We start from the raw sequence: 136,006 nt of genomic DNA, 5'->3' as shown, positions 1-136,006 counted from the left end.
TAGGTGACAGCTAATCCCGTTCCAGGTCCACTGTAATACCAAGTCAGTCTTCCGCACTTCTCTCACTTCTGGGTATTCATATCACAAATACACCTACTCACCTACAAAATGAAGTCTGTAGCAGGTTATTCATTCATTGCAGTGTTGCCAAAAAGGTGAAACAAACCCTATTTCCTATAGGAAACTGGTTAGGCAAGCATTGCGGCATCCACAGAGCTGGAAAAAAAGAACCAAGAAACTCTCTGTACCAGTGCACATTACTCAGTGAGGAAAGCAGACGTATGGAGACAAGACCAGTGGTTGTCTGGGGTGTGGAGGGAGGGATGAACAAGTGGAGCCCGCATGATTTTTAAGGCAGTGAAAATACTCTGAATGACTTTACAGTCATCAGTCAGTTCAGTTGCTCAGTCGTGTCCGGCTCTTTGCGATTCCATGGACTGCAGCTCACCAGGCTTCCCTGTCCATCACCAACCCCCGAAGCTCGCTCAAACTCATGTCCATCCAGTCGGTGATGCCACCCAACCATCTCAACCTCGCATTATGATGCATCTGTCCAAATCCACAGAATGTGAACCCTGAGTGAACCCCGAGGTAAACTTTGGGCTTTGGGGGATGATGACGTCTCAGTGTAGGCGTATCCTTTGTAACAACTGTGCTGTTCTCGTGAGGGATGTCGATAACGGTGGAGACTGCACATACAAGGGTTCAGGGAATATAGACATACTGCAGAGATGTCATGGGTTCACTTCCAGACCACTGCAATAAAGCAAATATCACAATGAAGCAAGTCACATGAAATTTTTTTTGTCTTCTCAGTGCATATAAAACTTATATTTAAAAAAAAAAAAACAAAAAAAAACATATTTACCCTATACTATATTAAGTGTCGAACAGCATTATGTCTTAAAAAAAAAAAAAAACAACAAACCAACGTACATACCTTGACTAAGAAATACATTATTGCTTAAAAAATGCTAATCATCATCTGAGCCTTCAGCAAATCATAATCTTTTTGTTGGGGGAGGGTCTTGCCTCAGTGTTGGTGGCTGTTGACTGATCAGGGTGGCAGTTACTGAAGGCTGGGGTGAAAATTTCTTAGAATAAGACACAAATATCATATATTAACATATATAGCCCTGGTGGCTCAGAGGGTAAAGCATCTGCCTGCAATGAGGGAGGCCCGGGTAGTATAACCTATATATACACATATATACATGGAATCTAGGAAGATCTCCTAATGAACCTGTTTGTAAGGCAGCAAAGGAGACACAGACTTGTGAACACGGTGGGGAAAGAGAGGATGGGACGAACCGAGAGAGCAGCACCGAGACACACACGTCAGCACGTGCAGGAGAGGCAGCCAGTGGGAATCTGCCGCGTGACACGGGGAGCTCAAGCTGGATGCTCTGTGACAACCTAGAGGGGTGGGATGGGCGTGGGAGGTGGAAGGCAGATTCAAGAAGGAAGGGACATACGTATACCTACGGCTGATGTATGGTAGAAACTAACACAATATTGTAATTATCCTCCAATTAAAAATAAATTTTAAAAAGACAACAATGAAGGTTGCCACATCAGTTGACTTTTCCTTTCACAAACAATTTCTCTGGAGCGTGCGATGCTGTTTGATAGCATTTTACCCACAGCAGAACTTCTTTCAAAATTGGAACCAACTCTCTCAAACCCTACTGCAACTTTATCAATTAAGTTTATGTAATATTCTAAATCCTTTGTTGTCTTTCAACAATTACTACAGCATCGTTACCAGAGTAGATTCCATTTCAAGAAGTCCGTTTCTTTGCTCATCCATAAGAAGCGCCTCCTCACCCATCACTGTTCCATCACGAGATTGTAGCAGTTCAGCCGCGTCTTCAGGCTGCACTTCAAATTCTAGCTCTCTCACTGTTTCCACCACATCTGAAGTCGCTTCCTCAATTCAGGTCTTGAACCCTCAAAATCACCCATGAGAACTGGAGTCAACTCCTTCCAAACTCCTGCTTGTGTTGATATTTTGACCTATACCCATGAATCACGAATGTTTTTAATGGCCGCTAGAATGGCGAATCCTTTCAAGAAGGTTTTCAATGTACTTTTCCAGATCCATCAGAGGAATATCTATCTATGGCAGCTATGGCCTTATGAGATGTATTTCTTAAATAACAGGACTTGAAACTTGAAATTACTCTTGATCCATGGGCTGCAGAGTAGATGTTGTGTTAGCCGGCAGGAAAACAACATTAAGCTCACTGTGCATTTCCATTAGAGCTCTCGGGTGACCAAGGGCATTATCAGTGAACAGTAATGTTTTTAAAGAAGTCCTTTTTTTCTGAGCACTGGGTCTCAATCGTGGGCTTAAAATACTCAGTAAACCATGTTGTAAACAGATGTGCTGCCATCTGGGATCTGTTGCTTCATTTATAGAACCCAGGCAGAATGAATTTAGCAGAATTCCTAGGGGCCCCGTGATTTCTGAAATGGAAAATGAGACTGGCTTCAACTTTAAGTCAACAGCTGTGTGAGCTCCTAATATGACAGTGAGTCTGTCCTTTGAAGCTTTGAAGCCAGGCATTTATTTTTTCCTCTCTAGTTATGAATGTCCCAGATGGCATCTTCTTCCAATAGAAGGCCATTTTGTTGACATTGAAAATCTGTTGTTTAGCCACCTTTGTTAATTATCTTAGCTAAGATTTTTGGGAAAACTTGCTGTAGGTTCTATATCAGAACATATATACTTCTTCACCTTGTACTTTTATGTTAAAGGGATGGCTTCTTTCCTTAAATCCCATGAACCAGCCTCTGCTAGCTTCAGACTTCTCTTCTGTAGCTTTCTTACTGTAGCATTCATCAAATTGAAAATGTAGAGCCTTGCTCTGGATTAGGCTTTGGCTTACTGGAATGTTATGGCGATTTAATCTCCTATCTAATCTAGTGGCCTAATCTCAGACCACTAAAACTTTCTCCACATCAACAGCAAGGTTGGTTGCTTGCTTATCATCTGTGTGTTCACTGGAGTAGCACTTTTCATTTCCTTCAAGAACCCTTCCTTTGCATTCACAACTTGGCTGACTGGGGCAAGAGGCCTAACTTTTGGCCCATCTTGGCTTTCAACGTGCCTTCCTCGCTAAGCTTAATCATGTCTAGTTTTTTATTTAAAGTGAGAGATATGCAACTCTTCCTTTCACTTGAGCACTTAGAGACCACTGTGAAGTTATTAATTAGCCTAATTTCAAAACTGCTGTGTCTCAGGGAATAGGGAGGCCCAAGGAGAGGGAGAGAGACAGGGGAACAGCCAACTGGCGGAGTAGTCAGAATACACACATTTATCAATTATCTTACACGGGCGTGGTTCATGGCTCCCCCAAACAACTATAATATTCACGTCAAGGGTCACTGATCACAGATCACCATAGCAAATATAATAATAATGAAAAACTTCAAAATATTGCAATAATTACTGAAACTGACATGGGGACAAGAGGTGAACAAATGCTGTCGGAAGCAAATGGCACCGACAGGCTTGCCTGATGCAGGGCTGCCGTAGACCTTCTGTTGGTAAAAAGACAGTCTCTGCAAGCACTAAAGAGCAAAGCACAACTGAACGAGGTATGCCTATGTGCGGGAAGTCTCTGTGTCTTCCTCCCAGTTTCATTATAATCTCAAAGCTGCTCTTTAAAATCTTTTAAAAAGATGAAGAAGAGGAAGAGGAGGAAAAATGCAAGACAAGGGAGGGAGAGAGAAAGAGAGCAAATACATGGAGAGCAGGTCTCCACTGACAGAAATGGCCAAGAGGCCAGAGTCAAGAAGCCGTCCCTTTGCCAGACCAACATTAGGTTGGTACAAGACCAATTGCAGTTTTGCACTGGATTTTGCCATTTGATACTGGAATATATTCTTAAATAAATGTGGTTATGCTATACATCATTTTAATGCTCACTTCTCACTTTATGGTTTTTTTTTTTTTTTTTGCTAAAGACATTACTTGCTGTTTATTTTAGACTATAGATAGAAATGATATTAGAGAAAAAGCAAATTCCAGTCATTTTCTTATTCGAGTTCAAAATGGGCCATAAAGCAGCAGAGACAACTCACAATATCAACACATTGGGCCCAGGAACTACTAATGAACATACAGTGCAGTGGTGGGTCAAGAAACTTTGCAAAGGAGATGAGAGCCTTGAAGATGAGGAGCATAGCGGCCAGCCATCGGACGTTAACAACGACCAGCTGAAAGCCATCATCAGAGCGGATCCTCTTACAATTACATGAGAAGTTTCCCAAGAACTCAGTGTCAACCATTCCAGTCATTCGGCATTCATTTAAGCAAACTGGAAAGGTGAAAAAGCTCGGTAAGTGGGTGCCTCGTGAGCTGACTGCAAATCAAAAAATGGTCATTTTGAAGTATCATCTTCTCTTATTCTCCACAGCAATGAACCATTTCTCAACTGGAATGGGATGTGTGGTGAAAAGACAACCAGCGATGACCAGCTCAGTGGCTGAACCAAGAAGAAGTTGCAAAGCACTTCCCAAAGCCAAACTTGCACCAAAAAAAAGATCCTGGTTACTGTTTCCGGGTCTGCCAGTGTGACCCACTGCAGCTTTCTCAGCCCCCGGGAAACCGTCTGCTCGGCAAACGGATGAGATGCACTGCCAACCGCAGTGGCTGCAGCCGGCGGCACTGGCCACCGGAAAGGGCCCGACTCTTCTCCACAACGATGCCCAACCACACGCCACACGACCGATGCTTCAAAAACTGGATGACTGGGTCACGAAGTTCTGCCTCATCCACCATATTCACCAGGCCTCTCGCCAACCGACTACCACTTCTTCAAGCATATCAGTGACTTTTCCCAGGGAAAATACTTCTGTAACTAGCAGAAGGCAGGATATGTTTTCCAAGAGTTTGTCAAATCCTGAAACACAGACTTTTTTTTTTATCATGAAGTTAAAGTGAAGTCAGTCAGTCCTGTCTGACTCTTTGCAACCCCATGGACTGTAGCCTACCACGTTCCTCCATCCATGTGATTTTCCAGGCAAGAGTACTGGAGTGGGTTGCCATCTCCTTCCCCAGGAGATCTTCCCAACCCAGGGAGTTTATATTTAATCACCATGACTATATTAATGCCTATAATGATCCATAATCTACCTTTTTTAAAATTCATTTTTAATTGAAAGATAATTGCTTTACAGTATTGTGTTGGTTTCTGCCAAACATCAACTGAATCAGCCATAAGTATTTCTATGTCCCCTCCCTCTTAATCCTCCCTCCTACCTCCCTCCCCATCCCACCCTTCTAGGTTGTTACAGAACCCTGGTTTGAACTCTCTGAATCATACAGCAAATTATGCTATAGGAATAAGCAAGCTTATTTCTTGTTGGCAAAAATGTGTTGATTGCAATGGTTACTATACTGATTAATAAAGATGTGTTTGAGCCTAGTTACAATGATTTAAAACTCACGATCCACACTTCCTTCCCCTATAAATTCAAGCTTTGGTTGCCTTTGGCTAGCATCAGTCAGTTAAAGTTCTCTGCCTGGTCAGCTGACCCCAATTTTGATTCCTGAGGTATCTAAGCCTACTTTATTTTTTGTTAAACTGATTAACTAGGCATGTAAGAGGAAGTATCCAGACTCTGCTAGCTTTATAACAGTAACCATAATTTACCCTTGATGATCAGGGCCAAGCATACCAACCAACACTAGAACCCTTGCTTCTCTAGCTGGGAACTGAGTTTCTTGACTGATCGCAATGTTTAATGCAGATTACATGTCAATTTTGATGATTAAAAAATGTTTCCCCTGAGGCTTCCAGATAAAGATGCCAGACTGAATACAATAATTTTCAATTTCACTTCCTCTGAAACTTCACTAAAACTACTTTAAAGGGATTTTTAAAAAACTCAATCCTATAAATCCAGAGAGAAAAGAAGAGGATACAATAGCAATAAAACATTAAGGCTAGAATGCAGAAAAGTGACTTAGAATATAGTAGGGAAAGCCAAGAATGAAACTGTCGTGTATCACAGAATCTTCCAAAGGCTCAGGAACTGAATGGACAGTTGGAGGTGGGGGTAAGAAAGGATATTAGATAAGGACTGCTAGAATGCTTTTTTTTAAAGTGCATTCCCTATCCCTAGAGTGTGGTCTGGGCTTAGCAACTTTCTTCGAAAGACTAGGGTACAGAAGGACTTACCAGTGGCCCAGTGGTTAAGACTCCAGGCTCCCAACGCAGGGGGCCCAGGTTCAATCCCTGGTCAGGGAACTAGACCCTACATGCCAGTTATGAGTTTGCATGCTGCAAAGACTTGGTGCAGCCAAATAAAAACTACACAGTATGGAGAGACACAAGTAACTAGAGAAACAAGACACACCACCCTAGCCAAGTGAGCACCCCAAGGGTAAGTCATAAGTCATGCTGTCTGTTCTGATACGATACAGTGAAAAGGGCGGCTCATCTCTGTGGCATTCCTCCCCCAAATCCACACTCCCAATGTGATCATGATAAATCCAAACACCAGGCAAACATAAATAGAGGAACAGCTTACAAAACCTGACCTGCACTCTTCAAAATCGGCTTCCCTGATAGCTCAGTTGGTAAAGAATCCGCCTGCAATGCAGGAGACCCCAGTTCAACTCCTGGGTCAGGAAGATCCCCTGGAGAAAGGATAGGCTATCCACTCTAGTATTCTGGCAGCAGCTGCACAGCGCAGGAACAGCTGAGAGGAAATACCCTACATCCAAGCTCAGGAGTGGTGGCCATGAGGAGATACCCTACATCCAAGTTCAAGAGCGGTGGCTGAGAGGAGATACCCCACATCCAAGGTCAGGAGCAGTGGCTGAGAGGAGATACCCCACGTCCAAGGTCAGGAGTGGTAGCCATGAGGAGATACCCCACGTTCAAGGTCAGGAGCAGTGGCTGCGAGGAGATACCCCACGTCCAAGGTCAGGAGCGGTGGCCATGAGGAGATACCCTACATCCAAGGTCAGGAGCAGTGGCTGCACTTTGCTGGAGCAGCTGTGAAGAGATACTTCACGTCCAAGGTAGAGAAACCCAAGTAAGATGGTAGGCACTGAGAGATAGCATCAGAAAGCAGACAGATGGAAACCACAATCACAGAAAACGAGCCAATCTGATCACACGGACCACAGCTTGTGTAACTCAATGAAACTAAGCCAGCCGTGTGGGGCCACCTAAGACGGATGGGTCATGGTGGAGAGGTGTGACAGAATGTCATCCACTGAAGGGAATGGCAAACCTGTTCAGCATTCTTGCCTTGAACCCCACAAACAGCATGAAAAGGCAAAGAGATAGGACACTGAAAGAGGAACTCCCCAGGTCGGTAGGTGCCCAAGATGCCACTGGAGATCAGTGGAGAAATAACTCCAGAAAGAATGAAGGGATGGAGCCAAAGCAACAACAACACTCAGTTGTGGATGTGACTGGTGATAGAAGCAAGGTCCGATGCTGTAAAGAGCAATATTGCATAGGAACCTGGACTGTCAGGTCCATGAATCAAGGCAAATTGGAAGTGGTCAAACAGGAGATGGCAAAGGTGCACGTCGACATTCTAGGAATCAGCAAACTAAAATGGACTGGAATGGGTGAATTTAACTCAGATGACCATTATATCTACTACTGCGGGCAGGAATCCCTCAGAAGAAACGGAGTAGCCATCACAGTCAACAAGAGTCCAAAATACTTGGATGCAATCTCAAAAACAACAGAATGATCTCTGTTTGTTTCCAAAGCAAACCATTCAGTATCACAGTAACCCAAGTCTGTGCCCCGATCAGTAATGCTAAAGAAGCTGAAGTTCAACAGTTCTATGAAGACCTACAAGACCTTCTAGAACTAACACCCAAAACAAGATGTCCTTTTCATTATAGGGGACTGGAATGCAAAAGTAGAAGGTCAAGAAACACCTGGGGTAACAGGCAAATTTGGCCTTGAAGTACAGAATGAAGCAGGGCAAAGGCTAATAGAGTTTGGCCAAGAGAACCCACTGGTCATAGCAAGCACCCTCTTCCAACAACACAAGAGAAGACTCTATACACACAGACATCACAGATGGTCAACACCAAAATCAGATTGATTATATTCTTTGCAGCCAAAGATGGAGAAGCTCTATACAGTCAGCAAAAACAGGACCAGGAGCTGACTGTGGCTCAGATCAAGAACTCCTTATTGCCAAATTCAGACTGAAATTGAAGAAAGTGGGGAAGCACTAGACCATTCAGGTATGACCTAAATAAAATCCCTTATGGTTATACAGTGGAAGTGAGAAATAGATTTAAGGGACTAGATCTGATAGACAGAGTGCCTGATGAACTATGGACGGAGGTTTGTGACACTGTACAGGAGACAGGGATCAAGACCATCCTCAAGAAAAAGAAATGCTAAAAAGCAAAATGGCTGTCTGGGGAGGCCTTACAAATAGCTGTGAAAAGAAGCCAAAAGCAAAGGAGAAAAGGAAAGACACAAGCATCTGAATGCAGAGTTCCAAAGAATAGCAAGGAGAGATAAGAAAGCCTTCCTCAATGATCAATGCAAAGAAATAGAGGAAAACAACAGAATGGGAAAGACTAGAGATCTCTTCAAGAAAATCAGAGATACCAAGGGAACATTTCATGCAAAGATGGGCTCAATAAAGGACAGAAATGGTCTGGACCTAACAGAAGCAGAAGATATTAAGAAGCGGTGACAGAATACACAGAAGAACTATAGAAAAAGATCTTCACGACCCAGATAATCACGATGGTGTGATCACTCACCTAGAGCCAGACCTCCTGGAATGCAAAGTCAAGTGGGCCTTAGGAAGCATCAGTACCAACAATGCTAGTGGAGATGATGGAATTCCAGTTGAGTTATTTCAAATTCTAAAAGATGATGCTGTGAAAATGTTGCACTCAACATGCCAGCAATATTGGAAAACTCAGCAGTGGCCACAGGACTGGAAAAGGTCAGTTTTCATTCCAATCCCAAAGAAAGGCAGTGCCAAAGAATGCTCAAACTACCGCACAGTTGCACTCATCTCACACGCTAGTAAAGTAATGCTCAAAATTCTCTAAGCCAGGCTTCAACTGTACATGAACTGTGAACTTCCAGATGTTCAAGCTGGTTTTAGAAAAGGCAGAGGAACCAGAGATCAAATTACCAACATCTGATGGATCATCAAAAGAGCAAGAGAGTTCCAGAAAAACATCTATTTCTGCTTTATTGACTATGCCAAAGCCTTTGACTGTATGGATCACAGTAAACTGTGGAAAATTCTGAAAGAGATGGGAATACCAGACCACCTGACCTGCCTCTTGAGAAACCTGTATGCAGATCAGGAAGCAACAGTTAGAACTGGACATGGAACAACAGACTGGTTCCAAATAGGAAAAGGAGTACATCAAGGCTGTATATTGTCACCCTGCTTATTTAACAGATAAGCAGAGTACATCATGAGAAACGCTGGGCTGGAAGAAGCACAAGCTGGAATCAAGATGGCCAGGAGAAATATCAATAACCTCAGATATGCAGATGACACCACCCTTATGGCAGAAAGTGAAGAACTATAGAGCCTCTTGGTGAAAGAGGAGAGAGAAAAAATTGGCTTAAAGCTCAACATTCATGGCATCCAGTCCCATCACTTCATGGTAAATAGATGGGGGAGCAGTGGAAACAGTGATTGACTTTATTTGGGGGGGCCCTAAAATCACTGCAGATGGTGATTGCAGCCATGAAATTAAAAGACGCTTGCTCCTTGGAAGGAAAGTTATGACCAACTTAGATAGCGTGTTAAAAAGCAGAGACATTACTTTGCCAACAAAGGTCCGTCTAGTCAAGACTATGGTTTTTCCAATGGTCATGTATGGATGTGAGAGTTGGGATATAAAGAAAGCTGAGGACCAAAGAATTGATGCCTCTGAACTGTGGTGTTGGAGAAGACTCTTAAGGGTCCCTTGGACTGCAAGGAGATCCAAGCAGTCCATCCTAAAGGAGATCAGTCCTGGGTGTTGATTGGAAGGACTGAGGTTGAAGCTGAAACTCCAATACTTTGGCCACCTGATGCGAAGAGCTGACTCATTTGAAAAGACCCTGATGCTGGGAAGGATTGAGGGCAGGAGGAGAAGGGGACGGCAGAGAATGAGATGGTTGGATAGCATCACTGACTCAATGGACATGAGTGGGTAAACTCCGGAATTTGGTGATGGACAGGGAGGCCTGGCATGCTGCAGTCCATAGGGTCGCAAATAGTTGGATATGACTGAGTAACTGAACTGAACTCGTCAAAACTGCCAAGGGCACTAAAGACAAGGAAAGGCCAAGAAGAAACTCACAGCTTGGAGACTAAAGGATCATGATGATTGAACGCACTGTGACTTTCTGAAACAGAGAAAGGGCGTCAGCAAAAATAAACTGGGGAAAGCCAAATAAAGTTTGCGGTTTTGTTAACAGTATTGTACTCATGTTGATGTCTTAGTTCTGGTAAATGCAGCTCGATTATGGAAGAGGTTACCTTTCAGGGGAGCCTGGGGAAGAGCACACAGGAAATCTGTACTGTCTTTGCAAGTTTGTTTTGTAATTTCAACGGCTTCCCCGATGGCTCAGTGGTAAAGAACCTGCTTGCCAACGCAGGAGACACAGGTTTGATCCCTGGTCCAGGATGTGCCGAGGAGTAACTCAGCACCACAGCTCCTGAGCCTGTGCTCCAGATCCTGGGAGCCGCAACTGCTGATGCCCGTGCTCCCTGGAGTCCGTGCTCCACACAAGAAAAGCCACCGCAGCGAGAACCCACCCACCACAACTGGAGAGCAGCCCCCACCCCCTGCAACCAGAGACAAGCCTGCGGAGCAACGGAGACCCAGCACAGCCAAGATAAATCCATACAGTTATTAAAGAAACAAAAGTATTTACAAATAGAAAGGTTCAAAATATAAAAAGAGAGGAGCGAGGGCCCTGGTTCCGCTCCCTCGTGGCATGAACGCTTTCTGCAAAGACTAAGCTGGCAAGCGCAGCATGACTGAATAGCTGTGGAGCAGGTGCCCTACTGGGAACAAAGGGCGTGACCTAAGCAGTACACACTGAATGGTAAGACCCTACACCAGCCTTCGAACTGGTCACCCAGGCCCCACTTGTTAAGAGAGCCCCCTACGTATGAGAGAGAGAATAAATTCATAAAAGAACACATGGATATCGGTATCGGTCAGGGCCCAGCACCCAGTGCTGGCACAGGGCAATCTGTCACCTCAAACAGGTCCCCGGTGTGACACTAACTTAATTTGGGCTCCAGGGAGATGTTTTTCTGCATCTCTTGTTCTTGTCCTCCGTTCCCCTCTAAATAAAAGGCGACTGTCCCTGAGGCCTGTGTAGGCGTGTGGGCTGTGCTTCTGCTATCAGACAGACTTTGCTATGGAAGGAACAGGAACAGCACAAGCACTTTGGTAAGAGAAAACGCAAATTAAACAGTTGGACAAATCCTCTCTGAGCATGGATGAAGCAGATACTTGTATATTAAACTCTCAGAGTGTTGCATGTCCATTTTTTCACTAATTAGCATACTACTCAACGCCAGGATGCGCGGCAGCTGAGAAACGCTTTGTAATATTAAATAATTCATATTACTAATTCCTTGTGTGTATTTATGTTCAGGTGGAACAAGTGTGAAGTGACCTATGCATTTTACCCTGACAAATGGATTCTTACTCTAGAACTGCAATTTGTTTTACTTTTATAAAGTGTTTAATATGATTTTAACGAAGTGTTAAGTGTGAATTACTAGATAAATGATGATGGGAGATGGAGCATGAGACGACTTCTCGGTTTTCTCTCTGAGTCATGGTTTCATCAAGCGAGGTTTACACAACAGGTAACATTTATCCAATGCTTCTCAAACCAGAGGCAATTTCCTCCCTTGCCTCACCTGGGGTGGGGGTGGGCGTTTGGCAATATCTGGAGACATTTTTGATTGCTGTGTCTCAGGGATGGGGTGCTACTGGCCAGGGATGGAGCTGGAGGCAGGGATGCTGCTAAACATCTCACAATGCCCAGGGCAGCCCCCACAACAAAATAATCCATTCCAAAATGTTAACAGTGCCACACAGAGATATCTATTTATCTATTTTGGATAAATCTAGGAGTTTGGGGTTCTCTAAGCCTTGATGTTTTCATATGCTGCTATTCCATTTGTTAAGACCCCACTATTCACTAATCTAGCTTAACCTGACATTCATATAAAATGCTTGCAAAGTATGTGAATTCATGTACTAACATAATTTACCAAATCACAGAATCAGTCTCTGAATATGGCTTTCAGTTATCTCAGCCCTATGACTATAAGCTAGAAGAGATTTTTTTTTACAACACTATCTCATAAAGGCTCTCAGTTGTACTCCATTAAAGCAATACTTCTGCAATCTGAATGTGTCACCTGCTTGCTTTAAATTACCCCATGCCATTAAAGGCAGCCATCATGGTTCAATCATGCCTGTTCCCCTTTAAACTGACCTATGGCAACAGCTATCTGATTCCCCAGAACTTCCTGCTCAGTGAGTACATATTCCCATATAATCATACAAGATAACTTGATCAGCTACTTTTCCATTTCATATGAAATGCCACTTTACCATGATAGAATATGAAAGCAAGTCTGTGTTTTGCCTGACCTCTATGTAGTAAACATTTCCCTGACAACATGTTGCCTGCAGCCTGTGTCCGGAACCACTAGACAGTCAGCTCCATGGAGGCAGGGACTAAGCCTGTCCTATTTATCACCATATCCCCAGCACCTAGGCTGTGCTGGGCACATAGCAGGCACCTAGTTAATATTTGCTGAATGTCAATTCCTCTAAGAAACTTTATTATAGTACTTATTACATACTTTTCTTCATCTGTTTTCCCTCCTCCACTAAGTCTCTGGAGGCAGAGATCTAATAACAAAGATACCTAGTAACCTAGTAACCAAGATACAAGTAAGACCTTTCAAACAACTCCTACAATAAAGTCAACATCCCTACTACCATCGTCAAAAGAAACTCTGAAAGAACTGAGAGCTCAAGAAATAATAGGCTCTTCACACAGGGAAGTAAACCTGAAAAGGCCTAACAGCTTAGGCTTCTAAGTACCCACAGAACTGGGCTCCAGAAGATAACCAAACTGCTTTCACCTCTACCCCCTAAATGTGCCCTCCTAAAACAGCCTGGATTTTTTTTACATTCTAATAATGAAAGAAATTCTTTCAAATTTAAGTTCATTTGTATAGGCATTCCTCTTTAAAGTATCAATTATATCCGAACACATTAAGAGGTTGGCTACTAATAATTCATATATTCATTCTCTCTTTCTCTCAGAGTTGCTCAGTCGTGTCTGACTGTTTGTGATCCCATGAACTGTAGCCCACCTGGTTCTTCTGTCCATGGAGTTCTCCTGGCAAAAATACTGGAGTGGGTAGCCATTCCCTTCCCCAAGGGATCTTCCCAACCCAGGGATCAAACCGTAGGCCCTTGCATTGCAGGCAGATTCCTTACCATCTGAGCCACCAGGGAAGCCCGTGTATTCATTAGGGCAAATCAATACAATGGAGTTACTTTTTTTTTCTAATATCAGAGACTCTCCAAAAGATGAATGTAGATAATTCTGGATCACAGAGAGTTTTGACAGAAGAAGACAAGCCCAGATGGACTGGAGCATCGTGGTAATGAGCACCAAGCACCACGAAGCACAAGAGGGGCAGATATGAGAAGCGAAAGGATGCCGAAGACAAAGCAACAACTTGCCTAAGATCACCTTGAGACTTAAGAAACATCTTCTGTTCCTATTTCTGTACCTCACTTGCTCTCTGGTTAGTGCTGCGGTTCACCTGCTTCTAAATTAGGGACTCCATGGCGGATCCTGAGAGGAAGCTCCTCCTGAACATGAAGTCCACTAGATGCCAGCCCGGTGCTGCTCACTTCCCTTGCAGTCACAATCTGGTGCATGCCCAATGCGCCCGTTAGTACTGCTGAGGGGCAATTAACTTGCTACCCCTTTGGAAGGCCTAGAAGGTCTCAAAAAAAAGGCTTTTGATGATTTCATCACCTGAATAAAATATCTGACATAGAGCTAAGAATGATTCAATGACTGCTAACTGAGTACAAAACTGAGTAATTTCACTGAAGGGGAAAAATTAATCACTGACATGACAAAACACTTTTACTAATCACTGCATTGCCACTCTATGAAAACATGGTAACTTTTACATTAAAAAAAGACAGTCTGAGCAGTGTGTGTAAAGAATAACAATGAAACCAAAAGTACGTCAGAAAGTTATTTCCAAATGGTTAGAACTGGACAGGGAACAGCAGACTGGTTCCAAACTGGGAATGGAGTATGTCGAGGCTGATATTGTCACCATGCTTATTTAACTATATGCAGAGTACATCACGTGAAATGCCAGGCTGGATGAAGCACAAGCTGGAATCAAGACTGCCGGGAGAAATATCAATAACCTCAGATATGCAGATGACACCACACTTACGGCAGAAAGTGAAGAAGAAATAAAGAGCCTCTTGATGAAAGTGAAAAAGTTGGCTTAAAACTCAACATTCATAAAACTAAGATCATAGCATCTGGTCCCATCACTTCATGGCAAATAGACTGTGAAACAATGGAAACAGTGACAGACTTTATTTTGCAGGGCGGTGGGGGGCTCCACTACTGATGGTAACTGCAGCCATGAAATTAAAAGATGCTTGCTCCTTGGAAGAAAAGCTATGACCAACCTAAACATCATATTAAAAAGCAGAGACACTACTTTGCCAACAAAGGTCCGTCTAGTCAAGGCTATGGTTTTTCCAGTGGTCATGTATGGGATGTGAGAGTTGGACTATAAAGAAAGCTGAGCACCGAAGAATTGATGCTTTTGAAGTGTGGTGTTGGAGAAGACTCTTGAGAGTCCCTTGGACTGCAAGGAGATCCAAGCAGTCCATCCTAAAGGAGATCAGTCCTGGGTGTTCATTGGAAGGACTGAGGTTGACGCTGAAACTACAATACCTGGGCCACCTGATGCAAAGAACTGACTCATTTGAAAAGACCCTGATGCTGGGAAAGATTGAAGGCGAGAGTAAAAGGGGAGAACAGAGGATGCGAATGTTGGATGGCATCACCGACTCAATGGACATGAGGTTGAGTAGGCTGCGGGAGTTGGTGATGGACAGGGAAGCCTGGTGTGCGGGCGTCCATGGGGTCGTGAAGTCAGACACAACTGAGCGACTGTATTCAACTGAACTGAAATACTTTTCATCTTCTCTATGATTAAATTTTTCTTCAATAAAAAGTTGGGGCAGGGAGAAGCCTCTAAATTTAGTTTAGTTCAGTTCAGTCGCTTAGTCGTGTACAACTCTTTGCGACTCCATGAAGTGCAGCACGTCGGGCTTCCAGTCCATCACCAAATCCCGGAGTTTACCCAAACTCATGTCCATTGAGTCGGTGATGCTATCAAACCATCTCATCCTCTGTCGTCCCCTTCTCCTCCTGCCCTCAATGAACATCCAGGACTGATCTCCTTTAGGATGGACTGCTTGGATCTCCTTGCAGTCCAAGGGACTCTCAAGAGTCTTCTCCAATACCACAGTTCAAAAGCATCAATTCTTCAGCGCTCAGCTTTCTTCACAGTCCAACTCTCACATCCATACATGACCACTGGAAAAACCATAGCCTTGACTAGACGGACCTTTGTTGACAAAATAATGTCTCTGCTTTTGAGTATGCTATCTAGGATGGTCATAACATTCCTTCCAAGGATAAGCATCTTTTAATTTCATGGCTGCAGTCACCATATTCAGTGAGTTTGCAGCACAAAAAAGATAAAGTCTGACACTGTTTGCGCTGTTCCTCCATCTATTTGCCATGAAGTGATGGGACCGGATGCCATGATCTTAGTTTTCTGAGTGTTCAGCTTTAAGCCAATTTTTTCACTCTCCTCTTTCACTTTCATCAAGAAGCTCTTTAGTTCTTCTTCACCTTCTGCCATAAGGGGTGTCATCTGCATATCTGAGGTTATTGATATTTCTCCAGGCAATCCTGATTCCAGCCTGTGCTTCTTCCAGCCCAGCATTTCTCATGATGTACTCTGCATATAAGTTAAATAAGCAGGGTGACAATATACAGGCTTGACGTACTCCTTTTCCTATTTCGAACCAGTCTGTTATTCCATGTCCGGTTCTGACTGTTGCTGCCTGATCTGCATTCAGATTTCTCAAGAGGCCAGTCAGATTGTCTGGTATTCCCATCTCTTTCCAAATTTTCCACAGTTTATTGTGATCTACACAGTCAAAGGCTTTGGCATAGTCAATAAAGCAGAAATAGATGTTTTTCTGGAACTCTCTTGCTTTTTCGATGATCCAGCAGATGTTGGTAATTTGATCTCTGGTTCCTCTGCCTTTTCTAAAACCAGCTTGAACATCTGGAAGTTTATGGTTCACGTATTGCTGAAGCCTGGCTTGGAGAATTTTGAGCATTACTTTACTAGCATGTGAGATGAGTGCAATTGTGCAGTAGTTTGAGCATTCTTTGGCATTGCCTTTCTTTGGGATTGGAATGAAAACAGACCTTTTCCAGTCCAGTGACCACTGCTGAGTTTCCAAATTGGTTGGCATATTGAGTGCAGCACTTTCACAGCATCATTTTTCAGTATTTGAAAGAGCTCAAGTGGAATTCCATCATCTCCACTAACTTTGTTCGTAGTGATGCTTCCTAAGGCCCACTTGACTTTGCATTCCAGGAGGTCTGGCTCTACATGAGTGATCACACCACCATGATTATCTGGGTTGTGAAGATCTTTTTTGTACAGTTCTTCTGTGTATTTTTGCCACCGTTTCTTAATATCTTCTGCTTCTGTTAGGTCCATACCATTTCTGTCCTTTATTGAGCCCATCTTTGCATGAAATGTTCCCTTGGTATCTCCAATTTTCTTGAAGAGATCTCTAGTCTTTCCCATTCTGTTGTTTTCGTCTATTTCTTTGCATTGATCCCTGAGGAAGGCTTTCTTATCTCTCCTTGCTATTCTTTGGAATTCTGCATTCCAGTGGGTATATCTTTCCTTTTCTCCTTTGCTTTCCACTTCTTTTCTTTTCACAGGTATTTGTAAGGCCTCCCCAGACAGCTATTTTGCTTTTTTAGCATTTCTTTTGCTTGGGGATGGTCTTGATCCCTGTCTCCTGTACAATGTCAAGAACCTCTGTCCATAGTTCATCAGGCACTCTGTCTATCAGATCTAGTCCCTTAAATCTATTTCTCACTTCCACTGTATAATCATAAGGGATTTGATTTAGGTCATATCTGAATGGTCTAGTGGTTTTTCCCACTTTCTTCAATTTCAGTCTGAATTTGGCAATAAGGAGTTCTTGATCTGAGCCACAGTCAGCTCCTGGTCCTGTTTTTGCTGACTGTATAGAGCTTCTCCATCTTTGGCTGCAAAGAATATAATCAATCTGATTTCGGTGTTGACCATCTGGTGATGTCCATGTGTAGAGTCTTCTCTTGTGTTGTTGGAAGAGGGTGTTTGCTATGACCAGTGCGTTCTCTTGGCAAAACTCTATTAGCCTTTGCCCTGCTTTATTCTGTACTCCAAGGCCAGATTTGCCCATTACTCCAGGTGTTTCTTGACTTTCTATTTTGCATTCCAGTCCCCTATAATGAAAAGGACGTCTTTTTGGGTGTTAGTTCTAGAAGGTCTTGTTGGTCTTCATAGAACCATTCAACTTCAGCTTCTTCAGCATTACTGGTCGGGGCATAGACTTGGATTACCATGATATTGAATGGTTTGCCTTGGAAACGAACAGAGATCATTCTGCCATTTTTGAGATTGCATACAAGTACTGCATTTTGGATTCTTGTTGACTATGATGGCTACTCCATTTCTTCTATGGGATTTCTGCCTGTAGTAGTAGATATAATGGTCGTCTGAGTTAAATTCACCCATTCCAGTCCATCTTAGTTCGCTGCCTATAATGTAGACGTTCACTCTTGCCATCTCCTGTTTGATCACTTCAGTTTGCTCTTTACAGCATCGGACCTTGCTTCTATCACCAGTCACATCTACAACTGGGTATTGTTTTTGCTTTGGCTCCATCCCTTCACTCTTTCTGGAGTTATTTCTCCACTGATCTCCAGTAGCATATTGGGCACCTACCAACCTGGGGAGTTCATCTTTCAGTGTCCTATCTCTTTGCCTTTTCATACTGTTCATGGGGTTCTCAAGGCAAGAATACTGAAGTGGTTTGCCATTTCCTTCTCCAGTGGGCCACATTCTATCAGACCTCTCCACCATGACCCATCCGTCTTGGGTGGCCCCACATGGCATGGCTTAGTTTCATTGAGTTAGACAAGGCTGTGGTCCTAGTGTGATTAGATTGGCTAGTTTTCTGTGAATGTGGTTTCAGCCTATCTGCCCTCTGATGCCCTCTTTCAGCGCCTACTGTCTTACTTGGGTTTCTCTTACCTTGGACTTGGGGTATCTCTTCACGGCTGCTCCAGTGAAGTGCAGCCGCTGCTCCTTATCTTGGACATGGGGTAGCTTCTCTTAGCTGTCACTGCTGACCTTGGACATGGGGTAGCTCCTCTTGGCCACTGCCCAGACCTTGGACGTGGGGTAGGTCCTCTTGGCCACCACCCCTGACCTTCGACATGGGGTAGCTCCTCTTCCCTGTCGCCCCTGGCCTTGGACATTAGGTAGCTCCTCTTGGCCGCCGCCCCTGACCCTGGACGTGGAATAGCTCCTCTCAGCCGCCGCCCTGACCCTGGATGTGGGGTGGCTGCTCCTGTGCTGCACAGCCACTCCTAAACTTAAAATGAGGTTTTTCTCATGAGGATTGGCGATCCCTTTTATAAATGGAACCGTGAAGTCACCTAGGCATGCCACAAGTCAGATACATTGACTTGTGAGGTAAGCAAGGCTTCAGCTTGAGCCAAGAACTCTGCTACACCCAGGTTGTAATTTCTGCAGATACCTTCCTCTTTCTGACCCTTTCAGCTGTTTCTTCCCATCTGTCTTACACGTAATCCTTGAAAACAAATATGAGTTTACAATTGCATAGTCACAACAGAGAGAAAACTAGAACCATCCGGGGAGCTTTTACAAAAGATACACATGTAGAGCCTGACCTGAAGAAATTTCCATTTCTTGGGTGGGGTCTGGGCACATGATCTTGAAAAAGTCTCCAGACAATTCTGATATAATCCCTCTGAAAGATAAGTGTTTCTCTGAAACCATATTTAGGCCTTTTTCCTGAAGAACTTATACAAATGATCCCTGACTTACAATGGTTCGACTTAGGACTTTTGACTTTAGAATGGTGTGAAAGGGATATGCCTTCAGAAGAAACTGTACTTTGAACTGTGAATTTTGACCTTTTCCTAGGCTAGCAATGGCATTCTCTCTGATGCTGGGCAGCCACAGTTCCTAGTAAGCCGCACAGTCACAGGGGGAAACAACAGATACACTTACCACCATTCTGTACCCACACAACTGTCCTGTTTTCACTGCCAATACAGAAGTCAATAAACTGCGTGAGAGAGCCAACGCTTTGTTATAAAACGGGCTTTGCGTGACATGACTTAGCCCAGCAGTAGGCTGATGTAAGTGTTCCGGGCACGCTTAAGGTAGGCTAGGCTAGGCTATGACGTTCTGTGGGTTAGGTGCACCAAATGTATTTTTGACTTATAATATTTTCAACTTATGATTGCAACTTAGGTTCATTGGGACATAACTCCATCACAAGTCAAGGAAGGCCTATATGCATAAGAAAGGGTGGGGGCAGATTTAGAAATTGAAAATATAAATATCCACTTAGGAAACTAAAAAAAATTCAAATTATTGGTATCAGTAGTCATTCAATGCTGCTCACTGACGTCTACCTAATTCTCTCTCCTAAACCCAGAGAACCACGCTTCTCCCTGCTTGTCTGAAGCGGGACCCGGCTAAGTCACTGGCTTCTGTCCAGAAACCCAGACAGCAGTGCACGTGTGCCTTCAGCAGGAGCTCCAAGAGACAGTGCACAAGCCACTGCGCCCCCTTTCCCTTCCCTTGTGATGGTGGGAGCACACGTCACCGTGATGAAAAAGCCTCTGTCATCCCAGGAGTAAGAAATGCAGACTTGTGTGAAAAATCATGGAGATACGAAAGCTGTTCATTGCTGCTGTTGTTCAGTTCCTCAGTTATGGCTGACTCTGAGACCCCACAGCCTGCAGCATGCCAGGCTCCCCTGTCCTTCCCTGTCCACCTCGCAGAGCTTGCTCAAAACTGAGTCAGTGGTGCCACCCAACCATCTCGTCCTCTGTCATCCCCTTCTCCCCTTGCCTTCAGTCTTTCCCAGCATCAAGGTCTTTTCCAATCCTCGTTAATGCAACAGAATCTACTCTGTCCTAACTGATAAGACTGGCACATCTTCTTTCACAGAGTCTAAGCGATTTAAAGAGAGTTGGTTCTGTCTTCAACAGAGACTAAAAACTTACAGAGATGGTGCTGATTAGAGGGAAATGGGGAAGCTTTAGCGTCAGAGTGACCTAAGTTTAAATCTGTGGTGTTGCTTGCTTATTGTAATAATAAAAATTAGTATATAGTCTATATAATATACAATTACTTTTAGCAACCACTAACACATGCGAAGTTGCTTACCATGTGCCAGGCATAGTGCTGAGCACTTTACATGGGTTATCTCACTTACTCTTCCATTTTGAAGATGAGGAAAATGAAGCTTAAGGGTGTTAAATAACTTGCCCAAGGTCAGAGAGCTATGAGATGGTGGGACGAGGATTCTAACCCAGGCAGGGGGGCGACAGCGCCCATGGTCTTCACGACTCCTCTATGCTGTCTCCCAAAGCAACTCTGACCAAATTATTTTCCATCTCAGCTTCCTCAATTTAGGATGGGGTTGAAAACTACCAGGCAAGGTGTTTATGAGGATTAAAGGAGATACTATCATTCCTGGCATACAGTAAGCATTTAAGACATGGTAGTCAGACACGACTGAGCGACTTCACTTTCACTTTTCACTTTCATGCACTGGAGAAGGAAATGGCAACCCACTCCAGTGTTCTTGCCTTGAGACTCCCAGGGAAGGGGGAGCCTGGTGGGCTGCCGTCTATGGGGTCGCACAGAGTCGGACATGAATGAAGCAACTTAGCAGCAGCAGCAGCGGCAGCCGCTAGTATTTTTCAGTAGCTACAATGTCACTCATTTGTGCCTATTTATAAATGGAGATTAGTCAGTATGCAAGAAAAAGGTAACATTAGTGAGTACTTGTCGCGTCCTATGGGAATACTGTACTGCAGAAAGATGGGTAGCATAGGCACAATAATCAAAGCCTACATTACTACGCTCGCATTCCTTAATGGCTGATATGGAAACGATTACTGCTAACTTCCTTAAATAAAGGTTTTTTAGAATAAAGATGCAGTGTACATATAGCACCCATAAAATTTCCAATGATGTATCAGTAACTTCAAACCATTCTTATTATTTTTAAATATTTGTTTTCTTTGTTTGTGCCAAGTCCTAGTTGTAGCATGTGGGATCCAGTTCCCTGAGCAGGGGGTGGACCTAGGCCCCTTGCATTGGGAGCATGGAATCTTAGCCGCTGGACCGCCAGGTAAGTCCCAAGCCATTATGCTTTAAAGTCCAAGCAAAAAGATTTCAAGATTAGTGAGAAGATATTTTATGCTCAGCTAGCCACAAATGAGCAGCTGGGATCATTCAATAACCTTATGTTCACATATTAATTGTTGACTACATAAGAAAACACCATTATTAAATGTGAAACTATTTGTTCTGGGCCCTTTCTTTAACTTCGTTTCTTTTGCTTCCTTATGTAATGTTGTAAGAGTATATACTTTCTACACAGACAATCATGTCTTCTGCAAAGACAATTTTATTTTCTCCCTTCCAAATCTGCACACTTTTTACTTCCTCTTTTTCATTAGCTGGGAGCTTCCTGGGTGGCTCAAGTGGTAAAGAATCTGCCTGCACTGAGGGAGACCTGCGTCTGACGCCTGGGTCGGGAAGATCCCCTGGAGAAGGGCATGGCAGCCCACTCCAGTGTTCTTGCCTGGAGAATCCCATGGACAGAGGAGCATGGCGGGCTACAATCCAAGGAGTTGCGGAGTCGGACACGACTGAGCGACTATCACTTTCACTTTCAGGACTTCAGTACGATGTTGGAAATGAGTTGCCTTGCTCCTGATCTTAGTGGGGAAGCTCCTACTGTCTCACTGCTAAGTATGACGTTCACTGTAACTTTTCTGTACATGTTCTTTATCAAGTTCAGGAAGCCTTCCCTATTCCTTTCTATTTACTCAGTTCTTATGAGTATCGGATTCTGTCAAATGCTTTTTCTGCATCTGTTGATAGGATCATGTGACTTTTCTTATCCTGCTGATGTGATAGATTATACTGACTGATTTTCAAATGCTGAACCATTTCATATGCATCTAATTCTTTTTATATGTTGTTGGATTACATTTGCTTACATTTTGTTGAGAACTTCTGTGCCTCTCTTCATGAGCAACATTGGTCTATAGTTCTCTTTTATGTAATGTGTTTGTCTGATTTTGGTATCAGAGTAATGCTGGTCTCATAGAATGAGTTAGGAAGTATTCCTTCTGTTTCTATTTTATAGAAGAGATTGTAGAGAACTGGTATAATCTCTTTCTTAAATGTTTGGTAGAAATCACCAGGGACCACATCTGGGCCCAGTACTCTCTGTTTCAGAAGGTTATCACTTATTTGATTTCTTTAAAAGATGAAGGCCTATTCAGATTCTCTGTTACATGATCTTGATAAGGGGGTTCATTCCATCCCTCTTGTCAAGATCATTCACAAGTTACAGCTTCATAATTATCTTCTAAGTTTGGCATATATGCTTTCCAGTCCATTGTCGTTTCTTATCACTTTCAATCCCTGCATATCTGATTACATACATTTCCCCCCAACATCAAGCTCTGACATACCCACGTGCATTTACAGAGGCATCCTCTGTATTCCAAAGGCATCCTTTTCTAACTTGGATTTGTCTTACTACACTCAGCTTTCTGCAGAAGCTGTTCTTGATGTCTCCAGGCAGTTCAGCTGCCCCATTCAACTTGTATAATAGAGAAACAAAAACTATTCTTTGAAACTACCAAAACTTCCAAGCTTTTAAATAGTTATTTTAAATGTCCCATGTAATTCAAGGTATACAATAAGCTATATGATACTGACCTGGTTGTAGATTGTGTCCTTTATAAATTCATTACCTAAAACAGACACATTTTGACACAACGTATCAATGCAAACACTGAACAGTAAAGCAGCCTTTCAAGCTAAAGATTAAGCCTCTGCATCAAGACTGAAGACACTCGAGCACTCATTTGGATGCCTGCTTAGATGTGTCATGCATCAAGGCTGCATTACGAAATGTTTGAGTCCTTCTGTTTTGCTTATTTATTCTGAACGATTAAGAGCTTAAACTCTGGAGTCATACAGACTTGAGGGAAACACTACTTAAAATTTGTGAGATCTCGGCCAAGGGAGTAAACCCAGTCTTGGTTTCCTCAGGGGATAAAAAAATAAATAGTAATTGGTGGTGATAGGAAATGATGATACTAATATTACTCGCTTACTAAAAATAGTGTCATTATAGACACCCCTCTTTCCTTCCACATACAATGGTGGAAAGAAATATTGTTTTCACCATGACTCCATAGTGCCCTGTGAATAATAACCTATTGAAAAGAGAACCTTTTCTCCAACATAATTCTCCATTTTTCATTTTTATAACTTTGACAAAAGTAGTTGAATACAGCAGTCACTAGATGGAGCAACATTCCTAGCAGAGTAATCCCTCCCAACAAAGGACTTTCCATTTAGTATTTAAGAAAAATAAATCATGTCCAGAAAAAAATCACTCATAAGTAGGTTACCTGGTACATTGTTACCCGGTACCTTTGAACATAAATGGTTTTGAATACCTCAGAGATATGGATATGAGAAAACAAGAGAAATATTTGGATACACCATAGTCTTATGTGGTATTAGAAGCTGAACTGGGTTCCCCTAAAAGTCGTATGTTGAAATCCTAACCCCCAGCACCTTAGAATGTGACTGTATTTGGAGGTAGGGTCTTTAAAGAGGTAATTAAGTTAAAATGAGGTCATTAGGCTAGGCTCTAATCCAATATGACTGGTGTCCTTATAGGAAGAGGGGATTTGGACACAGAAGTATACAGAGAGAAGACAACACGAAAACACAAGAAAAGAAACTGACCTACAAGTCAAGAAGAGAGACCTGGGACAGACACTTCCCTCAGGCTCCTCAGAAGAAACCAACCCTGCTGAGCCTTGATCTTGGACTCCTCACTTCCAGAACTGCAAGAAAAATGCGATTCTGACGCTTCGGCCATCCAGCCCGTTGCACTTCACTACGTAAACCCCAGCAAACTAATTCAGGCTTCCCCGATGACACTAGTGGTGAAGAATCTGCCTGCTAATGCAGGAGGTGCAAGAGACTTGGGCTCAGTCCCTGGGCTGGGAAGATCCCCTGCAGGAGGAACGGCAACCCACTCCAATATTCTTGCCTGGAGAATTCCAGGGAGAGAGGAACCTGCCAGGGTGTAGTCAAGGGGGCTGCAAACAGCAGGATCCGACTGAGTACACACACAGAGCGAACCAATACATGTGGAAAGGAATACTAGAAAGTAAGCTCCATGCAGGCAAGAATTTTTGTCTTTTTCGTTCATTGTTATATTCCAAGCACCTAGAACAGTGCCTGGCACATAGTAGGTGTTTGATAAATATCTGCTTTGTGAACTAATAAAGCAGATTAATAAAATTCTTGCCATAGATGACTCTACTAAATACCAGTGATGTTTTCTATTTTCATAAGATCTGAAAACACGAACAGCCAGTGCTCTTACCAAGTACTATGGTGTAACTGGTCTGCTGCCACAGCCCATATACAAAAGTCCTCTGGTGAAACTCCCGTTATGATGTAGTTCCCGGAGTAATTTCCTGAAGAACAGAAGAGTCAAGAAGACAAAAATACTACTGTAATATAATAAATGTGAATTAGTCTACACAGAGAAACAGATCAACCTTGTCAGACCACTCCTGGGGAAAATTCCCGGAACAGATACAGCTTGCTGGTAATGCTGTTCTCACATAAGCATTTGGTTAGTTGATTTCACCACAGGCATTGTGAACAGCCTGGAATCATAATTTAAAGGAAAAATAAATAAGGACTTTTCTCTGCTGTTCTTCGGGTGCTTTTTAGGTGGACACAGAAAAAACACTAATTAAACTGCCTTCTTACATATTCAGTTACAAAGTCACGGTGCATGTCTGTCTTAAACACATATCCACGTCTTAATGTCATCACTATTACCATCAATCGATACTTAATTTGGTACCCTAAAGATGCTAGGAAAATAACAGCAAAATAAAAGAAATATGGGATGAATACTCTGATTTTAAATTCTATGCAAATATCCTTTAAATAGGGCTTCCCTCGTGGCTCAGATGGTAAAGAATCCCCCTGCAATTTGGGAGAGCTGGGTTTGATCCCTGGGTTGGGAAGATCCCCTGGAGGAGGGCACGGCAACCCACTCCAGTATTCTTGCCTGGAGAGTCCCCATAGACAGGTGCCTGGCGGGCTACAGCCCGTGAGTTTGCAGAGTCAGAAAAGACAGCAACTAAGCATAGCACAGCATGTCCTTTAAATAACAGCTAGAGGAAAAATTCACCAAAATGATAATAGTTCTGTTAGAGGCAATAACACTATAAATAATTCTTTCTCTCTTCAATTTGTAATTTTATATGTCTCAATTTTTAAATCATAAAGTTCTCAAAAAAAATTTTAACTTCTAATCATTACTGAAGTTAAAGCCACTTAGTCGTGTCCAACTCTGCAACCCCATGGACGGTAGCCTGCCAGGCTCCTCTGTCCATGTGGATTCTCCAGGCAAGAATACTGGAATGGGTTGCAAAGCTCTTCTCCAGAGAATCGTCCCAACCCAGGGATAGAACCCAGGTCTCCCGAATTGCAGGTGGATTCTCTACCATCTGAACCACCAGGGAGCCCAAATCATTACTGAAATTCCCTCAAAGAGAGAGGATGATACAACAGTATTTATTTACAAAGTATGTTTTAAATTTTATTAATTTTTGACTGCACTGGGTCTTTGTTGCTGCACGCAGGCTTTCTCTAGCTGCAGTAAGTGTGAGCTACTCTTCACTGAAGTGTTCGGGCTCTAGAACGTGACTTCAGTAGTTGTGGCCCACGGGTTCAGTTGCTTCATGCCATGTGGAATCTTTCCAGATTAGGAATCAAACCCTCATCCCCTGCATTGACAGGTGGATTGCTAACCACCGGACCACCAGAAACTCCTAAAGTATGTTTAATCAGTAAATTTATATAGAATATGCATGAGAAAGCCAGAATACAATAGCTTCATGGGCAAATAAAATTCAGCATTTTAAACTCTTAAATCTGGAAATTCCCATCTACTTTGAAAGTAATTTAAAAATCAAGTCAAAGCTTGTTCTCAGTTTGGAGCCTGGAATTAGCTCCCACACTGATGCAATCTGAAGCCAGGGCCAACAAGTGTTTACCAAAGTCTTTGTCCCAAAGGAAGAAGCCGCTTTTCTAAGCTTCCAGAAGTGAGGCTGTTGGGATTGCCTTGAGATTTGAATCAAGGCAGCAGGAGTAGTACTACAAACATGAAATTCATTCTGAAATATTTCCCTTTCCAGCAAAAATGAAAGCTACTTTCCCACCATTTCCAATTTGTAATCAAGCCCTCCTTTATTAAAGGTTTTAACTAGCTGCTTGTGCCTTCACTCCTTATTCCTGGGAACCATGGCATAAACAGGAAGTTCATGCCTCTGGGGCTTATTTGTTGCGGAATGGAAAATATGAAGCTGTGGACTTTCTCAAGGATGACTGAGAGGGAAAGGAGCCTTAAATTGCCATACTCCCCTCCTTATCTTCTCCAGAAGGCTTATAAACCAAGCCACTTCACAAGCAGTACTCCACTCCCACGAATATAAACAGTTCTTTCCCGATGTGACTGGGGATAAACTTGAGAGTTCTGCCTTAGGCTTGCACCATACGCTAGTGCCTGCACCCCAAAGCAACCGTGATCTGCCACCCAACACCCTTACAACTGTGTGTGCCCCGCTGTCTACCCTGACAACCGCGGGGCTCCAGAGCTAAAGCTAAAAAGTCTACCGTATCAGCTACCCAAACACCACAGTGCTGGATATTCTCAGGCCAGGCCGATGGAACAGCCCTGCAGCTTGACTGTAACGGTAGTTATACAAAACTAGGCATGAGGCAAAATGGCACAGGATACATACTTCGCGAGCCACTGTCGATTCCCTAGCTTTGATACTACACCTAAGATTTAACTATGAGAGGGAACTAGCTAGAGTGGACGCATAAGCTCTCGCTACTGTCTTTGAAACTTGCGGAGAATCTGTATTTATTTCCAGATGATTTTTTTTTTTTAAGGGCATCTGCTCGTGCACCTCGCCATACTTTGAAATGCTTGCATCCGGACAAGTCATCGAGAATAAAACACAGCCTGGTTTTCCACCGTGAGGTTTCAGCCACCACCCAGCAGAAAGCTGGAGGTGGGGAATCCTCTCGCTAGTGCTTTTCTCTCCGCCTGGGATTCCCTCACCGACCTCCCACCGCGCCTGTCCTCCTTCCCACGGGTGGCTCCTTCTCACTCTCGGTCAATGCCGCCTCCTTACCGAGGCTTTCCCTTGGCCCGGCATCTAGAGCGGCTACTCTCGGGGCTTTCCGAGCTCCCGGAGCCTTTCACTGCGGGCGCCCGCGGCCACGCGCAACGATTTGCTTTGTTTACTCGCCCGTAACAACTCCAGGAGGGCGGGCCCCGCGTCTCCCCCCGGCGTGCTGGGTCCCCAGCAATGAGTGCCCTGCCTGACTACGGCGGGGAAAGGACTTTATTTCAGTAAAGGGCACCGCATTCGAGTTCACTCCTTTGGGCTGGAGGCTGGCCGCACCGCCCTCCTCCCCTCTCACCGCGGGAGCTCCCGGTCTAGGGCGGGCTCTGGTGCCCTCACTCTGGACGCGTGCCCCTCTGCTGCCTCCCTGCACCTGGCCCCGACCCGCGCAAGGAGGGCACCATCTTCTTCCAACTCGTTTGCCCAGAAGGAAGCCGTTTCAGAGCCTTTCTCCATAGCCCTCCCTCAGGCCATCCTCTCAGCCCCTTCCCCTAACTCCTCAGCCGCCGCTCCCACCCCGGCGGCCTCCGCCCTTCATTTCCGGCGACGCCCCTCCTTCCGGTGCAGCCCCCGGCCCGGACCCCGGCCTCAGGGGCGCCTCGCCCCTCAGGCCACGCCCCTCAGCCCTTGGCTAGCTGGGAGGGCGGGAGGAGAGGCCCCGCGGGAGGGGCGGGGGCGGCTGGGGGCGTGTCCTCCTCCGTCCTGGGCGGCGATTGGCTGGGCCGCGGAGACGGGGCGGGACTGCTGCCTGTGTCTCGGGGCTCCCGGGTCGTCTCCGGGCATTCTTCGCAGCTCCACCTCAGGCTCCGGTGACTCCGACGCGAGAGTAGCGACTCTGGTTCGGGCAGCATGTCTGACAAGCGGCCAGCAGTGGACACCCAAGCTCGGCGGCTTCCCGATTCCTTCAAGGGTGAGCCCCGTGCCCCTGGCGAGGCCCGTGGGGTCGCCCGCCGTCCCCTTCATCTCCTTTCGGGAAGAGCCCCAACCCAAAGCCCCAGGAATATCTCCGAGGTTCCATAGCCGAGTGACTGTTGCTCACAACCGACGTCTCTGCCCCTTGTACGCGGAGAATGATGAACCCTACTTCCCAGGCTGGGGGGAAAGTTTTAGGGATGTTAGGGTGCAGAATGCACGCCCAGTGCCCCGCACAGCCGGGACGCGGCAGCGAGGGCGTGTCTCCGGTGCCCACAGCCAGAGCAGGGACTCGCGTTATCCAGCGGCTGCCAGATGCCAGGCCCTGTGCCAGCGCTTTCCGCTCGTTATCTCGTGGCGTGCACGAGTGACGGGCGGCAGCGGCTGGTGGAATCGGGGCCCAAACCTGCCCGCCACGCCCGGGGCGCGGGGGAAGTTGGCGTCTTCGCCCCCCTCCGTTCCAGCCCCATCCGAGGACAGCTCCGCCACCCCGCTCTCGCCCACCCTCAGAGTAAGCCCGGGTCCTCCCGAGCTAGAAAGAACTCCTCCTGCTCCCCACCCTGGCCAGTTTGTCCTACTAAACCCCGGAACAGACCGGTGCGGTTTCGCCACAGGTTCCCTGCACAGTTGCGGAAGAAGGCTCTTTTTGGCATCCTTCCTGTATCTCTTCCCAGCTTCACTTTCCGCCTCACTCTGGCCCCTCCACTTCCTTTGTTCTAGGAACATCGGCATCCTGGCTTTTGGCCCTCCCTAGGAATTGTGAGTTCCCCTACCAGGGCCTTCCCAGTCTTGAAGACAGAAATTGTGTGGGTCAATTTGTTCCCCGATGAAGGGACTAGCACCCTTGAGAGGGCTAGCTTCTCGAACCGTTACTGGCTAACTCCTTGGGGGAGATGGGGGTGGTTCATAAAGAGAGGCTGTAAACCTCTCAGGAGTACTGGTTCCCTCCCAGGGGTTCTTAGTGATCCAAAGGAATTCTTTCTAAGGACAGAATTTAAGACAGAATGACAGTGAAAAATTTAGGGGGCTGGATGGGCTTTTCCAGCACCCCACAAAGATCACTGTACTGCAGGGGTCCCCAGACTCTGGGATTTAATGCCTGATGATCTGAGGTGGAGCTGATGTAATGATACTGGGAATAAAGTGTCCAGTGAAGGTAATGCACATGAGTCATCCCATCCACCCCTACCCCCACCTCCATGCGTGGAATCATTGTCTTCCAGGAAACTGGTCCTTGGTGCTAAAAAGGTTGAGGACCGCTGCACTGGACTCATCAGTTCTGATTATTTGTGATGACAGCCTTGTCCACTGATCCAGCATGCCCCCATTTCCTTTTCCAGCAATCTTTGTCTTTAGTTCCATTCCAGGAACATCAAAAGAATTATAGAAATTTTAAATTGTCACTTTTCTGTACCTTAAGTTTGGTGACACTCTGGTAGGAAATCCGTGGAAGTTCTTTGGGAATAAACATGATCTTTGGACTTAATGTGAGTTGTTTTTCATGCTCACAGAACAGCATTCACTCTTTAAGTTCTTTTTCTTGATTCTGTACTTCACTACTTTTTAGACAGAAGTCTTTTTAAGAGTCTAATGAAAACTGTGCACCTTTTCCTCTGAAAATCATACATATAAACAACATTTTGCCTGGGCTCTGTCACCTTTTTTTAAAAAATGTAAGACTTAGAGACGTGACACTGATAGGAAAGCCAATACGAGAATTTATTAAATAGAATTTACCGAGTGCTTGCCACGTGCCAAACACAGCCCAAATGCTTTAGAAGCTTTATCCAGTGTAGTCCTCTAACAGCTCCACAAGGAGAACATAATTCTCTATCCCTTTACAGCCAGGAAACTGAAGCTCAGAGTGGGAAAGGTCATACACACCTGTGAACTAGGTTCAGCCTTGAACTGACTTTGCAAATCATCTCCCCCATCCTGGAGCTGTTTCCAGAAAGTGAAGGTGTTAGTCGCAGTTCATGTGGTACTCTTTGCAACCCTCTGGGCTGTAGCCTGCTAGGCTTCTCTGTCCATGGAGCTCTCCAGGCAAGGGTGCTGGAGTAGTCATTCTCCAACCCCAGGAGATCTTCCCGACCCAGGGATTGAGCTTCCAGAACCAGAGGCTGGACCCAGGTTTCCTGCGTTGCAGGCAGATTCTTTACTGTCTGAGCCATCAGGGAAGTCCTCAGGCTCTCTGGAATGCAGACCCAAAAGGAGGAGCTTGTCAAGCATCAGCAGAAGCTGAGAGACCGCAAAGGAACCCAGCTTCAGTCAAGAACTCCTGGATAAGACAACTCCAGAGGGCTGCTTCCGAGAGAAGCAGTGGAATATAAAAGCCCAAACGGTCCCGTTATGATTTTGCTGATAATTAGTCTTAGGAACGTAAATATGACCGTACCCTCAGGCAAGACTAGTCTTTCTTTAAAGCCAGTGCGTCCACTCTGTAATGAAATAATGCGTGGGTTACAAAGACATGCGTGATTATAATTAAGAGTCATGTCAACAGGATAAATCCCTTTGGGAGAATGCCTGAAAATAAGCAGAATCAGGGGACTGCTTTGTTTATTTCAGTTGTTACAGTTGATCAGATGGGGAATACTTTGTAACTTATTTAATGAGTAATCTGAGTTAAATCCATCAGTGGTCATAGATTAACTCAAGGATGACAAGTCTGCAGAAGTTGGCATTTATGTCACTTTTTATAATTAAATAGGTTATTGGACCCACCTCGTGGTATAACTTGCACACTGTAAAAGACAAAGTCATTGATCACCTGGTCAACTTTGAAGAAAAAAGTTTTTTTAATGTTGATAAATATGATAAAGATTGGATTCAAAGTCTGTTTTGTAAGAAGATGTCAGAAAACGCTTTCCTGAAAAATATTGTAACCATAAAAAGTGACCCCCTCTTCTCTCTTTCTGCCTGACAATCTGTGCCGGCCTCCATCATAATGTTTATTACACAGTACTATAAATATAAATCATAATTACCTTTGTTAGACCAGGAGAGCTTCTGAAAGCAGGGGATTGTGTCCTTGATCACGGTAGTAAGTTCAGAATCAAGTGCCTAGTAGGTTTGCAAAAATATTTGTTGAAAGAAAAAGGAAGGAGTGAGATAAAGTTTACATTAATGGAGACATTTTTCTGTTTACAGTTTGTTTTATTAAGTTTGTTACAACTCAAATGATTGATTTTAGGGTGTGGACTTGTTCCTCATACATGTCCTCATTACAGATAGACTATCTGGGTCTGTGTTATTGATAAAAGGATTGTAATTGTCAAAGTAATATATGGTACTTAATAAGGAATCTCCTTTGTTTATGAAAGTGTGGAAAGAGCGGTTAGAGGTCACAGTAGAAAGAAGGAAGTGTGCGTCAGATCTCTGCTAACACACACCATTCTTCCATTCTTTGTCTATACTCTGAGGCTTGTGAAGACACCTGAGCCCCAGACATTTGCCCTGACATTTCAGTAGATTAGCCTTGAAGTTACTGGCAATAACAGGTCTGTCCTAAAATATCAGACAATGTAAATTAGATACTAGCCTTGCCTAGTTGTAAATATGCATGGATGGTAAGATTGTATAGATAGCGAAATGAGGGTAGAATCTAAAATTCAAAGGTCTGAACTGAGACCTCAGCAGCATCACTTTCCGCCTGGGTCACCTGGGGAAGCCTCTCGATCTCCAGAGTCAATTCCTTATCTAGATATCGAGCATCATCTTACCGTACTATCTAGCTTCCCAAGTTTTGAGTATCAAATGAGAACATTTTTGTGAATGTACTTTTGAAACTTTAAAATGTAAATTATTAAGATATTATTTATTGGGGACAACACAATAAAAACATTAACAGCTTGGAAATTAAAATTTATGGACAAAAAGTGTGAAAGTCCAAGAATGTTTAGGACTCTGACTTATCTCCCCAAATGTGGTCTGTTTCTCCCCCAGGGACAGGATCCCTAAGCAGGTTGTTAGTCTTAATGTTTCTCTGTGGTGTGCAGGTCCCAGAAGGTAGTTCACTTAATATAAAGTTTATTCCTATGTACTGTCAATAATTACCTTGCAGTTCTGATCATAATAATGGCTGCTGTTTACTGAACACTTCCTAAGTGTCAGGCACTCGACATATTTTTGCATGGGAGATAATAACTATTCTCTTCCCTCAATTAGTGAAGTGAAGTTGCTCAGTCGTGTCCGACTCTTTGCAACCCCATGGACTGTAGCCCACCAGGCTCCTCCATCCATGGAATTTTCCAGGCAAGAGTACTGGAGTGGGTTGCCATTTCCTTCTCCAGGGGATCTTCCTGACTAAGGGATTAAACCCAGGTCTCCCACATTGAGGGCAGACACTTTACTGTCTGAGTCACCAGACTCGTTTAAAACTTTTCACTTTCCTCAGTGTCAGGCACTCTGCGTATATTCTCACATGAGATGATAACCGTTCTCTTCCTTCATCTCACTTCCCTGGTGGCTTAGATGGTAAAGCATCTGCCTACAGTGCGGGTTCAACCCCTGGGTTGGGAAGATCCCCTGGAGAAGGCAATGGCAACCCACTCCAGTATTCTTGCCTGGAAAATCCCATGGACAGAGGAGCCTGGTAGACTACAGTCCATGGGGTCACAAAGAGTCAGACAGGACTGAGCGACTTCGCTTTCCCTCACTTTACTAATAAGAAAATTTAGCAGTAGAATGGAACTCTTAACAGCAAAACCCCAAGCTTTTAGCCACTGCTTAGCTACTCAACCTCAGCTGAAGAATTGGGAACCTTAAGAGCTAGTTCCCTTACGTTTCTGTTTTCCATTTTTTAATTAAAATGATGTTGCCCTCCAAAGACTTTTATGAGAAAAACTCAATTATAGGTTCTTTAAAGGGCTTCCCTTGTGGCTCAGCTGGTAAAGAATCCGCCTGCACTGCGGGAGACCTGGATTCGATCCCTGGGTTGAGAAGATCCCCTGAGGAAGGTAAAGGCTACCCACTCCAGTATTCTGGCCTGGAGAATTTCATGGGCTGTATAGTCCATGGGATCGCAAAGAGTCTGAGCGACTTTCACTTTTCACATTCACTTAAGATGTCTAGGGCTTCTTCCCTCGTGACTCAGACAGTAAAGAATCTGCCTGCAATGCAGGAGACTCAGGATCGATCCCTGGGCTGGGAAGATCTCCTGGAAAAGAGAATGGCTATCCACTCCAGTATTCTTGCCTGGAGAATCCCATGGACAGAGAAACCTGGCGGGCTGCAGTCCATGGAGTCACAGAGTCAAACACAACTGAGTAACTAACACTTAAGACATCCAATTGAAAGCACTGGGGAGGGGGGTGGGCGGGGACTGAAGAAGTAAAAGGGTTTTGTTTTATTTAATATATTTCAGGGTCAGTCTAAATTTAATAAAGAACATCAGTCTTTCCAGACGTGGGTCATATTCAATCCATACTTTCCCTGAATTCTCTAACCTCATGGGTGTAAAGGGCTGATTTTAAAGAGAAAAGGAAAGAAAACATTTGGAGAAAGCAGTGTGACCACCGCTTTGGGACAGAGGATGATTCTGAATTGTGTGTGTGTGTGGTGGTGGTTTTTTTTTTTTAAATAACACTGGTTTATAATGTCTAAGTTTAATGAGTAAAACAACATTGTATTTCTACTTCTAACTACCTCTCCTATTACCTGCTCACAGCCAAAAATTGATGAACTGTATTTTGGGATCCTATATATGGACATGTAACTTCCATTTATCTTCTCTGATAGTCCGCCTTTTCTTCTCTTCCCCGCAGAACAGCAGGATCTGGGAATTCCCTGGAGGTCCAGTCATTAGGACTCCTTGCTCTTAAGTGTTCAAGGGCCCAGGTTCAGTTCCTGGTCAGGGAACTAAGATCCCACAAGCTGCATGGCACAGCCAAAAAAAAACAAAACAAAACAAAAAACCCGAAACAGTAGAATCACTCAACTCATTCAACAGCTATTTACTTAATAAATGCTTGAGCACTTGCTGTACACTAGGTATCCTGCGTGACAGCTCACTCACTCTTCACGCTGACCCTCTGAGGAGGTGCTCTTTTTAGCCCTCTCTTTAGATGATTAGACGAAAGCACAAAGTTAGACACTTGCAGAGAACACACAGCTGATAAGTAGCAAAGCCAGCTCTGAAGCTGTGGTGCTGCACTGTTGCAACAAGGCCAGACATCCGGAAAAGACAGACACTGAGTGAGGTAGTTACAGATACGATAAATGGTATTTAGAGATGGTGAAGTGCTATAGACTGGCGGGGGCGGGGGGGGGGGGTCCTTCTAAAGAAGCAGGTGTTCAAATTTGAAATTACTGATGATACTCGCACCTATTCTTTCTCCTCTTTTATGGCCAGAAATAGTCAAATGAAGAAAAGCTGCAGAAAATCCTCAAGATGCTTGGGAAATAAAATACTTACACTTACTTAATTTCTGTATGCTTTTTGAGCTAAGCACAGCATTCCCTTTCTTTCTTTCTTTTTTTTTTTAATTGAAAATGTTCCTTAAAAGGACTAGTCTATCTCCTTCCTTCTCACGGTAAACACATTTTAAGTTTTCTAGTTCAGGTCGCGTAATGCTTCATCAGTACTAGCTGTTTGAGTCTAGGATGTGCAGGTTTATAACAGGGAGGGAAGTCAGTCTTTGGCCCTGGTTTTTAACCTGATACCACCTGGCCTGTAGCCAGTCCGGCCCAGAGAATAATTTCTTCCCTAGAGGTTTAAGGATAAGGGCATTCAGAGAACCATCTACCATGCCTAATTAAAATAATCATTTGAAAGATGGATTATAGCATGCTCTTGTTTGCTTTCAAAGCTTCTGCCCAGTTAATTGCAAGTTGTGGTCATCAGTCAAGTAAATGCCATCATTTTTTCAGCATGTATCTGTCGATGTCCTGCTGTGTGCCAGCCTCTGCCTCTCTCCCCCCTCTCTACCTGTTGTCGTCTTTCTCTCTATAGGGTGCTACCCTCACTTCGGTTGTTTCTCTTCCTTTCTCCATTTTTCTTATTTACCTTTTCTTCTATTGTTTCCTTCCCTTCTGTGTCTCCTAAAATCCCAGTTGATTGAAAAACAGTTATATAAAATTTTGATTAATTGAAGACGTACTTGCATTCACATATTTTATCTGCCTTTTGCTTGTTTCCACCTTGAGTTCTTATTTAGCAGATCTTTCAAAGACCCTGTTTCAAAACAACATAAGGGAAGAGAAACTGGGACTGTGGAAAATATAGCCTTATTTGAAAAGTTGGAAGAAAGAGCCAGTGTCTATGATTCCCTCTTCCTCAAATAGATGAATATGATGTGGAACAGGAATGGGTCTTATGGCCCATGGACCAAATCTGGCTGACCGCCTGCTTTTGTCAGCCCCCCAAGCTGAGGATAGTTTTTATACTTATACATTTTTTAAAATAGAGGAAGATCTGAAAGCGATATGGAGCTCAGATTCCAGTGCTCACAAGTCAGCTTGCCTGGGACGCAGCCGCCGTCTTCAGTGTGTGTAGTCTGCGGCGGCTTTTGCGTAGTAGCCAGTGGTTGTAACAGACTTTACGGTCAATAAAGCCTTGTGTCTATTCTCTGGCCGTTTACAGGAAGAGTTTGCCACACCTTGACTTTGAATCTCCAGTGAGGCCAAAAAAGAACACCTGTATGCTGAATAAATATGCTTTTAAGAAAAACTCAAAAAATCCCAAGACCTTTCATTTTGACCTACTGTTACCCCTTAAAACTTGCTGTTAGAACCAGATAACATGTTTTTGAGACTAAATTAGCCAGGCTATCTTTCATGACCCAAGCAACACTGTTCTTGGCAATTTCTGGTATGAAGTATTTCAGCTGCATTCTGGGAAGGAGGAAGGAAAACATCACGCTTTCCGTGTTCTCTCTCTCTCTCTCTCTCTCTCTCTCTCTCTCTCTCTCTCTCTCTCTCTTTTAGTCGCTAAGTCATGTCCGACTCTTGCAACCCCATGGACTGGAGCCTGCCAGGCTCCTCTGTCCCTGGGATTCTCCAGGCAAGAATACTGGAGTGGGGTGCCATTGCCTTCTCCAGCTTTCAGTGTTGGTATTTTAATATTCGCGGCCACACCGCTTCTTCCTGTGTGAGTACTATGTATGACTTTGTCAGATTTTCAGATACACCAGAAGGTACTTGCTTGAAGAGGAAATCCAGTATCTTTTGAACTTTAGAGCAGAGTCACAATAGTAAACAGAATTGATCATTTCACATAATTTCTAGTGGCGACAAATTCAATCAGCCTTAAGGAAATCGGCTGATGTGGGATCATGGTCAACGCGCAGTGCTCTGATGCTGTGCAGCTCAGGGCCTTGGAAAGGCTGTTTTGCTGCTTGTCTGGAAGCCAACCCAACACCAACGACTCTGCAAGTCGGTTTTGTTCTTTTTTTTTTTTCCCTCATTTGTTTCATGGTTTTGTTTTGTTTTTTTCTTTTGTCTCTTCCCAAAAAAAGTCTTTTTCTTTAGTAATTTGGTACTCTGAGAGGAATATTTTATACCTACTTTACAGATTTTTATAAATATGAGAAATACTGTATATAAGAATTTAGCTTGTGGCTGACATGTAATAGGCAGTCAATAAGTGGTTATTATTAGTATTCATAAAAGATACCTCCAGAATGAGAGAAATTTAAGAATTGTGTAATTTCATCTTTTCAGCAAAATTAGTTTACACAATGAGGATGTATAGAAGCTTTACTACAAGTATCTTCAAAACAACTGAGTTTCTAGTGGAGAAAACTGGACACAACCTAAATGTTCATCATATGAAACAATGGAATAGTGTAGTAATAAAATAATAAAGGATACTAATAAAGGATAATAAAGGATAAATAATAATAAAGGATATTTCATAATATCCTTTAATAAGAAAGGATACTAAAGGATATTAATAACAATATAGTATATTAATAATAATGAAAGATATTTCCTGATATGAAAAGATGTCCACAGTATAGAGGAGGAAAACAGATTTTAAATTATTACATATACAACTATATAATTTTGGGGAAAAAGGGCAAAAATTTACAGGACATATATATAGCAAGGCAGAAAATAATCACCATCTAGAGATAATGAAAATATACATCACTTTTTCCTTCCTCTAGTCTGAACTATAAGTTTAATATAGTGACAATACCTTGCTTTTAAAATAAAGAAAGTAAGATTCTTTTTAAATGTGTGCGAGTTTCTTGGAAGAAAGCCCAATTGGAATGCTCAATAAAAAAATGTTAATGTATGGGCTTATATCTATTTTCAGAACCTTGCTTGGTCAAAAATTTATTCTAACACAGTTTTCAGGAAAGAGTTTGATAGTAAAAGAAAAAAAAAATACTCTAAACCAGGGCGAAGTAGTGTTTACAACCAGTTATCCTGGGGTCCCTGACGTTTACGATTGTTCCTACCCAGCAATATCAACAGGTATATCAACGAAGATATCTCAGAAATACCTGTTACTCGTTATTTGTCTTTTAACCTCATAAAGGTAGAAGGCAGGATCCAGACCTCAAGGTAATGAATGGGAATCTTGGAGGAAATGAATTTCCTACAATTTGGGGGGAGTAACTGAGGATTTCTTTTCCCCTTGACTAGTAGTAACTGTAGATGAGTAAGGGTTCAATTACAGCCTGGTGGAGTTTAAACCTTACCTTTCTAAGGAATGTGATTTTATGCATCTTTTAAAGCTATAACCAGGTGAGGAAGGGTTTCAGGGTGAAACAGTGCTGATTCACCAGTGTGTATGCTCAGATTATTTCTAGCTGAGGTTTCGAAAAGTGAAAGACCAAGCCCAGTTTTCTGAAAATCCACTTAATTTCTTCTTCCTCTTGATTGGCAGTCAAATCCCCTGTACTCATCTGGTATTAATAATTCATTCATAAATGAGCTTCTTGAGGGTCTTTGACTCTCCAGGCCTAGCCAGTCAGGCACAAAGTGAGGGGAAAATTGAGTAGTTTCAGAGGTTTTTATCAAGAAGGGAAAAGGTACCTGCTGCTAAGTGCTGCTAAGTCGCTTCAGTCATGTCCGACTCTGTGCGACCCCATAGATGGCAGCCCACCAGGCTCCCCCATCCCTGAGATTCTCCAGGCAAGAACACTGGAGTGGGTTGCCATTTCCTCCTCCAATGCATGAAAGTGAAAGTGAAGTCACTCAGTTGTGTCCAACTCTTCACGACCCCATGGACTGCAGGCTACCAGGCTCCTCCGTCCATGGGATTTTCCAGGCAAGAGTACTGGAGTGGGGTGCCATCGCCTTCTCCGATTTTTTCCCCATTATTTGTGGTGGAAATTGAACACTTGAATAAAATAGGAGTTCAGTTCAGTCACTCAGTCGTGTCCAACTCTTTGCAACCCCATAAATCGCAGCACACCAGGCCTCCCTGTCCATCATCATCTCCCGGAGTTCACTTAGACTCACGGCCATCGAGTCTGTGATGCCGTCCAGCCATCTCATCCTCTGTCGTCCCCTTCTCCTACCCCCAATCCCTCCCAGCATCAGAGTCTTTTCCAATGAGTCAACTCTTCTCATGAGGTGGCCAAAGTACTGGAGTTTCAGCTTTAGCATCATTCCTTCCAAAGAAATCCCAGGGTTGATCTCCTTCAGAATGGACTGATTGGATCTCCTTGCAGTCCAAGGGACTCTCAAGAGTCTTCTCCAACACCACAGTTCAAACGCATCAATTCTTCGGCGCTCAGCCTTCTTCACAGTCCAACTCTCACATCCATACATGACCACAGGAAAAACCATAGCCTTGACTAGACGGACTGCCAGGGTCCAGCCCCGGTGGATCCAGGGTGATTTGAAGGTGGGGGGACGGCGTGTCTTTGGAAAAATACATATTTAATTACAGATATATAGAGAGATTAGAGAAGGAAGATTAGTGGAGAAAAGAGGCTGAATCCAGATGGGAATTCAGCCAGAAAAACGGGAGCAAGAAAGAAGCGACATGGGGGAATCAGTCTTTCCAGAAACTGATCCCATTTTCTTTATTTTTAGGTTTGCTTATATACCTTTTGTTACACATAGGGATGAATACAGAGTCACTCGGGGGTCAGCAGTGCCGACCTTTATCAAAATCAGGTGCTTCACATAAATGTAAAAAAAGGTCTTAGGAATATTACATCACCTTCTGGCCATGAGTGAGACCTGCTGACATTTTATGATCCTTTCTTCCTAATAACCAAAAAACTTATTTCTTCCAAGGGTGTTTTTTCTTAAAGCAGGCACCACCCTCCAAATAAAGTTACATTCCTATAGGGTGAGGGTGTAGTGAGTTGCAATCAAGAAAGGAATTTATTTAACCCAAGGTTAACATGATTAATCTTAAAGGTTAATACTTATTTCTCCTATATGCTAGTTATATTCATTATAAGGGCAGGGAACATGGAGATTTAGCAGCAAACATCAGCCCAACAAATGAAAATCCTTTCACCAATGTTCCCCTTAAGATCTATTTAGTCTTAAGATATGATAAAGTTACATTTTTACATAGCAAGGACACAGTAATTTATAACAAAGTACAGTGATCTATTACAAAAGAGAAAATCCATTAACTCAAAAAGTCTAGTATTGCTAACCTTAAAAACTACTAGATTTCCTTTTCCATAGTCCAAATACATTGATTAATATATTCCCAGGTGCCTAAGGATATGGAGGCCTGGCGGCAATCATTGACTCAACAAGAAGAAAAAGCCCTATGCTAATTAAGACTCTCAAAATACTCCGAAACTCTCTGTGCTGTTTATGGTTGAGAGGTAGTAAACAATCCTGTGGCAGCAGTATGGATAATCCTGTCACACAAGCTAGTCTGTCAGCAGAGAGGTTTGACCTGAGACACCCTTGTCCCACCCAGGGTAGGGAATTAGCAGCAATTATTGACACAACAATTGAAAAACCCTTCACCAATATAATACCTAACCAACCCACTATACTAATAATTTCTAACTCCCCAAAAGAATTTGCCTTTAGTAAGTCTAAAACATCTCGTGCCTCTCAGGATGGGAGGCTGTAAACAATCACATGTGGCCGGACGAACCTATACAGGCGGGCTAGATAACCTTCAGAGGAGTCCGTAAGCTGAAACACTCTTGTCACGCCCAGGAATTTTTATTGCCTTGGAGCTGCACGTTTACTCCTTCTCCGAGAGAAATGGTTATGGGGGAGAGGCCCCCGTAAAGTCAGAGGTGTAGGTGAGAGCATAAAACAGACTCTGGTTTTGGGGTTAGATGCTCGGGAACAGGGGGATTCCTGAGGCTTGATCACGGCTTTGCGTATGCCAAGCCTCCTTCCTCATGACCTTTGCCATGGGCGGAGTTCCTCACACTGGCCCCCGGCAACAGACCTTAGTCGTCAAAGTAATGTCTCTGCTTTTGAATATACCATCTAGGTTGGTCATAACTTTTCTTCCAAGGAGTAAGCGTCTTTTAATTTCATGGCTGCAGTCACTGTCTGCAGTGATTTTGGAGCCCCAAAAAATAAAGTCTGACACTGTTTCTACTGTTTCCCCATCTATTTCCCATGAAGTGATGGGACCGGATGCCATGATCTTCGTTTTCTGAATGTTGAGCTTTAAGCCAGCTTTTTCGCTCTCCTCTTTCACTTTCATCAAGAGGCTTTTTAGCTCCTCTTCACTTTCTGCCATAAGGGTGGTGTCATCTGCATATCTGAGGTTATTGATATTTCTCCCGGCAATAAAATAGGAGAGTGACAGAAAACTCATCTGTGTTTATTGAGCACTGCCTCAATCCTGGGAGGCCAGTCTGATTATTTCAAGACACAAAGGTTCAGAGAGGTAAAGATCATACAAGTAAGAAGTCACAGAGTTGAAACTAGAAATTCATCTTACAAGGGATATAAATGTACAAAGAAATTATACATCCAGCAGGTAAGCTAAGAAGTATTTTATATCCTCTCTCTGGGAGATAACTGTGCTAGGCATTGAAAATATAAGCATAAAAAAGAAACAGCCCTGCCTTCAGGGAGTTTATCGTCTAGGATGTTGAGGACACGGAGCTTTGGCTGGAGTAAGGGAGTCTTGGAGCCGTGTTTGAGAAAGTACCAGACGCTGTCAGATAAGTTTTTGTGGCCCATCTATTCCTTGTTTGGAATTCCTTTCACTTTGGAAACCTAGGCTTGAGCCTGGAAATGAGCCTTGAGACTGTCTTTTGCTATAAATAGGCACAACTGGAATTAAGAGGACTTTCTCTGTAAGGATATCAGATTTCATTCTCAGAACTCCTACCATGCTTTTCCAGTTTAGAGTTTGTCTTGAGGAAGTGCTCCAAACACAACAGCTTCTTTAATAAGGATTTTTAAATTATTATTATTCAGAGGCAAAAGGTCAAAGAGTGAGTTGATTTATAACATGGGCTTCGGAGTGAGATGACCTATATTTGAAGCCCAAGTCCTCCATTGTGTGTGACCTCAGGAAAAATGTTTCTTTGGTGACTTCATTGGTATGGTAAAGTGGAATTAAAAACACCTAGCTTCCCAGGGACTTTGTACCGAGTAAATGAGATCTGTGTCTAAAGTAATTCAACGTAGCGCAGGAAGTATAACAAGCTGCCTAAAAAGGCTGCTGTGATTCGTACCTGTTATGACAGAGCCTGACCGGACTCCTCTCCACAAGTGGCATGTGGCCTTGCTTGAAATTTCTCACTGAATGCGTCCATGCCCCTCGAAGAGATAACTTAGAAGCCTCCAGGGTTAACTTAGATCACTTGTAGAACATTTACCTCACACTATGACACGGGATCAGAAAACTGCAAAGTCACGTATAACCAAAGGACTCATGTAGAGACTTGCCTGGCCTTCTTATGACTCCACGCTTCCACTGCAGCAGGCACGGGCTTGATCCCTGGTTGGGAAGATCCCACATGGCATGGTCCAGACCAGACCAGAGTACTGCTGTGTATTTCTCATCCTTCATCTCAGGTTGTGGAGCACTTGACCTGGGTGCTCATGTGTGTCTTTCTTTTCTCTGGGCTCCCAGCCATCATCTGCTGCCTTGTTGGCCTCCTGTTTATTCGGAACCTCTTCTCACTGCCATCTAAATCGCTCCTCTGATCTAAGGAATCACCCATGCCTGGCCTACCTCTTCCTCTCTGGCCCCCTCCCTCCCTCTCATCATTAAAACGGCTCCTGGAAAGACCAGCCTTCCATGCTTGAAAAGAACAGGGATCTATCCCTGAGCCTATTCAGGCCCTCTGTCCCCCACAAAAAGGAAAGCAAGAACCAGGAAGACCTCAGATACAGAGAGTAGGGAGCAGCTCAGGAAGAGAAGGGGGATTTCCAGGATGGCAGTGAGAGGCAAGCAGAGGGAGAACGAGAATCAGAGCAGACGCGGCTCCGAGCTGCTTCCTCAGCAGGTGGAATGGGTGGAATACCTGAGCCTGCGGAAAGGAGGTGTAGACAGCTGAAGAAAGTTGAATCGTTAAGTACACCGAAAACTAAGCGAGAGAAAAAGAGGACAGTGACTCCAGGAAAAAAAAAATCAGTAAATTGTATGCGTGAAGAACAACTTAGGCCTCACCGCATGGCTTAGCTCTAAATCATATTTGCATATTTGTGAAATATAAAATTTGATATTTTTATGCAATCCCAAGGATAGGTGTCTTTATGTGGTGGGGGAGGGGTAGGAAGTCAATAGATGAAGCTTAAAACTGTAAAAGCAATAACAAAACTAGTGTGTTCTTTAGAAACAGGTAAGTCGTATACCACAACACACAGCTGCAAGAGCACTTGCCTTGGAAGAAATCGGAAGAGGTGAGCAGAGCACTGCCCTCTTTTGCACTCATCTTGTGGAACTATTTGACTTTTTAAACTTTGTGCAAGGGTAATTGATAAAAATTCCTTGACCCCTTGTAGCTCAATTGGTGAAAAATCTGCCTGCAATGCAGGAGACCCGGGTTTGATTCCTGGGTTGGGAAGATCCCCTAGAGAAGTAAATGGCAAACCATTCCAGTATTCTTGCCTGGAGAATCCCATGGACAGAGGAGCCTGGTGGGCTACAGTCCATGGGGTTGCAAGAGTTGGACGTGACTTGGCAACTAAAGCACAAATGTGTAGCAGCAGAGCCCGAAAAGGAAGCTGAAAGAGCAATACCTAGAAGAGGGGGAAGCAGGTTGCAAATGTTATTTATTTACTTTGAAAAACATGCATGCACAAAAAGGGCTTGGAAGAATGTTTATCATCTTGGAATCGAGCGATTTCTCCCTCCTTTTCTGTACTTTTCTAAACTATTTGGAGTGGGACGTGTATTAATACTAGGAGTGGGACATGTATTGATATTATCTTTGTGATCAGACAAAAAGCTATTTCAGGAAATTCCCTTGTGGACCAGTGGTTAGGACTCTGCACTTTCACTGCCAAGGGCATGGGTTCAATCCCTGATCAAGGAACTAAGATCCCACAAGCCACACTGCACAGCCAAAAAAAGAAAACCCAATTTCATGTTACAGAAAAGGTAAACTTAGGAATGTGGGAGGAAAACCATGTACAGAGATGTTCATTATAGCATTTTCATAATAGTGAGAAGGCAATGGCACCCCACTCCAGTACTCTTGCCTGGAAAATCCCGTGGATGGAGGAGCTTGGTAGGCTGCAGTCCATGGGGTTGCTAAGAGTCGGACACGACTGAGCGACTTCACTTTCACTTTTCACTTTCATGCGTTGGAGAAGGACATGGCAACCCACTCCAGTGTTCTTGCCTGGAGAATCCCAGGGACGGCGGAGCCTGGTGGGCTGCCGTCTGTGGGGTCGCACAGAGTCGGACACGACTGAAGCGACTTAGCAGCAGCAGCAGCAGCAAGAAATCAGAACCAACGTGGGTGATAAACTGTACGTATAGCTAGTGAGATGTTTTACAGGCGTTTTAAATAGAGGACCTAAGTGAGCTTGAACAAGTATATCATATGATTTTCACCTTTAATTATGCTGTACCCTCAGCTTAAATGCCTTTTATCCTCCTTCCCCTTGTCACTGGTGTTCCCTTAACCATCACGTCCTGCAAGTAGCCCCTCTAACAACTGCCGCCGCTGCCTACCCACCCCACTCTGGTTTCACCTCCAGCCCAGCCGTATGGTGTGAGTTGCTCCTATTCTTCTGTTTTCAAAATGTTCTGAAGAGATACTGCATCTATACTTAGCGCTTAGTGTTGTAATGATTTTGCCACTAAACTTAACCTTCTTGGTAGTTGGTCTGGATCTTAAAAGGTTCATCACTTCGGCACACAGTAAAGATTAGGGGGAGTAGCATTTGCACGGCACGGTTTTTACGTGGATTCGATGGGAAAGTTCATGTAAACGACCGACATTCAGTGAATGGCAAGGATGAAGATGGGGCGGCGGGGGGGGGGGGGGGATCATGCTAAGAACAGTGATAAGAACTGTATGTTTTTTTATTTTCACAGATAGCCCCAGTGCAGGCCTCGGTGTTTGTGGATGGATTTTGGTGGCAATATCATTCTTGTTCACGGTTATAACTTTCCCAATGTCAATATGGATGTGCATAAAGGTAAAAAAGGTTTCATTCACATCTGGAAAGGGGCCAACTCATAAGTACATAAGCCCATGAAGGGGGTGTGTGTGTGTAAGAGAAACCATACTGACCTATAATTCTTTTCCCTTCATCTCTTGAAAAATTACTCTAGCCACCTATTACGATGGAATTCTAAGACTGCTTTTCAGGGACTTCCCTGGTGATCCAGTGGTGAAGACGCCACCTTTCAATGCACTGGGGTGTGGGTTTGACCTCTGGTCAGAGAACTAAGGTCCCACCATGCCTTGGGGTGTGGCAAAAAAATTAAAAAAATTTTTTCTTAAACAGACTTCTTTTCAGCCCCTATCCAGTCAGTCCTTCCTGTGGGTTAAAGTAAGGATCACCATCTAAAGCTTTCTGGAATCAGGGATGCAGGACAGTCCTGTGAGAAAAGCCCTGCAGTGTCAGGATTCTGAGGTGTGACTGCAGGCGCTGCTGTTTACTGTGTGACCTCTGCTGAAGTTCCTCACCTGTCAGATGGGAGGAAATGGCAACGTCTGTCTTACAGGGCTGTTGTGAGGATTAAATGAACTACGTACTTAGCAGGGCACCTGGCACGTGGTTATTGTCCCACCTATGCTGGTTATTTCTTCTCTAAAGTTATTCAGTTCAGTTAAGTTCAGCCACTCAGTCGTGTCTGACTCTGCAACCCCATGGACTGCAGCACGCCAGGCCTCCCTGTCCATCACCAACTCCTGAAGTTTACCCAAACCCATGTCCATCAAGTCGGTGATGCCGTCCAACCATCTCATCCACTGTCGTCCCCTTCTCCTGCCCTCAATCTTTCCCAGCATCAGGGTCTTTTCAAATGAGTCAGCTCTTCATATCAAGTGGCCAAAGTATTAGAGTTTCAGCTTCAACATCAGTCCCTCCAGTGAACACTCAGGACTGAGTTCCTTCAGAATGGACTGGTTGGATCTCCTTGCAGTCCAAGGGACTCTCAAGAGTCTTCTCCAACACCACAGTTCAAATGCATCAATTCTTTGGTGCTCAGCTTTCTTTATAGTCCAATTCTCACATCCATACATGACCACTGGAAAAACCGTAGCTTTGACTAGATGACTTTGTTGGCAAAGTATGTCTCTGCTTTTGAATATGCTATCTAGGTTGATCATAACTTTCCTTCCAAGAAGTAAGCGTCTTTTAATTTCATGGCTGCAGTCACCATCTGCAGCGATTTTGGAGCCCAAGAAAATAAAGTTTGCCTCTGTTTGCACCGTTTCCCCATCTATTTGCCATGAAGTTATTAATACTGTGATAAATGACAGTCACTTACATATTGCTAAAAAGATAAAATATGCTCTAAGAATTTTCAGATTAGTCACTATTATAGTTTAAGGAACCAGAAGACAAACTATGAGGATGTTAACTTTTCTCCCCCTGTGTTGACGATTCATGAGCAATTGAATAATAATGTAAACAGCTGAGGAGTGGAGTTGTGAATTTGCTTTTGTATACTCTTTCTATACTCTCCAGATTTTACACAGTGAGTATCTACTGCCTTTGTAATCCACAAAGAAAGTAATTCTCGGCTATTCTGGGAGGGGTCATCAAGCATGAACGTGTTGCCCGTAGCTGTTATCTGGTGCTATAAGCAGCTCTCCTGTTCAGAGGAGAGATGTATATGTAACATTTCAGAAGCTATGCCTGTAACTACTCGTACTCCTCATGTTAAGTTAGGATTTGTGTTTTTAATCTAGATCATAAAAGAATACGAAAGAGCCATCATCTTTAGACTGGGTCGCATCTTACAAGGAGGAGCCAAAGGGCCTGGTGAGTGCTTGCACCGTTAGTCTGGAAAGCAAAATTCATCCTTTCACTGATGTGATTTTCTTCATGAAGGTCTCTGTTGACTTAGAAGACTTCTCACAGCAGAATTTGTGCAACAATAGCAGTACAGCCTACCAGAAATTACCCTTTCCTTCCCGCCTCTCCCCTCCCCTTCCTATTTGAGTTGATAAGATTATCTTTAGGCCAGAAATAGCTGCAGCTATCGAAATTTGAGCGTGAGAATCCCTACTGAAATAAATGGCTTCCAGTCATTATTTTCGGCAAACTTCAGTTAAGCTCCCACTGAGTTCCAGGCTCTGAGAATTCAAGGGACACGGAAACAGAGTCCCTGCCCCAAGGGTCTTTCTGCCTGGTGGTGGGTCGCCAGCAGAGACAGTTGACAGTCACAGTCCCGCATGGTGAGTGTTGTGTCAAGAAGCCACAGGTGGCTGTGGAGGCCCAGAAAAGAGTGTCCACCCCAAGTGGCAGCGTGCTTTCTGGAGGTGACATCTTGGCAGGAAAAGGTGAGAACTGGGGAAGAGGTGTCCCCAGGATCAGAGCATGTGCAGAGCCATGCAAAGAAGAGCACTATAGCTCAGTGAACTGCAGGCAGCCCAGCCCAGCCGGGGCACAGGACGGGAGCAGAGGGGCCCAGCCCAGCCGGGGTGCAGGACGGGTGCAGAGGGGCCCAGCCCAGCCGGGGCGCAGGACGGGAGCAGAGGGGCCCAGCCCAGCTGGGGCGCAGGACAGGAGCAGAGGGGCCCAGCCCAGCCGGGTCGCAGGACGGGTACAGAGGGACGCAGCCCAGCCGGGGTGCAGGACGGGTACAGAGGGGCCCAGCCCAGCCGGGGTGCAGGACGGGAGCAGAGGGGACCAGCGTAGCCGGGGTGCAGGACGGGTACAGAGGGGAGTGGTGAAGAGGTGAGCAGGGACAGGTTGTGCAGGGTGTGGTGCGGCTTGTTTGTAGGAAACAGACTGGAAGAAATAGCAAGATGACCTAAGAAGCAATTGCATCGATCTAAGTGAAAACAGGGATTTCCCTGGTGGTGCAGTGGTTAAGACTCCACGCTTCCACTGTATCGGGGCACGGGTTCAGGCCCTGCGGGGAACTAAGATCCCACCTGCTGTGTGGGACGGCCACAAAAAAAATGGTAAGTGAAAGCAAACGGGTGCTGGTACAAGCAGAGTAAGGAGATGCAGCCCCCAGGTCTCGTGGGGACAGCCGGCTGTGGGAAGAAAGCCGCGGGAGTCGAGGCTGCCGCTCCTGGCTCCCAGCTCATCCCCTGAGATGCCCGGCTTTCTCGCGGTTAATCGGGTTGACCCTGTTAGAACCGAAGGGCACAGTGAGCTGATGAGTGAGGGGCCAGTGTGCCCTGATCGCGGGTGTGTCTCTGTTGCAGGCCTGTTTTTTATTCTGCCGTGCACTGACAGCTTCATCAAAGTGGACATGAGGACTATTTCATTTGACATCCCTCCTCAGGAGGTAAGGTTGTCTTCTGCTGTGGGTGGCTGAGCTGTCCTGGGCCTGGCGTGGAGAGGCAGCGGGGCCAGCGGCCACAGCATAGCTGAGAGCCCCTCTGCCCTCAGCGTTTTCTGGCCGTGTGGCCTCCAGCAAGTTCTCCTCTTTGTGCCCGCATCTCCTCATCTATAAAATAGAGGTTATAATAGCAGGACCTACCCTATAGAGTTCTTGTGAGGACTAAATGAGACGCTCTATGTAAAGTGCTTAGAGCAGAGGCTGATAAATAGCAAGTGCTATGAAAGTGCTTATTATCATTAAAAGCGGCTATAATGTTAATGTAAGTGTAATGTTACCACTGTCATCAGCATCCCCCCGACCACACTTCTCTCTGGGTTTCTGATAGAACATTCCTCTTACAGTTCTTGACAGTATTCTAGATAAACTGGTTAGAAGCCAAAGAATTAGAGACTGCCCATTTGGTATTTTAGATAAGAATATGATATTTTATATTAGTGATTATTTCAGGCTTTTTCAAAGTGCCTCACCGTTGAGGCTCACAGCAGAATCCCAGAAAGCAGACAGGAATTCCTCCGGACTCACGGGCGGGGCCAGGGCCTCAGAGTCCCTGTTCAAGGCTTAGCGTGGGACAGCCCCACGCCACGTGCATCCTCCACTAGCGCCGTCCCAGCCCTTGACACAGCAGCGGGCATCCTGGCCCTTGTGTCTGAGGAGGCGTCATGACCGTCACAGGTAGAGAGCCTGAAAGCAGATGCAGGAAAAGGACCAAAGAGGCTGCTGGCGTTTGCTGGCCAGAGGCCAGGTCCTCAGCAGAGCGGTGGAGCCTGGTCACAAAGTCCAGAGGCCAGCTCAGGAGCTCCCCTGCTGCCTCTGAGCCACATAGTCAGCGAGCTGAGACTTTGTGGCCCACACGTACGTGGTGACACCAGAAGTCATTCCACCCATAAAAGCGAGACTGAGAGCGTGTCTGTGTTCTCTGTGTGGAGGGCTGGCTCTCAGGAGGAGCCCTCTGAGGGTAGCGGGGAGTCCTGGCACTTTCCTCCGTAAACACGGCGGTCATCTGGCAGGGTCACGGCAAGCTTCTGCCTTCCAGCTGCTCCCTGAACGCAGAGCACTTTGAAACTTGGCAAGCAGTCCTTTTTCTGATCCCCTGTGAGCTTGTTATGAAGGAAGATAAACACTCTGCCTACAGTAATCAGTAGACAGAGAGGCTGCAGCTTTACGAACCTCCAGCCACGCAGAGTCTCCATGGCAACAATTCCTTTAGAAATGACCTACACTTTCCATCACATCATGGGAAAAATTAATTTTCACCCAAGATGGTAATATATTATGTATCTATTTACAAACTCCCCGCTTCTCCTCCAAATTTGAAGTTTTAGGTTACTGAGAAAAAAGAATTAACTCTTTTGATGCCTGGCAGAACTAAACAGCTATTATCATTTTTATGACTTTTTTCCACGTACATAGCTCTTTACATTCTCAAAATGGCTTCACTTGCAAACATCTTATTTGACCTTCAAAGAAATTTGCTTAGAATTGGGCAATATTAGTAGCCCCGGCATACAGATGAGGAGTCGCTAAGTCAAACAGTCGAGAACCCTCGCTGGAGGTCCCTGAGGGAGGAACCAGCAGCGCTGGAGCCGGAGTTGAGGCCCCTGCCTCTCCCCACACCGTTCCTCCCTCCCTCCACCCCCGGGCCGCGCTCCGGTCTAGTCCATCTCTTGTTTCACTGGCTGCCTGCTGTGTGCCAAGCACCCCGCCAGTGCTAGAGATACAAAGACAGACTGCCTTCAGAAGTTCATAGTCGAACAGGGAGGCAGTGGTGTCAGTAAATCACAGCACTGCAGGGAGTGGGTGAAGGAATGAGTGTGTAAGTCTGCCGGGAGGGTCAGGCAAGTTTCATAGAGAAGAGGACACTTGAGCTGTGTCTTAGCTGCCGTGTCTGTCTGACGTTGTGGGGAGGAGTTGGGGGGGACATCCTAGCAGAGGAACGCCTGCAGGGAGGCCCGGGACATGGAGCGCGGTGCGTGTGGGAGCCCCACGTTGTCTAGTGGAGGACATGTGCAGGAGTGGGGAGGAAGGAGGCCGGAGGGCAGGTATCAAACCAAGGACTCTGCCCTTGAACGTGACAGGAAGCACTGACACACGGGGTCTGTGTCCTGCAAGCGTTTTATGAAGCGCACTGTAAATACACTTTCACCCTGACATCGCCCTATGAAAAGAGTTCAGTTATTTCGTCCCAGTAACACTGTGCTTCTTCAGGCTCATCAGACACAGGCTCTCTGGCGCCTCTGCTCCGTCTCACTCGTCTGCCTTGAATACTCTTTCACTCTATCCTCAGAAAATTGTTATTTCCTTTTTCAAGACTTAGTTCATGTCTCACCTCTGCCAGCTACAGCTGTCCGTCTTGTTCCCTTAGAGCGTCCCTTGATTCCCTGACCTCCGTGAAAGTAGGAACTGAGGGTTTTCATGCCTTTATCCCTGGAACCCAGCACAGCGTCAGCTACTGACTGTGACTAAGTCTCAGTGTTTGTTGAATGATCAAATGAGTGAATGGAATTAGTAGTAAACGAAAGTACTTTATTAAAATTTTTAAGACATAGTGAACATTCTGATACTTCGTGGTCTGAGTCCCTTGGGGTCGCTGTAACAAATTTGGTGGCTTATAAACCAGGTATGCATTGTTCACAGTTCTGAAGTTGTGCTGGTGAAGACTCCAGCAAATTTGGTGTCTGATGAAGGCCTGCCTGCTCATTCCTAGATCACTGTTTGCTCATTATATCCTCACATAGTAGAAGGGGGAGGGCTCTCTCTGGGGTCTCTTTTATAAGGATGCTAATCCCATTCATGAGGGCTCCACCCTCATGGCCCCCCAAAGGCCCCACCTCCAAACACCAACACACTGGGGATGGAGTTTCAACATGAATTTTAGGGAGACGCAAACATTCAGTCAACAGCACTTACTAAAATAAACCAGCTCTTGTTTTAAGACGTTGGGTGGAATCACAGTCCTGCAGCTTCACTAAAGAGGAGGCTGACGGGTCTCCCATGCTTCCCTGCCTCGCAGATCCTCACCAAGGACTCGGTCACCATCAGCGTGGACGGCGTGGTCTATTACCGCGTGCAGAATGCCACTCTGGCTGTGGCAAACATCACCAACGCTGACTCCGCAACCCGTCTTTTGGCACAAACGACCCTGAGGAACGTCCTGGGCACCAAGAACCTCTCCCAGATCCTCTCTGACAGGGAAGAAATCGCACACAACATGCAGGTGAGGAGGGCACCGCCAGTGTGACTCAGCTGCAGGTTTGGGGAGAGAAGCTCAGGGCCCATGGGCATCTGAGAGCGTTTCATTGAGTCAGCCTGGAGACTCGCTGGCCTTTTTTCCTTCATAGAAAACTCTCCCCAGGCTCGATGGAAGGGGATCTTTTTCATATGAGGAGGTTATAGGGCAGTAACACTCCAATGCATGCATGTTTCTTAATTCCCTCCGGTATAATTTTTTCCCCAAAGTTAGTGTTAGCCTCTTTCTTCTAGCGTAATAGCTCAGAGGCTGTTCTGCAAGACAGGGCAGGTACAGCTGGAGCCATGTTCTGTGCGAGTCCTGACTTCGTTTGTAACTCTTAACACTTTCCAATCTTGCCTTCATAACAGATGATGAATCAGATCTGACTTGGTCAGAAAAGATCGAGTGCTGCGCATCTGAGCTGTTGCTGTCTGTGCAGCTGTCTCTGGTCTCATGTGACACAGGGCAGCGTGACGTCCCTCCAGCCCTGCAGAGGGAGGAGGCCGAGGCGCGGAGAAGCAGCACGGCTCCCACGGGCTCACAGGAGCTCAGCAGCCCTCTGGCCGCCTGTTTTAATAAGTGAAGCTTTATTAGAATGCAGCCACACCCACTGATCGGTGCATTATTCCCCACGGCCACTTTTAATCTGCAAAGGCTGAGTTAGTTGCACCAGACCCTGGAAACCAGTGACCACTATCTAACCCTCTAAGGGCTTCCCCGGCGTCGGCAGCGGGAAAGAACCCGCCTGCCAGTGCCAGAGCCGTGAGGCGCAGGTGCAGTGCTTGGGTCGGGAAGATCCCCTGGAGGAGGGCATGGCAGCCCACTCCAGGGTTCTTGCTTGGAGAATCTCATGGACAGAGGAGCCTGGCAGACTGCAGTCCACTGGGTCGCAAAGATTTGGACACGACTGAAGGAATTTAGCTTTTTTAGAAAACGTTTGCCAACCCACATTAGCTTATTAGTAGCAGAATCAAGGACAACTTCCCAGTAATCCAGGCTCCCACTTCAGCCTGCATGCCGCCGTGGGTAACTCTCTGCAGCCTTCCGCCAGCGCCTCGCCCACTCCAGATCCCAATGAACACAGCTGCCCTGGGCACCTGTGCGAGGGCTGAGCATTTTCAGCCTGCCTTCTCTCTCCCTGACAGTGCACCCTGGACGATGCCACCGACGACTGGGGAATCAAGGTGGAGCGCGTGGAGATCAAGGACGTGAAGCTGCCCGTGCAGCTGCAGAGAGCCATGGCCGCGGAGGCGGAGGCGTCCCGGGAGGCCCGGGCCAAGGTGACTTTGTTTTCTCTGTGTGGTTTGTTTTTCCTGTTGAGGCTTCCTTTTAAAATATACAATGTAAAACATGCTGGTTGTAAAAAATCGAAATAGTCCCAAAGTAGTAAAGATGAAAGCTCTGCTCATCACTTTAAATCATATCCCCCTGCCACCAGAGGCCGCCACTCTGAACAGCTTAGTGTATATGTTAATACCCCCGATTTTCATTTGGGGTTTATTTGACTGGGCTGTTAGTCTACTGGCCTGTTTATTTTACAGAAGTAGGGGTACAATACATACTGTTCTTCACCTTGCTTTTTCACAAACCACCTCTCCTGGCAATACCGGTACATAGACAGCTGCGTCGTTCCGTTAGGACTGTGCACCCCCTGCGTCATTCTCCCGGCCCTCTGCTTTTTTCCACTTCTTTTTCCTTGATGTCTGCTTTTTTTCTCCTTTTTTTCTTTTTTTTTAAATCATCATCCCTGGCTGTGTCTTAACCCTGCATGGGTGTGTGACATCCATGGGAGGTGCTGAGGGAATATTTGTGAATCTGGAAAAGAAGACATGCTCAAATGAGTCCATAGGGATGTCTTACCAAACCCGAGGGCAGGAAGTAGAGTCAAGCCTCACCAGAATGAAAGCCAGAGACCGGGGGGCAGCCTCAGGGGAGGCAGGCATTCCACATCCCGGGCCTCGCCTCACTGCAGACAGCTGGAGGGGAAAAGGCCTGATTCTCAAGTGCGTGTGTCTCCCAGCTGAGTGCTGTGGGAAACAGACCAGCCCCCATTCCAAATTCACCCCAGAGTGATTCTCTCTGATCCAGCATCAATCAAAGATCCTGAAAAGGTCCCACAGCCCCTCACCTGTGAATGGATGGAGAAAGAGGGATAGTCTTCATAGGAGCAGTTGCTGTGGGCGTGACAGATCTCCCAAGATACCAGCAGCGAACCAGACTGTTGTTGTTAGAAACCAGTAGCAGCTGGTGATAATTGGCTAACCACAGAACCCCGCCCTTCTGTTAGGATGTCCTGTAACCCACAGATACTACTGCTGCTGCTGCTAAGTCGCTTCAGTCGTGTCCAACTCTGTGCGACCCCATAGATGGCAGCCCACCAGGCTCCGCCGTCCCTGGGATTCTCCAGGCAAGAACACTGGAGTGGGTTGCCATGTTCTTCTCCAATGCATGAAAGTGAAAAGTGAAAGTGAAGTTGCTCAGTTGTGTCTGACTCTTGACAACCCCGTGGACTGCAGCCCACCAGGCTCCTCCGTCCATGGGATTTTCCAGGCAAGAGTGCTGGAGTGAGTTGCCATCACCTTCTCCGAAGCCAGAGATGGGTCACTCTGATTTTTTAGCCAGCACCAGATAGATTCATCTGACACACTGCATCCAGAATGTTTTACTACCCAGAACTTTTCGATTTTCCTAATGTGTTAATTGGGCTTCTCAGGTGACTCAATGGTAAAGAATCCACCTGCCAAGCAGGAGGCTCATGTTTGATCCCTGGGTCGGGAAGATCTTCTAGAGAAGGAAATGGCGACCCACTCCAGTGTTCTTGCCTGGAAAAGCCCGTGGACAGAGGAGCCTGGTGGGCTGCCGTCCGTGGGGTCGCAGAGTCGGACGTGACTGAGCGACTAAACAACAACAACAACAGTGTGTTACCTGGTGCTTCTGGTGCCAGAGCCCCCCAGAGCCCTACAGAGCCCTACAGAGCCCCCAGAGCCCTCCAGAGCACTACAGAGCCCCCCCAGAACCCTACCAAGCACTACAGAGCCCTCCAGAGCACTACAGACCCCTCCAGAGACCCCCAGAGCCCCCCAGAGCCCTACAGAGCCCCCCAGAGCACTACAGAGCCCCCAGAGCCCTCCACAGCACTACAGAGCCCCCCCCAGAACCCTACCAAGCACTACAGAGCCCTCCAGAGCACTACAGACCCCTCCAGAGACCCCCAGAGCCCTACAGAGCACTACAGAGCCCTATAGAGCCCTCCAGAGCCCCCCAGAACCCTACCAAGCACTACAGAGCCCTCCAGACCCCTCCAGAGCCCCCCAGAACCCTACCAAGCACTACAGAGCTCTCCAGAGCCCTCCAGAGCACTAGACCCCTCCAGAGCCCTACAGAGCCCCCCCAGAGCCCTACAGAGCCCTCCAGAGCACTACAGAACCCCCCAGAGCCCTACCAAGCACTACAGAGCCCTCCAGACCCCTCCAGACCCCTCCAGACCCCACCAGAGCCCTCCAGACCCCTTCAGAGCCTTCCAGACCCCTCCAGAGCACTACAGAGCCCTCCAGAGCCCCCCAGAACCCTACCAAGCACTACAGAGCCCTCCAGACCCCTCCAGAGCACTACAGAGCCCTCCAGAGCACTACAAAGCCCTACAGAGCCCCCCCAGACCCCTCCAGAGCACTACAGAGCCCTCCAGACCCTTCCAGAGCCCTACCGAGCCCTACAGACCCCTCCAGAGCACTACAGAGCCCTCCAGAGCCCCCCCGAGCCCTACCAAGCACTACAGAGCCCCCCAGACCCCTCCAGAGCCCTACCGAGCACTACAGAGCCCCCCAGAGCCCTCCAGAGCACTACAGAGCCCTCATGTATTTTCTCTCCAAACCATGGTATTTTATTTAGAAGATTAAATTGTATTTATGAGAATGATATTAACTATGCCTCACTATAATCTAGTTATTTTGAAAATTAGGGATCCGTTTTACCTAGAATCTGTCATTAACCAGAAGTCCCGTTTCCAAACCACGTTGAATAATAGAATTTATCATACATAGATGACATAGAATATTGGCGCCCTAAGGGTCCTTAGAGACTATCTTCTGAAGGTGGCAAATGCTGCCTGTCCCCCCGCCAGCTCCCATGCCCGTCACTGACCACGGTGCTGCTGCCCACTGAGCGTTGACTTGACTTGAGAATGCTGCTGAAGCACTCCCGGAGTGCGTGCGGGCGTGCCAAGTCGATCCAGTAATGTCTGACTCTTTGCCACCCTATGGGCTGTAGCCTGCCGTACTCCTCTATCCATGGGATTTTTCAGGCAAGAACACGGAGCCCGTTTCCTCCTGCAGGGCATCTTCCCGACCCAGGGATCAAACCCGTGTCTCTTGTCTCCTGCATCGGCAGGCGGGGTCTTGACCGCCAGCGCCGCCTGGGAAGCCCTGTCGCGCTCTAGGTAACGACCTGCAGCTGCTGGAAATTGGCCTAAAAATGAAACTTATTTGCCATTCCCACTATTTAGACGAAAATATCAAACCCCAAACAAGTGATGCGATCTCAGAATCACACAGCTGATTAGTGGCTGTGGAAATTAGGGTTCCCTGTGCTACTTACGGCCTTCTTTCCAGGAAGGACTGAGCCCCCTCTGCAAACACTCTGACCAGTTAGGAAAGAGAGTCCTGACTTCCCTTTACAAGAAAAAATAAAGTCAGTTAGGATTCTGAATTACTGGGCTCTCAAGGAATCTGGCTGTCTTTAAGGGTGGGGTTAACACACAGAATCTCAAGGAGTCTTAATTCTTCCATAGAGTCCAGTTACCCTGCAACAACCACGAGGCCCAGTATTCAAGTTCTCAGGGAAATAGGGGTCACTGTTTCTTAAATAAGTTGCAAAGAAAAAGGTTGCAAGAGTCTATAGCCTAAGAGACTTCAGAGAAAAATTCCTCAAGTTAATTAGCCAGAGATGCAAACCCATGTCACAAGCAGATGCCGCACTAAACGATCACTCTAACGGCTTTAAACAAGAAAGAAAGCGATCCAGGTGTGGGTGGGGGGAGGTCTCGGCAGTGGGAACACACGCTGGTGCAACAGCTCCGGAGCGTCTGGCCACGTGGATCTGAGCGGAGCGCATGCTGGTTTCCCAGAAGACGTGCGCTGGAGCGTTCACAGCAGCACTTTGTAGTCACCCCGACTGGAGATGATCCAAACACCGCTGCGGCTGGATGGATGACGGTCGGCTGAGATGAAGGCATCCTACTCCGCAAAGAGAATGAGCACATTAAGTGCTCACGAGCGTCATTTGAGAGAAAAGTTACAAACGAGGACAGGTTCTCCTGAACATGTTACGTTAGCAGGACCTCTTTTTAAGGTTTTCAGACCGTGACTGGAAACGTAATATCTTTTGTGCTTGCAGATCCTCCCTTTTTTCCTTTGTCACGATTCTCAGAAAAGCGCCTGGCATGGGCTTTGGGCTCATATCTCTGGGCCTAGTTGTGTGATAACTGAGCGGGTAGAGTACAGGACGCAGGTCACCTTTCCAGCCCTTCCCTCCGAGCAGCCCCCTGGGCCACAGGAGGAGACAGCAGGACCCTTCCACAGGCCTGAACTCGCCAGCTTTTGACATGACGCTCTGGAAATAGGAAGGGTCGATTGACAGGGCCTCCCCCGCTTCTGGCAGAAACTGCGTGCCAGCGGGTAGCTTGCGCTGCTTTCTAAGACCCTGCCCACAGCGCCCGCTTGGCTGGTATTAGACACAGCGAGGGTACTGTGTTCACATCTTTGGCAGCTCACTCAGACCAGCTTTTCTAGTAACAAAAGGTGTGCCCAGCCGGGTGGGTCTGGCTTCCCAGCCAAGAGATGGTGTGTTGATTGGTAGTGGGAGCTGAGCTGTCTTTGCAGTTGTCCAGACAGGAAAAAAAAAGGCACCTTATTGGACATCTGAGCTGACGGGAAAATCAGAGCCTGCTGTGCCCATGGCAGGGTCAGCTTGTGAGTTCTGTCCAGGCCTCGCCTGGGAGACAGTTCCCAGAGCCCCTCTCAGTGTGGCTGGCACTGGTCCCTTCCCACACACCTAGGGGGACATAATGCTTTGCCTGATAAATTCAGGTTTTTATCCTCTAATCTGGTCCCTTCTTGCAGTAAGCCTCCTCTGTCTCACCTAATGCACAGCACAGAACCCAGACACAGCCTGTCCCCCTCGCATCCCGCCCAGTCCACTCCACACTGTGGAGTCTCTCTCAGCCCATTTCCTCCTCCACTCACACCACTGGTGACTGGCACCAGGTCGCTCTGAAAGCTGTCCTCTGTCTCTTCTCATACGGATGCTCCAACATCTGTTGGAGTGTTTTCTCAAACTAGCTCTGAGGCTTCCCATCACCTTCAGGATAAAGACCAAACACCTGGGCCCCTGCTGCCCTTACTGCCCTCCCCTCTTCGCCCCCCTCCCCGCTCCTGTTTACCCCCTCCCCCCTGCTGTTCACCCCCCCTCCTGTTCACCCCCTCCCCCCTCCCCCCTCCCCCCTCCTGGTCACCCCACCTCCCCCTTCCCCCTTCACCCCACCTCCCCTCTCCCTCCTTCACCCCCTCCCCATCCTGTTTACCCCCCCTCCCCAACTCACACTTCACTTCCCCCTCTGCCCTGTTCGCCCCCATCTCCCCCTCTTCCTCACAGTGCTCACCTGCTTATAGGCTCCTGGGACACTAGGGTTTTTTATACTGCAGTACCTTTTCATGTGTTCTGCCTGAAATATTCTTCCTCACCTTAGTCCAAACGGCAAGGCCTCCATCCTCTATTGTTCTGCTTCGTCAAGGGCACAGCCCCACCACTTCACCTTTGGCAAAAACTGCTTTGCTGTTCCTGCCAGCTCTGGGCCTTGTACCTGCCTCGGTAGCGTTTGTCAAACTGGAATGAAATTATCTGCTTCCAAGTCCATCTCCCCTGCTTGGCCAGGAGCTGAAGGACGTGGAGGAGTCCCTCCTCTATCCCTAGCCCCTTTATAGGTCTTGACACCCGGAAGCCCCCCAAAGTTTACTGTGTAACTGAATGAAATTATACTGGTCATAAGACCATTGCTTTCAATTCCCATATTCAGAGAAGGACTAAACCCTCCGTAGTGCTCCCAGCTGCAGATTCACTTGCTCAGTAGTTTGTTAGGGTCTAGTGTTTGCTGCCTCATTTTCCCTAAGAAATCCCCTGTGGATGTCATAATTGTTATATGTTGAATAACTATTCATACTTATGCAGTTGCATAACATTGAAATAAAAATTTAGCATGAAAAGAAGAAAAAGAACCATTAATATTTTGAGGTTCCTGTGAGAACAACCTAACTACACTTTTAAGAGGGTTATGGTATCTTTACACCTCTCCTCCTAGGATTAGGACTTAGGAATAGCTGCCTTCATTTGGCTTCTGAATCTTTTAAGAATTAGGGCATAGGTGGATCCAAAAATTAGGTCTTGTCACTTGCCCTTGCTATATAATTAGCCTCTGTTTATACACTTCAACACATGCTAGACCTCTGACTTCCTTAAAATGGTCCCATGAGGTCAGTGCTATCCCATCTTAAGAATAAGAAACCGAGGCTCAGAATGTTAAATAACCTTTCTGAGGACGTTCAGCTAGGAAGGGTTAGGTTTGCAATTTGAGCTCAAGACCACCTAAACTCTCGGAGAAGGCAATGGCAACCCACACCAGTACTCTTGCCTGGAAAATCCCATGGGCGGAGGAGCCTGGTAGGCTGCAGTCCATGGGGTCACTAAGAGTCGGTTGCTAAGAGCGACTTCACTTTCACTTTTCAATTTCATGCATTGGAGAAGGAAATGGCAACCCGATCCAGTGTTCTTGCCTGGAGAATCCCAGGGACGGGGGAGCCTGGTGGGCTGCCGTCTATGGGGTTACACAGAGTTGGACACAACTGAAGCGACTTAGCAGCAGCAGCAGCAGCCACCTAAACTCTAAAACCCCTGCCCTCCCCACCTCTCCAAAAGCCTTCAAGCTTTGCTCACATAACCCCTCAAAGAATTCAGAAAATCTGTGTGTCCCATTTTAAATAGACATGTACATTTTTTCATTTTGAATGTGGATATCTGCCAAACATATAAGTCCTGGCATGTATTAAATATTGACGTTCTAAGGTAAAACTGTTAACATCATTCATTTTAAATGCTTTCTTTGAAATTTAGGTAACATAGTGATTCCACTCTCTATTTTATAGAATGATGAGAAAATAAGCTCTTTTAATAGGAATTTTCATTTTCCCTTTCTCTCCTTGAATTTATACTTTCGTCTCACATCCCCTAGAGTCTTTCCCTAATACATTTTGTTCTGAGTTATTTTATCACCTTCTGAAGCGCCTCTAGTGCATAAGTTAGGACACTTCTCAGTTTTCTCTGACTGCTACCAAGGGCCCCAACGAGGTGAATGAAGAATGAATTCATGTCTTGTCGATGGCGTCACTTACTGCTGGAATAAGGCAAGATTCAGCATCAGTTCAGTCCCCTTACTTTTCATTTTTACAGGTATGAGGAAAAAGAAGCCTTATTTATATAAATAAGTAGATAGAAATGGAAGGGTTTTTTTTTTTTAAGTACTTTTATACAATACTTAGTGCTCCCTCTGAATTTATGTGCTGAAAAATCCTATGACTTTTTTGATCTTTCGTGGAAAACATTTTAATTATCTATCAGCTTGCAGTACAATAAGGTCCTCTTCCCTTTCTTTGAAATCAAAGAATTGGAAATCTATCTGACTTGCAAAAGGCTTTGTATCCAGTCATTGGGGTCATTCACTTTCTCAACTCCTACACAGTATTCTGAATTTTCCCTTTGTTTGATGCCCTGGAAATGGGAGAAAGACAATAAATAGTGAAAGAGGATGTCTTTTTTTTTTTAATTCTTATTGGAGTGTAGTTGCTTCATAATGTTAGTTTCTGCTGTACAGCAAAGTGAATCAGTGATACGTATACATATATCCCCTCTGCTTTCTTGGATTTCCTCCCCATCTCGGTCACCAGAGCCTTGAGTGGAGTCCCCTGTGCTGTAGTCAGTTTCCGTTAGTTACCCATTATATCCATAACATTGTATATAAATCAGTCCGCAGTCCCCAGTCCATCCCCCCTCCTCTACAGGGGATGTCTTGACCTCCGGCACACACTCAGGCAAATCAGTTACAGGGAAAAGATCACATAGAAACTGAGGATCTGGAAACTGTTTTCCTTAGAACTATTCTGGCCGACTCCCTGGGAAACTCCGTGTATTGCCGGAGCCAGATGTGCCCTAGTTTGAAGGCTGCAGCTCGCCAACCAGCATTTCCTCTGGGTTAATCTCTCCTTGCTGCCGCTCCGTAGGTCATTGCGGCGGAGGGAGAAATGAATGCGTCCAGGGCTCTGAAGGAAGCCTCCATGGTCATCACCGAGTCTCCTGCTGCCCTCCAGCTGCGGTACCTGCAGACGCTGACCACCATTGCTGCTGAGAAAAACTCTACCATCATCTTCCCTCTGCCCATAGATATGTTGCAGGCTATCATGGAAAAAAGACAGTGAGCCGCAGGGGCTGACCAGAGCTGAGATGGGGACCAAACCAGCCTCTCGCCCAGAAGGAGGTAGTGACCTCCCTCCCCTTTTCCATAGGTTGAGTGTGATATTCTTACAATGTGTAGTGATCCTGGCAACAGATGAAGGTTGTTAGCTTGTAAATACGACATGAGAGAGAGAGAGTGGTGATTAATGTAAGATAACCTTACTCTAAAATATTTAAAAGTTCATATGTTTAGATTGCTCCATGATAGGTGAAATCCGTCTTATTTCAAATTTCATTGAGTCATTCTGCACCCTCTATCAGCCTCCAGGCCAGAAGCAAGAAGATAGAGTATCTTCCCAACCTAACAGCCTGGCTAGACAAACGTTTTGCAGAGAATAATCACCTTGGGCTACAACCAGCTTCTCTGGGCCACGCGTGCCTTACTTCCGGGGAATCTTAATTAAGGAAATGTTCCTAACATCCGTCTACTTTCTAAACTCAGAGCAGGTTGCAAACTATTCCTTACTTGAGACGTGTTCTTGCCAGCGCCTGTCAGCACTGGAGGTCAAGGTCAAGGGACATGATCACCCTGATTCTTGAGGGCCTTAAACCCACTGCTTCAGAGGTCCTTTTAGAACAATGGGCGTTGTTTTTTTTTACTTCATTGAGCCCCTTTATGAGTAAATGATGCCTCTGTCTTTCAAACCAGCTAAATACTTAATCACAGAAGTGCTTTTTTCTCACTTTTGCCTATTCTCATATATCAGATTCTAAATATTTGAATTTTTAAAATAAAATTTTCTCTAAGTCCTATAAATAGTTGTTTATATACCAATTTGAATAGCTTAAGGACTAATACTTGATAAAATATATCTTTAGAAAACTTATATTTCACTGTCTGCCTGTTACCAGCTCTTGGATGCTGTGAGCTGTCTTGGTTACCGTTCACTAAGTACCTGAAGGAATTCACAGTCTGTCAGGCACACGGTATCCAAGGAGCTTGGAAAACACTGTCAGACTTGGCGTGTCTGTGTAGATAGGGCTCTTTTTTGTCTGCCTGGTCATTTTTCTGTCATATATTTGATGCTGAAGGAGGAACTGGTCAGTGCTTCTGAACTGCTATAATTTTAGGAAGCATCTCCCATTTCACAAATGCCTGTGAAGCCAAGCACCCTGGTATTCTTCCTGTTGGTTTCTGGGAAGCCGGCTGGTGACATTTGTACCACTTCCTCTTGGAAGCTGTGAGGTCACTTTTAAAACTCTAAGAATAGCAGCTTCCCTACCCAGAGCCGCCCTCACATCTGTCCTTAGCTGGGTCACCCTGTCAGTCTTCACGAGCCCCCTCCCCAGCAGCCCATTTCCAAGTTTATTTTACGAAGCCTTGAACCGCCGTGGATATGGGTCCTGGCTGAGTTCATCAGATGCATATGGAGCATTCTGACTGGGAAGTCAAGCTGCATTTCTATTTTCAATTTTAAAATAGTGATTTTCTCTCTTTTGCGAGGTGGCTCACCCTTGACTACTAAGGACCAGGAGACAAACACATATCCTGGCTAAAAGTCTCTTCTCAGACTTAAAGGTTTAATGCTTTCTGTTCCTTGAGTCTGTTTCCAGACACCAGCCAGTCTTTGCTCTTCTGCCTCGTGGGTTGTGAGTTGAAGTTAAGTCGCCTGGGAGGGAGGAGCTGGAGAAGGAGCTGGAGGACGACAGCGGGCAGTGTTAGTGCGAGGGCTTTCCCAGGCGGCCCCCTCTGCAGCCTGTGCATAATAAAGTGTGCGCTCATACTGATTTTCTGGGAGGAGAATCCGTTTCTGCCTGCATGCGGTGTGTGTGGATTCGCTTTTCAGAAGTGGCACATGCGTTTCTCCAGGCCTGGACTGGCTGCTCTGGCTGCTGGGCGCTCTCCTGGGCCAGAGGAAGAGGGGAGCCCATGGCCTTCCGCCGTCTGTCATGTCTTACTCCCTCTGGTGCCCGTGCAGCTTCCCTGAGGAGTTTGAGATTCACGAATCCTTGGCTGGTCTGATTTCCCGAACAGGACAGGGCCTCACTTCTTCCTGTCACCCAGCTAACCCACTGGCACAAACCCTACTTATAAAGAGGAATAAGTGATATAAAGCCAGTAGGGGCATTGTGAACACCTGTACCAAGAGTTAGGAATGGGTGTTTTGGGAAGACATCACATAGAAGCTTTCACCTTTTCTATATTTTAATTTTTTACGATAATCGCAGATCTATCAGAAAAAGCAAATAGGATATTTCCATTTGGAAAGCTTTAAAATAAAGAGAAAAAACAACCCCTACCCTCCAAAAAGCTAGGGGTGTTACCTGCGACATTCAACCTTTAAAGAACTGTCCTGAGGGATTTCCCTGGTGTCCAGTGGTTCAGAATCCGCCTTCCAATGCAGAGGATGAGAGTTCAGTCCCAAGTCAGGGAGCCAAGATCCCACATGCCGAACAGCAACTAAGCCCTCGTGCCGCAAGACAGCACCTCCACCCCCGGCCACAGCTGGAGAAGGCCTACATGCTGTGGAGAAGGCCCAGCACCGCCGAGATGAGCAAAAGGCATGCATGGCCACGGCTGACCCTGTGACCCCGTGGACGGGAGCCTGCCGGGCTCCTCTGTCCATGAACTTTTCCAGGCAAGAACACTGGAGTGGGTTTCCATTTCCTGTTGCAAGGGATCTCCCAGCCCAGGGACTGAAGCTACATTCCACGTGTCTCCTGCGTCACAGGCAGGTTCTTTACCACTGGTGCCCCCGAGAAGCCCAGAGAAATCGAAGAGGGGCCTTGGGTCCCCGGCCACCACCTGTGGCGCAGCAGACGCCTGGCTCTGTGCTCCAGTACTTGGGCACACATTTACCTTTGAAACAGCTTGCTGTGATGCATTTTTATCCCCATGTTACTGATGAGGACCCTGGAGTTCAGAGTGGCTTACCCAGCGTCACGTGGTTAGCAAGCGGCAGACTTGAGAGTCCAGCGTGGACCCGTCTGCTGTCAGAGGCTCCTGAGGCGCCTGTTGCGTCATGTGACAGTGCCTGCCTCCACCACTCCCAGGCGCACACCACCACCAACAGTCATTTTATACGTAGACCACAACTTTTCAAAACTGTCGAGATTCCAATCTGACTAGTGAAATCGTGCGTTCATAGCCAAGCAGGCCTTAAACTTTAGTTTGGGGCTGTCAGTTCAGTCCAGGTGAAGGAAGTAGATTGGGTGTTTTTAGCCAGGACATGTTTCAACACACTCACCCGCATGGGAGGAAACCAGGGTTCCACAGGTCTCTGAGGTTACACGGCCTTTTAAATCTGTGATCTTCACACTGGGCTTCTTCACCAGGTCACTCTGCTAGGAAACAGTGAACCACCTATTTCCAAACTTCTTTTTAGCAGCAACCTTTCCCCCTGTTTTTTCAAAGGAAACTCCAAAGTAAACAAAGGAATAAATTCTCAAGTTCACATTTATAACATTTACTTAATGTCAATCAATGAGGCTGCATTGAAAAAAGTTGGAGTTATGAAAGGCAGTTACATCCTTAAATGAGGCTCAACCTTCAATCTCTCCATTTTGTTTCAAGTGTCTGTGATGTTTGTTACCACTTTAAAAACTAAATTTCAGTCAAATTGTGAAATTACTGAAGCACCTCATAGAATTCTATTGATCCCAGTTTTAAAATCACTGAATTTGACTTGAACCCAGGTCTGACTTCAAAGTCCAGCTTTCAACACCTACATTGTAGCATCTCTGGTTAGGTACTGTACAAAGACAATATTACCATTTTGCAGGGGGGGAAACTGAAGCTCACATAAATTTTCTGTCCTGTCCTTAGTGCCTTGCACACTGCCTGGCATAAATGTGTTATCTATTCAACTGAATTGTCCAAGATAGGATGCAAGTTCTAAGCCCAGGCCAACCTCTTTCCAGGAGACGCCCCATTGGCACTTGGGCATTTCATGGCATTTTGCAATGACTTCTCCATCGGTACATGATGGAATCCACCATCTCTCAAAAACCATTAGGAAGAGAAAAATACGTGGTTGAAGTGATAGTGTTCCTGACTTATTATTTTGCCTTTGAGAGAAAAAATATGGAGCTGAAGCAATTCAGTTGCCTCAGGCAACTCCCTTTCTCAGAGCATACAGGTCTCTCTCTCTGAAGCCACAGACACCAATAAACAGAAATTGGCCAATAAACCTCCTTGAATGCCGGTAAAAGGAAATGAAAACTGCAGGGCAGGTTTGCCTATGCGGGACCTCCCACAGGTTGCCAGGACTGGGAGCTGTCTAGACAGGCCTCGCCTCCTCTAAGGAAGCCCTACCAGCTCCAGGTGGTCAAGGCCCCTTTGTTCCAGGATTCACATTTGTCTTGTTGATAGCTTTGCCCCTGAAATTGGCCTTCTGGAATAAAGGCAGGCATTACAAGATCAAGTCCAGCCCCCTCACTGCGGACTTTGAGGCCCTCTGTGAATTCCTGGCTCCCCGTCTTCTGCCCTAGCCTCCCCTTAACCCCGCCCCCCGCCCCACAATTCCTGCTGTTTGTCCCTGAGCAGCCTCCCTCCAGCTCCATCTCTGGGCTGCTGCACACCCTGCCTCAGACAGTAAAGAATCTGCCTGCCGGGTCCTGCCCCAGTGGATCCAGGGAATTTGAAGCGTGAAGGGCGTAGGCGAGGAAAGCTTATTTACTTAGAAATATAAGATTAGATTAAGAAATAGTGTAGTAGGAAAATTTAGTGGAGAAAAGAGGCTGAATACTTGGTTTACGTGGAAAGCCAATAAAGTTCCAGGCTAGGAACTTGCACCATCTACGTTGGGCCACCAGCGTCCTCTTGAATAGGGAATAGCCCCACCTTGGGCTCCCTCTCTCGTGGATCTTAGAAGCCGGGGCAAGTAAGTAGACATGGCGAGCCTCCACGCCGCAGATGGGAATTCAGCCAGAAAATAGAGTAAAGAGGAGACATGGGGGAAACCAGTCCAGCGACTGGCCCATCCCCTATTGTCCAGAAAGGCCTTTTATACCTTTGTTTGTACATAGACATCAATGGATAATATAAAATTAGGCAGCATCAGCAGCCCTGACTCTTATCAAAACCAGGCTTTTCTCTCTGCATACCTAGTTGTATACACAAGTCTTAGGTGATTTGCATCATCTTCCGGCCAGAGAGCCAATTAGCATTTTACAGCCTTTTTTCTGATAATGGTTTGTCAACCAGAAGACTTACTTATGTTGTTCTTCCCAAAGTCTGGTGCCACTCTTAGAAAGCACTAAATAAAGTTACATTCTTACATAGCAAAGATACAACAATTTATAACAAGTAAAAGGAGTACAGTGATTTATAACGAAGAAAAGTAATTAACTCAAAAGTCTAGTGTTGCTAACATCAAAACTGCTATATTCCTATTTCTATATCCCAATTACATTGATTAATATCCTTCAGGTGCCTAAAAGAGAAAGAATATGGAGGCCTGGCAGCAGTCATTGACTCAACAAACTCTTCACCAAACTAATTCTTAGCTCTAAAAGGCTCTATATCTTTAAGATGTTTTAAGCTTCGTGCCTCTCACGGTTGGGGGCTGTAAACAATCCACAAGTTGTAAAGTCCGGGGAGATAAGTTAGAGAGCCATCAAAGGGGTTAAGCCGAGACATTCTTTTCATATGCAGGAGACTGTTAACTGGAGCTCTGAATTAACTCTTTCCAGAGAAAAGGTGGTAATGTCAGAGTGTAGTATAGCAGACTGTAAACAGACAAGTTTTGGTTTCGGGGTAGATGCTCAGACAGAGGACCCCTCGAGACCTGACTCGCCTTGCCCATCAGGCCTCTCCGCATGAACTTGTCATGGGTGGGATCTCCCGTGCTGGCTCCCGGCATCTCCCCCTTTTTTATTTTTTAATAACTATGAGAAGCAGAATTACAGTGGCCACAGCAGTGTAGCTAAAAAGAGTAGACAGAATGATTTTCCAGAAGTGAAGCTAGAGAAGGTGTGGAAAAAAGTCACTGGCTGCTCCTGCGGCAGTGAAATCTGACCTGGAGTGTCCCATGGTCTGTCTGACCGTGAAGTTTTTCCAAATCCAAACCAATGTTGCAGCCTTTCTATGCCCTCGAAACGGGATTCCCAATTCCCTCCTGGCCACAGTCTATCTCATTTACCCTCAGGGGTGTCACACAAATCTGCAAGACAGTGTTAACTCTACTTTCAAAACCTACAGTTCAGTCCCAACACGCATCATCGCCTCCTCTAGGGCATCCACCCCCACTTCTCGCTTCCCTTCTACAACCTCCTGTGTTGCCAACACCAAAGAAACGTTTCCGGGCATAGTATCAACATATTGGGCAGTATGCGCTTGTTAAGTCAATGATATTGCTGCCACAGTAACAAAAGCGATAACAGTAACAGTAATCATTGTTGTTACACAGCAAGACCATAATTACCATAAGATAGGGTGGACGTTTCAATACCACAAGAGAACAAACATTATATTGAGGAGTTGAGCAAGATGAAAGCGTACATTGTCCACAAGTCACTACATTAGGTCCACGTGTACATTAAGTTTTCCGGAATCATTGGTGAAAAGAAAACCATAAGGAGAGGGTAAACGAGCTAAAATAGAGTAAGTAGAGTCATTTTCTGGTCGGAGTTTGCGCAGCAGCAGCTGTCAGCCCTGCCGGGATCTCCATGTTCCCACGTGCTTTCCACCCCCCGGGCCTGCGCTGTGTAAACTGGGCTAGGCGGGAGTGCTGCTTGTTCCATGTGAGGCCCTCACTCTGGTCCTGATGTTCCTTTGTCCTATTTTCACGGGCTTTTCCCCTCCTTGTCTTTTAGCCACTCCCATTCTGGACTCCTGTTTCCTATTCTAACTGCCTAACAGGACTTTGTGGCAATGTGAGCCTGAGCAGAGTCAGGGTCTGGGGGACCAAAAGGGGCACAAAGGCCCTCACCCATGCTGCAAACTGGGAGAGCATCCCAGGGGCACCTCGTGTCAGCAGAAACACTCGTGGCAAGCGGAGGGAACGAGCAAGAGTCAGGCAGATGCTCCAGGGCAGGGCAACCCCCGGGAATGTAAGTGACTCGAGGGTCCTGCTACTGGCCTTGAACTCCTTGCCCCCAGAGCTCCAAGGCCATGCCTCCTAATGACTGACCAAAGTGGGGCGATTAGACATACTTCATCCGCTCCTGGGAGACCTCCAACGCCTTTGTTGGCTGATGGGCTCCAGAACATTCTGAATCAAACAAATATTTGTACACCAATGTTCAGAGTAGCACTGTTTTTTAAAAAAAGAAAGAAAGAAAAGCTATTTATTTGGCTACATCAACTCTCCGCTGCGGCACACAGGATCTAGTTGCCCTGCGGCATCCCCGACCAGGGGCTGAACCTGTGTCCCCCGCGTTGAAGACGGACCACCAGGGAAGACCCCCAGAGGTGTCATTCACAGCAGCCAAAAGGTGGAAAGGACCTGAGTGTTCATCGATGGATGAAAGCATAAATGAAACAGTATATACACACACGATGGAATAGTACTCAGCCACAAAAAGGAACGCAGTTACTTTATGGGCTGTAAAATGTATGAATATTGAAAGCATCAAGCTAAGTGAAATAAGCCAGACAGAAGACAAGTGCGTGATTCCACGTCTACGATGTACCTAGAACAGGCAAATTCATGGAGACAGAAAGTGCAATAAAGGTTCCCAGGGGCAGATGGGAAGTAGGAAGGGGGAAGGAGTTGTTTCATGGGCACAGGGTATAAATCTAAGTTGGGGATTACGAAAAAGATTTGGGTGGAGATGTCGGGGACAGCTCCGCAACACTGTCAGTGTCTTTAACGCTGCTGAATTGTACATTTGCAAATGATTAAAATGATAACAAAAATGGGACTACGCCATTATTTTTTTTTTTTTTACTTTGGCTCAGGACTCCCCCAAAGCTATGCAAAAGCCTCCTGGACTGCACAGCAGTCTAAGATGCATCCACCCAACCCCTCTTCCTCCCTGCTTCACGTGGGGTCAGATGGCATCTGTCTGAAGGCTCTCCAGCCTTCCCTGGCTGCCTCTCAATCTCCTTCCATACAAGCACTCTCCCCCTAGTCCAATCTCTGCACATTCCATCTCATCTTGGCATCTGCTTCTCGGAGGATCAGATTTATATGTGGGTTGAATGAAGCTCATTCACTGGGTCGCAGGCACAGGCACAACCCCCCACCCCCACCCCATGGACCCTTCCCAGAACAGTAGGAAGGACACTTCTCAGGACAAACCGAGCCACAGCAGGTTACACACTTCAAAAAGCTTTTTATTGAATTCAATTTCAAAAAGCACAGACACTTGAGACAATTCTGCAAGGACCCTGAATTTTTGCAGGGCTGTTTTTGGCTACAGTAAAAAAAAAAAAAAAAAGGAAAAAGAAAATACCAACCGCGGGCGCACACACCAGGTTGACCCTGCTCACTGCAAGGTCTCCTTGAAGGGCGGACAGTTCTGAAAGGCACTGGCCGGCAATGGGGTGGGACCTGCCTTCAGGCAGCCAGCTCAGCGAGGGCCCTGTCCAAGGGATCCACGGACCAATAGTTGTCATCCCAGCCGAGGAACCAGCCCACGAACGAGGGGGGCTCGAAGCCCTGCTTCACCACGGTGATGGGGGTCCGCCTGTCGCGATTAGCTGGGTCCGTCTCGATGTAGCGCTTAGCTGCAGACACAGGCAGGAGAATCCTCAGCGTCTGCAGCACCAAGGAGGTGGCTCCACGCCCAAGGTGGTTTTGGTCCCACTGCCCCTAACACCCAACCCCCACCCCCGCCACCGGACACCACCATTCCTTAAAGGCAACGACAACCACGTGACTCCTTCACTGCCCCACCCAGAAACACAGGAAAGGCCAGGGGTCACAGTTTAACCTCCAGCTTCACAAAGCATGCCTCATTTTCCTCTAGCGTCCCCTACTGGAAGGTGTTAGAGAAACCAGCTTTTGGATTTCCAGCTCCCAAATCAGACTCTACTCAGCTACCAGAGACCTGCTTTCCTGCATCTAAATCCAGATGCGGTTAGTCCCTGGGCATCCTGGGAACCCGAAGCAGCTTCTATCTGCCTCTTCCTCTTGGTGTGACCTACGGCTTCTGCAGGAACCGAGCTGTTCTCTCACCACCCAGGGAGGGCTCAGCAGGGGCTGGCCGTGGGGGAGGAAGCCCCCACCCTGCTGTCACGAACTCCCAAACCCGCACAGGAAGCTGCTCCCACCCCACCACCCGAAACAGACTCGCAGGCACGCGTGGGTCCTCACCAGAGGTCAAGGCTTCTGTCTTCTCTTCTTCTTGAGAATCCTTACCAACCCAGACAAAGACCTGGAGGAGAGGCGGGAAAGGGACGGTATGAGATAAAGCCGCATGAGGGGCACTGACCCAGCTCACTGTTGGAGGAAGAGGAGGAGGTTCCAGGTATGGGCCAGACACACCCCCCCATTCACAAAGCCCACGGACTGTGACTAGAGAACTGGGCAACAGACTCGGCGTACGGCTGACCTACACCCCGCTTTACAGGCCCACCCACCCCTGGGGGGGTGGTCTGCCGTGTCTCTTTAGACAAGTGGAGTTACTAGCTGATTACATTCAATCCAGACTGCAGTTCCCCTTGAGAACGGGGAGGATTTGGCAACAACCATCACTCGCAGGTGGATGAAGCTGAGCAGTAGCTGCCCCTGTGATGGGAAGTTCCACCCGGCCTCAGACTCCCCCACAACTTTGCGCCCTCCACCCCAGCCTGCTTCAGTCACCAACGCTGACAACCCAGAGAAGACAGCCATGAGACGAGCTCCTTCTCTAGAAGCTCACGAACGATCCGTTTCGGGGCATCTACTTATTCAAACAATGAGCAGACTCATGTGCTCACTGTCTATTCATCCAACCAGCGAGCACTGAGGGTCTGTGGGGGCCACTCTCTGGGTGTCTGAGCCAACAAGGGTCTAAGCCTTGAAGGAGAAATAACTCATCATCACTACCACCATCTTGAGTCTTCAGTTCAGTCCAGTCACTCAGTCGTGTCCAACTCTTTGCGACTCCATGAATTGCAGCACCCCAGGCCTCCCTGTCCATCACCAACTCCCGGAGTTCACTCAGACTCACATCCATCCAGCCATCTCATCCTCTCTCATCCCCTTCTCCCCCTGCCCCCAATCCCTCCCAGTATCAGAGTCTTTTCCAGTGAGTCAACTCTGCACATGAGGTGGCCAAAGTACTGGAGTTTCAGCTTTAGCATCAGTCCTTCCAAAGAACACCCAGGACTGGTCTCCTTTAGAATACTGGTTGGATCTCCTTGCAGTCCAAGGGACTCTCGAGAGTATTCCAACACCACAGTTTAAAAGCATCAATTCTTCGGCGCTCAGCTTTCTTCACAGTCCAACTCTCACATCCATACATGACCACTGGAAAAACCATAGCCTTGACTAGATGGACCTTAGTTGGCAAAGTAATGTCTCTGCTTTTCAATATGCTATCTAGATTGGTCATAACTTTCCTTCCAAGGAGTATGCGTCTTTTAATTTCATGGCTGCAATCACCATCTGCAGTGATTTTGGGGCCCAAAAAAATAGTCTGACACTGTTTCCACTGTTTCCCCATCTATCTGCCATGAAGTGATGGGACCAGATGCCATGATCTTCGTTTTCTGAATGTTGAGCTTTAGGCCAACTTTTTCACTCTCCTCTTTCACTTTCATCAAGAGGCTTCACTTTCTGCCATAAGGGTGGTGTCATCTGCGTATCTGAGGTTATTGATATTTCTCCCGGCAATCCTGATTCCAGCTTGTGCTTCTTCCAGTCTAGCGTTTCTGATGATGTACTCTGCATATAAGTTAAATAAACAGGGTGACAATATACAGCCTTGACGTACTCCTTTTCCTATTTGGAACCAGTCTGTTGTTTCATGTCCCGTTCTAACTGTTGCTTCTTGACCTGCATATAGGTTTCTCAAGAGGTAGGTCAGGTGGTCTGGTATTCCCATCTCTTTCAGAATTCTCCACAGTTTATTGTGATCCACACAGTCAAAGGCTTTGGCATAGTCAGTAGAGCAGAAACATATTTTTCTGGAACTCTCTTGCTTTTTCCAGTGGATGTTGGCAATTTGATCTCTGGTTCCTCTGCCTTTTCTAAAACCAGCTTGAACATCTGGAAGTTCATGGTTCACGTATTGCTGAAGCCTGGCTTGGAGAATTTTGAGCATTACTTTACTAGCATGTGAGATGAGTGCAATTGTGCGGTAGTTTGAGCATTCTTTGGCATTGCCTTTCTTTGGGATTAGAATGAAAACTGACCTTTTCCAGTCCTGTGGCCACTGCTGAGTTTTCCAAATTTGCTGGCATATTGAGTGCAGCACTTTCATAGGATCATCTTTCAGGATTTAAAACAGCTCAACTGGAATTCCATCACCTCCACTAGCTTTGTTCATAGTGATGCTTTCTAAGGCCCACTTGACTTCACATTACAGGATGTCTGGCTCTAGGTGAGTGATCACACCATTGTGGTTATCTGGGTCGTGAAGATCTTTTTTGTACAGTTCTTCTGTGTATTTTTGCCATCTCTTCTTAATACCTTCTGCTTCTGTTAGGTCCAGACCATTTCTGTCCTTTATCGAGCCCATCTTTGCATGAAATGTTCCCTTGGTATCTCTAATTTTCTTGAAGAGATCGCTAGTCTTTCCCATTCTGTTGTTTTCCTCTATTTCTTTGCATTGATCGCTAAGGAAGGCTTTCTTGTCTCTTCTTGCTATTCTCTGGAACTCTGCATTCAGATGCTTATATCTTTCCTTTTCTCCTTTGCTTTTTGCTTCTCTTCTTTTCACAGCTATTTGTAAGGCCTCCCCAGACAGCCATTTTGCTTTTTTGCATTTCTTTTCCATGGGGATGGTCTTGATCCCTGTCTCTTGTACAATGTCACAAACCTCAGTCCATAGTTCATCAGGCACTCTATCTATCAGATCTAGGCCCTTAAATCTATTTCTCACTTTCACTGTATAATCATAAGGGCTTTGATTTAGGTCATACTTGAATGGTCTAGTGGTTTTCCCTACTTTCTTCAATTTAAGTCTGAATTTGGCAATAAGGAGTTCATGATCTGAGCCACAGGCAGCTCCCAGTCTTGTTTTTGCTGACTGTATAGAGGTCCATCTTTGGCTGCAAAGAATATAATCAATCTGATTTCGGTGTTGATCATCTGTTGATGTCCACGTGTAGAGTTTTCTCTTGTGTTGTTGGAAGAGGGTGTTTGCTATGACCAATGCGTTCTCTTGGCAAAACTCTATTAGCCTTTGCCCTGCTTCATTCCATATTCCAAGGCCAAATTTGCCTGTTACCCCAGGTGTTTCTTGACTTCCTACTTTTGCATTCCAGTCCCCTATAATGAAAAGGACATCTTTTTTGGGTGGTAGTTCTAAAAGGCCTTGTAGGTCTTCATAGAACCGTTCAACTTCAGCTTCTTAAGACGAGCTTTATTATACCAAAAAATCAGTTCAGCCCATTTTTATGTGTCATCTGTTCTGATGTGTATCTGAATATTTTAATGAATGCCCATCATTCATAAACTGTGAAAGTGTTCAGCACTCGGTCGTGTCTCTCCGCAACCCTACAGACTGTAGCCCAACAAGCTCCTCCATCCCTGGGGTTCTCCAGGCAAGAATACTGGTGTGGGTCGTCACTCCCTTTTCCAGGGGATTCTCCAACCCAGCGACTGAACCCGAGTCTCCTGCATTGCAGGGGGACTCTTTACCATCTGAGCCACCAGGGGGCCCACCCATAAGGTGGTGTCAGACGACAGGCTGCAGGCACGCTCGCCCTTACGCATGTGCAGCTGTGCACCTGCTGCACGGCGCCTCCACCCCAGCTCTCATGGGGCCTATCGTGTTCCTCACAGGACTCCCAGCAACCCAGCATTCTGCCTGGAAGACAGTGGTGCTTCACACGTGTCGACTGAGCGCATGAACACACAGATGAGCAAGCCGATTAAGGAGCCAATGGAGCAAAGCTGCCCGCAGCTGAACGGCTAAACTGCAAACTTTGTGGTATCGATCTTCCAACCGGGGAGCCCAAGAAGAAGCTGGGCAGATGGCCGGCAGTCTCGCACCTGCATGGCTGCTGCGTCCAACCCTGACAACTCGGGGAGGAGACAACTTGCTATGAAGGGCTACTGACTGCCATCCCCCACGAGGACACAGGGCCCTTGGGGACAGGGGTATGTCTCCTTCTAGCTGAGAGATTACGCCTGCATGAGATGTGAACCAAAGTCCAACTTTCTCTACCAACAGGTTCAGAGTAAGAGTTCATGTTCCCCTAAGGCCTGGGAAGAACACCGGTCATCTGATTTGCCTCTCTAAGGTGCTTTGCTATTGGCAAGGGGATTCTATCTGCCTCTCATCTATGGGGATCGTGCAAGGTAGGCACCATCACGCCCATTCTGCAGATGAGCACATGGAGCTCCGAGAGGGAAGTTACTTGTGGGACCGTCCATTACCTGGTCCCAGGTGTCCAGAAGCATGACGTCATCGGTGGCCAAGTCTTCCTGCATGAGCTCGCCGGGGACCTCTTCGATCTAGGAAGGGATGGAAGAGGGTAATGAGAGCCCACCTGCAAGCTGCCGTCCCCCAGCTCTCTCTGCCCTCCATGGGGAGGGCTGAGCTGGCTCCAGCCTGTGGGGGTCTGCACTGGGTCATCGACGGTCTCTCCCTGCCCCCGCTGCGGATACCTCAGCTTGCTCCCTGGAAAACACCTCCCAAGGGGCGAGCAGAGGCAGCGACCTCAGACCTCCCCTGGGACTCACCACAAAACGTCCGATCTTGTTGGAGCAGGCGAAGAGGCGAGGAGGGTGGGCGTCCATCTTCTTGTCCTTCAGCCGTGGGGACGTGCGGTAGGCGGCCTTCCCACCCAGGGCCTCCCAGAAGCTATCTGCGAGGGGAGGCCACGCCAGTTACCAGCCGACACCACCTCCCCTTCCAGCACTTCCTCGTAGACTCTGGGACAGATGCTGCCTTCGCACAGCCAAGTGCTCTCAACCGCCACCCGGCATCTTAAAACCCCAGCGTGACAAAGAAGGAAAGGGCCTGCGGGACTCGAGGGTGATGAAGCAGAGGCCCGGGAGGGTGGACTCGGCAGCAGACACAGGGCCGGGGCTGCTCCTGGTCTGAGACTGGCGACGCCCTTGACAAACGAGGCGGCTGAGGCTCAGAGAGGCCGAGCCACTCGCCCAGCACCACACAGCACGCACAGAGTAAGCCACCTCATCCAGCTCCTGTTCCCTGTATTTTCCCACTATACCTGCTCTAGCCACGCGTGCTTTTTATATTCAAATGCATTTTCCTAGCAGTCACATTTAAATACACGTTAATTGAAGCATGTGACTGGCAGTGGTTTAGTTGTGTCTGACTCTTTTCCAGCCCCATGGACTAACCACCAGGCTCCTCTGTCCACAGGATTTCCCAGGCAAGAATACTGGAGTGGGTTGCCATTTCCTTCTCCAGGGGATCTTCCCGACCCAGGGATTGAACCTGAGTCTTCTGCACTGGCAGGGGGATTCTGTACCCCTGGGCCAGCAGGGAAGCCCGTAGGCATGTGACTCGTGGCCACCGCATGAGACCTAGCAGACACGGGACATGTCCACTCTTTCTGACATTTTCAGTGGATTATGTGACTCTAGACTGAACTATTCTTCCCCATTTCTGCTCAGCATCAAGCAAGAGAGAGCGGGCTTAAAAGTAAGGAGGGAAAGATCTAGGGTTAGCATAATGGAAGTGTTCCTGACCCACACTCTGGAAATAAGGCAGGCTTGTGGCATTTCTGTCCACGAAGCTTCTCAAGGTTAGGCCAATGCCGCCACCTACAATCTTTCACAGCTTTCCCGCAAGTGAGCCCCCCTCCAGCTGCCTTCCCCGCCTGCCCCAGCCCACACTGAGCTCTCCTTTCTCTAACTCCCAGACGACTCCCTCTCACCGACCGCATTCTCATTTTCATCTCGTGTGTATGTGTTAGTTGTGTCCGACTCTTTGCGACCCCATGGACTGTGGCCCACCAGGCTCCTCTGTCCCTGGGATTCTCCAGGCAAGAATACTGGAGTGGGTTGCCATGCTCTCCTCCAGGGGATCTTCCCAACCCGGAGATCAAACCCAGGTCTCCCGCATTGCAGGCAGATTCCTTACTGTCTGAGCCACCAGGGAAGCCCCGTTTTCATCTCACCCACTTTAACGGACACACGTTAAGGGACAAGTACTGAGGCAGGAGGAGGTTAACGAAAGCCCCGAGCAGACAGGAGGCAGGGGAAGCCAGCAGCTCCATCCCCAGAGAGCAGCAAGCCCCCCCGCCCCTCACTCCTACCTGGCTCGCTGCCTTCTGCCACCTGCACGGGTTGGGCCCGAAGCACCCTGAGCAGCTCCAGCGCCCCGGTCTTCTCTGCCTCGCTGGCTCCTGCACCCACCCACAGGTAGGCGGCCGAGGGGGTTTTCAGGACAAAGGCATCGTTGGAATTCAGTGCTCCAGCCTTGGGCATCACCTGGGAGGGTAGTGCTCAATTAGTCAATCAGGAAATAGGTAAAAAGGCTTCAGCTCCCTCCTCACGGTCCAGGAGACGCTGCAGCAAGAGCAGCTCTTAAGGGTGGACTTGGAGGAGGGAGCATGTGCCCCATCAGAGCTGAGGACAAGGACTCGGGACACTGAGAGGCCTCGCTGACTCCTGTGAGTCACAAATGCACTGTGCTCAGCCGAGGAGACTCTAGAAACCTGGGATGCATTAAGAGAAGTTGAGCACCTAGAACAAAGGAGGTGATGATCCCATTGTCCTCTAGGCTGCACAGAAGGATCATGCTCAGCTTCTGCACCTTCCACCATGAAAGGGACAGCAGCCAAGTGGGATGGAATCAAGAACAACATCCAGATTGTGAAGAATGGACTGTCTGTTAGGTAGTGACTTGCCCGTCATGGAAGGTATGCGAGGGACACTGGGCATTCTTGAAACAAGGGGAACTCTAACACATACAATCCTGCTGCCAGGGCAGGGAGGTACAAAAAGCTGCTTCTTAGCCCCTCAGCCACCCCCACCAGATCCTGTGCCCAGAGATCTGCCCATCAGGCCTGAGAGGTTTCTGAGAGGCCAATCCTGCCGGGGGTCTGGGGCCCGGGGCATTACCTCCACGGCCCGGGTGGCTCCGGAGCTGCTGGCCCGGACCTGGAAGAGGCGGGTGCTGGCGGGGGCTGTCTGCCCACCCTCACGGGAGGTGCCGCCCCTGTAGATGATCATGGGTTTCCCGCCGAACAGGCTCATGAGGTGAGCAGGCTCCTTGCCTTGGACCACACGGCTCTGAGAGGGAGACGGGAGCACAGGTCAGGAAAGGGGGGCGCGAGCATCGTCCTGTGCGCACACACTGGGCTCAGCTCAGGGCAGCTGGCGTGGCCCAGGCTCACCCCCAAACAAGCCGTCACGCTTGGGTCTGTGTGTGGAGCGGGGCGTGGCTCTACAGCGCGCAGGGGCTGGCCAGGGAGCAGGAGGTGCAGGAGGGCTGGAGACGGCCCTGCTGGCTGAGGTCCCCGGGGCACTGCTCTGGCGTTTCCCCTCCCACAAGGCCTGGCCTGGCTGAGGCTGGGTCCAGTCCAAGAACCCAGAGAGCCCATGTTTGCAAATATTCCCTTAAATGGAAGCCCAGGGATGGTTCGTGGACATTCTTCCCGGACTGTGACGTCAGCCTCGGCCAAGAAAGCTGGCAGAGTGGTGAGAAAAGAGCCTTCCGGGTCTGGAGAGAGCCCTCCTGCCAAGCCAGCGCAGACTGCGGCCAAGCGCCTGGCGGTGGGAGGAGCGGACAAGGAGGTCTGAGCGGAGGATGGACCTCCTCTGTCCTCCCATCTGCTCCTGCCCTGTGTGCCCGCTTCCCTTCAGATTCCAGCTGTGGCCCGTGCTGCCTGTATCCAGATCACCGCACATGGTGGCTCATGGTCCCTTCCTAGCAAGAGCCACCACTGCTGGGTCAGAGCCTAGACCCCAGCTCCACCCTGCTGGTGAGAATTCAGGCCACGTGTGATTGTACACCCTCTGCCCGCATGTCTAATGAACCTCTTTCTCCCACGACTAGACTGTAATAAACCACATCGCAGCGGTTCAGGGCAGGGCAGGGCTGGGAGCCAGGGGGAGGATCTATCTGTGTGTTCACGTTTGCAGACGCAGCGTCCGCATCCTGCATAAATGTCTGTCAAAAGGATGGACGCGTGGGATGAGGGACGGTCAGATGAGTGAGCAGCGGGCTGGGCTCACCTGCACGGGAGTCCCTCCCAGCTCCTCGTCCAGCTGAGCCGTCAGGATGGCCGAGGCGGCGACCTCATCCTGGGTGGACTGGGCGCCCTGCCTGGAAGGGAAGTGAACCTCAGCACCTCGGTTTGCACAGAGGCCAGGGCCCCTCCGTCACCCTGGGCTTGAGAAACCCACAAATCTCCAGATTACAGGTAATGAAACTGACAAATAGAGAGGAAAAGAGATTTCTCTGAAAAGGAACCAGAGCCAGGAACCAAACCAACACACCACACACCCCAGCTCAGCATCTCGTCTTCTTACAGCGGTCTGACCACAACCAGTGGACGTCCTCGTCCTAAACCTGCCCCACAGGGAGATGCACGGAGGGGGGCTTTCTGCCTCACCCCTTCCTCTGCCGTCTAAATTTCCCATGACTAACCTGTGTTATCTGCATAAGCTGTCTAACAGATCAACGTGATGATCAAAGGAAATGTTCTAAAAGCCTTCTCATGAATTTTGTTCCATGTGGAGTATTATTAATATCTAGTCCAGAAACATTTCTTTCAAGCTGCTTTTAAAAGTCTGAGGTTGTCAAATTGAGAGGCAACCTACAGAATAAGACTAATGCTCTTCCACAGCATCGAAACTGGGAAAGAAGAGTGACGCCTGAGGAACTGTCACAGATTAAAAGACGGAGAACACGATGATTAAATGCCACTGAGGAGATGTGATGACTAAATATCATGTGAGACCCTGGGTTAGATCCCAGGCCAGAAAAAGGACATTAGTGGGAGAACTGGCGAAATTCAAGAAGTGTCTATAGAGGAGGACATGGTCTTGCAACAATGTTAATTTCCCAGTTTTGAAAACTGCACTATGGTTAAGTAAGAGGTGACCCTAGAGGAAACTGTAACAGGTATATGGAAACTGTCTGCACTGTTTTTGCAACTTTTCAGCAAGTCATTTCAAAACGAAAAGTTTAAAAAAGAAGAAACCCATCAGTCAACCTTTAAGATTGCACAGTAAGAGAAACGAACTGAAAAATACTACACTGAGATATCATTTTATCAACTCTAAAGTTGACAAACAGCGGAAGTGTGATAACACAGTCCACCAGTGAGACCAGGAGGAAACAGATACTCTCATCTGTCACTGGTGAGAATGCAAACGGCACAAAGCTCATCTAGAGAAACCGGGTGCTATCTGTCAAAAGGACCAGCGCATTCACTGTCAGAGCCAGCAATCCAACTTCTGGGAACTCACTCTAAAGATATTTCTCTACGCATCCAAAACGATGTTTGTTTAAGCCAACTAATCATAGCAGTGCTCGTAATAGTAGGAGTCTGGAATCAAAGCAAATATGCGTCCGCAGGGAATTTGTTAAATAAACTACAGGACAGCCACACAGTGGAATATTATGTGGCTGTAAAAAAAAAAAAAAAAAAAAAAAAGAGTAAGGGAGCTCTTTATGGACTGACATAGTCTGAGCTCCAGGAAGTATCAACTGAAAAAAAAAAGCAAAGTGCTGGTCAGTATACACAGTATGCCATCTTTTGCATAAGGAAGGGAGGGGAACTAGGGATACAGGGTCAGCTTTGCTTTTATCTGCATAAAAATGGCTGGAAGGGTATATAAGAGGCCAATGAAGGCAAGCACCCACAGAGGAGAGAGGGTTTTAGAGCAAGGTGGGGAAAGTCGTAAACATATCATCTCTCTTTAAAGAATTAAAAATAATTCTTAGTTAGAAAACATCAGAGGATAAACAGAACTTAGAGTGGAATTGAGGGAGAGATTTTCTGTTCGTTTCTCCCTAGTCCCCACGTCTCTCCTACAATGGACGTGTGATGCTTTTATGAGACGAGTTTACAATTTGTTTTGAGAGTAAGACCAGCGGTCTTGCCCCGGAAACAGAAGCCTTTCCCAGCGGAGCACGGCTGTGCTGGTGCAGGTTCACACACCTGCAAGCTCTCCTCAGCCCTGTCCTCTGCCCCCCGCGGTGGCCGTGCTCCCAGCGTGGGCCCCGGCTCCGCCCTCTCTGCCCCTAAGGTGGCCGTGCTCCCGGCCTGGGCCCCCCACCCCCTCGCTCAGCCCCTCTGCCCCCGCTCCGCCCCCTCTGCCTCGGCTCCGCCCCCTCTGCTCCCGCTCCGCCCCCTCTGCCTCCGCTCCACCCCCTCCGCCCCGTGGTGGCCCTGCTCGCGGCCTGGGGCCCCGCTCCGCCCCTCTGCCCCCGCTCCGCCCCCTCTGCCCCGGCTCCGCCCCCTCTGCCTCCACTCCGCCGGCTCCGCCCCCTCCGCCCCCGTGGTGGCCGTGCTCCCGGCATGGGGCCCCGCTCCGCCCCAAGCATAGGACCCCAGGCCCTCACCAGGTGTAGATGATCTGTCCCTGGCGGCCACCGTGGCGGTAGTTGTACAGGATGATGTAGCTGTCACCGCCGTAGAACTGTCCATACGTGGCGGGGTCCACGGGCACTTTGTTGGAACCTTCAATTCTCCAGATCTACCAAAGCAAAGCCGGGCTCAGACATCGGGCGGCATTCCCGGCCCCCAACTCTGACCAGCTGAGAACCCAGAGGGTGCTGGGTAGCGGTTACACCACAGGATTGCCCTCGGACTCAGCCTGAAGTTAAATCACTTGCTGGAATCACGGAGCCACTAAGATTCAAACCCAGGTCTTCTGTTCCAGATCCAGACAGCGCACCCCTGCTCCCCCGTACTTTCTCCTCCTCGAGAGCAGCCCAGGGACTGGCAGCTGCATGGTGGGGTTTAGAAAATGCTTTTGCTGCGTGTTACACGGTGCAGCACAAATCAATGTACGGGGCACAAATCACACAGTGCTCGGGGCACAAATCAATGTACGGCCTGGAGCCAAATCAGGCTCTGCCCCCTCGCAGACTGTGCGCCCTTGGACAACTTGCTTAATGTCTATGGGCCTCAGTTTCCTGATCTGAAAAGTGGGAATAATAAGGGACATTGTAAGGATCAAATGAGCTAATTCATGAGCAGTGTTTGGCACAGGATGATGGCCCTGCAGGTGGTGGCTACTCTTAGTAATAGTTACGATGGTGATGATGATTACTAATGTTGCCATTAGCTGTATCAGCAAGCTGTCTGGATTTTAGATATCACCTGCAGAGGCAGGGTCGTCACTGAGTGACCTCAGAATGACTCCTGCTGGCAGATCTCTTTGCAGAGCTCGGATGACACGGTTTTCCAAGCGGTCATGAAGCCCTGCAGCGCCACCTGGTGGTGCCGCGAGTCCAGGCAAATAGAATCTTTGAACCTTGAAAACTCTTGACGGTGATGGAGTGGGATTAAGCCTCATTTTCCCAGGGGCTTCCCTGGTGGCTCAGACAGTAAAAACATCTCCCTGCGATGCAGGAGACCTGCCTTCGACCTCTGCGTCAGGAAGATCCCCTGGAGAAGGGAATGGCAACCCACTCCAGTATTCTTGCTCATGGACAGAGGAGCCAGGCAGGCTACAGTCCAGGGACTAACATTTAACTTAAGCTTCATTTCATGGATGAGGAAAGTGAGATTCAAAAAGGCTGAGTAACTTGCCCAAGACCACTCCGCTGAGCCGCCAGGGCTCTCTCCACACTGCCCTATCCTGGATCGCTTTCATGGCACGCTCCTCTGCCACTGAACTAATGGACCAACGGCAAAACCAGTAATAACAAAAAATGAGCTTTTTTGCCATTTCTATTATGTAGGATGGAATCAATGTCTGAAGTTAATCCTACCTCCTAAACATCTCTGAACCCCACTCCCCACCTCTCCAGCTTCACTGTGAGCCCCTTGGGCTCGAGGCCATTTCTTCTCCCTAAACTGCTGCACGACCTCCGCATGAGGCCTCCACTCTCATTCTTCCGTCTCTAACTCACTTTCACAGAGAGTTCTGGAAGCGCAGAACCGCGCCTGTCACATTCCTGCCTTTAAAAAAAAAAATTTAAAAAAAACCCCTCACTAGCACCTAACGGTTGATACAGAATCAAGGCCACATCTTTGGACAAGGAATTTAAGGCCCTTCCCTGAGAATATCATCAACACCAGGCTCCCAGGACAGCTTCCTGCCCGCATACCCACTCTTACTCTGGCAGCAAGCTCCTACTCATACTCTGAGGCCCCACCCAAGGGCCCCCATCTCTATGGAGACGCCCCAACCACCCACCTTCACTGCCCTTCCTGCGTTCCCAGAGTCCCTGTGCACCCCCCGTCTTCCACTGACCACACAGGCCTCAGCAACCAGCTGTGGCCACCTCCCCTCCCAGACACTCTTCATGGGCAGGGCGGGGTCTCAGACTCATGACAGGGAGCCTGTAAGACAGCAGGGACTTAGGGCATGTTGGTTGTAAAACTCAAGCAAGACAAATGAATCCCACCCATCAAAACTGGGGTCAAAGCCTCTTAGAGAAACATCCTCAGAGAAGAGGTGGGCCCGAGGTGCCAGGGCGGGAGCCGGAAGGCGCCTCGACACGCCCACCCCAGCCCCCCCAGGTACCTGCTTCTGCCCTCTGCCATCATCATCCATGCCGTGCTGGGCCGCCATGGCAGTGGAGGTGTGCAGGGTGGCCGCGTCGAAGGGCACGCGCTCCACGTTGGCAATGTGGCTGGAGACATAGCTCAGGCCCAGGCCTTCCGTCTGGTCTGGGTCCCGCCAGTTCTTAAAGAACTGTTTGAACAGCGGGGTCTCCCCGCCCTCGGGAAGAACAGAGACCTGGCAGGGATGGAGGAAGAGAAGGTCGTGGCTGGGCCGGAGTCCCTCGGAGGGCAGAGGCCACCTGGCCAGCATCCCCCAGGGAGCCTCAGACACCCTGCCCAAGCTGAGCGCAGGACATGGCCCTCAAGCCAGCCTTCCCCACCCGGCCGGGCCCACTCTCACTGTCCCACCTGGCTCCCTGGCTCACCTGGGTCTGCCTGGGGTAGTCCATCTTGGAGATGAAGTCGGAGGCTGTTTTGAGGGCGGCCTTCCTCTCCTCAGTGTTGGCCTGCCTGCCTGTCGGCCAAAGGTGAGCAAGGGGCCTGGGGTCAGGGCCGCACCCCAGCGCTCAGTGGCCCAGGGAAAGTAGAAGGCAAGCCTCCCTCCCTTTTGTTCCTAGACCCTGGACGGCCAAGGCCAGAGGCCCCACAGCTGACCACGCCATGAGCTCCCGGGGGTCCAGCGAGGGGTCCTGGCTAACGACCGTGAGCACACCGACCCACTTACTGAGCTCAGAACTACACACAACTTGCTGCATTTAATCCACACAGCAACCTTCTGTGATGATCCTTCTCTTGTCCTCATTTGCATATAAGGAAGTCAGGGTCTTAGAGACGTTAAGTGACGTGACCAAGGCCACTCAGCCAGTAGGGAAGCTGCGACTCAGAGCCCCAGCCCCCCTCCTCTGCCCCAGGCTCATGAGCCAAGTTCTTGCAGGGCTGCAGGGGCGCCCGTGTAAGGCCCTGTTGGAGCCCTTCCCTTCGCCCCAGTACCTTTCCAGACAAAGATCTTCCCGTCTTTGCCATGGTCCAGGATGAAGCAGTCCTCTGACCTCAAGGCCCCCTGGGCGAAGGGGTTCTCATCAGCCACGAGGGAGACCGACATAGTGCCTGCACCATTGGAGACCTGGGGGGAGAGAGGGGCCCCGGGCCCGTGAGCGACCGTCCCCGCCTCGTCCTGCCCACAGGTGCCCCCAAGCCCGCACCTGCAGAGGCCAGCAACCCCGCCACCTCAAACGACGCTGCGGACAAACACAGCCCTGAGGCTCATGTGGGATTTCTTTGTCCTTTTCCACCTTCTCACAACCACATCTGCAAACCTACACATGGGTGTGGCGTGGAAATGGCTCGCAGAGAGAGAAGGGGAATCAAGTGCGGGAATACAGCTGGCAGAGGAAGAGCACCGCCCAGCTGGTGAGAGGGCATTCGAGCTCGCTGGCTTAGGAAGGGAAGCACACAGAAGTAACGCGGTCTACGTGCAGTGCGGTATACCGGGCTGGAACCTGGAAGCAAAAGCGGGGGGAATCTGAATGAAGTTTGTAGGTTAGTCAACAGCATTGAACCGATGTTTCTTAGTTTTGACAAACGTACCTGGTTATGTTAAGATGTTCAGGGGAAGCTGGGTGAAGGGTATATGGGAACCTTCTGAATCATCTTTGCAATTTTTCTGTAAATCTAAAAACTATTCTAAAATAAAAAGTTCATTGAACTTTTCTGAGGGTATCCTGCTTGTCCAAATTCAAAAGATATGACAGTACCCAGGGCTGACAAGGCTCTGGGTAAACAGGTGAGGGTGACCGAGGAGCCTTCCAGAACGCAGTTTAGCAGCATGCGCCAGGAAGTCAAATAGTAAGTGTTCTGCATTTATTGAAAACTTACTTTGTGCCAGGCACTGTTCTAAAAAATCTATGTAATTTAGTAACTTCTACAGGTACAGAACTCCTTTAATCCTTACAGCAACGCTACAGGTGATCATATTACTATCCCTGTTTCATTCACAAGGAGACTGAGGCACAGGGAGGTGAGTCACCTGCACAGCTAGAAGGCGCCAGATCCGGGATTCGACCACACAGTCTAAGTCCAGAACCTGTGTTTCTGTCAGCTACCTCTCATGGCAGAACCTTCCTCCCTGGGGTAGTATAGACAGTCTAACTCCAGACCTGGTATTTCTGTGTTTCTGTTTTTTTCTGGTCCTGCCACGCAGCTGAATGGAGACATCGGCTCCCCGTCTCAGGACTGAACCAGGGCCCCAGCACTGAAAGCCCACAGTCCGACCACTCGCATCCAGGGAACTCCCAAGGGGCAGTGCCTTCTTTTATTTGCCATTTATTTTATCTATGGCAATTGGTATATGCCAAAAACTTTTCATCTTGAGGAGTCAAACATACTTAACTATTTTGTTAACAGTTTCTTTTTCTCTTAATATATATGTATTTTACTGAAGTTTAGTTGACTAGTTAACGTACAATGTTTCAGATACACAACAAGGTGATTCAGCTACACACACACATATAATTTTTGAGATTATTCTCCACTATAGGTCACTACCAGCTATTGACTACAGTTCTCTGTGCAGGAACCAGTATTTTCAATCACTGACTCATCATTCAGCCTGTGACCCAAACGATCCACATCTGGAAACCTCCCCTAATGCGATACTTAGCACGCGGGCACAAAGAGAGACTGCTGGCGATCAGAAAAGGTGGGAACATTCTCATGCCCATCAATGAGGGATCTGCAGAGATTTCCACACGCATAAAATAAAGAACCATACAGCTGTTATAAAGGGTCCGGTGGAAGAAAGAAGGCCACGGGAGAGTGTGAATAGCTCGCATCTGTTAACATCAAATAGAGACGGAGAGACACCCAAGGAGACCCAGAAAGCTGTATCCGGAGTTTCCTTTACCAAAAAAGTAACCACGTAACCATGGCAACCCATGAAGCGGGGAGGAGAGGAGGCTGACCTTCTTAAATCGAGCATTGTTACTTTTGTAATTAGAACCCATTTTTAAATAGTACTGGTTATCTTAAACTAGTAAGATTTGACTTATTTTTTTATGTTTCTGAGTATTGCTCAACCCTAATATTTACAACGAATATGTGTTACTACTTCAATATCAGAATAAATATCAGTACTGTGGTCTTCCTGTGGTGGTGATACGAATCTGCACCTCGTTCTGCTGTTATTTTACCACAAATGAGCTTAGGGCACAACATGGGCAACACGGGCTCAGAGGCCAGACATCCTTGGCTCAAGATGAGCCTTAATTCAGTTTCTGAAAATCATGAGAAGAAATGATAAATAAAGTCACTACCCATAACACGCACACAGACACACACTTCTGTAGTACTTTCCTGGATTTCCCTAAAACCTTTTTCTCCTTGGACCCCCCAGAGATCCTGCAACGTTGACTCTGTGGCCCTCCGCCCTCCCCACTCCCTGGGCCCCGCTGGTGACGGTGACACCGATGTGTCTGCGGTCGCCCACACGCTTGTTCCTGGGGCAGCAGAGGCAGCAGACGGGCTTCCCCTGGAGCCGCAGAAGCCGAGTCCCCTCGTAGCACCCCCACCCGTGCCTGGCTCAAAGCCCCCGGCCAGCAGAGCTGGGGAAGCCCAGGTCTCCTGCAGCCCCATCCTGAGCCCAAGACCCAGGGACCTCAGCCCAGACTCACCTTGTACAGCTTGGCCAGCTTGCGGTTGGCCGCGTCCTCCTTGGCTGTGTCCTCAGTCCCTGCGGGCAGAGCTGGCTTGGGGCCCAGCACCTGGGGAGGTGGAGAGATGGAAGAAAGCGTGGCGGTGAGCTCCCGGCAGCCTGCCACTCCCCAGGGAGGAGACTGAGCTCCAGAGAGAGCTTTCTCCCCAGGCAGGCAGGGACCACGTGGGCCTCCACCATCCACGGCGACCTTCCGCGTAGGGCAGGACCCCCTCTGGAGATGTCCTGGATCCCTGACTGTGCCTCCGGGGTGCAGAGCCCAGCCAGGGCTGCCTGTGGAGGCTGTCCCTCCCCGACGCCTGTCTCCAGGAGCTCCACGAGGACCCCGTGCTCCACTGCCCCAGGACAGGCCTGCAGAGGTTCACGATTTCCACCAAGCCTTCTGAGAAGGGTAAGTACAGCTACCAACACCTCCCACCACATGCCTTCAACAGACCTCATTTCACCTTTGCTGCCATGCTAAGAGGCACAGGGGCCTCCCTGGTGGCTCAGCTGGTGAAGAATCCCACAACGCAGGAGACCTGGGTTTGATCCCTGGGTTGGGAAGATCCCCTGGAGAAGGGAAAGGCTACCACCCACTCCAGTATTCTGGCCTGCAGAATTCCATGGACTGTAAAGTCCATGGGGTCACAAAGACTCGGACACGACTGAGCAACTTTCACTTTCAAGAGGCACAGATTACCTCTCATTTCACAGGCGAGGAAGCCAAGTCCAGAGAGAAGCAGCGACTTGCCTGCAGCACTCAGCTCAGCTCAGCTCAGCTCAGTCGCTCAGTCGTGTCTGACTCTGCGACCCCCTGAATCGCATCATGCCAGGCCTCCCTGTACATCACCAACTCCCGGAGTCCACCCAAACCCATGCCCATCGAGTCAGTGATGCTATCCAGCCATCTCATCCTTGGTCGTCCCCTTCTCCTCCTACCCCCAATCCCTCCCAGCATCAGGGTCTTTTCCAATGAGTCAGCTTTCCGCATCAGGTGGCCAAAGTACTGGAGTTTCAGCTTCAGCATCAGTCTTTCCAATGAACACCCAGGACTGATCTCCTTTAGGATGGACTGCTTAGATCTCCTTGCAGTCCAAGGGACTCTCAAGAGTCTTCTCCAATACCATAGTTCAAAAGCATCAATTCTTCGGTGCTCAGTTTTCTATATAGTCCAACTCTCACATCCATACATGACCACTGGAAAAACCATAGCCTTGACTAGACGGACCTCTGTTGGCAAAGTATGTCTCTGCTTTTTAATATGCTGTCTAGCCTGGTCATAACTTTCCTTCCAAGGAGCAAGCGTCTTTTAATTTCATGGCTGCAGTCACCGTCTGCAGTGATTTTGGAGCCCAGAAAAATAAAGTCTACATCACTATAAGGTGGCTAAGTAGAAATTTGAACCCATATCCCTGCGACATTAGAATCTATTTTCATGCCTCCATTCTGCGCTATCTCCAGCCTCAATGGCCTCAGCTATTGCCCCTCTCAAGCCGTGCTTGGCGTCCCGGCTCTTTCCCCATAACAATCACCTTCTGCTCTTCCTAAAAACCAGCGCTCAACGTCCCCAGACAAGCAGGAGAGACAAGAGGCACGAAGCAGAGCCTGTGGTCCCCTCCTTTTCCCAGGGACCTTTGCCTCTATTGATATGTCCTCAAAGCACACTGGCTGGCGATGCCCACCATGCAGTTGACGAAATGGGTTATAAACTAATTGGAATGTTCAGAAGAGGAAAGAGGGGATTGGGTCTCCACTGTCTCTTTCTGGCCTGGCTCTAGCACCAGGCTTGTCCTCAGAAGACGCCAAGACCTTCCTGCTCAGCTTCTTTAGAGGATCCGACCCTCTTGGCAGAAGGGTGTGGCTCACAGCCCGGATGCACTGGATCCTGGGATGCCAGCCCCGCCTCTCAGGGGAGTCTGGGGAAGGTCAGGGGGAGACTCCTCGGCTTAGTAGAAAAACAAAATCACCCCACAATTGCCTACTGGATGGAGAGAAAGAATGAGCCCCCTGTTCCCTTGCTCAGCCCCACCCTGTGCTCCCCGGACGCGGCCGCAGGTACCTCGAGCATGGCCTCAGGCTCGGCGCCCTCCTCAGAAACGTGCACGCGGGCCCGGCCGCTCCGCTCGTTGTCCCGGATGCCCTTGGACACCTGTGTGGCCTTCAGCCTCTCAAAGCGGTTGCTGTTGGAGCCACACCATTGGTAAATGTCCTGTAAGACAAAGCCCCCGCGTGAGGCCGCGCCCCCGCCCACCTTCACGGACGCCCGGCCGAGCGACATGACAAGCTCATCTGTTCTCTGCTTGCCCAGATGAGGGCTGGGGGAGCACGCACACCCCCATCCAAGCACAATAGGTGTCACTTGTGTGTGCCAGGGCGCGTGAGGGTCTGCTGTGGATATGCATTTTTCATAGGTACACCTACCTACAGAATCTGCATGAAAATGTTTGCCTGAGGGCGGGAGTGAAATGGGAAAACCATTTGACTGTGACTTTTTAAAGCTCCATATGCAAATATCCTACAACCCAGCCATCCCTCTCTTGGGAACACACCCAGCAGTAAAGCAATGTCCACGAAAAGACATGTGCAAGAACGCAGTGTCTGATTCAGACTGCTTGCTGGCAACATAGCTCAGCATCATCCCTGAGAATTACTAAACTGATGGTATTTCCCTTTCTTTCTTTTTATACCATGGATTTTCATTCATGCAGAATAATCATGAATTAATATTAGCATTTATAAAATTGTGTACCTAACTGTTTTAAAAACAGGCTCGTGCAAGAAGGCTGAGTCGCATCCTTTGGAAGAGCCCCAAACTCTCCCAAGTGTCCGTCAACAGTAGAGCAGACACACGGGCAAAGTTTATGAAACAAGAAGGAACAGCTACAGCTGAAGGCAGCAGCAATATGGGCGGCCCTTGCAAAGAGAATGACGGGCAAAAAGAGTCAGACGCCAACAGGAAAGGTTCCAGGAGCATGAGGTTCAGGAACAGGGGGAACTTGGTGGAGGATCTCTGGGGTGAGAGTTACCCATGGGGAGGAAGAGACTAGAGGAGGCCACACAGGGCCTCCCGGGGCTGGAGGTGTTCTTCCTCGAGCTGGTGTTAACTACACGGGCACGTCCGCTCCGGCAGACCCATCGAGCGGCACCCGCAGAATTCACGCGCTCCTCCGTGTGTCTGTCACACTTCCATCACAAGCTCACACTCAGTGTGTGTGTCTGTCTGCTGGCAAGTTGCTAGGTCACGTCCGACTCTTTTGCAACCCCCGTGCACTGCAGCCCACCAGGCTCCTCTGCCCACGGGATTTCCCAGGCAAGCGTACTGCAGTGGGCTGCCTTTTCCCTCTCCAACAGACATTACACCTCATGCATACATGAGGCTGGGGACAGGACGTCTGGCCACGTCCTCCTGCAGGGATGCATGTGTGTGAACTTGGGAAGAATGTGTACAAAGCGCCACACGTCTGCAAGGTGGGTCCGGTAAGTGCCTCCCACACTTACCCACACAAGCGAGCCACAGACAAGTGAGCATGTGCAACTACACAACACATGTGGGTCCTTGAACAGCACCCCCAAGTCTCCACACGCAGACATTCATCATGGTGACACGTCTACACCTGCTAGGCAGGAGCTTATGGTTTTTTCTAATTGAGGTACAGTTGACTTACAATACTATATAAGCCTCGGGGGTACAACACAGTGACTTACAGTTTTTAAAGACTATATGCCATTTGCAGTTATTATAACATATTGGCTGTATTTCAAGAGCCTATCGTTTTTGAACATGCCCGCCATATGCCTGCAAGCGAGTGACTATGAATAAAAGATACACAAGGCGTGCACATCAACACGTCAGGGGGACCGTACGTCCACCGAGCCGTTCACAGGCCTGTGTGCATGTGGGTGATGGGTCTGAGTCTATGCACCACGCGCATCTCCACCTGAGTCTCTGCGGGTGTGCCTGACTCACACACACAGCACAGGGCCCGCTGCCCCTGCGACCCGCCCCACTGTGTCTTCATACTGTTCACATGGATGAGCCCACCTCCCCAGGTCAAGCCTGGGGCACTCCAGTGGCCCCTGAGAAAGGGCAGGGCAGGACTCACGTTGCCCAGGTCCAGGATGAAGCAGTCGCCATTGTTGAAGCTCTCCCAGGACACAGGCACCTCCGTGGCACGGACCACACGCCGCCCTTTGACCTGGAAGAGTCTTTGCACCACCACTTCGTTGGGGACCACGTGCTTGAATCCTGATGCCACGCCTCCTTTCTGTTGGGTCAAGGAGACAGCGTTAGTCCAGGGGGGAAGGTCTGGGAACGGACAGGAATGATTTGAAGGGCATTGTGGTCCACGCACCAGTGGATTTCCAGCAGATACCCCACCTCTGCACCTTGCTGCCAGCCTTTTGAATCTCGTACTCTAACAAAGACCGGGGGGTGGGGGGGTCACTTTCCTGGATCAGAATGCTATAAATATTCCCTTCTCAAAACTTGCATTCCCCAGGGAATGTTCTAAGGAACACTAATCCCCCAAGATATTCTGCAAGGAAAGGATTCCAAGATCAGGGAAGCACAAGGCATGCCCTTCACTTGCCCCCTGACTGCTACATAACACACATCCGCATCATAAAGGCACTGGGAAGTGCAAGGGTAAATACGCTCGCTTGGCATGTTTTAGAGAGCACTACCCTGCCTTGAGTCAAGAAACTGCTTTTCTCTTCCACATCCTGCCTGCAGCTCAAGTGTTCTGCAAAACCCACTTTAAGAAGCGCTCATTCAAAGCTTTCCCATCCTTCAAGGCTCTCTAGGAAGAGTCAAGACTGCCCCCTCCCCCTCCCATGATGCTTCAGCAAGTTCCACAGCTGAGCCTTCAGAGGCAGCCGTGGGTAACGGACAGAACACTGACCTCAGGCCCAAGTCCCTGCCCCGCCACTAGAGTGCTGGGGGACTTGGGTAAGTGTCTTGCCCTCTCTGAGCCTCAGGCCTCCTCCTTCTGCAACTGCGATCTAAGCCCCTGCTGTGCCGCCCTCCGCAGTCATCAAGTCCCAGGGAAGTTCAGGAGGGCTTCCCAGCAGCGGTCAAAACTGCCCGTGGGGGCTTTCCTGGTGGCTCAGGGGTGGAGAATCCGCCCGCCAATGCGGGAGGCCTGGGCTTGACTCCTGGTCTGGGAAGACCCCACATGCCTCGGAGCAGCTAAGCCCGTGGGCCACAACTATCGAGCCGGTGCTCTGGAGCCCGGGAACCGCAGCTGCTGAACCCACACGCAGCAAACGCTGAAGCCGCGGTGCTATAGAGCCCTTGCCCTGCAACAGGAGAGGCTCCCGGAATGAGACGCCCACGCACCACAACTAGAGAAAAACCCGCCCAGCCAGGCAAAAAAAACCTACCCTCGGGACAGGAGAAAGTCAAGTGGGCTGGGTGTCCTTATGAGCAGTCCCCAGCCCTGGACGCTCACAGGCCCCAAGCCCCAGGGAGGTCAAGTCAGAAGAGAAGGCGCTCACAAGCTTCCCACCTTACCCATGAGTATACGGAAGAAGGGGTCGCAAAGAGTCAGACGTGACTGAGCGACGGAACTCAACTGCACAGATGCTGAAGACCAGCGAAGGGAAGCGACTTACTCAAGGGCACTCAGTGAGCATGCGGCAGAGCCACGGAGTGTAACCCCGGTCTCCCGTTTCCAAAGCCGCACACGTCACGGGCCACTAGGGCCGGAACTGCGGCCACCCCCTGCCCCCCACCCAGGTCCCTTGCTGACGCCTCACCCTGCAGAGCAAAGCCAGGTCTGACTCGCTGCACTGAGTCCACGAGGGCAAGGGACAAACGGAGCGTGATTGGGTTCCTGTTACATCCACACACAGCAAGCAACACAGAACTGGCTGTGAGATGACAATGCCCTTGCGCCGGGCCTTCTGCAGGACTCATCTGTGAGGGAGGCGTCATTATCACCATCAGATACACAGATGCGGAGAACGGGTGCCGGAGGCAGCGAGACTTGCCAGAGATCTCAAAGCTAGTAAGTGGCGGAGCTAGGTTTCAAACCCGGGTGCAGACGAATCTATAAGGCCCACATTTTCCCCCAACGGCAGGCTGTCTTAGAGCCCAGGTCACTAGGGTCATCCAGGATGGGAGGCAGGAACAAACCACTGTTCTGAGCAGGGTCATCAAGTAGAAACGTGTTTCCGCTGTTGTGAGTGGGAGCGCCCTCTGGTGTCCGTTCTTGGTACCAGCGTGAAGCCTTGCCACAGCACCCGCTTGGTAGGGCTCAGCAGGACCGCCTTGGTCTTCTCAAAGCCCTGTTTTCCACCTGGCTTCAGAGGCCTTCCAACTGGGAAGCATGTAAGGAAGGGCAGCTGGGGAAGACGATTCAGTGCCCCATGCTCATCTGGAAGTGACCGCGGAGGCTGCCTCTTACCAAGTCCATGCCAGGCTCCTCTGTCACGGACATGCAATGTGGTCCCCACAAACTCCTGAGGTCGCAAATCTCATCACCCCACTTTTCAGGCAAGAAAACTGAGGTGCAAAGAGGTCCAGCCCCATGCCCAGGGTCCCAGCTAATTGGTGGAAGTTTTACCCCCAAGTTTGCCCTTCCTGGGACCAGCCTTGCCCAGGTCCACCAGCCCAGGACCTCCTGAGTTTCTATGGGCAGTGCTCACCCCGGGACCCCACATGTGAGGGTAAAGAGACAGCGGATCTGAAAAGCTTTCCCAAAGGTGCTGAACGGACACACCGACCATTTCCATGGATTCCTCAGAGAGGAGGAAGTGGGAAAATGAGGGAAGAGGAAGACCCTTAACGTTTTTTAACACATCCCTAAAATATTTTACTTGTTCAAGCGTGCCTTCTATTTTTTGTCAAAAAAATAGAAACTTTTCTTTTAAAAAAGGAAAAAGGCTGTTCAATGTCATAAATCTCAGCTCCAGTAAATTCTCTGTATATGAATTTATAAATTAAAAGCTACAGATTTCTAATGAGTGTGGACAGGCATTTCCTAATTAATTAACTCCTCTAATCTTACTGATCTAGGAACTTAGACTTGGGAAGATCAGTTAATACAAAAACAAAAACCAGCTCTCTGGAGACATTAGTGACTCTCCAAGCATAAGGGGCAAGGTTTTTTTTTGTAAAGTTTTACTATTTTTTTATTATTTTTACTTTAATATTTAAGATTGATTGCTGCTTTCTATGGTCTAATCATTAGTGGACAGAGATTGGCATCAAATTATTTGAACAAAATTTAATGGAAAATTTTTTAAAAAGCTATTTTCCAAATTAAAGTGAAGATACACACACACACACATATATACGTATCTTTGTTGTTTTAGTTGCTAATTTTGTATCTGACTCTTGTAACCCCAGGGGCTGTAGCCCACCAGGCTCCTCCGTCCGTGGATTTTCTTGGCAGGAACACTGGAGTAGGTTGCCGCTTCCTTCTCCAGGAGAGCTTTCTGACCCAGGGATGGAACCCGTGCCTCCTGCATCGGCACGTGGTTTCTTCACCACCGAGCCACCAGGGAGCCCTGTATAATCACGTGCCGTGCTGGGCTTAGTCGCTCAGTCGTGTCCAACTCTGTGCGACCCTGTGGCCTGCAGCCCGCCAGGCTCCTCTGTCCATGGAATCCTCCAGGCAAGAGATTGGCACTCCTCCACTGGAGTGGGTTGCCATGCCTGCCTTCAGGGGATCTTACTGACCCAGGGATCGAACCCGGGTCTCTTACGTCTTCTGAACTGGCAGGCAGGTTCTTTCCCACTAGTGCCACCTGGGAGGCCAGGATAAATTCTATATCTATATCTGAATATACACATCTATATGTTCATATGTAAAGAAAAATTACAGACCATTTGGTGTGTATCTCTAAGAGTAGAATCATGGGCAACTTTTACTCACTAAAAGCCTTATTTCTCTGTTTGACATTTTACAATAAGCGTGTATTATACTTGTAGTCTGCAGAAAGGTAAAAGCTGTAAAGATCTACCTTTTAAAAGTATGTTAAGCTCTTTATAAAACAAAGAAAAACCTATTGACTGGCGCTGATCCCCTCCACCCTCTAATTTCTGGGTTCCTTATCTAAAAACAGGAGGGAGGACAGGAAGGACCCAAGGGATTCTGTGGGTTTCCCACCGCGTTCCTCGGGGCCAGGGGCTTCCAGGACTCAGCCCAGCCCAGACTCTGCTGGAACAAAGGGTTTCAGATAACCCAGCTCCTTGGGGTCTCTGGGGTTCTATCCGAAAGTCAAGAGGAGGAGAAAGAAGAAAAAGAGGAGGAGAGATCAAAAACAGTGCGTTTGAAGGATCTAAGGGTCACAGAACAAGATAAGACGGGCCCTAGGAAAGCCCTTTCTAGGGGCTCTCGTCCCTTCCCTGCCCCTGCTCACACCCCGAGCACAGAACCAGCTGCGAGGAGCAGGCTTTCACAGAAACAAGTCTTGCATAACAAGCTCTGCTCCTTGGAGATCCATAATTGATGAGGGCGCCAGGCCGAGAGCCTTGGGCTGGGCCGGCCAAGGGCGGGGGCGACCAGAGCACTTGCATAAGGGGGAAGACAGGAGCGGCCGTGGACCTCACGTTCCCACCAAAAGCAGGGCCTTTGAGGACGGAAGCCAAAGGCAGGAGGGGTTGGGAGCCCCTCCCCTAGAGCATCCTCAGAGTAGGTACGGTCCAAGAACATCTCGGGAAAATCACCAGAGCAGGGAGGAGGCTTGCTAAACATGCAAATGCCTGGGCTCCATCTGGGCTAAGATACGAGGCCAGAGAGTCTCCAAATGCTTCTCTGAACTAGGCCCTTCGTATCTGGGCTTAAATCCCAGCTCAACCGCTTACCAGCTCCGTCAGCCGCTTAGTGTGTTCACAAGTGAAGTTGCTGCTGTCCACACAGCAACACCAGGAAGCAGGCACTGCTGCTCAAGGGGCCTGATAAGTACTTGCTGGAATGAAGGACACACGGGAGCGTGTGCCAGCACCACGCAGAGGCACGCGGCAGGGAGACGGGCGGCCTCAGGGCCAGTCTCTCTAACTCCTGGTTAAGCGCTCCTTCCACTTTCTGCCCTAGGAGCTGCAAAAAGTCCTGGTCTTTCTCCCCGTCCAGGGCCTGGGTTCCTAACTCCTCTCCTGCTGGTGCCAGGGCCCCAGAGGAGACTCCAGAAAACGTAGAGCTGGGACAGCTCTGTAGAAGGAGCTCTAGGGAGGGATGAACTGGCTGACAGGGGGTGCTGGGAGGCTCCAGGGAATCCAGCCCAGCTTCACCCAGCCCAGGGCTGAGGCCCACTTCCCAGGACACACCCTGCCCTCTGCCACCTCTAGAGCTTCCCCATCATCTAATCCCTGGCGTGTCAGCTGGACAGACAGCATCGTGCGAAGTCACTGCTGTCGTGTCTGACTCTTTGCGACCCCGTGGACTGCAGCCCACCAAGCTCCTCTGTCCATGGGATTCTCCAGGCAAGAATACCGGAGTGGGCTGCCTCGCCTTCCTCCAGGGCATCTTCCCCACCCAGGGATGGAACCCATGTCTCTTACATCTCCTGCAGGGGCAGGTGGGTTCCTTACCACTAGCGCCACCTGGGAAGCCCTGGTGTGTCCGCTGGGCAGAAAGCACCACCACCCTGCTAACACAGAGACACTGGAGGCCCAGAGATGGACAATGGCTTCTCGAAGGTCGCGCAGCATATTAGCAGCGTAGATGAGGCTTAATACCTACCCAGGGCTCACGAGAGGCAGATTGGTGTACTGGAAAAAAGCTGGGAGTCAGGAAACATGGGCTCCGGTCCTGGCTCGGAGGCTGACTTGCTGTGTGACCTGGACCACTCCTTAACCTCTCTGTGCCTCAATTTCTCCTCCCTCCCTTAAAATAAGAGGTCTGCCTTCTGACGTTAAGGCCATCAAAGCTTGTGATCCCTTCCCTATGCTGACCAAAGAGAACCCCCTTCCAAGAGGCCAGGCCCCGTGCACAGCATCTTCCAGCTTGCCCTCACCACACCCTCTCCCCAGGTCTGAAGGGCAGGTGCAAGTTGCTCTCATGTAACCGAAGAGGACAGGGAGGCTCAGGGAGGCCGAGTGGCTTGCCAGCAGTCACAGAGCATGTTGGCAACAGCCTCTTGGGGCTCCCAGCGTGGCTCTGCTCAGCCCCACCTGACTAGGGGCTGGAGCTCAGAGTCTTCAGAGTTCAACAAATAGAAAGAGAATGGGATCAAAGGTCCCCTTTCAAATATCGAAAATAGGCCGCTCTGTTGGCAGGGCCTCAGGACTAAAGGATGTAGGCTCGAGCCCTGGGGATGCTGGGTTTGCATAGGGCGAATGCTACGCACAGGGCACAGGGCCCGTGTGGCCCACCTTTTACTGCTAGGGCGAGGCAAACCACCTCATGGAGTGATGGAAATTTTCTTCTCTCAATTTAATAAGAGACCAGAGGCTCAGAGAGGGCGTGTGATTTGTCCAAGGTCACACAGCTAGCAAGGGCCCGAAACTCAAAGCCAGGGCTAGCCAACCCCAAGGGCTGAGCTCCGGCCTGTCTGCCTACACACCTGCCCAAGCCTGAAAGGCAGACGGGCAGGAGTGAGCCCGGCCACTGGTGCCTCTGTCCCTGCTGCCCGGCACCCACCTTGTACTTGAGGCCAGACTTGAAGTAGCCGAGGAAGGTGGCCGACTCGAAGCCCTGGACCTCGCGGTGCTGCACCGCCCGGCCGTTCAGGTGGTCGTCCAGCTGCACGGTGAAGATGGCGGCTGCCCCGCTCTCGTCCTGGCTGCACTCATTGCCTGTGGGACATCAGAGCGGCATGAGCCTGGCTCCCGGCCAGCGGCCGCCCACAGAGGCGGCATCCGGAGCCCCCGGCAGTGCCCCAGCCTGGCTGGAGAAGCTGGGACAGGCTCTGTCTCTTGTGAGCCTCGGTGAATCCATCTGTATAATGGGGGAGGCGGGAGTTGGCTCCAAGGTCTCTAAGAGTCCTCCCAGCATTCACTCCCCCGAGGTCAGGCCAGGGAGCATCAGAGAAATCAGGCACAGAGAGGGGCCAGGACTCACAGGGTCATACACAAGAGCCGCGGCAGGACTTCAGGCTCCCGACTCGGAAGGGCAAACTAGAATCTGGCTGGAAAGGGCGGGTCCCGGATTTCTAAGTCGCCGCCCACTCTGAGTCCATAGACGGTGGCCTGTTTAACCCTCACAACTGTCCTACAAGGGAGTCCGGTGCAATCATCACATCCAATTCACAGAGACACTGCATGTCTTGCCAAAGGGCACAGCTGGAGTCTGAACTCGGGGAGGCTGCCTCTGGAGTCCTGGGAACGCATAACCAAGGGCCTGGCACTTACCTGATGCTCAGTAATCGCTAAATTCCCTTTGGGGCTTCCTGGGGACCAGGTTTCAAAGGTCTGTGCTTTACAGCAGAGGGGCCGGGGCGGGGCCGGGCGGGGCCGGGCGGGGCCGGGGCGGGCCGCCGGGCGGGGCCATCTCACCCAGCCAGTAGTGGAGGTCATACTGCAGGTTCCCATTCCTCAGCTGCACCGTCTTCAGGATGACGTAGGCATCGCCTGTGAAGAAGTCTCCGTAAAGGTTGGGGGGCACGGGAACCAGGTCGAACTTCTCCACACGCCAGATCTGCAGGCCAGGCTCCTTCCCCGCCTTGAGGAACTCGGGGTGTTCCACCACCATGCTGCTCGGCTGCAAGAGACAGGGCAGAGCCTGAGCAGGGGCAAGGACTGTGGCGGGGACAGACCCTGGGGCACGAGGGAGGCTGGTTTCCAGCACCAAGAGCACCTCACTTGAGCCTGACTCTCCCCACCGCGTCCTAGGACCCTGCCCTCGACGAGTTGAGCACACAGGGCAGAGTTTAGGCTCCAAGCCCTGCCCTGGCCAGCATCTCTCGCTCCTTCTTGTCTCCCTGGTGATGGGGGAACAGAAGGCTCTCCCTCCCTTCTCCCTTCCTGTCTTAGTGCCAACTGGATGCAGCAGCTGAGGCACAGAGGGGTGAAGCCAAGGACCCCCAGCCAGGAAATGACAGAACAGGAACTGGCCCAGACTCCAAGAGCTTTGGGACCACGGGGAGACCCCTCAGATGGCGATGGTAAATCTGGGGGTGGCCAGAGGCTCAGCTTAAACCCTTCCAGCATCCTCAGTGGCCCTGAGAAGTATAAGGGTCCTCACACAGTTCATTATCCAGCTCCACCTTGCAGATCGGGAGACTGAGTCCCCAAGAAGGGAGGGGCCTGCCTGCTTTGGCACTTTTTCCCCACGCCCCATCCCATCTCCAAGAAGGGCCTAGATGGCTGAGCCCAAGTGGCCTCCTGAGCTGTCGGCCTCCTCCCTCCTGCCCCTAAAACCCCACCCCACCCCCCAAATTCCATTTCTTGGAAAAGGGGAAAGGACGCAGCCGGGGTCTGCGGGAGCCTGTTGGAGACGAGGTGGTGGAGAACGGGGGACAGGCGGTCAGACCATGCACGGGGCTGGAAACGGAGCGGAGAGGGATGGTTAGCTGGGAGTCAGACGAGGGCAATCAGCAGGCGCGGGCCACCTCGGGCCGGATCTGGTGGAAGAAGTCAAAAAACCAGACGGGAGAACTCAGGCAGCGGAGTGGAGAACATGAAAGAACAGCTGGAGCCAGGAGAAACCAGACAAGGCAGAGGCGGCGTCAGAGGCGGGAGGAGAAATGACAGTGACGAAGGGAAGCAGGCGAGGGTGAGACGGTACAGGAAAGAGGGGGAATCCTGTGGGAAATCAGACGAGAAAGAAGACTCTGCAATGAAAGGAGAAATCCCAGAGGGAAGGCGAGAAATGAAGCAGAAGGAAGGAGAAATGGGGCGGCAGAGATGGGTAAGAAGTCAGAAGGCAGCGCAGAGGGAAGAAATCCGGCCAAGGTGAGGTTAGCCTGTTGGGAGGGAAACAGCCAGGCGGAGGCGCCCACCCGCTCCACCGGAGCCCCGGAAGCAGCAAGAGATACTTACAAAGCAACAAAACAGGTTTTCCATTCTAGACCTGAATTACTCCCCTTTTCCTAGCGCTGTATCTGCAAGAACTTACAATAAAGAGTTACTCCGGGGGCCCCCGGGCACTCACCCGCGCCTCGGTCACTCGCCCCTGCGGCGCCCGTGCCTGGGCCGCCCCCCGCGCCGGGGTGGCCGGGCGGGCCGGCTGCGACAGCGCGCCCAGCGCCAGGACCAGCGCGCCCAGCAGCGCGCAGCGATGCGCAGCCATGGCAGCGACGGCGGCGGAAGACCCGGGAGGCAGGCGGGGGCAGCCGGGCCGCCAGGCTCGCCCCGACCTTAAGTAGCCGCCCGGCCCACTCCGCCCCAGCCGGAGACCGCCCCGTTTGGGAGGGCGGAGGGCCGGACTGGGCCCCCGCGGGCGGGGAGGGGCGGGAATCTGGCCTGGATCTTTTAAGAGACATCGGGGTTCCCACCGGGACCGACCCAACGGGTGCGGCCGCCCCTTCACTCCAGCTCCGGGGTGGAGACCAGGCACAAGGCCTGGCATACAGCAGGTGCTAATTCAGTGCACACTAAATGGACACACGCATGAACGGCAGGGATCCTCCTAGCTGGGTTTCCTGTTTGATCCACACAGGACCCCTCCCCTCTCCACCCCTAACATCTCCAGCAAAAAATCACAGGAGCTAAGAGGTATTGAAGGTTTTCAGCATCACATGAACGTCCCTTATGAACTGGGTACTAGTCACAGCCCCATTCTAAAGAGGTGGGAACTGAGCTGAGAACCGTCAACCAATGTGCACCCAACTAGGAAATGAAAGTGGTCCGGGTGGATGGCCGCTTAGGCAGCATGCGGCTGTCACCAGCTAAGGACACGGGTCAGGGGGCTGACCTTCAATGGACCCTGGAGCAAGCCGAACAGAGAGGGGCGAGCTGATCTCTCCACTTCTGGGACTGCAGGCTCTACTTTACTTAAAACCACCCTTCTTTCCTTCCGCATTAAAAAGTTACTTTTTATTTAAAACAAACGTTTTGGGGCTGCTCTTGGTTGCAGCTCGATGCACCAGGGCTTTCTGCGGTTGCAGCAAGCAGCGGGGCACGGGCTTCTCTCTGCGGCGCCTTCTCTTCCCGCAGCAGTTGTGGCCCACGGGCTTCGCTGCCCCAAGGCACATGGTGTCTTCCCTGACCACATCCCCTGCCTTGGCAGGTGGATTCTTAACCACTGGACCACCAGGGAAGTCTAAAAGGTCTTTGCTAAAAGTTTGTTTTTAATCAAACCTTAAATTCAGTCACTTCATTTATAGCTTCACCTCTCAACCCCACTTGCTTGTACCTCCAGGCAAGCAACCCACCTCTAGCTTCCTCCTTGAGCTGATGGTTTCGAGGTCTGCCTTCATGTCGTAGGTAACCAGCCTTTGTTGTTTGGGGTTTGGGGGTGGGGTGGGGGGTTGTTTGTTTTGATTTTGCTCTTGCTTTTTCAGTTTTAGATCTCCTCTATGGTTCTCTTTAGGGAAGACAAGGATTCGAGCCTCCTCCCCTTCGCCCAGGCTCCCTTCCCATCCCTTACTCTCCTAGAGACTTACAGTCATTGGGTTAGAAGTGCTATTCAGACTCATCCAGGCCTGCTTCCCACCTTCAACAACCCCTCCTTCCACCCTCCCACTACTCTGCCGGGCTCAATCTCTGTTTCCTAGTTCCCTTCGCATTCCACACCTCCTTTCTCAGAACAGGGAAGTGCAACGACGGGGAAGAGAACAAAGCAGCTGGAGACCTGGGCTTGACGCCCAGCTCCATGGTAAGCTACTTTCTCCCTCTCTGCCTCAGTCTCCTCATCTAGTAAATGGGTATAAAGTAGTTGCTGAGAATCCAATCCACCTGTGTGTGTGAAAATGGCCTGGTCTGCCAGTGAGTAAATGGGAGTTCCTGTCCTCCTTCCCTGCAAGCTCCAATCACCTGTCCCAGCTCCTCCTGGAGCCCAGCTTCTGTCTAATCAGGCTGAAGTTTGCCCTCCATCACACACAACTTCCTCCCATTTAAGGGGGACTGTGGGTCAGATAGAGGGCTAAAGAGACACACACAGAGGAGACAAATCGGACTAAAGGGATTATAAGAAGGCTTCACGGACAAAGGACTTGTGACCTGGGCCTTGAAGGGCAGGGAGGAGGGAGACGGAGAAGAGAGGCCTTCCAGGGGAGGGAACAGCAAGGGCAAAGGGCAAGCAAGCGCAGGCCACTGCGGTGACTGATAGGGATCCTGTGTGAAACACCGGGCCAGGCAGAGCCGAGGCTCGAGAGGGCAGCAGAGGTCACAAGGGCCCGTGTGCCACGCTCAAGAGTCTGAATACTTTTTATGACGTATAGGTATAGGTGAAGAGTTTCTCAGATGTGGGGAGGGAGGTGGGAGGGGGGTTCATGTTTGGGAACGCATGTAAGAATTTAAGATTTTAAAATTTAAAAAAAAATAAATTAAAAAAAAAAAAAAGAGTTTCTCAGAGAGCCTGTTTTTTGTTTTGCTTATTTACTTATTTTTGGCTGCGCTGGGTCTCCATTACTGCGAGCGGGCTTTCTCTGGTTGCAGCAAACAGGAGCTACTCTTCATTGCAACGTGCGGGCTTCTCCTTACAGCGGCGTCTCTTCTTGCAGAGCATGGGCGCTACAGCACGGGCTCAAGGGTCGTGGCGCACCGGCTCAGCTGCCCTGCGGCATGTGGCATCTTCCCAGACCAGGGATCCAACCTGTCTCCCCTGCACTGGCAGGGGGCTTTCTAAACCACTGGCCCACCAGGGAAATCCCTGAAGAGTCTGAATTCTATCTTAGTGTCCGTGGGGACCCACAAGAGGCCCCTGGCTTCTCAAGGCTGTATGTTTGGTCCTGGGCCTGCAGAGCCTCCAGTGGATGCCTCTGGCCTAAATTCAGAGAGCTGTTCCCTCTCCCTAGGCATATGGAGGATGATAAAACCCCACTGTTCTCACATGCGCCTGACGGAAGCATAACCCAGTTTCCCCTCTCCGCAGAGCAACTGACATCTATACAGATTCAAAACACGCAATGTGACAACAGGGCCGTTTCCTGCAGGATGACTTACAGAGGAGCACGGAAATACACGTGCAAGGGTGTCCACAGAAGCGTCCCCGGAAGAAACCTGGAGAGGACCCGAAGGTCCTGCTTAAATAAGTCACAGAGCCGCCAGGCAATGGGCCGCTCCGCAGCTGCGCAAGAGTGAGCCAGCGCAGGCCGAGCCCGGCACAAAGTAGGCAGCCAACCAGCACACAGTAGGCAGCCAACCGGCACACAGTAGGCAGCCAACCAGCACGGCGTGACCTCACTGTGCAAGACAGCAGCGTGTGCAGCAGCTCTACGCTAGCGCCTGGCTTCTGCTTTACAAGGGTGTCTGATTTTGCATACACTTTCTCCTTAGAAAATCAAGAGAGTAAACACCAAACTGTCAAGTCAGTTTGTTTGAAAGAGATGAAGAATGCAGGGTTAGGCACCCACATAACCGCAGCTGGCACGAGCGAACACTTTAGGGTGATGAAAACATTCCAGCGCTGGATTACAGTGATGATTACCCAACCGAAAAAGGTACTAAAAGGCGTAACACTGTCCGCTTACAATGGGTGAATTGTTAATGGTTTCTATATTACACCTCAGTACACTTGTGTGAAAACTTTTTCAATGTGCTATAGGGTTTGAAACTATTTACAAGTGTTTCTCCGATGTAGTTTATTTTTTTTTTAAATTAAAGACTGATCTAGGAATAATACCTTAAAAATAGATATAGTAATATCTGCTCATTAGACAATTTGGAAAATTCAAGCCAGCAGGAAGAGGAAATTTCCTTATCATCCCCAGTCACCCCCACCCCCACGCCAAGTGAACCTAAGCCGGATCCAGCCCAGCCGAGCAGTCCCTTCTGCTCAGCTGGTGATTAACAGAGGGCTGGTGTGGCTCGGCCTTGGTCCCAGGGGTCACGGCCCACCAGCCCAGGGTCACTGACCCCAGGTTAATTATCACAAAGGCCCCTGCAGCTGTGCCTGTCACATAGCTCTGGAGCCTGGGTCCCTGGCACTGGAGACCCGCAGAACAGGCCCTGGCCCCTGCCCTCGGGGCATCCACGGCCTGGAAACTCTCACTGCAGGGCAGTGATGTGTAGAGACTGTGATGGGGCCACAGGCCCCTGGGCTCCCTGCCCAGAAGAGGATGTACAGGTTCAGAAGAGCGGGGAGAGCTTAAGTGCAAAAGAAAAACCTCTAAGTAGGAAGGAGGAGCTCCCCACCCCGTGCCAGGCTTCCCTCTGCTGCTGACTTCCCGGGTGACTTTGGGCAAATCACCATCCTCATCTGCTCTTCTGGTCTCCATACGGAAAAGAACGGCCAGGCCCTGCAGCTCTGACTCCGAGAACTCTCGTTCTCAGCCTCAGGATTGCCCAGATCCTGGCCCTGCGACCACATCAGGAACCTACAGGTCTCTGAGCCTCGAAGTTCCCACCTGAAAAATGGGAACACTTGTCCAGGGCACCTCTACAGGTCCTTCTGAAGCAGACAGTGCAGAGCCCCCGACCTACACAAGGCGGGCAGAGCATTACTAGTCGCTGCATGCCACCACACCTCTGGGTCTGCATATCTCTGGGAGGAGACAGCGAGGAAAGGAGGTGGGCTCTGACCCTGAGTCTCTTCACAGCAACCAGGAGACGGAGATTCAGGGAGTTCCAGGCACTTGCTCAGGGTCCTTCCGCTGGAAAGAGGCACTCCTGGGATTCAAGCCCAAGTCTGGCTGGCTCCAGCGCCCAGACTCTATCTGGGGCTCAGGCAGGGCCCCGAGCACCATCCCGCCTGGGCAGCAGGGGAACAGCAGCTCCTAGTGCAGGTGAAGGGTGCAGCTGCTGACCCAGGCGGGCCCAAGCCAAGCCTGGCAGCCCGGACTCTCTGGGGCGGCATCCCTGCCACGCCTCCCTGGTTGAAGAGGGCAGCCCAGTAAAGCCCTCCAGCCCTGCACCTGGGAGAGCACCCAGGACAGAGGCGTGACTAGGAAGGTCCCCGGGCTGCAGCCTCTGGGCGGAGGGCGAACCGTGGCGCCTACATTCTGTGCCACTCCCAGGGTGTACAGGGCACGCAGGCCAGGCAAGCCCCCTGTGCCGGGAGCAGCCTGCTCGGCCACCAGTCGCTCCGCGAGCACGCACACCCTAGCCCCTGCCCTCCTCTGAACCGCAGGAGACCCCCTCGCCCTCTGATCTCAGGCGTTTCTGGCTCCTGCCTAGCGCTCCACACAGTAGGCAGTTTTCAGCATCCAACCATATCCCTCCCCTGCAGTTCAACGCAGGACCGCCACCGTCCACCACCAGCTGTGGCCCTGCTCCCGTGGAGACCTCAGGCTAGCCTCCGTGTCTCCGTGGGCCTCCCAAGGCAGCTACCCGCGCCGGGAGGAGGCAGCCTCACCCTCCACCCCCGGCCGCAGTGTACAAAAGCCCTTGGCCACTTCTGGAAGACACCACCCTGCTCTCGTCTCTTCGCACCAAACACTGTTGTTCTTGATTCCCAGGCAGCCGGCCACTCACGAGCAGCCCTCTTTCTCGGAGCTTGTTTGCTTTCTGGCTCACGGCTGGGTTCTGGGTCCTCCTGGGAACACCCGCCCTGCTGGCCAGGGTTTTGTTAAATAGGACAACGGTCAGTAAACAGAGAAGCCGGTTATGAAACCTGGTAAAACTGGACAGGGCCTCAGCATGGGGAGCCCTGGGGACCTGAAAGAACACATGTTTTAGAATCTGGGAGACTCAGCGCCTGTGGTCAGGGCCTCAGTTTCTGTATCTGTAAAACGGGGAGCTCACAGGGCAGTGAGGAGGGCCAAGGCCTGACACACAACACGGACGGAGCCCCAAGTCAGTGCCCCGTGTGTGAGCTGGCTTCTCTGCACAGAGGCCTCTCAGCGTGTACACACCATGCGTGAGCAGTTAGTGGTGCCGGAGAAAGGTTACAGATTTCACAGTGAGATTCTTGAGCTCAGGCCCAGGCTGTGTGACCCCGAGCAAGTTGCTCTCCCTCTCTGAGTGCCGGGCACTCACTTGTAGAAAGGGACAGTGCTGCCCAGCTGCAGGGTACTTGGGAGCTCTGGGGCAAGAAGCACAGAGTAGGGCTTATTTAGCAACGCTCAATAGTCCATCCTCTCTTTGCAGACCATGACCCCAAGAGCAAGAGTATAACTTCTCAGAGTCACCTAGCGAGCACCAGGCAGGACAGAGGTCTCCGTCCCCAGGCCAGAGCCGAGGCCTGAGCCCACAACACGACAAGGCCCCCGGGAAGGGCCAGCTGGACCTCTGCCCTGGCTCCGTCCATCCCAGGCTTGGACAGCTATTGGGGAGACGGCCAGGGAGGCTTGGCTGAAGCCACCTCCAAGAGGCTGCCTCTCCCAGGGCTTGAAGCCACTGGCTTTTTCCCAGCTTCCGGAGGCTACCCCACCTGGTGCCCAGAGCCAGGACAGGACGTTCAGAAAGGGCTAGCCCTGCCGCTTCCTGACCCCTTGCCCTGGGAGCAGCCAGATCCGGCCATGGGTGTGAGCCAGTGCCTGCCTGCCAGGGTCCCCTTTGAAGTCGGTCTCCCCTCCTCGGGGGAGGCAGCGGCCCTGGGAGGCTGCAAACAGCTGCGAACCACTGTCCCCTAGCTGCCCCAGGACCCCAGCCCACCGACAGGGAAGTCCAGGCACAAACACACGTCAGCGGCAGGACAAGGAGGCCCAACTCCAGGCACCGTGAAGCAGGACCAGGACAGGATGGGGGACACAGCCTCACCTGCCAACCTCCCGGGGCAGCAGGGCCTATGGGGCCCCAACCAGAGCCAGAAGCAGCAACAGCCACAGGGGGCAGCGCCCTGCTGCAGAGGGGCAGGGCTTCCCAGCAGGAAGAAAAACAGTCTGACTGTGGAAAGAGCTCCCGCCAGGAAAATCTGGGTCTAAATCCCTGGCCTACCACTTCCAGCTGTGTGGCTTCGGCTCTCTGAGCCTCAATTTCCTCATCTGTAATATGGGATTAGACTAGCTTCTTGCCGGGGTCGCTGCGAGAATTTTATAAAGTAAAAGACGCTTGGGGCTTAGCACAGTGCGCACGTATTAAGGAAACTGTGGTGGTCGTTTGCTGGGGGCTTAGGAAGCCTCTGTTAACATCTCTCTGACCCTCAAGTTCCTTATGTATAAAATCAGGATTAAAATGTCTTTTTAAAAGGTGAGCGGAAGGATTTCCCTGGCGGTCCGGTGGGTTAGACGCCGCTCCCAGTGCGGGGGCCAGGTTCAGTCTCTGGTTGGGGAACTAGCTCCCACAGGCCGCAACTAAGACCTGGCATAGCCAAATAAATAAACAAAATGAATTTTATTGAGGGTTGGACGGGACCATACATGTGGAAGTTTCCAGAATCATGCCTGACATAAGACAGAGGTTCAAAAATGCCAGTATCCTCCCCCTTCTTCCAGAGAGATACGGAGTGGCCCAGTGGTGACCCAGCCAAGGAGATACAGCGATGAGCAAACCAGCCCATCCCTAAAGACCCTTCGAGCCCTGGAACTTTAATCAGATTCTGAAAGGAACAGCAAGAGGCAAATATGCTTGCGCCTCTGGTCAAGCAAGGTTCCCTACCCCACCGCCGCGCCGCCTCCCCCAGTCTGTCTGGGGATCAGGTTCATCCGATAATCACCACGATGGGAACCACGGTGTCAGGACCTCAGAGGACAGTGACAGGTCCCTCCTGCTGCAAGCTCCAAATGGAGCCTTTCTCTGTCTCAGAGCCCCTCACAGCCAGCAACAGCGGGAGCCCGCCCTCCAGGCACCAGTTTACGCCCTGCAGGCAGAACTTCTGAGAATCGTAAAGGGGGCAGAGGAGACAGTACAGAACCCAGAACAGCGAGGGCAGCCTCAGCCAGCTCAGGGTACCAAGAACGACCAGCAGGGTGAGGGCTGTGCCAACTTCCATCCAGGGGAGAACAAGATAATGTCCAGGCTGAGCATGGGCGGAGCCGGAATCCCTACCTCAGGGGGCACTTGGGCAAATGGCCCTTCTGAGCGTTTCAATTTCCTCTTCTATAAAACGGGGTGATGAGTCCTACCCTGGGGACCGTCTGGGAAAACTGAAGGAGCTCCTGGTACGCAGCAGGTGCTCAATAACCACAACAACCCGCAGCACGTGTCTAGGCCCTGCAAACACGCCCACCGGCCTCCCGTACCCATCGTTGCATCCTTGCCCCCAACGCGATGGAGGGCCAGAGGGTCCCGGGCGAGGCCCGGAGACCTGGAGGCGCAGCTGGTGCCAGGGGCAGGGACTCATCTCTGGAGAGGGTCTCCAGCCAGCACTCCAAGAGCCCACTTTGCCTCCCACCGCATCCACAAATCTCTTCAGGATGCCCTCCCCCTCCTCTGGTCTGCCCCCGCCCCAAGGGACAAGGGCTCAACCCCAGCCCTGTCTCTTAGTACTTAGGTGGCTCTGGGCAAAGTGACTCAACTTTTCTGAGCCTGGGTCCTTGGCCACAGAATAGCCAGATTATGCCCAGGCCTACCAGAACTTGATATCGGTGAAATCAGTTACGGAAAAACTCCAAGTGCTATAGCGGGGTTAGAAATCCTTTGCAATTTATCTCAAAAGCTGAACTACAACAGAACTACCAGAGATTCAAAGATATATTTTATCTTTGCTAATCCCTTTCATTTTAATAAGGCTTTTAAAAAACATCCTTTCCCCTCTCAAACATAAACAGAGGTATAAGACTGGAATGCTTGTGTTCCTTTCCCAGCTCAGAGAGTAAGCATCATCAGCTGGAAAAATTAATGAAATCCAGTCAGAGCACGGGGCCTGGCACGTGACAGATTTCCGGAATGGGTGTGGCCTCCCCATGAATGGGTGTGGCCTCTTGCAGAATGGGCGTGGCCTCAGCCAGAATGGGTGTGGCCTCCTCTCCCCAGCGCTGCTTCCGGCCTCACCTCCATCCGGGTATATGCCCAATCACCCACCTCATCTTATAGGTACCCCCTCCTGAGAGCTTCCAGAACCCTCTGGGACACTCCAGAATCATCCCCCCGAGGAGATAGGAAAGGGCTGAGGCCAGAGCAGGGATGCTTAACCCCGCGCGCTCCCCCTTCACACTCATTTCCCCGTCGGCCTCCCAGACGCTGTCCTGGTTTAGGGTCCCCATCTCCTCTGTGGAACCCCTGCACCAGCTTCCTCGGTGCATCAACTCTCCATTATCCACAGAGATCACGTCATTCCCGACTCAAAACCTTTCCGCAGCCCCCAGCGCAAACTGAATGAAGCCAGGACTCCTAAGCTTGGCTCCTAAGGCCCTCTGGGGTCCGGTGTCCACACGCTCTTACAGCCTCATCCCCTAGTCCCCCCACGCTACCCCCGACACCCTCTGCGACACCTGCTGCCTCTCTTCGTCCTGCCGCCAGGGGAGCAGGGGTCTAGCCTGGGCTCTGCTTCTGACTGTGAGACCTCGCCGGCTCTTTGGCTCTCTGAGCCTCAGTCTTCTCATCGGGCTCCTGGGGAGCTTGAGACGAGGTAAGGGAGTGAGCGACAGATGCCGGGAGGGCTCCAGAAATGCAAGCTTGTGAGCTGCAGCCTCCTCCCTGCACTTTGACATGACAGCAGCTGGCAGGGCTGGATCGGCTCCTCCACCTCCGTAGGGGCGGGGCTCCCTCTCCCCTAAGCCCTGAAGCAGAGGCTCACAGCCAGCAGCTGCAGCCAGGGAGGGGGACAGGAGCTGGCGAGGCTTAGAGGAAAATTACTCTGCGCTGGCCCAGCCACCAGGGCCTCCCAGCTGCCTCTGACAGCGGGGACCTGGGGGGGCTGGCAGGCTCTGCCAGCGCCAAGGACTTGGCCCCAAGCCTTGACTGCGGTCTGAGCTGGTGGGATGGGGGGCGGGGAGGGTAGTTGCCCTGGGCCCCCGCTCCTCTGGGACACTCCCACTCTTTGGCAGAAGAGGAGGGAAAAATAAAAACAACAGACAGGCCTTTGTGAGATTCGAAAACCGGCTCCAGCCACTGCATGCTGGGGCCCCGGGCGCTGACCTGAGAAAGGGACCCTCTGTGTCTTACTGCCAAGCATCGAACCCCACACCCACCCTGGGGACCTTGTCCTGGCGTCACATACCTGGCCTGCGCTCCTCACACGTGTCCTGCCTGTGCCCCCGGGGGGCACGGCCCTCCTGCCTGTCCCACGTCACTCACACCTTGGATCATGCCCCCCCCATCATGCCACGTCTGCCGTATGAGGGTCTCTGCACAATTGGTCCCCGACTTGCAAAGGTCCAACTTCACGATTTCCTGACTTTAGGGTGGTGCAAAAGCAATACACGTTCAGTAGAAACTGTACTTGGAGTTTTGGTCTTTCCTGGGCCAGCGATCTTTCCCAGTCAGCCACAGGATCCCAAGGGCAACAACCGGTAGGCTTACAACCATTCTGCACCCAGACAACCATTCTATTGTTCATCGACAGTACAGCATTCAATAAATTGCCTGGGACGGCATTTAAAAAGAGTCTTCGTGTTAGATTTTGCCCAACTGTAGACTAGTGTAAGTGTTCTGAACACTTGTAAGGTAGGCTAGGCTAAGCTATGATGTATGAATTTAAGATAGGAAAAGTATATGATTGGAAAAGTGTATGAATGCATTGATAAACTTGAGATTTTTTTCAGCTTATTGGGATGTAACCCCATAGTGAGTCAAGAAAGACCTGTACCATCTATCTACGCTATTTTCAACATCACAACCACCATCCCGAGCCCCGGCCCCAGGAGAGCTGTGCGCCATAACCCTGTCCTGGCTCCACGAAATGTGTCCCTTGCTGCATGACCCCTACGTGTGAAGGTCCAGGAGGGCAGGTTCCCAGCCCTCCCGCCCGTTAGCTCCACGACCACGACAAGCCACGCCCCTTCTCAGTGCCCCAGGTTCCCTGGCTATGAAACGGAAATGATATTAACACTCGCCCACTAAGTGCTGAGGGGACGGAAGGAGACACAGCAATTGTGGGGCTGAGCCCCGTGTCTGAGACACAGCGAGTCTGCCGGGTGTCTGCTGATTTGTGACGAGTCTGCCGGGTGTCTGCTGATTTGTGACAGCTGTGCCGGGTGTCTGTACCACATCGTGTGTGCTACCTGCCAGGCTCCCACGACCCCAGCACCTACCACACATCAGACACTCTATCACGTTAGTGAAATTCAAACGACAGCTACAAGGAGGCTATACCTCCCCCTAACGGGGAAAAATCAAAGGCTCAGAGAGGGGCGACAACCGCAGGAGGTCACACAGCCAGAAAAGGGTGAAGCTGGGAGTGGCACGCAGGTCCGTGCATCCCAAGAGACGGAAAGGAGAGCACTGAGGGATTAGGGGGTGGGTGTGCAGCGTGCCAGCCAGCAGGCACAGGCTCCTTTTAGGGGAGATGAGGGGTAATGAAAATGTGCTTGAACTGGGTGTCTCGTGATGACTTTGGCATAAGTCTAAAAGTTTACTAAAAATCACTGAATTAATTCAAACTGGTGGATTACATGTAGGTAAGTTATCTGTCTACTTACTCCAGCAACTGATGTAAATTGTACTTCAGAAAGCCGGTTTGTTTGCTTAAAGCCCATGTGCTTTCCAGGCACCATTCTGCCAAGACATTCAGCAAGAAAAGTGCTCTCTCTGTGAGTGGAGATGGCCAAGCAGTGCTGAGCAGCCCCTCTGAGGCCCACAGGCAAGCAGCCTTGGGCTCCCTGGTTCCCAGACACCTCCGCAGAGCAGGTGCGCAGCCGAATCACCCGGGGGAGCTCCTGAGAACTCGGATTCCCAGGCCCCACGCCCAGCCTCGGAGTCTACCGCTCCGGGTGGGGCCCGGGAACCTGGGATTCTGAGGCTCGGCCCACACTGGGAACCACTCAACGCCCAGCACCTCTCACTCTGGGGGAAACTGAGGCCAGGCAGTGCCGGGGAGCTGCCAGCTCTGGCCCATCGAGCTGTGGGGGTGGGGGGGGGAGGGCTGGGCAGGAATGGAGGCCCCTTCCTGGTTCCTTCTCTTCTTCCCTCCTCCGCCCACTCCATTCCTCCCCGGCCCCCAGCCTCCTGGTGACTCAGGCCTCTGAGTCATCCAGTGGCACCACAGAGGAAACTTCTTAGGCAAAACAATCCCCAAACAAAGCCTCCCAGATCTGGGGAACAGAATAGGCCTAGGAGGCTAAGCAAGGGAGGGGAGGAGAACATGGGGTGGAGCTGGGCGCCTGGACCCCAAGCCCACTGAGCCCTAGAGAGGGCGCTTCCCTGCCCCCCCCCCCCGCCCCCGAGTAAGCAGCACTCACTGTGGGACACAGGAGGCTCAAAATGGGCCAGACAGCATGGCCAGTCCTTCTCAGCTCTGTCTTGTTGACAGTGCATCCCAAAGCTAGCACATGCCCATTTTACAGATGGGGAAACAGAGGCTCAGAAAGGGTCAGCCCGAGGTGACACAGTTAAGAAGAGCAGAGCAGAGTCCGGAACCCAGGACCGTCTGATTCGAAAGCCTGGCTCTCACTCCTACACACCTTTTAAAAATACCTCCTGTGTAGCACAGCGCGTAGACAGTGTCTCATCTACACGAGAAAGGTGAACGGCCCAGGAGGGGCCCGAGCACACAGGGCTTTCTCCTCTTCTCCCTGTATCAGGCTCTGCCTCAGGACCTCCCGGCCCCGCGGGGTGTACACGTGAGCTTGGGGGTTCCTCAGCAGCAGGAACACAAGGCAGGAAGTGCCCAAGGCCTGAAGAACCAGCCGGGAGGGAGCACGGGAGCAGCAGAGCCGTGACGGGTGTACAGAGTGGGCGGTTGTCTCTGGGGAGCAGGGAGCCCGCAGGCAGGGGGAGGGAAGAGCAGAGGCCGAGGCTCAGAGGTGTGGCCCCACAGCAGGATGCAGACCACGGGCAAACACTGGAGCGGCCTGCCTGCCAGGGGTCCTGGCCTGCTTGGAGGCCGGGGAGGACCTATTCAGCCCAGAGAGAACAGGCTTGGAGCCGGTTTCATCTCTCCACGGGGCCTGGCCAGCGGCTGAATGGGGAGTCAGCACGGGGACCCCTGGAGTCCTTCTTTCAAGCAGGCTTTGGGGACAACCCTAGACCCCTGGCTACTCACCCACGGGTCAGAGTCGCCCCCGAGGGCCTCTTCCTTCACCATGGCTGGGCTGGGCAGAGGACAGGCGAGCCTCTCCTGACCACACCGACCTAATCGCATCGGCCTATAAATAGGGCCCTGTGGCTTGGTCTGAAATAGCTGTGCCAGGCCCAAAACCACAGGCGCCACTAGGGCACGCACGGTTCCGGAAATGGTCCTTCTCACTGACATGATTCAACCCCCAGACTTCCTCGGGAGACCCTTGCGCGTGTTCTAACTCACTCCCTTAAGCATGAGGCGGTGGGCTGAGGGGAAGAGCTGCCCACCCACAGCAGATGACGGCAGTGGGCTTGTGACTGCTCTTCTGCTCTCTGCTCTCGGGGGACCCTGAGGGCCACTGCCCCTCTCTGGGCCTCAGTTTCCGCAAATGTAGACTGGGAGGTTGAACATGGCATCACTGGGGCCCTTCCAGCCGGGATGCCCCCCGAATTGCCTCGGGGTGACCCCTGCCTTCAAATGCCCATGCCGCTGCCACCCTTTCCCAGCTGACTTGGGGACTTTTTTAAAGTTAACAGTGACTGGCATTTAAAGATTAGAGTTGCAATAAATAGTTGAGTCAGGTCTAGGCCCTGCCCCTGAAAGGCTGGGTGGCCTTGGAAGGGTCACTGTCCCTCTCTGGGCCCCAGATTCCTCAATCATAAGATGAAGGTGCTGGTAGGTTGATGCCCAAAGTTCATGACTATTTTTAATTAATTAATTTTTTGTGTGTGTTTGTTTAGTATTTAAGAGAACCAGGACAGGCCAGCCTTGAGCTGAGTGCTGGACCAGCCAAGACCTGGTCCAGCCCTCCGAGCCGCGCCCTGGTCCAGCCCCTGGAGCCGCGCCCTGGTCCAGCCCCCAGTGGGGAAACGTAAAGGCATTTCCAAACCACGCGGTGTCCCACTAGAGGCCTCTGTCAGGGCTTCTGGGGACACCTTGTTTCCAGTTCAAATTACAGATTTATGGTCACAAAGGGATGGATGATGACCTGGACTTGGCCATTACCTACCAACAGGGAAGGAAAGATAACCAAGCCATCACTAGGTACCAGGCATATACTTAGGACTTTACGTCCCCATTATTAATCCTCAACAACCCGACTGTCATTCCCATTTCACAGATGAGGAAACTGAGGCTGAGAGGAGTTAAAGGGCATGTCAAGGGGCACAGAGCAAGTCAGAGTGAGAGTAATGCTCGGACCTGTTAGCCTCTGGAGTTCAGGCTGTAACCAAACCCCAGTGAAACAACCGAGGAGGGCTGACCAACGGGGGGAACGAACCGGCAGGGACAGGAGAGAGAGCAGGGGAGCGAACCGACGGGGCAGGAGAGAGACGGGCCCAGAGCCATTTACTGCGCATGTAGGTGGGTGGCAGGGACGAGGCCACGCCCAGTGACACTCATTGTCTCCAACCCCCTCTGCATCCCACCAACGGATTGTTCTCACATCTCATTGCTCAAGCAGCTCCTCAACTCAAGACCTGCCGTGGCTCCTGGCATCCAGAGGGTCAGGACCCTGCACTCTTTAGCCACTCTGCCCACTAGCTCCCAAACACAGAGGCACCGCCCAGGGGGCTGAGCCTTTGCACGCGCACCTCCTTTGCCTGGACTTGCCTCCCTTGCCAACCCCTCAGCAGAGCGCTAGACTCGGGGGAAGCCCTCTGAGGCTCCCGGGGCCCCAGGCAACAGCCAGCACAAGTCTGGATCTCCCAGGGTCCCCAGGTTTGATTCACCTCCACTCTCCAGGGCAGAAGCTCAACAATGAAAACCCGAAAGGAGCCCAGAGAATGCTGGAAAGGACACATCTCCAGGACTGCCCGACACCAAGCCTCGTCCTGAGGCGCAGCGTCAGGACGCCACAGTGTGGAAGAGCCAAAAATTACAGCCTCGGGGCTCATCAGGGTGGGACTTGGCGACTGTCTCTTTCAAGGGTTCCAATCCTGAAATTGGGGCAAAACTCTCCCCTACTTCAAAACCTCCAGTGCCTCCCCAGGGGTCTAGATAAAACTCCAAACCCTAACCAAGGCCCCCAGGGCCTGCGCAACGGAGGCGCCGCCTGGTCTCCCGGCCCCTCTCCCTGCGCCGCGCTCTTTCTCCCAGCTCCTTCCTCTCCCTCGCACTGTCCCCCGCTCACACTGTCCCTTCCATCTTCGGTCTGAGCGTTCTCGGGGAGGCCTCCTTCATCTGTCCAGACAAGAGCCCATCACACCCGCGCAGTCCCCTCTGCTCTCCTAACGCTGGCCCCTCCTTCGCAGCTGAAGAAGGGAGGAGTTTGTTATCCGTGTAACGGCTTCTGTAGAGCTTCCCCGGTGGCTCAGCGTAAAGAATCCGCCGGCCTATGCAGGAGACCTGGGTTCAATGCCTGGTGTGGGAAGATCCCCTGGAGAAGGGAATGGATACCCACTCCAGTATTCTGGCCTGAAGAATTCCACGGACAGAGGAGCCTGGCAGGCTACAGGCCTTGGTAGCAAAGAGTTGGACACAACTCAGCAGCTAAGCAACAATAATAACAACTCATATAAGACCCAAGACGGAAGACCCACGAGGGCTAGGAAAACCTCATTCTGTGCTGGTTCTCTGACCCCCAGTCCAGGGCCTAAATAAACATCTGTCCCGTGAAGGCACACGCTCATGCACACGTGAATGGGTGAATGAACCTCTTGTTTCACCAGAGAGGAAGCAGTCAGACTCCTGTGAGCATTTGAGGGAAAAAAAGCAGGGCCCCAGTTAAGGGGGCTTACGAAGTAGGAGATTAAAGTGAACGGTGCAGCCTGCCAGAAGCGAAAAGGAGAGCGAGCTTCGAGGAGGAGGAGGCACCTGGGGCTCCAGCGAGCTGGGGCATGGAGAGCTGAGGAAACACCAGGAGGCGTGGGCACGGAAGGGTCACTGGGGAGTGGGCAAAAGGCGGGGCCCAGCACAGGGACGGCGGGACGGTGAAGATGCAGAGGGCCCTCAGCTGACGCACTCAGCGGCGGCGCACTTCTGCAGAAGTGGGAAAGCAGAAGGTGGTTCCTGTGTCACTTGCCAAAGCATTCAGAGAGTACAACCCTTTATGGGGACACAGCGCTCAGGCCATGGGGCTCTGGGAGTTGTCAAGGCTCTGAGTCTCAGACTCGAGAGCATCAGAGCCAAGGCGGGCCCCGCCGGTCCATCTGGGCAGCTGGGGGAGGCCCCTTCGTCTCGTGCCCTTGGGAGGCGGCTGGTCCCCCTCTGTGGGAGTCCCAGCATCGGAAGGCCCTTGCATCTGAGCCTGGGGAAAGAGGAACAGCACCAACTGTGGTCAGCTTGTCGTGTCACCGCCTGGAAGCCAGCCGGGCTGCGGGATGAGTAAGCCCTGGAGGTACTCGGCCCCTTCTCCTTTCGGCGGTCAAGGGTGATGTCATGACCCAGGGGTGTGTTTCCCAGGCTTTCCACACAGTTACTATCCGAAACTCGCTTCTCTGTTTCAGCACTGGAAGCTGGGTTATCCCCCTAGTGATGATCCTTCCCCTTTCTCCAGCTCACAAAGCCCTTCGGCATCTGTGAGCTTATGCAGTCTGCGCGACAGCCTTGTAGGTGGGTGGAGGAGACCAATGCACCCATTTCACAGGCAGAGAAACTGAGGCCCGAGCGGGGACCTGAGCCAGGTCTCCTGCTCTGGCCAGAGGACTCTGCACTCCGCGCCCTGCCTCTCCACCTCCTGCGGCAGGTCACCTGTGAATCTGATAGTCAGGTGGGCCCCGCCCTGCCAGCCGTCCCAGGTGAGTGTGACTCATCCACCTTCCCTGTGACTCACCCTTCTCACCCCTCCTCCGGTCAACAAGCCCAGAGCCTTGGCAGCCACACCCCAGCTTTTCTCACCCTTCCAAAGAATCCCTGCACCTCCTCTTCACGGGAGTCCACCCTCCCACCAAGGCGCTACCAGCACTTTCCTACCGTCACCCAGCGCAGGAGCAGCACAGCCGAGGGGGGGGCCCAGGAGTCCTGGCACCCAGCCGGCTTCGTGCCTCTTCCCCAAGGGATCACCCTTGCCTGGCCTCCCTCTCTGGGTGAGGAGCAGGTGAGGCAAGGGCAGAATGCTCTCTGAGCTTTACGAGAAAAGCCCCAGGGACTGACTTTGCATCCACGAGTGGCGCCCAGAGGCTGCTTCCCCAGGCCCATCCAGAGCCCCCGGCAGCCAGGCTGGGTTTAGGAGGGCCCAGCGGTGGCTGCACTGCTCTACCTACCTCGTGGGGCTGTGAGTGAAGAGGGCGGCTCCCTCGGAAGGGCTCGGCACCACTGTGGAAGCGCGGCTAGGGGGTTCCCAGCACCACCTGTAAAGAGAGGGTCAAGACTCCCAGGCTCAGGGGCTCAAGGTCATCTGGTCAGAGCCCATCTCATGCTCCCACTCCTCCCCAGCCCCCTCACCCCCATCCAGGGCACATGCCCCTGCCTGCACACCTCTAGCACTGGAGCACTCACTTCCTGCCAAGGCTGCAAACCTTCTATTCGAGTCCAGCTGGTTAAAAGAACCGTCACTGGGACGTGCTGGAATTCTCTCTGCCCGTGCCCCGTTACGCACCGGCCCTAACTCTGCCCTCTGGGCTCACCCGGAGCAGGTCTGGCACCCAGTTTCCCAGGGGCTCCTAGGAGACTTGAAGACGGAAACCCCGGGCCCTCGCGTCTTCTACCCCTTTGCTCCAGCTCTTCCTGAGATCAAGGTGTCTGGTTCCCTCCCCTGGCTTCCCTGATCTACTTCAAATGAACCCTGTCCCTACTGACAGCGCAAGACCCAGAAGTGAACACTTGGATGAGCTCTCTTCAGGGCAGGGCAAGCAGAACTCTCACCTCCATCATTCTAGATACCATGCCTCTATTAATACAGCCGAAAATCCCATGAGCATTTAAGGTAACCCCACTGTATGACTGAATTCAGCTTATGGTCAGCTTCAGAGCTCTGGCTTAAGATCGTGAGGTTAGACAAAAGGGCCCTTCATTTAACTAACATGTAACAATCAAGTTACGTCACCTTTCTGAGCCTCAGTTCACTTCTCCGTGAGACAGGAATTATAAGGTAGGTATTAGAACCTACCTAACCTACCCCATGAGGTCATCGAGGAGTGAGTGAATGAGTGAAAGTCGCTCAATCGGGTCCGAACTCTTATGAAGATCAAATGAGATAAAATACGACAAGGATTTTGAATAATGTCTGTCTGTCACCGTACTCTATCGCTTAACTCTTAAGTCTGTTTCTGAAAAGTGTATCTTTCTCATGCTGTACTTACGCAAGCTGCTTACATGCCATATTCCCACCTCTATGCCTCGCACTGCTCCACTCTTGCAAGACTGTATTGCCATTATACGCTGACGAGTCTTTCTCACCCATGAGACCATGGGCTCCATTAGGTTGCTTTGCCTCTGAAGCCTCAGGCCTGGCAAGTGACCCGGCCAACAGGAGGACCCGTGGGTGTATGCTGGGTGACCAAACGCAGGGCCAGCCCGCGCGCACCCAGAGCAGTCTGCGCAGCCCCAGTCTTTCAGCACTCACACTTTCAGAGACACCCTGGGTCTTCACCCTTCGTCACTCCCAGACTCCCAGTCGGCCACATTCAGGGAGCAGCCAGCAAACTGGCTCCTGCCTGAACTGGAAAAGGGCTCTGCCCAAACCAGCTTCTCCGAGCCAGGCGGAGAGACTCCAAGATCCCAAAGGCAGCGGGGCCCTGCAGGCTCCCTGGATTAAGACGCAAGTGAACCCTATTCTTAGCTGACAGTAGATGGCCAGACATCCCTGGGGGTTTCTACATCGTGAGTGGCACCAGCGCAGAGAAGAGGTCTAGAAAGAGGCTGGGTGCTTCTCTGGGCCCTAGGACCTGGAGTCAAGGGCCACCTTCATGGGCTCCCTTCAAAGAGTTCTGTAGAAACTTCCCCTCTCCGTAGGGTGGATGAACACAGAGCTGGGCTCCCGCAGTGATTAGGGAGTTCCCACTTTCCGCCAACTCCCTGAGGATGAACCTTTCATGTCCAGCCCCCTTCTCTTCGACACACCTCCACATCTCACCCTCACCCTCTCTGGCAGTGCTGTAATTATTCCCAAGGGCAACCTGTTTTACGCTCAAGGTTCCACATCTCAGCATCAGCACCACCATCCCCCGTCACGACGGATGCCCGGCATCCTCTTCAGCCTCCCCTGCTCCGTCACCCGCGCCTCCCAACACCAAGCGCACCACCACTCCCCACCCCGACTCTGCCAACATGTTGGTCCAGGCCCCTCAGCCTCTCACTTGAGAGACTGCTGTGCCTCCTACCCGTCCTCCCACCTCGTCCCTCCTCCCCTCCAGACCACGTTGCTCCTCTGAGCAGACTCAGCCGTGACCCCCCGATGGCCCCCAGGTAAAACCCAACGTCCTCAGCGACCCTTTAACCCTCCGCGCCTTTTATGACCTGCCCTCATCAGTCTTGAGCCTCAGCCCTCCCCAGTTCCGTCCTCCACCCACACCCCTCCAAGCTCCAGCCAGGCGCAGCTGCACTGGCCCTTAAATCTCCCTGTAATCTTTGCACAGACTGTCTGTTCCCGAGCTCTCTTCCATCCCCGTTCTTTTCTCCTTCCGCTCATGATCAAGCCCAGGTTTCCTGCAAGCACTCATCTCTCACCTCCGCTTCCCGGTGAGGCTGAGCTCCTCTGAGCCTCGGCCAACCTCCCTGCCACACTATTACAGTTTCCAAGTCTGCCTCCCCCGTCAGACTAAGACCCGCTCCCCTATATCCCAGAGTCTAGCCTAGGGCCACCTCAAGATTCAACGAAGGCAGAAACTAGTAAACCACACGCATGTTCACGTGTGTGCACACGTGCGTGAACACTCGTGCACAAAGACGTTCACAGAGACGGCAAAGGGTGCTGCCACCTGTGGACAAAAAGAGCATTACACTCTTTCCTGCGCTCCGGACACAGGGAGCCCTCGAATTTCAGATTCACAGGACTGTTGTTTAATCGCTAAGTCGTGTCCAACTCTGCGACCCCAAGGACGCCAGGCTCCTTTGTCCCTGGGATTTCCCAGGCAAGAATAGTTAACCCTAGCTAACTCCAAGTCGGTCTGTTTTCCATTTTGGACCTTAAGGCTGCCATAACTTAGAAACAAGGTCTGTAAACCACTGGCTTTAGTCCGCTGCCCACATGGTGACATGGTGCACCGAGCCCTCAAGAGGGGCTTCGAGTAATCAGCATCCTTGCCTGGGGCTCCTGTGAAGTCCATTCGCTGGGTTAGATCTTAGAGCTGCCTGCCCACCGAAGGGTGGGTAGAGAGCTTGCCATTAGTGAAGGGGTATAAGCATCAGGAACCCCATCTGTTTGGATGGCTAAAGAGGAGCTTTCTGCCCTGCAGGGGTGAAGGGGTGACTGAGGAAAGCGGGAACAGAGGTGTTTTTCTTCCAAAAGACTGTTTCCAGATTGCTGAGAGGACCCTCAGATTTGGCGTGTGTGTGTGTGTGTGTGTGTTAATTCTCTGCAACCCTATGGACTGCAGCCCACCAGGCTCCTCTGTCCCTGAGATTTTCCAGGCAAGAACATTGGAGTGGGTTGCCATTTCCTCCTCCAGTCAGATTTGGTGAGGGTGTGTGATCTGCCAGGCAACGCCAGAAGGGTTCAAATGACACCAGTTGTCATTTTCTGAGCACCTACCAAGTGTTGGTTCCTTACATACATCGTGTCTCATCCTCACAACTCAGCGGGCAGCTGTCACAGTCCCTGTCTTTTGAAGGAAGAACCCAAGTTCAGAGAGGTGAAGTACTGTGCTCAGGGTCACACGGCTAAGGTGCCTGAGCAGCTGCCACCAAGTCAGGCCGCCTCCCCGATAGCTTGGCTCACTAGATTTAAAGCTGGGCCTCTTGCTTACTAGACAAAAATATGAAGCTCCAGTTACTCTAGACCAGCGGTTAGCAAACTTTTACTGTGAAGTGCTAGGACTTCTTGGGGGGGTCCAGCGGTTAGGACCCTGGTTGTACTCTCACTGCAGGGGCACAGGTTCGATCCCTAGTCAGGGAACTAAGGTCCCACAAGCATGCGACATGGCCAACATTTTTAAAGAGAGAGAGAGAGGAAAGAGCCAGATAGGAAATAGTCTGCGCTTTGCAGCCACACACCCTGTTGCATAGTGTTCCTTGTTCAGTTTCGGATTTTCTTTTTTACAATATTTTAAAAATGTAAAAACTATTTTTAGCTTGGAGGCATACAAGAACAGGCTGGGGCTTCCCCAGGGCTGTAGTTTGCAGCCTACAGCTATAAGAGAATAATACTTAAAACCTTAAGTATAAAAACTTCTGGTGGAAATGTTTTATGCCAAACGCTAGGCCCTTCAGCTGTGTTTCTCCCCCTTGAGATGGCACCCTACTGCCTCACTCTCTCCTAAAGAAGAGCCCTGCCTTGATCTGAAATTAGGCAGCAAAATGATTCAAGGGCTGTTGAGATTCCAGAAACATAACTGCGGGCCAGGTACAGTTCAGCTTAGTGCTATGAGAGGACAGAAGCAAATACAAAGGGTAGAAAGAACCTCAAGGTAAGACATCAAGAGTTCTGGGCTCTAGTCTGGGCCTTGAACAAAGGATTTAGAATCTTACTAGGCGTCCCTGGTGGCCCAGCTGGTAAAGAACCCACCTGTGAACACAGGAGACACGGGAGTCATGGGTTCGATCTCTGGGTTGGGAAGATTCCCAAGAGAAGGTAATGGCAACCCGATCCAGTATTCTTGCCTGGAAAATTCCATTGACAGAGTCATCTGGCGGGCTACAGTCCACGGGACTGCAGAGTCGGGTATAACTGAGCGCACGCGCACACGCCTGCCAGGTGTGGCCCCTGGACGCGCAGCGTCTGCATTAGCCGGGAGGGCATTAGAAGTGCAGACGGGGACTCCCTGGTGGTTCAGTGGTTAGAACTCTGTGCTCCCAATGTAGGGGGCACGGGTTCCATCCCTGGTTAGGGAAGATGCCACATGCTGACCAAAAAAAAAATGCACTGTCATGCCCCACTCCAGACATACTGAGCCAGAATCTGCATTTTCACAAAATTCCCGGGTGATTTGGGAGCATGGTAAGTTTGAGATGCTCTTAAAGGTCTCTTACGTCCAATCGCAACAATGTTGACAAAACCCTTCCCCTGAGGAGAGAAAGGGTCCAAAGGCATCTTTTTTGGTGTTGTGAAAAAATAAGTCTCTGCCCTCATGCCTGCACTTTGTGACCCCATGGACGGTAGCCCACCAGCCTCCTCTATCCAAGGTATTCTCCCAGCAAAAATACTAGAGTGGGTTGCCATTTCCTCCTCCAAGGGATCTTCCCTACCCAGGGATCGAACCTGGGTCTCTTACGTCTCCTACACTGGCAGGCAGATTCTTTAACACTAGCGCCACCAGTGACCTCAAAAAACACCCCGCTTCAGGACGCACACTCAAGAGACCAAGACCTGCCACCGAGTATCAAAATCAAGCCTCAACTGGTGGAAAAGTAACCAGGTGGACAAGAGAAGGTGGCAGTCTTCAATTCACAGTAGGGCAAACTGGCTGAAAAGGAAAATGACTTTCCCAGGACCACACTGCCAGGACAGGCTCGGGGTCTGACCACGGCCCAGCTCCTTAATCTTCCCAGGCCTTGGGCTTTATGCTCACTGAAATCATTTTGGTTCAGATGAGTACTTTGAAATCTCACAAGTGGTGGGGCAGCAATCAGATAATCTACTTTGAGCTTTAGGAAATGCACTCGCTCTCTCTGGGTCTGAGTATTCCTGGCCACGAAGTGAGGAGGTGGGACCAGGCAGCTTCTGAGGTCTAACTGTAAGGGTCGGAATCTGGAAAGGGTTTCTAGGTGAGGAGGCAGTCAGGAGACGGGCCTTCTGCAGAGGGTGACCTCAGTCACATCGATGTCTGGAAACACAAAGGCAAGTACTTACATCCTAAGCACGGAGGCAGCACAGTGACCGGGCCGAAGCTCAGGTCTTGTGGCAAGCGCAAAGCAGACGCTGGAGTGCGAACCAGCTCCTCCCTGCCTCTGCTGCCCGGGATCTTAATCATTAGCGCTTGCTGATGCCGAACGGTGCAAATCTGCAGGTGACCCGCTCGCTGCACTTCAGTTTACTGTGCTTCACAGAGACTACATTTTTCACAAACTGAAGGTCTGTGGCTATCTTTGAGCAAACGCTCTTGTGACATCATGTTTCCAATAGCATTTGCTTACTCCATGTTTCTGCATCACAGTTTGGGAACTCTTGCCATAGTTCGTTTAAACTTGTCCATGATTATTGCGTTTGTTATGGTGACTGGTCATCGGTCATCTGTGCTGTTACCTCTACGACTAGCTGAAGGCTCGGACGATGGGTAGCTTTTAGCAATGAAGTGTTTTTGCATTAAGGCATGTGCCTTGTTTTTGAGACGGAATGCTGTTGCAGGCCACAGCGCAGTGTCCACATGGCTTTCACGTGTGCTGGAGAACCAGAAATTTTGTATGACTTGCTTTATCGTGATATTCACTTTACTGTGGTGATCCGGAATGAAAACCTCAATATCTCTGAGTTATGCCTGTATTTGCTAAATGAAGAAATGTTTCAGAAGAATGGTCCCTGAGCCTCCTAACAGCACAGTTAGGCTTTTGATAACCAGCCTCAGATGTTCCCCAAAGAAAGGCTGGTGGAAATACGAACTGCTACAACCTTTCAAGGGTGGAAATTTGGCAAAATGTAGCAAAAGCTGTAAATTTGTCATTTTTGAATCAACAACTCCGTTTCTTTTATGCACTAGAATGTTCGTTGCAACACTGTTTATCCGCAGCCTGAATGCCTAGTAACAGAAGATGTGAAGTGAATCACTCACATCATAGATACAATAATAGAGAATAACAAAAAAATCAGGTCAGCATTTATCATTTTAATAATAAAAGTGTGAAAATTTTTTTTACAAATAAAATTCATTATTTTCTTTAATCCCCCAGACTATTAGAATGAAAGATTTTAGATAAACATGCATTTATCCACTTAGATATACTTTTAAAACTCTTAAAAAAATTAAATTTAGAGTACTAAATAACATGAAAACATATTTATGCTATAACATTTGGGAAAAAATGCAGAAAGCCAGAATAGAAAATTACAAGTGTGGTATGACCACAGCTCTGTCCGGGGTAAAAAAAAAAATGTGCTGAAAATATTAGGAAGGAAATGCACCCAAATGTTAATACTGATTATCTTGTGTTGGCAGAATTATGGACAGTTCTTATTTTTGTATACTATTTTTATTTTCTACATTTTCTATCATATTTACTATGTTTTTATAGAAAGGGAAAAAAGTCACTGGAGAAGGGGGAAAAAAAAGAGACATATCCTACGGGTATCCCACCCACGCCACTCTGCCACTCCTCCAAAATTAACCAGCATTTACTGAGGACCCACCAAGGGCCCAGCCCTGCCACAGCCACTACAGAAGGAAAGTTCAGGGCCAAGCCACACCCTGAAGGCTCACATAGACCAAATATACATATTCTTTGCTTGACAAATAAGCTGGGATCACACGATATCCTTGCTGAAGTTGGAAAGAAGGCTGTTTGCTTAACCAGTTCAGCAGAATAAATAAATCCACTCCCACCGGTGCAGAACCTTCATCCCAGCTCCCTGAGAAGCTCCACGGCTCAGACTGCCTCTGGAGTCCCCCTTGGGAAGAGCACGTTTTAGGGACACGTTGCCGCCTATGAAGAAAACTGTTAATCCCGAGTCCAAGCATCGAATGAAGAGGTGCAGAGACAGAACTGCCCTGAGACAGAACCGCAAGGCACCAGGAAGCAGCAGGATGGGGGCCCTGGGGACCCCGGGCATGAGCGCTCACATCTGCAGACCTCAGTTTCCTCATCTGTAAAATGGGGCCCATAACAACCTCAGGGCTACTGTGAGGCTCAAAAAAGAGAAAGGAAGGCATTTCACTTCTCTGGGCTGAGCCTCAGTTTCCTTATCTGTAAAATGCAGTAAATATCTCCTCCCTAGTAGAGCTGTTAAAAAGATTAAACAAGGTGGTAAGGATGAAAAGAGAACACAGACAGTAAGAATGCCACCGACAGGGGTCCTCACCCTTACTGCTTGTAGAGCAGGGAATGGGATACATGCAGGAATCCTAGGCCTCAACTGCCTTATCTGCAAAATGGGCAACCAACTGAATCCACACAACCCAATTTATGAACAGTAGCCGAATCTCCAGCTAATGCTGGTGCAAGTCACTCAAACAAGGGTGACTGCTGTGGGCTCACTTCATGCTTAGAGATACGTGGGCCCCATGTCCCTGCAGTGAGCACAAAGCCCCCTGGCTCAGAGGCCTCCGGAACTAGGAGGCCATGACATTATTCTGTCCACCCGCCTAACGCCAGGGGAACACGGACCCAGCGGAAGGCATGGACTAGCTCAAGTCACCCAGTATTTTGCCAAGTGGCGAAACCAGGACTCAAGCCCAGACCTTCTGCTGCCCAGCCTTGCCCATCATACCCACTGCTGCTCTCCGCCCTGCCCTTAAATTGCTGATGTGGTCCTGGGCAGGGCAAGGGAGAGCAGTCAGCGACAGCAGGGGGTTGGGGGTGGGGAGGAAAAGCCAGAGAGCAGCAGGAACCCAGCCTGCCTGTGGTCTCCAAACTCACAGACCACATCAGGCTGAAATATGACACACGCTCCCTCGGTTGAAAGGGAGGAGATATTTTTACTTAACATCCCCCAGCTGCCTGAACACTGGTCTCTTTCTTTCCCTCCCTTACAAAATACATAGCTCCTGGGACCAGGTTTTCCTTGCTTCTGCCAGCATTTTCTCAGGAAATAACCATGGGGAGGGGCGGGGTGGGGAGAGAGATGTTGCCCATTCTTCCTGGCTTCCTCAGAAAGCTTTCCTGAGCAGGGGATCCAACAGTGAAAGGAGGCTGGGCCCCCAGCTAACTCTACGTGAACCTGGGCAAGTCTTTGTCCTCTCAGAGCCTGGATTTCCTGAAATGGAGGAGAGATGAGTCCTGTAGATAGTACAGAAAAGTGTGAGTTTAGAGAGTCCCTTGGACTGCAGGGCGATCCAACCAGTCCATCCTAAAGGAGAACAGTCCTGGGTATTCATTGGAAGGACTGATGCTGAAGCTGAAACTCCAATACTTTGGCTACCTCATGCGAAGAGCTGACTCATTGGAAAAGACCCTGATGCTGGGAAAGATTGAGGGCAGGAGGAGAAGGGGACTACAGAGGATGAGATGGTTGGATGGCATCACTGACTCGATGGACATGGGTTTGGGTGGACTCCAGGAGTTGGTGATGGACAGGGAGGCCTGGCGTGCTGCGGTTCATGGAGTCGCAAAGAGTCGGACACAACTGAGCGACTAAACTGAACTAACAGTCCCGAGAGGCCCCTCCAGGCCTTAACTCCCCACGCCATGCATATGGATTAGCACCCCTCCTCACAGCCCCAGCAAAACTCCAGCAGTTCTCATCATGTCAGCACTAGACGGCTTCACCGGTAGAACATTTAAGGCAGTGATTAAGAGCTACAGCCCTCAGTCAGACCTCTGGAATCCTAGCACTGACACCTGACTGCCTCATAAGCCAAAGTACATTCCTTAGCCCCTCTGAGCCTCAGTTACCTCCTCTATAGAAGCAGATAACAGGACCTAACTCAGAGACATGATTGTGAGGAACCAACAAAGTAATTAATGTCCCAGCGCTTGGTTTACTAAAAGGTAGCTTTTTTATCATGGAGACCAACATCTCCCCATTTCACAGATGAGGACACTGAGGCCCTGTGAGCCAGGACTTGCCCAAAGTCACTCAAAAGAACTCAGATTACAGCTCCGCTCCTAAGTCAGTGCATCTAACTTCTCTCAGTTCTGCCATCTCTAATAACTAATATACACGCTCAGAGACTGTAGCTATGGGCTGTAAAGTTCCCTTGAAGAAAACCAGAGACCAGTGCCCAGCAAGGGATGACAGACTACACAGAAATCATCTCTGCAACCTGACAACGTCCCACCAGAGACCCAAAAGGCCGACATGAAGTGGGGAGGAGTGACCCCTTGGCACTGGGTGGCTAAGAAGTGTGAAGGCATCCAGTCTTCAGCTCTTGCTTGTGACAGTTCTGCAGAACTGCACACACAGCTGTCAACAGGGGCCACCTCTGGGGCAAGAAGGGGGTTAGAGGGATGAGGCTTACTCTATTGTTGAATCTTGGCTTGAATCTTCTTTTTTTTTTAGAGTTTATTTTCAATTGGAGGATAACTGCTTTACAATATTGTGTTGTTTTTTTGCCATACATCAGCATGTATCACCCATAGGTACACGCATGCCCCTCCCTCCTGAGCTTCCCTTCCACCTCCCACCCCACCCCACTCCTCCAGGTTGTCACAGAGCCCCAGATCTGACCTCCCTTGTCATACAGCAAGGCTTGACTCTTTAACAATATTTCTTTGCTTTAAAAGTAAAACTCAATACTGGAAATCTCAGAATAACTTGGCAACCTTGTCCAATAGCTACAAGCCCACTGCTTGCTTTTAGATAAAATTTGCTGCCAGTTCTGATGGGTTCTTCAGCTGGGATTCCAGAACCTGCCACTCTGGTCCATCCCGTGGCCACTGGTCTGGTTCAGACCTGCACTCTCTTTCACTTGACCATCCAGATTCTAAGGAATCCCTGTACCTTCAGTGTGAAGTAAAGTGAAGTCTCTCAGTCGTGTCCGACTCTGCGACGCCATGGACTGTAGCCTACCAGGCTCTGAGGAGCCTCTCAGTCCATGGAATTTTCCAGGCAAGAGTACTGGAGTGGGTTGCCATTTCCTTCTCCAGGGGATCTCCCCAACCCAGGGATCAAACCCGGGCCTCCCGCACTGCGGGCAGATACTTTACCGTCTGAGTCACCAGGGCAGCCCCTTCCAAAGCATCTGCTACAGTCAGCCGCCGGATTACTAAAACTTTTGATCACTGCCCTCAGGCTAAAATCCGAGCCCTTAGTTTACGATCTTAGTTTATGATTTCTTGATTCTGGACTTCCCTGGTGGCTCAGACGGTAAAGCGTCTGTCTACAATGGGGGAGACCTGGGTTCCATCCCTGGGTCGGGAAGATCCGCTGGAGAAGGAAATGGCACCCCACTCCAGTACTCTTGCCTGGAAAGTCCCATGGACAGAGGAGCCTGGTAGCCTACAGCCCATGGGGTCGCAAAGAGTCGGACACGACTGAGCGCCTTCACTTTCCTGTCCTTCCCTTTCCCTCTTGATTTACAGTCTCAACTCCCGGCCAATCTACCTTTCCCTCATCCGCATCCTCACCCTGTGGAGTGCTCAGAAAGCCTCAGTGCCTTTGCACGAGCTGTGCCTGCTTCTCACATGTCTTACTGCCCATCGCCTTATCTCCTGGGAAACTTTTACTCATTTCTGAGGTTTGGGTGGCCCGAACAGACTTAGCCACCCCTTTATAGGCTGAACTTAATTCTCAGTATTGCAGCTTTGTTTCGACCACTATAGATGAAAAGCATCTTGAGGACAAATATCTTTGCCTTCCTCAAGGCTCCTGGGCCCTCACAGGGCCAGACACTGAGCACGGGCCCTGGAGAGCGCTGAATCAAGGGAGAAGGGAGGATGGAAACCCCTCCTGGGAGACGCCTGCTTTTCCAAATTCATGTCAGTCCCCAACAAAAAAGACTATGGAAAATTCTGGAGTAAAGTTCCTTTCCCTGATTCACACGGTAACCTTTTTTGCTGCGAAACTCACCCGGGTGCCAATTCAGGCTCCCCCGGCTGTTTATGATTTCCCTGGCATTTATAAATAGTGAGGCCCCAAAAAGGAAAACGGAGTTTCAGGGGAACTGGAACTGGAAGCTGACAGTTCCCCCTCCCAACCTTCCTCCTCCTTTCCAGGCCTCTTCCCCTTAATTAACATCCCCAAGAAACGCCAACCAGCACTCCAGAGTGTGAGTGTGTCTTGGAGGGGTGTGTGTGTGTCTGTGTGTGTGGGGGGGGGGTGTGGGGGGGTGTGGTGTGTGTGTGTGGGGGGTGTGGGGTGTGTGTGTGGGGGGGTGTGGGGTGTGTGTGTGGGGGTATGGGTGTGTGTGTGGGTGGGTGTGTGGGTGGGTGTGTGAGGATGTGTGTGTGTGGGATGTGGGTGTGGGTGTGAGGGTGTGTGTATGGGGTGTGTGTGTGTGGGGTGTGTGTGTGTGTGTGTGGGTGTGTGTGGATGGGTGTGGGGTGTGTGTTTGTGTGTTTGTGTGTGTGTGGGTGTGTGGGTGTGGGGGGGTGTGTGTGTGTCTGTGTGCGTGTGTGGGGGGGGCGTGGGTGTGTGTGTGTGGGTGTGTGTGTGTGGGGTGTGGGGTGTGTGTGGGGGGTGTGTGGGTGTGTGGGTGTGGGGTGTGTGTGTGTGTGTCTGTGTGCATGTGTGTGTGGGGGTGTGTGTGGGGGGGATGTAGGGTGTGTGTGTGGGGGTGTAGGGGTGTGTGTGTGTGGGTGTGTGAGGATGTGTGTGTGGGGGTGTGGGTGTGGGTGTGTGGGTGTGTGTGTGTGTGGGTGGGTGTGGGTGGGTGTGTGTGTGGGTGTGTGAGGATGTGTGTGTGTGGGGTATGTGTGTGGGTGTGTGGGTGTGTGTGTGTGGGTGTGGGGGGTGTGTGTGTGTGGGTGTGGGTGTGTGTGTGTGTCTGTGTGCGTGTATGTGTGGGGGGTGTGTGTGTGGGTGTGCGGGGTGTGTGTGTGGGGGGGTATAGGGGTGTGTGTGTGGGGGTATGTGTGGGTGTGGGTGTGTGTGTGTGGGGTGTGGGTGTGGGTGTGAGATGTGTGTGTGGGTGTGTGTGTGGGTGTGGGTGTGGGTGTGTGTGGGGGTGTGTGAGGATGTGTGGGGGTGGGGGTGGGGGTGTGTGGGTATGTGTGGGTGTAGGGTGTGTGTGTGTCTGTGTGTGTGTGTGTGGGGGGGGTGTGTGTGGGGGTGTGGGGTGTGTGTGTGGGGGGGTATGGGGTGTGTGTGTGTGTGTGTGTGTGTGTGTGTGTCTGTGTGCGTGTGGGGGGGGTGTGTGTGGGGGGGTGGGGTGTGTGTGTGTGGGTGTGGGTGGGTGTGTGTGTGTGGGCGTATGAGGATGTGTGTGTGTGGGGTGTGGGTGTGGGTGTGGGGATGTGTGTGTGGGTGTGGGTGTGGGTGTGGGTGTGGGTGTGTGTGTGAGTGTGTGTAGTGCTCAGTTTCTTAGTGAATGGAACTCGAGGCTCAAGAAGAGTCTAAAGCCCCAGGAGCTGGAAGTCAGCCAAGCGCGAGCGGCACTGGGGCCCAGGCCTGCCCCTTCCTCACTGTGTATCAGCCGCTCACCAACTCTCAGGGCCCAGCAGCTTCTCCACTGTGGCACCAGGCTGGTGAGAGTCCATCAAGCTGTCACTGTGAAGCGCAGTGCAGCAAGAGTTCATAGGGCTCTGGTCAGAAACACGGTCCTGGGAGAGCAGGACCCGCAGGGTTAGCCTCAGAAAAGTCCCCAGAGGCCCTGGCTTCCAGAAACAGCCGAAAAGCAGTCACTCCCACGGCACCCTGATTGTCCCCGGCTCTCCTGAGTTCCGAGTGTCATAAAGCTGTCCTCCCTGTTTTGAGTTAGATGTGAGGGCGGAATAAAGGGTGGTGTCTGGGTGTCTGAAGCGAAGCTCCCTGCAGCCCCGGCAGCCTCCTCGCCCGGGGCCTTGCTTTCGGCCACTGCCGAGAGCAGCCGGGCTGCGCCGGGCCAGGGGACACGCAGTTATCAGATTCTGAGGCGTCTGGACCCAAGCAGAGATGGGGGCCCAGGGAGAAAGTCTGGTTCCAATCCCTGTGGTCACCTCGGAGAAGTTTCCGTGTGAGTCAGGGAAGGGCCCGCGCTCTGCAGGGCGGAGGGACGGACAGCGCCGACAGGTAGCAGAGGCCAGCCCATTCCAGACCAGTAAGAGGAAGAACTTTCTAACAGTCCTGGGCCCAGAAAGAGGAAGGAGGTGGGGGTGGGGGGGCTCCTCATCTGCAGGGGAGCGCAGGCAAAGGCATTAATCCTGGAGATGCCGCCGCCCAGACCGCTGCAAGCCGGGGACCACCCGCCGGGCCCACGCACCCCACCGGCGCGAAGTGGGTCAAAGTCAGCTCGAGTGCACCACGGGGCCTGTGGGTGGAGGCCTGAACCCCCTCACTCCCCACCCGAGCCCCCCAACTCTCCCCGGCCCCCGGAAGACCCGCAAGGTGGGGGGCCCTTATTCCGCGATGCCCCGGCTGCTGGGCCGAGCTCCAGGCGCGGGCGAGCTCGGCCCGCGCGAGGAGGGAGAAAGGACCCAGAAGCCCGGGATCCCCGGGCGCCCGGGGTCGTGGTCGCTGCCCTCGCCTACCTGCGGCTGCGGCGCTGGCGACGGCGGCTGCTGGGTCCAGCTGTGCTCAGCTGGCTCCGGGCGGCGCGGCTGGGGCGCCGCGGGGCGGGGCGGGGCGGGCGGGGCGCGGCGGCGGGGCGCGGGCGGGGGCCGCCCTCGGGGCGGGGCCGCCGGGCGGGGCGGGGAGGAGCGCCGGCCCCGCCCACAGGCGGCCGGGAGGACGGCGACTCCGGCTCCCGACCCGCCTCGGTGTGCCTTTTGCCTAAGGAAAGGATAGGAGGAAACTGAGGCCCGGAGCGCCGCGGGGGCCTCGACAGGAGCCCGGGGAGAGGGGAGGAGACTCTGGGGGCGCCTGGAGCTGGGCTGGGGCCAAAGAGCTCAGTTGGGATGGGCAGCCTGTGGGGTGAGATTCAGCTCCGGGGGCGGTCGGGCTCCAGGAGGCAAAGCCCTCAGAGGATGACCTGGGCAGTCCACAAAAGCAGAAACGGAGGGTGCGCAGCAGCGAGAGACCCTGAAGGGAACAAAGGAGCAGAATGAGTCCCGGTTGCCTTCAAGAACGGGAAATACACAAAATCCCAAAGCGCAGCCCTGTTCTTAAAATGCTAAGCTGGGGCTTTGGAGTCAGACCACCTGGGCTTGACCCCCTGACCTACTAGTCCAGAAACGTTCGGCAATTGACCTAAGGTATCAAAGTGTCAATTTCCTTATCTGTAAAATGGGCATCATAATTTCGTCTTCATGCGTCTGTTGGGAAGACTTAATGAAAGAAAGTCTCTTAACACCATATCAAGTACTGTGAGTTCTCTGTAAATGGAAGGTTTTATTAGTGCGATGTGAAGTGAAGTCGCTCAGTCGTGTCCGACTCTTTGGGACCCCATGGACACCAGGCTCCTTCGTCCATGGGATTTTCTAGGCAAGAGTACTGGAGTGGGTTGCCATTTCCTTCTCCAGGGAATCTTCCTGACCCAGGGATCAAACCCAGGTCTCCCGCATTGTCAGACAGATGCTTTACCATCTGAGCCACCAGGAAAGGTGGTATTACTGTGATGGAAGATTTTATTTTAGGTGACAGAGCAAATCCACATTGTCAAAAAGATGAATGCAAGGTCACTTCTAAACAAACGTAGTATTTTATTTATCATAATAGCATCTCTTGCATTTGAGAGAGAGCCATTTAGGAAGGATAAGGGATTCCCAGGTGGTGCAGTGGTAAAGAATCCACCTGCCAATGCAGGAGACATAAGAGACACAGATTTGATCCCTGGGTGGGGAAGATCCCCTGGAGAAGGGAATGGCACCCCACTCCAGTACACTCGCCTGGAAAATCCCATGGATGGAGGAGCCTGGCAGGCTGCAGTCCATGGGGTCGCTGAGAGTCGGACTTGACTGAAGCAACTTAGCAGCAGCAGCAGGGCGTAGAACAGCCTCTAACAGTCTTGGTGCATGTGAGAGTTCCCCGTCTCCTGCAGCTGCTCTGTGACTCCAAGCTGGGAGACCCACATTACAAGAGAGGAGACCAGAGGACTGAGGTGTCCATTCTCAGCCTAGGTGCTGGGAGCAGCCCCATGTTCAGCTGAGTAAATCTCCCTCCAGCACAAGAGAAAATATACGAAGTCAATAACTGCTGGGTGCTGGGAATCAGACAGAAAATCTGGTGTTATTTAAGTAGCAGAGAGGCTAAGAGCACAGCACTCAGTTCAGTTCAGTTGCTCAGTCGTGTCCCACTCTTTGCGACCCCGTGAATCGCAGCACGCCAGGCCTCCCTGTCCATCACCAACTCCTGGAGTTCACTCAGACTCACGTCCATTGAGTCAGTGATGCCATCCATCCATCTCATCCTCGGTCGTCCCCTTCTTCTCCTGCCCTCAATCTCTCCCAGCATCAAAATCTTTTCCAATGAGTCAACTCTTTGCATGAGGTGGCCAAAGTACTGGAGTTTCAGCTTTAGCATCATTCCTTCCAAAGAATACCAAGGACTGATCTCCTTTAGAATGGACTGGTTGGATCTCCTTGCAGTCCAAGGGACTCTCAAGAGTCTTCTCCAACACCACAGCATCAATTCTTCGGCGCTCAGCCTTCTTCACAGTCCAACTCTCACATCCATACATGACCACTGGAAAAACCATAGCCTTGACTAGATGGACCTTAGTCGGCAAAGTAATGTCTCTGCTTTTGAATATGCTATCTAGGTTGGTCATAACTTTTCTTCCAAGGAGTAAGCGTCTTTTAATTTCATGGCTGCAGTCACCATCTGCAGTGATTTTGGAGCCCCCCAAAATAAAGTCTGGCACTGTTTCCACTGTTTCTCCATCTATTTCCCATGAAGTGATGGGACCGGATGCCATGATCTTCGTTTTCTAAATGTTGAGCTTTAAGCCAACTTTTTCACTCTCCTCTTTCACTTTCATCAAGAGGCTTTTTAGCTTCTCTTCACTTTCTGCCATAAGGGTGGTGTCATCTGCATATCTGAGGTTATTGAGATTTCTCCCGGCAATCTTGATTCCACCTTGTGTTTCTTCCAGTCCAGCGTTTCTCATGATGTACTCTGCGTGTAAGTTAAATAAGCAGGGAGACAATATACAGCCTTGACGTCCTCCTTTTCCTATTTGGAACCAGTCTGTTGTTCCATGTCCAGTTCTAACTGTTGCTTCCTGGCCTGCATTCCCATCTCTTTCAGAATTTTCCACAGTTGATTGTGATCCACACAGTCAAAGGCTTTGGCATAGTCAATAAAGCAGAAATAGATGTTTTTCTGGAACTCTCTTGCTTTTTCCATGATCCAGCAGATATTGGCAATTTGATCTCTTCCTGGTTTTTCCTAGTTTCAGCCAGGGAAGCCACAGCACCTGGAGATTCCCAACCAGGTTCTTCTCCTGCCGCAACCGTTTTCTACATCTCTAGTGATGATAGGGATCTGATTGAGGTCATACCTGAATGGTCTAGCGGTTTTCCCTACTTTCTTCAATATAAGTCTGAATTTGGTAATAAGGAGTTCTTGATCTGAGCCACAGTCAGCTCCTGGTCTTGTTTTTGCTGACTGTATAGAGCTTCTCCATCTTTGGCTGCATAGAATAGAATCAGTCTGATTTCGGTGTTGACCATCTGGTAATGTCCATGTGTAGAGTCTTCTCTTGTGTTGTTGGAAGAGGGTGTTTGCTATGACCAATGCGTTCTCTTGGCAAAACTCTATTAGTCTTTGCCCTGCTTCATTCCATATTCCAAGGCCAAATTTGCCTGTTACTCCAGGTGTTTCTTGACTTCCTGCTTTTGCATTCCAGTCCCCTATAATGAAAAGGACATTTTTGAGGGGTGTTAGTTCTAAAGGGCCTTGTAGGTCTTCATAGAACTGTTCAACTTCAGCTTCTTCAGTGTTACTGGTTGGGGCATAGGCGTGGATTACTGTGATATTGAATGGTTTGCCTTGGAAACGAACAGAGATCATTCTGTTGTTTTTGAGATTGCATCCAAGTACTGCATTGCTGACTCTTTTGTTGACCATAATGGCTACTCCATTTCTTCTGAGGGATTCCTGCCCACAGTAGTAGATATAATGGTCATCTGAGTTAAATTCACCCATTCCAGTCCATTTTAGTTTGCTCATTCCCAGAATGTCGACGTTCACTCTTGCTATCTCCTGTTTGACCACTTCCAATTTGCCTTGATTCATGGACCTGACATTCCAGGTTCCTATGCAATATTGTTCTTTACAGCATTGGACCTTGCTTCTATCACCAGTCACATCCACAGCTGGGTATTGTTTTTGCTTTGGCTCCATCCCTTCATTCTTTCTGGAGTTATTTCTCCACTGATCTCCAGTAGCATATTGGGCACCTACTGACCTGGGGAGCTCCTCTCTCAGTATCCTATCATTTTGCCTTTTCATACTGTTCATGAGGTTCTCAAGGCAAGAATACTGAACTGGTTTACCATTCCCTTCTCCAGTGGACAACATTCTGTCAGGTATGACCGAAATCAAATCCCTTATGATTATACAGTGGAAGTGAAAAATAGATTTAAGGGACTAGATCTGATTGATAGAGTGCCTGATGAACTATGGATAGAGGTTCATGACATTGTACAGGAGGCAAGGATCAAGACCATTCCCATGGAAAAGAAACGCAAAAAAAGCAAAATGGCTGTCTGAGGAGGCCTTACAAATAGCTATGAAAAGAAGAGAAGTGAAAAGGAAAGATATAAGCATCTGAATGCAGAGTTCCAAAGAATAGCAAGAAGAGATAAGAAAGCCTTCCTCAGCAATCAATGCAAAGAAATAGAGGAAAACAACCGAATGGGAAAGACTAGCGATCTCTTCAAGAAAATTAGAGATACCAAGGGAACATTTCATGCAAAGATGGGCTCGATAAAGGACAGAAATAGTATGGGCCTAACAGAAGCAGAAGATATTAAGAAGAGGTGGCAAGAATACACAGGACAACTGTACAAAAAAGATCTTCACGACCAAGATGATCACGATGGTGTGATCACTCACCTAGAGCCAGACATCCTGGAATGTGAAGTCAAGTGGGCCTTAGAAACTACCACTACGAAGAAAGCTAGTGGAGGTGATGGAATTCCAGTTGAGCTATTTCAAATCTTAAAAGATGATGCTGTGAAAGTGCTGCACTCAATATACCAGCAAATTTGGAAAACTCAGCAGGGGCCACAGGACTGGAAAAGGTCGGTTTTCATTCTAATCCCAAAGAAAGGCAATGCCAAAGAATGCTCAAACTACCGCACAATTGCACTCATCTCACACGCTAGTAAAGTAATGCTCAAAATTCTCCAAGCCAGGCTTCAGCAATACGTGAACCTTGAACTTCCTAATGTTCAAGCTGGTTTTAGAAAAGGCAGAGGAACCAGAGATCAAATTACCAACATCCACTGGATCATGTAAAAAGCAAGAGAGTTCCAGAAAAATATCTGTTTCTGCTTTATTGGCTATGCCAAAGCCTTTGACTGTGTGGATCACAATAAACTGTGGAAAATTCTGAAAGAGATGGGAATACCAGACCACCTGACCTGCCTCTTGAGAAACCTGTATGAAGGTCAAGAAGCAACAGTTAGAACTGGACATGGAACAACAG

The 136,006-nt window shown here is 49.8% G+C and overlaps 2 protein-coding genes and 1 long non-coding RNA gene across 6 annotated transcripts; 1 reads left to right on the top strand and 2 right to left on the bottom strand.

Moving 5' to 3' along the window:
* LOC108636650 lies at window positions 486–28,261 on the bottom strand. The gene is made up of 3 exons (XR_001918510.1): window positions 28,042–28,261; window positions 24,911–25,004; window positions 486–756 (listed from the first exon to the last, which is right to left on the bottom strand). It is a non-coding gene; the product is annotated as an uncharacterized LOC108636650 (long non-coding RNA).
* Window positions 28,503–63,014, top strand: STOM (stomatin). The gene is made up of 7 exons (XM_005684367.3): window positions 28,503–28,653; window positions 45,064–45,167; window positions 46,892–46,964; window positions 48,362–48,444; window positions 51,512–51,715; window positions 52,876–53,010; window positions 61,054–63,014. The coding sequence occupies exons 1-7, from the start codon at window positions 28,593–28,595 to the stop codon at window positions 61,246–61,248; spliced, it is 855 nt and encodes a 284-aa protein (XP_005684424.1). The 5' UTR covers window positions 28,503–28,592; the 3' UTR covers window positions 61,249–63,014.
* On the bottom strand, window positions 69,486–131,031 carry GSN (gelsolin). 4 transcript variants are annotated; one of them, XM_018052715.1, is made up of 19 exons: window positions 130,944–131,031; window positions 116,855–116,941; window positions 99,551–99,621; window positions 98,066–98,270; window positions 97,212–97,366; window positions 90,729–90,890; window positions 88,685–88,834; window positions 86,603–86,692; window positions 83,925–84,057; window positions 83,360–83,448; window positions 82,954–83,169; window positions 80,819–80,952; window positions 78,481–78,571; window positions 77,365–77,535; window positions 76,557–76,731; window positions 75,010–75,134; window positions 74,704–74,781; window positions 70,489–70,549; window positions 69,486–69,899 (listed from the first exon to the last, which is right to left on the bottom strand). In XM_018052715.1, exons 3-19 carry the CDS (start codon window positions 99,572–99,574, stop codon window positions 69,730–69,732), a joined length of 2,229 nt encoding a protein of 742 aa, XP_017908204.1. In that variant the 5' UTR covers window positions 99,575–99,621; window positions 116,855–116,941; window positions 130,944–131,031; the 3' UTR covers window positions 69,486–69,729. The 4 variants fall into 4 exon arrangements, with proteins under 4 accessions (XP_017908204.1, XP_017908205.1, XP_017908203.1 ...); XM_018052716.1 differs by lacking the exon at window positions 99,551–99,621; XM_018052714.1 differs by lacking the exons at window positions 99,551–99,621; window positions 116,855–116,941; window positions 130,944–131,031 and adding an exon at window positions 112,635–112,688.

Source organism: Capra hircus, chromosome 8, assembly GCF_001704415.2.
Source record: "Capra hircus breed San Clemente chromosome 8, ASM170441v1, whole genome shotgun sequence".
In the NCBI taxonomy this organism is placed as follows: Eukaryota; Metazoa; Chordata; class Mammalia; order Artiodactyla; family Bovidae; genus Capra; species Capra hircus.
Note: the sequence above shows the minus strand (reverse complement) of the source record. Positions and strands in the feature narration are given on the sequence as shown.

Bases quoted from the DNA above. Each gene is read 5' to 3' on its own strand.
- STOM (XM_005684367.3), top strand. From the start codon at position 28,593: ATGTCTGACAAGCGGCCAGCAGTGGACACCCAAGCTCGGCGGCTTCCC. The intron at 46,965-48,361 runs GTGAGTGCTTGC...TCTCTGTTGCAG, and splicing joins AGGAGGAGCCAAAGGGCCTG to GCCTGTTTTTTATTCTGCCG. The intron at 48,445-51,511 runs GTAAGGTTGTCT...CCTGCCTCGCAG, and splicing joins TTGACATCCCTCCTCAGGAG to ATCCTCACCAAGGACTCGGT.
- GSN (XM_018052713.1), bottom strand. From the start codon at position 99,800: ATGGCTGCGCATCGCTGCGCGCTGCTGGGCGCGCTGGTCCTGGCGCTG. The intron at 83,170-83,359 runs GTGAGCCAGGGA...CATCCCTGCCAG, and splicing joins ACTACCCCAGGCAGACCCAG to GTCTCTGTTCTTCCCGAGGG. The intron at 76,732-77,364 runs GTAATGCCCCGG...CTACCCTCCCAG, and splicing joins GAGCCACCCGGGCCGTGGAG to GTGATGCCCAAGGCTGGAGC.